Below are 144179 nucleotides of genomic sequence, written 5' to 3'. Positions count from 1 at the left end.
CAGACCCAGATCTCTTTCAGTCTCTCCCTTAGCAATTTCAACACCACTGAGTAACTTTCCCAGTGATATACAAGCCTACGAACAATGACGGACAGAAAAATACCCCCTGTTCCATCCAACATGTCCCACACAGTTGTGATGCCTTGTGCATCACGATACACATACTCCTCACCACATCTGGAACCATGTGATCTCCTGGCATTGATGAAAAAACAGATAAAGACCCAAGGCCAATTAAGCGGGAAAGAATGAAAAATTCATCTCCGACCAACTTTAGGTGATCAAAACTTATCCGGGAGATCACATAAAAAAAAGGAAAGACTTACATTTATATAGCGCTTTTCACAACCTCAGGATGTTCTGAAGTGCTTTACAGCCAATGAAGTACTTGAAGTGTATTCGCTGTTGTAATGTAGGAAATGCGGCAGCCAATTTGTGCACAGCAAGCTCCCGCAAACAGCAATGTAAAAATGACCAGATAATCTGTTTTAGTGATGTTGATTAAGGGATAAATATTGGCCAGGGCACAGGGGAGAATGTCCTTGTTCTCTTTGGTATAGTGCCGCGGGACCTTTTCCGTCCATCTGAGAGAGCTGACAGGTTCTTGGTTTAACGTCACATCCGAAAGACGGCACCTCCGACAGTGCAGCACTCCTCAGCTCTGCACTGGGAGTGTCAGCCTGGATTTTTGTGATCAAGTCTCTGGAGTGGGACTTGAACACACTCCAGAATTATATTGATCCCGATTTATATTAAAGGATAGGTACCTCTTGAATGAGGTGATCTCCGCCCCAGCCAGAAACAGGTCCAGCTCCCGCTTGAAGGAATTCAGCGAATCAGCGTCCACCGCACGAGCTGCAGCCTGTTCCAGAGGTCTTCCATTCTCTGGGAAAAGAACCACCCAACATCCAACTTAGTTCTCCCCTTACATTACAAGTAAGTGTGTCTCCTGGTCCTCCCTAACATATTTAATTGAAATAATTGCTTCACATCCAAACAATCAATTCCTTCATCATTTGATACACCTCGATCAAATCAAATGTAAGTCTATGGGGGCGATTTTCCCAGCCCTGAGGAGGCGGGACAGTTGGTAAAATTGCAAAAATTGAGTGCGTGTTCGGAACCCGCCTCCAACCCGCCTCCGCGCAACTTTACCGGAGGCGGGCTTCAGGAGAGCGATTCGGTCTCGCCTCCAAGAGGTGGGATAGCCAGTTAAGACCCTTAACAAGCGCTTAAGGGCCTCTGTAACCCTATTTTGCCAGGCCTTTGTTATATTGCCACATTAAGGGCTGGATTTTGTCAATGGGAAGCTTTTGGATGCGGGACTGCTGCTTGCCAGTTTTCAATCCCACCTCCATCAGCTTCTGGCCAACCAGCGGGATTTTCCCCTGATTGACCCTGAGCCCGGCGGGCTCAGCAGGCCAATTAGGGGGAAGTCACTGACAGAGCATGTCAACGTCTGATGTGCCACCTGTTAAGATTTCTTGAAAGAAGAAATGTCAGCGTTTGATAGCTCTGTGAAGCTGTCAAACACAGACATTCTGTATAGCTTGATGAGTCCTTGTGTTTAGGACTCATCAAAGTGATACAGAGGATCCAACAGCCAGTCTGTGATCTCTACAATGGAGATATTGGGACTCATCAAACCTTTTAACTTTGCAGAAATCAGCTGGCTGTTGGTTCGGAGGATCCAACAGCCAGTCTGTGAAATCTACAATGGAGATGTCGGGACTCCGGCTCCACAGCGGCTGAAGGCTGTAGGCAGAAACAAAGGTAAGTGAACATTTTCTAATGCTTTACACTCACCTTACATACTTACCACTCCACACTTGCACCCATCACTCACCTCTACATCGCACATTCAGACCCCTCTGACCCCCGCAGACCTCCTATTCGTCTCCTACACCCTGGCAGGGTTCCCTGAGGTCGGGAAGCCTGCACTTCGGAACGAAAAATGGGGTTAATCCTATTTTCAGCCTGTTAACTACCTGTTAACAGGCAGTTAATAGACTTTAATACCTTTCCCGCCTCGAGGAGACGGGACCCGGGGCAGGATGGCTTCCCGCCTCCTGGCAAGAGGGCACGGATGCTGGTTGGGGGTGGGTGTGCCGCCCGCCCCCAAATTCTGCAACTTTACCGGCAGTCCCGCCTCCATACCCGCCTCCTCAGGGCTGACAAAATCCAGCCCTTACAGCATGTTCCACGCTGCCCCTAAACCACGCCAGCTAATCCTGGCGGGTTGACCAGTGGCTGGCCTCCTCACAGCTGCAGCTCCACCATAAAAACGGAGCTTTCAACAGGGATGAGTTGCAGGTGGCAGAACTTTTGTTGCACAGGTCTTTAAGCACTTTTTCCAGGCCTACTGAAGCCGGAGGTGGTGCAGTTGAGATCTATCTACAGTACTTTGAGACCTCCTGGGAAAGAACTCTCCCCACTTGGACAGAGCACTTCCCCAACGGAGGTATCTACCAGCAGCATGGGAAACATTTATTTCCTTTCATCATGGCCCTCAGATTTGGACGAGGAGCAGCCACAGCAGCAGCAGAACCAGGCAGAACAGCAGCAACAGCAGCAGGAGCGCCAACCTCCTGCTCACCCACCTGATGCTGCACAGGGCAGAAGGTGCCAGCACATGGCAGCACGTCACCGCAGGAGATACCCCCAACACAGGGTTTACAGACAGAGGGTGAGCTACCTCAACATGACTGAGCAGCAGTGCCAAAGGAGGCTCAGACTATCACGAGAGGTTGTCGGAGACATCTGTGCAATGCTGCACCAACGCCTGGAGCCCAGAGGATCTGGTGGACACCCCTTACCAGTGGCTATCAAAGTCACCACCGCACTCAACTTTGTTGCTTCAGGCTCCTTTCAGGGATCATCAGCAGACATCAGCAGCATCTGCCAGTCGGCTGCCCACAGCTGCATCACGCAGGTTAACGATGCTCTCTTCGCAAAGGTGCACAATTACATCAACTTTTCAACTGATGAAGCAAGTATAACTGCGCGTGCGGTTGGATTCGCAAATATGGCAGGCTTGCCAATGGTGCAGGGCATCATAGACTGCACACCTGGCCCCCCATCACAACCCAGCTATCTTTGTCAACTGCAAGGGCTTCCACTCCCTCAATGTACAGGTGACGTGTAACCACAAGAAGGAGATTTTGCATGTTTGCACCAAGTACAGTGGCAGTTGCCATGACCCATTCATCCTGCAGCAGTCTAGTGTGCCTCCGCTCTTCAAGCCACCAAACCAACATAACGGATGGCTACTTGGAGACAAGGGTTACCCTCTGAAGACGTGGCTAATGATGCCAATCAGGAGGCCAGCAAACGAAGCTGAGGAGCGCTACAACGCCAGCCACATTTCGACCAGGTCCATCATCGAACAAACCATCGGCTTGCTGAAGATGCGATTCAGATGCCTGGATAGATCAGGTGGAGCCCTGAAGTTCTCAGCAGCCAGAGTCTCCAGAATGGTTGTGGTCTGCTGTGCGCGCACAACAGCGCACAGCATCATGGCTTGCAGCTTCCTGAGGAGCAAGTGGCTCAGTTCATAGCCTCCTCAGATGAAGAGGGGGAGGAGGAGGAGACTGAGCGGAGGCACATCAACCAGCAGCAGCAGCACGCGAGCACATTGCTGGCCGGAATGTAAGGGATGCACTCATCTTGGCCAGATTTGCTTAGGCTGCCCAATCTAGCACATGTGCTTGGCTCCTTCTTAGCATAAGATAGACAATGGACATGACTCTCTGGCTTCCTCTCACTCTGACCATCAACCTGACCAAGCAAGTCTCACTGAGGCCGCAATGTGGAACTTCCAAAACCGAAATCACAGAGGCCATAACGTCAACAGTTTGCCATCACCAGAGTTTAATACATTCACAAAGGGATGGCATTTAATTATTAAACACAAAAAAAACACCCAAGTGACTGCCCGTGTGACTACTTGTGCTTTATCTTCCTCTTACGCGTGCTCCTGCGTTGTGCTTCCCCTGTGGCTTCAGCAGAAGTGGAGGCCCCTTGCTCACTTTCATGCTGCTCCTGCTTCGACACCTTTGGCGGGTGTCCTCTGGGTTTGCGAGCCTGTGAGGCCTCGCCAAAAGTCTGCTCCTCCTGTGGCTGTGCAGGGGCTGAGATGCCCATCTCAGTTGGGTGAGGACTCTGGTGGGGCTCTGACCGAGGGCAACGCAGTGGCATGGAAGTGTGAGCACTTGGAGAGGAGTCCCCACTTGCTTGTTCTCTGCCACCAACATCCCTCTCATGGGTCAGCCCCACCTCAGTGCTAGCAAGTGACTTGAGAGCACCTTGCTGCACATTAGTGGGGCCACGAGGACCCGTCTCTGCACTGGCAGTCCTGCTGCTGAGGATTTCCATGAAGCTCTGGTCCCTCTGATCAATAGCTGGCCATCGCTCCCCCAGAGATGTCAGTCTATTCTGAACATTGACCATGTTTCCAACACTGGCGACTAAACTCCTCCATGGCCCTGGCCATCGCCTGCAGAGAGGCAGCCATCAATACCACGGAGGTAGACATCGCTTCCACGGAGGTAGCCAACCTTTCCGAGGAGATGCACTCATGCGCCAATGACTCTACAAAGGCTCTGCTCACATTCGAGTTGAACTCCTCCATCCTCTCCACACACGCAGTGACCCTGAAGACAAAACCTGCCAGAGACTCCTGCACCTGTTCCTGGAGTTCCTTCTGGATGGACCTGGAGGCACAGGGTCCACATGCAGCTGAGCAGAGCTGGGAGAGTCCTGCGACCTCTGACGAGGACTCTCCACAGCTGTCCCTGTCTCCACCACCTGCTGATGCTCACTTGTGAGCTGTGATACACCAGGTGACAACACTACTCTATGTCTAGAAGGTCCCACCACTGTGCATATCTGTGCTGGTGCTGGGTGCGCTTACATCTGCTGACGCTGCGCCCTCAGAGGTTGCAGGTTCCTCTGAGGAGTCTTCCGCCTCAGGCTCTTCCTCCTGGACAGTAGGGAGGGGGGCTGTCGATGGTCCTGTGGGGGAGTAAAGGAATGAGTTAGAGATGTTACGGTAGTGTGGCATGCACATGCAATAGCGCAGATGATCAATTGCCTTTCTATAAATGTACATTCGCATCCATTTTAGTGACTCCTGCAATGTAAAAGAGAGAGATGCAAAAAATTCTGTCACCAGCTTGCTCTGCTGCGCCCGTCTCTCCGTCCCCCACTTCCACCTCCACCTCAGCACCAATGATCTCCAGGGCCGCCTCTTCAGCATTGGTCAAATGGGTGAGGGAAGGTGACCCTCCTCCAGTCTTCGCCCTTTCCCTTTTATTGTGGGCTATCTTTTCCTGTAATGAGGGAGACAAGTGGAGTTTGAGCGAGAATGATGGAGTGAGTGTAGAGAGCCCAGAGCATAGATGCTTAGAAGGAGACAAAGGATGGAGTGAGGCTCCATGTCCAAGGGCCCTCCCTGTGTGTTGTTAGTCGTTGTCATTGCATAACATTGACAGGGAGTGTGAGGGCAGCGTAGTCGAATAGTGAAGTGATTGGGTTCATAGAGTGAGAGGGATGGTGAAGGGTGCAAGGTGTAGGTGTAGGTGGTTTGCTTTGGTGGTTCGAATCACCTCCCCTACTTAGTTCTAGACGACAGGAATTACGGTGAACAGGATTGGGATACAGTCAAGCTTTTCAGACTCATCCGTACGGTGTTTAATAAGGTTAACACACACACCAGCCTCCAGTACGTAAAATGCCTGATGGCGTATAACAAACAATACAACAATACAACTTGGCCCGTCGAACAGGCCCTTGTCTCATATTAAGATGCCTAAAATCACACTGTGTTGCAATACAGAGTATAACAAGGACTTGTCCCACAGACCCCGGAACATACACTATATAATACACACAGAACCTCCCCACTAAACCCCTCTGGATTGGTTGGGACACACAACACCCCCTCACACAGTACCGGTGGTCTGAAGGATGCGTGGGCTTGGACAATGCTCACCCCCATTGTCCGTTTTCTTGCTCACTGCTCCCCTGTGTAGAACGTGTCTCCTGGTTCCGTATCGCCGATGTAGTATCCAAGTCCCAGTTTCGAGGTTCGCTCCTACAGTCGAAGAGCAAGGCGAGGCTCTTGTCGCTGGCGGTGGTGTCTCCTCTCCGTCTTGGACGGAGTGTTCGGTTCTTGGTTCAGAGATGAGGGCACGTGAAGGCGAGAGCAAGTGAGAGAGAGAGAGAGATGGCCCAAACTGCCTTCTCTGCATACTCTAAGAGTTAATTCTGGTTCCGTATAGTGCACTGATGTCTTTTAAAATCACCCTTCTTTGTCTGGTTCCTGCCTTTTCGAGTCTGGGCCTTCGCCCAACTCTTGTATTCCAATCCACACCCAGTAATCCAAACCACAGGACATGTACAGGGCTGGGGGATGGAAGACAATTCCCTATTTTGTCTCCCCCTCCCTGTGGTACATATTTGATGTGATTTAGTCTTACTGCTGATGTGTTTTGCCCAAGGTTAAAGTGGTTTTCATTGAGGCCAGGAAGTCCATTGTTCCAGCGAAACTGGCATCGTTGTCTTATTCAATTGAAGATGCATCAAAACCCATTAAAACACAGTGGCCTAGAAATTCACTATGGCCCCGCCAGCTGGCTAGCGCCCAAAAGTTAGCGCTGGGCGCGGAGCCAGTTGCGACCGTCAGATATTCAGTTTTTGCGCCCCAAGTCGGAACCGGGCGCTATTCCAGGGTGTGCCCGCCCCCGCTTGGGGCGCTGAAACTGAATTTCAGCGCTCTAGGTGCCGCTGCGCCACCCGATGCGGTGCGGCAGGCTGCGGTACTGCAGGCCTCCTCCTTCTCTTAAGGTGGAGGTGCCTGCAACGGGGAGATCGCCGCTGGATTGTGCCGGCAAATGAGCCCGGCACCACGGAGAAGTGCCGGGCTCACGGAAAGCAGCCGGCAATGCCACGGGGGGGGGTGGTGGAGGAGGCCAGGGAAGGAGGTGCGGGCAGGCGGCCGCCGAAAAAGCGGCCGGCCGCACCTCCACCTTTATGGGCCCCACTAAGGCTGCAGTAAGGCCCTGGTCTCCGGATGTTAGTAGCGGCCGCCACGGAGGAGGCGGCGGCAACTGAATATGGGCGTCAGGCCGGCATCGGGGCGGAAACAGGGCACTGCGCACACCGATGACGTCATCGGTGCCGGCGCAGCGCTACCGGCTACCGCCGCCATTACTGCCGAGCTCAATATCAGCGCAACCTCCTCTTCTGGCGCAGAAGCCCTCTTTAGGCGGTAGCTGGGCGCAAAGCTTGCAGCGCCTTACTGAATTTCTAGGCCGAAGTCTCATTGTCCAAAGTTAAATCATCTATTCACCGTTAAATCACATATCGAGACGCTCATTGTCCAAAGTAAATGTCTTTTCCATAGGGTTTGAGTACAGGAACAAGGATCTCTTGCTGCAGTTGTACAGGGCCTTGGTGAGACCGCACCTTGAGTATTGTGTGCAGTTTTGGTCGCCTTATTTGAGGAAGGATGTTCTTGCCATGGAAGGAGTGCAGCGAAGATTCACCAGGCTGATACCTGGGATGGCAGGAATGACGTATGAGCAGAGATTGGGTCGATTGGGCTTGTACTCGCTGGAGTTTAGAAGAATGAGAGGGGATCTCATCGAAACTTATAAAATTCGAACAGGACTAGACAGACTAGATGCAGGAAGGATGTTCCCAATGGTCGGGGAGTCCAGAACCAGGGGTCACAGTCTAAGGATAAGGGGTAAGCCATTTAGGACAGAGATGAGGAGGAATTTCTTCACCCAGAGAGTGGTGAACCTGTGGAATTCTCGGCCAAATAAGGCAGTAGAGGCCAATTCATTAAATATATTCAAGAAGGAGTTGGATATATTTCTTAAGACTAAAGGGATCAAGGGATATGGGGAGAAGGCAGGAACAGGGTACTGAATTTGGATGATCAGCCATGATCTCATTGAATGGCGGAGCAGGCTCGAGGGGCCGAATGGCCTACTCCTGCTCCTATCTTCTATGTTTCTCTGTTTCTCACAGGTGTGTCTGTGCTTCTACGTCCAACTGCCCCATGCCGCTACCACTGGGCCAAGCAGGCTGCTGGTCAAACAGCAGCAACAATCATACAAAATGTCTGATACAAAAAAAGTCCTTGGGGCCTGCACCGATGCTTACAAAGGGTAAAGTGGAATGTGTTGGAGGAGGTTGACAATGCAGAGTGCTGGTGATGAGAGGAGAAGGGGAGCAGAAGGAGGGTCAAGTTGATGGTCTACTCACTTTGTCAGTGAACCTCTTGCGGCACTGCAGCCATGTTCTGCTGCACACAGATCTGGAGGTTACACCCCGTGCCAGCTGTACCCAGACAGCCTTGGTTTGTTTGGGAGGTTTCTTCCTCCCAGATGAGGGGAAGAGCACCGCCTTGCTAGCTCTCACCCCCTCAACCAGAATACTCAGGAACTCATCGGAGAACCTCGGGGAGGCCTTGGCTCTCGAGTTGGCCATCTCTACTCAGCGCTAAAGTGTTCACCGTCCACAAAACAGCAGTGAAATGAGCCAAGGGAGCAAGCAGCCCTTAAATGAAGCTGCATAAGTGGCGTCAGCAGAGGCAAGTTCAGTCCAAAAAGAGTAATTGGCCCAGGGGAACCCACACGCCCGGAGTTAATTGGCCCAGGGGAACCCACACGCCCGGAGTAATTGGCCCAGGGGAACCCACACGCCCAGAGTTAATTGGCCCAGGGGAACCCACACGCCCAGAGTAATTGGCCCAGGGGAACCCACACGCCCGGAGTAATTGGCCCAGGGGAACCCACACGCCCGGAGTTAATGGGCCCAGGGGAACCCACACGCCCAGAGTTAATGGGCCCAGGGGAACCCACACGCCCGGAGTTAATTGGCCCAGGGGAACCCACACGCCCGGAGTTAATTGGCCCAGGGGAACCCACACGCCCGGAGTTAATTGGCCCAGGGGAACCCACACGCCCGGAGTTAATTGGCCCATGGGAACCCACACGCCCGGAGTTAATTGGCCATGGGGAACCCAGATGCCCGGAGTAATTGGCCCAGGGGAACCCACATGACCAGAGTTAATTGGCCCAGGGGAACCCACACGCCCAGAGTTAATTGGCCCAGGGGAACCCACACGCCCGGAGTTAATTGGCCCAGGGGAACACACACGCCCAGAGTTAATTGGCCCAGGGGAACCCACACGCCCAGAGTTAATTGGCCCAGGGGAACCCACACGCCCAGAGTTAATTGGCCCAGGGGAACCCACACGCCCAGAGTTAATTGGCCCAGGGGAACCCACACGCCCGGAGTAATTGGCCCAGGGCAACCCACACGCCCGGAGTAATTGGCCCAGGGGAACCCACACGCCCGGAGTTAATTGGCCCAGGGGAACCCACACGCCCAGAGTTAATTGGCCCAGGGGAACCCACACGCCCAGAGTAATTGGCCCAGGGGAACCCACACGCCCGGAGTAATTGGGCAATTAGGGGAAAATCCCAACTTTTTCCCACCTGACAGTGGAGGCGGGTTCGACACCCGCCCATCCCCCGAACCCACTCCCAACCCGCCTCCAATGGGAAAATCACCCCCTTTGCTTCTCTAAAGTATAGGGACCCTGCTCATTGAGCCTATGGGGATAACTAAGGTGTTTTAAACTGGGAATTAATCATGTGGCCCTGCTCTGCCCCCTAAATATCTCATTGGCTGAAGAAAGTCTGCTTTCCTACATTACAACACTTCAAAAAGTGCTTTATAGGCTGTAAAGCGGTTTGGGACGTCCTGAGAACTTTCTTTTTCATGGAAGCAGCTGTACGTTTGCTGTTGTAACATCTGCTGCTCTCTTCAGCCTTCAGTAGTGCAGCTGTAGGCAAGCCCCCCACTGCGAGGGCACGCAGCAACCCTTTAAGTGCTGCTGGCACACATTTATTTTCCAACTTGTAGCCACCCAGCTTCCAGGTGTGACTTGCTGCGCAGGTTTTTTTTCCGTGCGCAGGGAGTTTGCTTAAATGAAGGAGAAGGGTGTTCATCGCAAAGTTTGCCAGTGGCCGTGGATATACCTGCAACAGCAACCCTCCTCGCTGTGGGCATGGGTGACCTGTGACGTGGGCAAGGACCTCACTCAGAAAATTGGGGTATATTTTCGGAAGCCCTCTGGACTCTCGATTAGATTCCACACTCCATCTAGTGGGGACATCAGCAGCGTCTGTCATGTTGAAGGGTGACGCTGCTTAAAGCAGGAGACTGACGCCTTATTTGCCCAAACAAGCAAATCCATCACTTTCCCCACGTGCCAATGGCAGAGAGCGCTACAGTTTTCAGTCCCGGGTCATGATCTGTTCTATATGTAGAGATAAGCAGGAGCCACCTTATCCACACCTCCATTATCTCAACACTCAGCTCCTCCGGCACATCCTCGCTGCCCTTCTGAGCTTCACAAACTCCAATGTGTCCAAAGCTCCACCACCTTTACCCTGTCACTATTCCAATGCCGAGCATGGGGATTACTGGCTTGAATTCATTTTTTTTTAATGTGTTCAAAGGATGTGGGCTTCGCTGGCAAGGCCGGCATTTATTGCCCATCCCTAATTGTTCTCGAGAAGGTGGTGGTGAGCCGCCTTCTTGAACCGCTGCAGTCCGTCTTCTTTGTAATGGTTTGGTACAACTGAGTGTCTCGCTCGGCCATTTCAGAGGGCAGTTAAGAGTCAACCACATTGCTGTGGGTCTGGAGTCACATATAGGCCAGAATGAGTAAGGACGGCAGATTTTCTTCCCTAAAGGACATTGTTGTGTATGTACCTTTAAGAGAATAACTGGTCTCAGACTGCAGTACCGGCAGTGACCACCCCTGTATAAAAGGCGCTAGTGAGCCTCTGTGTTTTTAGTTTCACTATTGACTTCCACCAGTAAAGACTTATTTTGTTCACTCCTGCTGTCCGTGTCTCAATTATTCACGGACGTAACACTGGCGGCGAGTAAGAAACGAACTTACCTGCAACTCGGCAGCACCTCAGACGACGTTATTGAAGGTCGAAGCCAGAAGAAAGAAAAAAAAAAATCCAAAGAAACTCGAGAAACGGGCGTCGACCGTGGGCAACTGCCCTCCAAATCGTCGGATTGAAAACTTGCAGGCGAGACTGTCCAGAGCCAGGCTTGGTTCCTCGGTCTGTGGTTTCCCAGCTAATCGGGCTGGTGGCAGGTAGTGCACTGATCCTTCCTGGGCTGCGACGGGCTAGAGCTCGATCGGGTGGCTTTTCAACGGGGCCGGGCAGCGAGTCGGGAAGCAAAGAGAGAGAGAGAGGGTGGAGCACACAGGGCGCGGCCGGTGCTTCGAAGATGGGCAGCGTTCGGACCTAAGAAGAGGGCGGGAAGAGTCCCAGAGGGTCCGCTCCACGACGGGAAAGTAATAAAAGAAAAAAAAATCAATATTAAACGTGCAAGAAACCGTGGAAAGCAGCGCTAACAACAGCGGGGAAGAAGGCAAAGCGCGGGAGGCACCATTTTGTTAAATCAGGGAAGAAGGCAAAGCGCGGGAGGCGCCATTTTAGATTTGCAAGATGCCGAAGACTGGCTGTATCACTGCTTTTGATAATACATTAGAGGACTGGACCACGTATGTGGAAAGAGTCGAGGTATATTTCGAGGCAAACGAAATAGCGGAGGGGAAAAAGGCATCGATATTGCAAAACTTAATGGGCGCTAGAACGTATGGCCTATTGCGGGACCTGATTACTCCAGCCAAACCGAAGGCGAAGAGTTTTAACGAAATTGTTGCTGACCTACAGGAACACTTAAACCCTGCACGCTGTTGATAGCAGAAAGATTTAAATTCCACAGGAGAACTCAGCACAAAGATGAGAGCAATGCTGAGTATCTTACGGAACTACGCAAGCTATCAAAGCACTGCCAGTTCGGAGCAGGACTGGCAGATACCCTACGGGACAAATTTGTCTGTGGACTCCTGAGTGACGGAACACAGAAGAAGTTACTCTCAGAGAAAGAGCTGACGCTAGATAAGGCTTTCAGCGTGGCAGTATCATATGAAGCAGCAGCCAGGGGAGCTGCAGAAATTCAACAAAAACCACAGGAATACGGCACCCACGAAATGACACGGGGATTTGCAAAATGTTATCGCTGCGGCAGAACTAACCATGACCAGAAGGACTGCTGGTCCAAAGACAAAATATGCAGGCAATGCGGGAAGATGGGACACATTGCACGAGTTTGCAGGTCTGGGAAGAAGACCAGCGACAACAAAAAGGCTACTAAGGAACCGTACAAGAAAGTACAAAAGATGATGGACAGTAGTTCCGAAGACCAGATGAGCGATAGTGAATCCGGGAACAGAAGACTAAGCTGTCTCAAACTTCACAATGTAATCGCAAAAGAGGATCACCGAACCATTTGGGTCACCCTCACGATAGCAGGGTCCCAAGTTAAAATGGAATCGGATACAGGATCAGCGCTAACCATCATGAATCGACGAGACTACGAGTGGCTATTTTCACACATACTCTTGAGAGAGACATCCATCGTCTTGACGATGTATATGGGGCAAAAAGTATACCCCAGAGGAAAAATAAGGGTGCCTGTCGAATACAACGGCAAGAAAATACGGAAATTGTATCTCTACATACTGCCAAATGGTGGACCACCGTTATTGGGACGGGAATGGATCAGGAAGATAAACTTAGATTGGCACTCCATTCATGCAATGACGGTGGACGGTAAAAAAGATGAAGACGTCACTCCTGGATGATTGTCAACAATCTTAGCTAACACCAAAGAGGTATTTCAACAAGAACTGGGCACGCTTAAAGGCGTAACCGCCTCGATAAAAATAGAAGAGAATGCAGTTCCCAAGCTTTTCAAAGCAAGACCAGTACCATATGCAATTCGCCCAGCCGTCGAGGCAGAGCTGGAGAATCTGGAGAAGGCGGGCGTGTTGTCTAAGGTCGACTGGAGCGAGTGGGCGACACCCATCGTTCCTGTCATGAAGAAAACGTTAAGCAATAAGTCCGGGGAGCCAAGGAAGATTCGCATCTGTGGGGATATCAAGGTGACGGTGAACCCAGTCCTTCACACAGTACAATATCCTCTTCCAAGGATAGAAGACATCTTCGCCTCACTGTCTGGAGGGAAGCGTTTTACAAAAATTGACCTAGCACAAGCATATTTGCAGATGGAGGTTGAGGAGTCCTCTAGGAAGTATCTCACGATAAATACTCACAAAGGTCTTTATCAGTATCATCGATTGGTATTCGGAGTAGCATCAGCTCCGGCGATATGGCAAAGAGCGATGGAACAAGTCCTGCAAGGGATTCCAGGGACTCAGTGTTACTTGGACGACATCCTTATAACAGGTGAAGATGACAGTGAACACCTTAACAACCTTGAACAGGTGCTCACTAGACTACGGGTACATGGGCTGCGAGCCAACCGCCCCAAGTGCGAATTTTTTAAGAAACAGATATCGTATTGTGGCCACGTGATTGATGAAGAGGGGTTACATAAGTCCTCTGACAAAATTGAAGCGGTTGTTAAGGCCCCAGCGCCTGAAAATGTGTCGCAACTGAGGTCATTCCTCGGATTGGTGAATTACTATCATAAGTTTTTGCCGAATTTGTCGACAATTCTGCACCCACTGAATGCCCTGCTACGAACGGGGGTAGCATGGAAATGGAGCGATGATTGTAAGCGTGCTTTTCAGAAGAGTAAGGACTTAATCACTTCAAGGGAAGTATTGGCTCACTACAACCCAGCACTGCCAATCAGGCTGGCGTGTGATGCGTCTCCCTACGGTATTGGGGCGGTATTGTCACATAAATTCCTTGATGGTTTAGAGAGGCCGATAGCTTTTGCGTCACGCTCGTTAACTTCTGCCGAGCGTAACTACGCCCAGATTGACAGAGAGGTCCTCAGCCTAGTGTGGGGTTGAAGAAGTTCAATCACTACCTGCACGGTCAAAAATTTACTCTACTAACCGATCATCAACCTCTTGTCTCCATTTTCAACCCTCAGAAGGGCGTACCGATAATGACAGCACAACGGCTGCAGAGATGGTCCCTTTTCCTAGGGGCACACCAATATGACATCGAGTACAAAGGAACTAAACAGCATGGAAATGCTGATGGATTGTCACGTCTACCGTTGCCGACGGTGGAAGAAGAAGACCTTGCAGTGGATCCAATGGAGTTATTCCACTCGGCCATAGTCGAATGTCTCCCTGTGACGAAAGCAAACATAGAAAAGGAAACACGGAATGACCCGACACTATCACGGGTCTATGATTTAACGGTGAAGGGATGGCCAGCACATGGCGAACGACTGCTGCCAGCATTCTCGCCGAGAAGGGAACAGCTGTCAGTGTGCAGAGGAACCTTGATGTGTGGATCCAGAGTAGTAATTCCACCTAAGTTGACGGATAGAGTGCACAATGAGCTTCATGAGGGTCATCTGGGTGGGGTAAAAATGAAGAACTTAGCCAGAGCGTTTGTGTGGTGGCCGGGAATCGATAGAGAAATCGAAGAGATGACCGAGAGCTGTGCAGGATGCCAGAAGGTCCAAAACGCCCCACCACAAGCTCCTCTGCATCCATGGGAGTGGCCCTCATCTCCATGGCAAAGAGTGCACATTGATTTTGCTGGTCCCTTCATGGACTCGATGTTTTTAATTGCGGTGAACGCACATTCAAAGTGGCCAGAGGTAATAAAAATGTCCGCAACCACCACGGAAAAAACTATCACAGTTTCACGAACCATATTCGCCAGGAATGGGCTGCCTGAACAGATTTGCTCTGACAATGGACCACAGTTTGTGTCTGAAGAGTTCCGGAGGTTCTTAAAGAACAATGGTGTTAAGCATTACACATCTGCCCCATATCATCCAGCCACTAATGGATTGGCCGAGAGGTTTGTCCAAACATTCAAGAAGGCTGTCAAGGCAATGTGTAATGAAGATATACCCCTACAACACAAGGTGGACAACTTCTTGTTTGCCTACTGGAATGCGACACATGCAGTTACCAACCAAACTCCAGCCATGATGTTCTTCAATCGAAGACTACGATGCCGCTTGGATTTGGTTAAGCCAAACGTCCGAAGAGATGTGGAGAACAGACAGTTTCAGAATATGAATGAAAGGCCGACCAGGAGTTTTAAGATAGGTCAACCAGTTTTGGCCCGGGACTACCGCACTGAGAAATGGCAGCCAGGAACGATTTGTACACGACAAGGACCTCTCATGTATACCGTGGACGTTGCGGAGAGCATTGTAAGATGCCATGCTGACCAGATTCTAGAGTCACTGGAAAACGTCAACTCCACACCACGATCTGATACACCTGGTAATGAAATCGACGTTCCAATTGCAGCTACCGCAGAACCAGTAATATTGGAAGCAGATGAACCAAACAACGACATTGATCCCGACTCAACATTGCCGGAAGAACCTGATACTCCAAAGAGGCGTTATCCAGACAGAATCAGGAAGCCTCCTCAAAGACTGAACTTATAATTGCTTAAGCTTAACCAATGTATCTAGCAACCGTAATTGTGATTGTAATTAGTTATCATTTAGTTGTTAAATGAATGTTATGTACTGTTTATCTAAAAGGGGAGGAATTGTTGTGTATGTACCTTTAAGAGAATAACTGGTCTCAGACTGCAGTACCGGCAGTGACCACCCCTGTATAAAAGGCGCTAGTGAGCCTCTGTGTTTTTAGTTTCACTATTGACTTCCACCAGTAAAGACTTATTTTGTTCACTCCTGCTGCCCGTGTCTCAATTATTCACGGACGTAACAGACATTAATGAACCAGATGGGTTTTTATGAAAATCTGGTAGTTTCATGGTCACCATCACTGACACTAACTTTTTATTCCAGATTTATTTAATTAACTGAATTTAAATTCCCTGACTGGTGGGATTTGAACTCACGGTATCTGGATTATTGGTCCAAGGCCTGTTAGATTACTAATCCAGTAACATAACCACTATGCTATCATACAAAGATTTACCAGAGAGAGAGAGAGATAGAAAGAAAGGAAGGAAGAAAAGAATAAAGAAAGAAAGAAAGAAAGACATAGGAAGAGTCCATTCAGCCCCTCGAGCCTGTTCCGCCATTCAATTAGATCATGACTGACCTGTATCTTAACTCCATTTACCCGCCTTGGTTCCGTAACCCTTATCTAACAACAATCTCAGTTTTAAAGAAACTTAACAGAAAGAAAATGAAATGGTAAATCAGCCAAGCTGTTTTCCCAGAAATATCTGCTCAGGAAATCCCTCAATCCTGGTTCTTGGCTCTAACTGTGCGGTGAAGCCTTTTCTGGAATTACACTCCTCAGTTACGAGTAATCCACCCACCAAATAAATTCCAGTCGAGCTGGATAATCCTGTCGGAGTAATTTACTGACTTCACGATGCCAATGGGATGCCTCGCCCACTGGAAGCACAGAAGCAAAGCTTGGGCACGGGCTACATCATTGATATTACGACCACTAGGTTAGAGGCGCGGCAAAATTTCTAAATACGTTCTCCCGATGGGCGAGGCTGCCCTCCGGCCGTGCGAAGTCGGAAAGTGCTTTCTTAGAGTTAATGCTTCGATTGCCGGTGAAACTTGGTACTCAAGGGTGAGCAGAACAGAAGCAGTGCAGGGGAACAGCAAGCACACTCGACTTGAGGTTGATGATGCGGGATGTGCGTGAGTTGAGAGTAGCTTGCGGGCTACTCGCGTGGGCATGGTGGAGCGGCCTATGTCTGTTAAAAGAAAAAAAGGTCTTGCATTTACACAGCGGCTTCCATGACATCAGGACGTTCTCAAAGCACTTTACAGCCAATGAAGTACTTCTGAAGTGTAGTCACTGTTGTAATGTGGGAAACACGGCAGCCAATTTGTGCACAGCAAGCTCCCACAAACAGCAATGTGATAATTACCAGATAATCTGTCTCGGTGAGGTTGGTGAAGAGATACACATTGGTCAGGACACCAGTGAGAATTCCACTGCTTTTCTTGAAATAGTGACTGTAAAGTCCGCGCCTCAATAATACACGGACTTCGGGAGAACAGTTTAACAGGTACGTTACTGAACAGGAGGCAGCGCCAAACTGAAAATACAGAAGCCTGCTAGGGCCTTTTATACAGGGGTGGTCACGGCCGGTACTGCAGTCTAAGACCAGTTATTCCCTTAAAGGTACATACACAACAATTCCTCCCCTTTTAGATAAACAGTACATAACATTCATTTAACAACTAAATAATAACTAATTACAATTACAATTTTCTCAGTAATATATACATCAACTGAAATAGTCATTTATAAGTTCAGTCTTTGAGGAGGCTTCCTGATCCGGACTGGATTGCGCCTTTCTCGAGTATCCTGTTCTGGCGGTGGAGTCAATTCTGGCTCATTGTCATTGGTTGGTTCGTCAGCTTCCAATACCCCTGCTTCTGAGGTAGATGCAATCTGTACTTCGGGCTCATTACCAGGTGCACATGCTTGTGGTACAGGTTTGGCTTGTTCCTGTGACTAGAATCTGGTCAGCATGGCGTCTCACAATGCTCTCGCCAACGTCCACTGTGTACATTAGTGGTCCCTGTTGTGTGCATATCGTGCCTGGCTGCCATTTTTCTGTTCGGTAGTCGTGGGCCAAGGCTGGTTGCCCTATCTTGAAGCTCCTGGTTGGCTCCTCATTTATGTGCTGGAACTGCTTATCCTCAACATCTCATCTTATGTTTGGTTTGAGCAAATCCAAGCGACATCTTAGTCTCCGGTTGAAAAACAGTACGGCTGGGGTTTGGTTGGTTACTGCATGTGTCACATTCCGGTAAGCAAACAGGAAGTTATCCACCTTGTGTTGCAGTGGTATGTCGTCATTATACATTGCCTTTATGGCCTTTTTAAAGGTCTGAACAAACCTCTCAGCCAATCCATTTGTGGCTGGATGATATGGTGCAGATGTGTAATGTTTCACCCCATTAGACTTCAGGAACCTCCGGAAATCCTCAGACACAAACTGTGGGCCATTGTCGGAACAGATCTGTTCTGGCAACCCATTCCTGGTGAAGATGGTCCTTAGGACTGCAATAGTTTTCTCCGTGGTGGTGGAGGACATTTTAATGACCCCTGGCCATTTGGAATGGGCGTCCACAGCGATTAGAAACATTGAGTCCATAAATGGACCAGCGAAATCAATGTGTACCCGTTGCCATGGAGATGAGGGCCACTCCCATGGATGTAGCAGGGCCTGTGGTGGAGCATTTTGGACCTTCTGGTATCCTGTGCATCTCTTGGTCATAGCCTCGATTTCTTTATCGATTCCCGGCCACCACACAAACGCCCTGGCTAGGCTCTTCATTTTTACCCCACCCAGATGACCCTCGTGAAGCTCATTGAGTGCTCTATCTCTCAACTTGGGTGGAATTACCACTCGGGATCCACACATCAAGGTTCCCCGGCACACTGACGGCTGTTCCCTCCTTGGCGAGAATGCTGGCAACAGTGAGTCGCCATATGCTGGCCATCCCTTCACCGTCAAATCATAGACCCGAGAGAGTGTCGGGTCATTTCGGGTTTCCTTCTCAATACTTGCGTTTGTAACAGGTAGACATTCGACTATGGTCGCATGGAATATCTCCACAGGGTCCACTGCAGGTGCTTCTTCCGCCGTAGGCAACGGTAGGCGCAACAGCCCATCAGCGTTTCCATGTTGTTTCGTACCTTTGTACTCTATGTCATACTGATGTGCCCCTAGAAAAAGTGACCATCTTTGCAGCCGTTGCGCCGTCATCACCGGAACGCCCTTCTTTGGGTTTAAAATTGAGACCAGGGGTTGATGATCTGTCAGTAGGGTGAATTTCTGCCCGTGCAGATAGTGATTGAACTTCTTCACCCCCCACACCAGGCTGAGGGCCTCCCTGTCAATCTGGGCGTAGTTACGCTTGTCTGAGGTTAGCGAGCGCGATGCAAAGGCTATTGGCCTCTCTGAACCGTCACGGAATTTGTGTGACAGCACTGCTCCAATGTCGTAAGGTGACGCATCACATGCCAACCGAATCGATAGTGTTGGGTTGTAGTGGGCCAATACTTCTTTTGAAGTGATTTGGCATTTACATTCCTGAAAGGCACGCTTACACTCATCACTCCATTTCTATGTTACACCAGTTTGAAGGAGGGCATTAAGTGGGTGCAGAATTGTAGATAAATTTGGCAAGAACTTATGGTAGTAGTTCACCAACCCGAGGAACGACCTCAGTTGCGACACATTTTCTGGTGCTGGAGCCTTGTGGTGATTATTCTTGTTTTATAACAAGCATTGTAATTGGTTGCCTGTTTTCCTGCCTTGAGATATATGCTGTAAACTTATTGGTTAGTTGATTCCATGTGACCTGTGGTGGCCATCTTAAATTCAGTTCTCTACAGCTTGGTTGAGACTGGGTGTTTAACATGTACTGCTGGTTTTTTAAGGTTAATAAAGCCTAGCTTTTGAAAGGCAAGCTACTCTTTATCTCAATTTATTAACCTTTTGCTATAATGGAATGATATCTTCGACCGGAACGATTTAATGCTGACCCTAATTCTGCAGGAGTGGATGATCAATGGAAACATTGGTATCGTACATTTAAAAACTTTTTGGGCGTGTTGGATCAGCAATCTCTGAATAAGTTGGATATACTAATCAACTACATTGCTCCGGATGTGTATAAGTATATTTTGGACTGTGAAACTTATGAATTGGCTATTGCTACTTTGGAAAAAAATTTTGTTAAACCCAAAAATGAGGTATTTGCACGTCACCTTTTATCTGCCCGTAGGCAGCAGGCGGGAGAATCCTTGGATGCTTATTTACAAGCACTCCGGCACCTTGGTGCTAACTGTAATTATAAGGCCGTGCCTGCAGAAGAACATAAGGAAGAGTCGGTACGGGATGCATTTATTAATGGATTACTGTCTAGATCAATTCGTCAGCGGATATTAGAAAATAAGACCTTGGATCTTATGAGTGCTTTTGAGCAAGCCTCTACATTGGATTTGGCTCAGAGAAGTTTGGATTCTTATGCTCTTTTTGATCGGCCTGCGACCGTGGTTTCGGCAGTTCCGGATGAAAGGGAGTCACGTGGATTTAATAGGAGTGGTTTACCAGATTCCGAAACAGTTTCTACTTCGGCAGCTGTTGCCTCTAGGATTCAGAAGTGTTATTTTTGCGGGAACGCCCGGCACCCCCGTCTGAAGTGCCCTGCCCGGGAGGGTGTGTGTAGTAAATGCGGCAAGGGAGGTCATTATGCACGTGTTTGCAAATCGGTTGCCTCCTCTGCGACCATTCAGCCTTTAGATAGGGCGTTTATTGCATCAGTTTCTGCCGCCTTTTCCCATGGCCTAAACAAAGCTATAGTTATGGCCCAAGTTAATGGGTTAGAAGTGAAGGCCCTTATAGATATGGGCAGTACTGAGAGCTTTATAAGTCTTCAGTTTGTGAGGGAGAAGCGTTTGAAAATTTCGCCTGCTTCCTATCAGGTGTGTATGGCTCAGACGACTCTCACCTCACAAGTAGCTGGTTGTTGCCTTGTGAAATTAATTCTCCTAGGTAATACGTATACTGATATACGCCTATCCGTTCTGCCTAATCTCTGTGCGGACATTTTGATTGGTCATGATGTGCTTCAATTACATGAGTCCCTCAGTCTTTCTTTCGGAGGAACTAAGCCACCTTTGTCTATTTGTGGATTAACTTCTTTATTCATTTCTCCATTATCACTTTTCTCCAATTTGATGCTGGACTGTAAGCCAATTGTTACCAAGTCAAGAAGGTATAGCAGTCAGGATAAAGAATTTATTAATTCTGAAGTTCAACGTCTTTTATCGGAAGGAATCATTGAACCTAGTTTTTCGCCCTGGCGGGCACAGGTAGTTGTCACCACTAATGAGAGACATAAGAAGCGAATGGTGATAGACTACTCTCAAACTATTAACAGGTATACTCAATTAGATGCGTACCCCCTGCCTAAGATTGATGAGCTTATCAATAAAGTATCTCAATATAAGGTTTTTAGCACTATTGACCTAAAGAGTGCTTATCATCAGATTCCTATCGCTAAGAGGGACAAACCATATACGGCCTTTGAAGCTGGCGGAAAGCTGTATCAGTTTTGCCGGGTACCATTCGGTGTTACTAACGGTGTCGCCTGCTTTCAATGGGCAATGGATGCTTTTATAAGTGATAACTCTCTCTCTGACACCTTCTCATATTTAGATGACATCACGGTGTGTGGCAAATCAAGGGTGGAGCACGATTTTAATCTAGAAAGATTCCTTCAAGTTGTGGAAAAAGTTGGCTTAACTTTCAATAAAGAGAAGTGTATCTTTTCGACCACCGAGGTAAATTTACTGGGGTATATTATCTCGGGAAACAAGGTTAAACCAGATCCAGAACGGCTGCGACCACTGATTGAGTTACCTTGCCCTACTAATTCTAAGGCCTTGCAACGAGTTGTTGGACTGTTTTCTTATTATTCAAATTGGATTGCAAACTTCTCGCAGAAGATCCGGCCCCTTATTCGGGTTATGACATATCCTCTATCCTGGAAGGCCAGGATGTGTTTTGATAATCTTAAAAAGGATATCCTTGGAGCAGTTGTGCATTCTATTGATGAGCAGGTTCCCTTTGTGATTGAGACAGACACTTCCGATTTTGCAATTGGGGCTACCCTGAACCAAAATGGAAGACCTGTGGCCTTTTTCTCACGTACTCTGAGCAATAGTGAGCAGAGACATTCATCAATAGAGAAAGAGGCGTACGCAATAGTAGAAGCACTGCGTAAATGGAGACATTATTTATCTGGGCGACATTTTACGTTAGTAACTGACCAAAAATCTGTGTCCTTCATGTTTGATGTCAAACATTTCGGAAAGATTAAGAATGATAAAATAATGAGATGGAGGATCGAGTTGGCATGCTATCATTTTGATATAGTCTATCGTCCGGGGAAGGATAATGTTGCCGCTGATGCGCTGTCGAGGGCTTATTGTTCTGTGCTTCATGGAGATACGCTTATTAATCTTCATAATGCTTTGTGCCATCCTGGTGTTACGAGGATGATACACTTCGTACGCAGTAAGAATTTGCCCTTTTCAGTTGAAGACGTCAAGCGGATGACTTCGTCATGCTCAGTCTGCCCCCGATGGATGTTCATGACCCTCCCAGTCTACTTTCTAATGGGACTTCCAATCCGGAACCCGTTGATAATCGGGATATTGATAGCCTCCCTGCAGAAGATATTTCTGTGTCTCCTGGTGTGGGAGGGCAAGGAACTCCACCAAGGCTAAGAAGGTCGACACGAACAAGATATCCGGTCGACTGATTAAAAATGGACTTTTAAAATAATTAATGATTTAATAGTAAAATTTTAAAATTGTTGAAGTCATTATATATGTATTGCTCTAGTCATAAATAACTAATTGTAAACTGTAAAGGCTACCTAGGTTGAAGTATATTTTAAAAGGAGGGGTGAATGTGGTGATTATTCTTGTTTTATAAGAAGCATTGTAATTGGTTGCCTGTTTTCCTGCCTTGAGATATATGCTGTAAACTTATTGGTTAGTTGACTCCATGTGACCTGTGGTGGCCATCTTAAATTCAGTTCTCTACAGCTTGGTTGAGACTGGGTGTTTAACATGTACTGCTGGTTTTTTAAGGTTAATAAAGCCTAGCTTTTGAAAGGCAAGCTACTCTTTATTTCAAGCCTTGACGACAGCCTCAATCTTGTCCGGCGACTTATGCAACCCTTCCTCATCAATCATGTGGCCACAATACGAGATTTGTCTCCTGAAGAACTCGCATTTGGGACGGTTGGCTCGTAGCCCATATTCCTGCAATCTCGTGAGCACCTGTTCCAGGTTGGCAAGGTGTTCATTGTCATTTTCGCCCGTAACCAGGATGTTGTCCAAATAACACTGGGTCCCCGGGATCCCTTGCAGGACTTGTTCCATTGCCCTCTGCCACATAGCCGGGGCCGATGCTACCCCAAATACCAGTCGATTGTACTGGTAAAGGCCTTTGTGAGTGTTTATCGTGAGGTATTTCCTAGATGCTTCTTTCACCTCCATTTGTAGATACGCTTGAGCCAGGTCAATCTTTGTAAAGCGTTTCCCTCCAGATAGTGAGGCAAAAATATCTTCTATCCGCGGAAGCGGATACTGTACTGTGTGCAGGACTGGGTTCACAGTCACCTTGAAGTCCCCACAGATGCGAACCTTCCTTGGCTCCCCAGGCGTGCTGCTCAATGCTTTCTTCATTACAGGAACGATGGGTATGGCCCACTCACTCCAGTCCACCTTAGACAGCACCCCCGAATACTCCAGACTCTCCAGTTCAGCTTCCACAGCTGGGCGTATCGCGTATGGCACCGGTCTGGCCTTGAAAAATTTTGTGGTTGCGTTATCCTCAATCTTTATGGTTGCCTTTACTCCTTTTAGAGTCCCAAGTCCTTGTTGGAACACCTCTTCCGCGTCAGATAGAATTTGTGACAGACGTCCAGGTGCGACGTCATCATCTTTTTTGTCAGTCACAGTTAGTGCCAGAATGGAATGCCAATCCAATTGTAGTTTTCGGATCCATTCACATCCCAATAATGGTGGTCCTCCATCTCGTAGTATATACATGTATAGTTTCTGTGTTTCCTTTCCGTTATATTCAACTGGCACCCTTATTTTTCCTCTGGGGTAGACCATTTGCCCCGTGTATGTCTTCAATACAATGGACGTGTCCTTTAAGGGTATGTGTGAGAATAGCCGCTCATAGTCTCGTCGATTCATGACAGTTAGGGCTGATCCTGTGTCCAATTCCATCTTTACTGGGGACCCTGCTATCATGAGGGTGACCCAAATGGTTCAGTGATCTTCTTTTGCGATCACGTTGTGTAACTTTAAACAACTTAGTCGCCTGCTCCCGGAGTCCTTATCACTCTCCTGATCTTCTGAACTACTATCTGTCAGTTTCTTTACTTTCCTGTACTGTTCCTTAGTCGTTCTTGTCGTGTTGGTCTTCTTTCCCGACCTGCAGGCTCTTGCTATATGTCCCATTTTCCTGCATTGCCTGCATATTTTGTCTTTAAACCAGCAGTCCTTCTGCTCATGGGTTGTTCTGCCGCAGCGATAGCACTTCTTGGCTCCATACGCCATTTCGTTAGTGCTGTATTCTTGTGGTTTCTGTTGTATTTCCGCAGCTCCCCATGCTGCTGCTTCATAGGATAATGCCACGCTGAAAGCCTCGTTCTAGCGTCAGGTCCTTTTTTGAAAGTAGTCGTTTCTGGGTTCCTTCACTCTGGAGCCCGCATACAAACTTATCCCGTAAGGTGTCTGCCAGTCCTGCTCCGAACTGGCAGTGCTTCGATAACTTGCGTAATTCCGTAAGATAGTCAGCATTGCTCTCATCTTTGTGCTGGTTTCTTTTATGGAACTTGAATCTTTCTGCTATCAGCAGTGGTGTAGGGCTTAGGTGTTCCTGTAAGATATGAACAATCTCCTCAAAACTTTTCTCCATTGGTTTAGCTGGGGTAATTAAATTCCGCAATAGGCCGTACGTTCTCGCACCCATCAGATTTAATAATACCGACGCCCTCTTTCCATCAGACACCTCATTTGCCTTGCAGTACACTTCAATTCTTTCCACATACGTGGTCCAGTCTTCTACCTCGTTGTCGAAAGCAGTGATACTGCCACTTTTCGGCATCTTGGGAGATTTAAAATGGCGCCTCCCGCGCTTTTGCTTCTTCCCCAATGGAATAAAATGGCGCCTCCCACGCTTTTGCTTCTTCCCCAACGGGATAAAATGGTGCCTCCCGCGCTTTTGCTTCTTCCCCTTACTGCCACACTGCTCCTAGCGTTCTACGGGGTAATGGCGACCCGCAGCTTCGGCGCGTCTCGCTTTCCTTCCCCCCCGTTTAGTTTCTCTCCGCTGTCCTGTTCTCGAGCACCGACCGCGCCCTGTGCGCTCCACCCTCTCTCTCTTGTTTTCTTTTCCCGGCGACACTACGCGGCCCGATTTGTAGAGCCGCTCGATCGAGCTTGAGCCCGCCGCAGTCCTGAAGGGTCAGCGTGCTACCTGCTACCAGCACGATTCGCTGGAACCACAGTCTCTCCCGCAATTCTCCGAACACCGATGGATTCTTTGGGCGGTTGCCCTCGGTCGACGCCCGTTGCTCAGACTATGACCTTCCAGGCCCTTCCTTTCAGGCGAGATCCTCGTGAGATGATGCCACACTGCAGGTGAGTTCGAACTTACTCGTCGCCACTGTAAAGTCCGTGCCTCAATAATACACGGACTTCGGGAGAACAGTTTAACAGGTACTTTACTGAACAGGAGGCAGCGTCAAACTGAAACTACAGAAGCCTGCTAGGGCCTTTTATACAGGGGTGGTCACTGCCAGTACTGCAGTCTAAGACCAGTTATTCCCTTAAAGGTAAATACACAACAGTGACCATGGGATCTTTTATGTCCACCTGAGAGGGAAGACAGGGCAATGTCTCAACTGAAAAACAGCACCTCTGACAGTGCAGCACTCCCACAGTACTGCACTAGGAGTGACAGCTTAGATTTTGTGCTCAAGATTGGGAAATTAGAATAAAAGGTAATATTGGGAAATTAGAATAAAAGGTATGACGGTAGATAAGCAGCGCCAATCATTTAACAAAATATTCCAAAATTCTCAATGAATATACATTCCATTGAGAAATAAAAACTCCACGGGAAAAGTGATCCATCCATGGCTAACTAAAGAAGTTAAGGAAAGTATTAGATTAAAAGAAGAGGCTTGTAATGTTGCAAAGAATAGTAGTAAGCCTGAGGATTGCGAGAGCTTTAGAAACCAGCAAAGGTTGACCGCAAAATTGATAAAAAGGGAGAAAATAGAATATGAGAGTAAATTAGCAAGAAATATAAAAACAGATTGTAAGAGCTTCTACAAGTATGTAAAAAGGAAGAGAGTAGCAAAATTAAGCATGGCTCCTTTAGAGGCTGAATTAGGAGAAATTATAATGGGGAACAAGGAAATGGCTGAGGCTTTAAACAAATATTTTGTATCTGTCTTCACAGTAGATGACACAAAAAGTATACCAAAAATAGTGGGGAACCAAGGGGCTAATGAGAGCAAGGAACTTAAAGTAATTAATATCAGTAAAGAAAAAAGTACTTGAGAAACTAGTGTGACTAAAAGCTGACAGATCCCATGGGCCTGATAGCCTACATCCTGGGGTTAAAAAGAGGTGGCTGCAGAGATAGTGGATGCATTAGTTGTGATCTTCCAAAATTCCCTAGATTCAGGAAAGGTCCCAGCAGATTGGAAGGTAGCAAATGTAACCCTGCTATTCAAGAAAGGAGGGGGCGAGAAAACCAGGAACTACAGGCCAGTTAGCCTGGCGTCAGTCATCGGGAAAATGCTGGAATCCATTGTTAAGGAAGTGGTAACAGGATACTTAGAAAATCATAACATGATTAGGCTGAGTCATCATAGTTTTATGAAAGACAAATCGTGTTTGACAAATTTATTAGAATCTTTTGAGGGTGTAACGAGCAGGGTAAATAAAGGAGAGCCAGTGGATGTAATATATTTGGATTTCCAAAAGGCATTCGATAATGTGCAAATGTAAAAAGTTGTTAAGCAAGAGAAGGGCACATGGGGTTGGGGGTAAGGTATTAGCATGGATAAAGGATTGGTTAACGGACAGAAAACAGAGGCCTAGAAATTCTGTTGGTTGCACCAGCCGTTAGCGCCTTAGGAGGAGTAGATGTCGGGCGCTAGGCGGCTAGCGCCCGGGCGCAGCGCGAACTGCGCCTCGCCCCAACTTCACTAGAGATTTAGCGGCGGCGCAAAGTCTTTGCGCGCGCTCAGCTGCGCGCGCAGATCATGACGTCATTTCCTCGTGCAACGCCCTTTGTGCGCCCCCAACCGGAAATTCAGTGGCGACGCCCCATTGTGCGCCTGGCGCCCCTAGCGACTGTTAGAGTGGAACGGTGCTCAGCCGATGCGGGGCGCGGGGGGCGCAAATTAAAGGGCACTCCTCCTGCAATATAAAAGGCTGCCATTTCGCAGCACTCCTTCTTGAGAAACGGATCTTTGGAGAGAGACCAAGGTAGATAGCTTTCTGCTTTGGCCCAACACTCGGACAGGTACTTCTGGCTTCAGGCCACAGCTTTCCACTAGTCTTTGCCTTCATTGACATCTCATTGTTTGCCAGCATATTATGGGGGCTGCAATGGGTGTCAACGCTGGCTTTCTCAATTACATCCAAAGGGCTCACAGACGCCGTGAGAGAGTGGCAGCCCTGGCTAGACGGAGAGGGGGCAACAGGCGTCGGCAAAGGAGGCCTTACCCACCCAGGGTATACCGCCAGCAGTTCTCCTATCTCAACATGTCTGAGGAGCAGTGTGTTCGGAGGCTGCGATTCAGAAGGGACGTGGTCACAGAGATCTGCCAGCTGCTTGGCGGTGATCTGCAGCCACAGCTGAGGAGCAGGACGTCTCTGTCGGTGGCAGTGAAGGTGACGGTGGCTCTCAACTTCTATGCCACCGACTCCTTCCAATCCGCTACTGGGGACATTGCCAACATCTCCCAGTTCGCCGTGCATTGCTGCATCCGCCAGGTGACCAATGCCCTTTTCAAAAGGAGACATCAGTTCATCTCCTTCTCCATGGCCCTTGCCAAGCAGCAACAGCATGCAATGGGCTTTGCAGCATTCGCGGGCTTCCCCATGGTGCAGGGCGCCATTGACTGCACGCATGTGGCTTTGCGGGCACCTCTGGAGAATGCCGAGGATTACCGCAACCGGAAGGGCTACCATTCGCTGAACGTCCAGCTGGTGTGTGACCACAGGCAGCTCATCCTAGCTGTCAATGCCCGCTTTCCAGGCAGCAGCCACGATGCCTTCATCCTGCGACAGACTTCTGTGGCAGACATGTTCCAGGCCCAGCCTCACCCACGAGGATGGTTTATCGGGGACAAAGGCTATCCTTTGTGTACCTGGCTGATGACCCCGCTCCGTGCGCCCAGTACCCCTGCTGAAGAGGGATACAACGAGAGCCATCAAGCGACCAGGAACATAATCGAACAAACAATCGGCGTCCTGAAGCAACGGTTCCGCTGTCTGGATCGTTCCGGTGGAGCCCTACAGTATTCGCCGGAGCGAGTCTCCCATTTTGTGGTCGTTTGCTGCATGCTGCACAACCTGGCTATCCGCAGGACTCAGCCACTGCCACCAGAGATTGGAGGACCACCTGAGGAGGAGGAGGAGGAGGAGGAGGAGGACCAGCACAGGAGGGAGGCAGAAAGTGCAAGGGCCGCCCGTCGCCGTCTTATTGAACGTCGGTTCTGGGTCCCCTCTCAGGGACTGGCTTGTGCCAATGTCAGCAGATGAATGTAGCCGCTCCACAAGCCCTCAGCCGAGCAGGGCAACCAGGACTTAACCAAAAAACCATGCACACTGCAATTTAACAGCAATAATTTATTGAAAACCTCTGCCCTTCCCACATTACATGCTCATGTGGAGAAGCCCCCTCCAAAAACACAAAACTACCAGTCTCGGCCTTACAAAAAGAAAGAAACACACCAGTCTCGGCTTTACAAAAAGAAAGAAAGACACCAGTCTCGGCCTTACACAAAAACAACTGCACCAGTGTCGGCCTTACAACAAGCACCAGGCATTTGTGCATACCTCTACTTTTTGCCCTGCGAGGGCGATGCCTTGCACATCCTTGCCTGGCCCCTGCCCGCCCTGCTGCTCCTCCTCAATGGGAGCCCAGTGGCTGCAGCAAGGCTGGGGGAAGGCTGCTGAGGGGCAGATGGCGAGACGGCAGATGCCCTTGGGGGTTGGCCTGCACCAGCTCTGGCCTTGGAGTGGCCGGCTGCTGACTGCTCCATCTCTGGCTGGGCGGCAGCAGTCTGTCCAGCAGCTCATGGCAGCTGCAATGGCGGAGTGGCAGTGTCGGCTGCAGGAATGGTGGCAACCTGGCAGATCGCAGGTGCTCGCTGGTCGCCTGAGACATTGGCACTCGCACGGGCCAGCACTGCAGCATGCGCAGCAAACAGCTGAAGAACTGATCCAGCGAGGGTGGCAGCAGTTAGTGCCCGTGTGGCCCTGGTCTGTGTCCGCATGACACCAGCCAGTGAATGGACGGCGCGACTGAGCACTTGGCTAGAAGCCGACTGTGCTGCCGCGAAGTCCTGCAGACTCCTGGCCTGTGCTGCACTGAATAGTTCCAGACTCCTGGCCTGTGCTGCACTGAATTGTTGCAGACTCCTGGCCTGTGCTGCTCCGAATTGCTGCACACTCCTTGACAGAGACTCTATGGAGTCAGGCATCCTTGCCACTGCAGCCATGAGCTCAGTGTGCCTGCGCTCAGCCTGGACGGCCATTTCCTCTAGGAGGCGCACCTCCTCTGCGCTGACCGTCGCAGGACTGGAGGCCGCACTCACCCTCTGGGGAGAAGTCCGCCGAGCTTCCCCACCCCTCCCGCGTTGCTGCAGGCCGCTGGGCCCCGGAGCTTCACTCTCCTCCGACCCTTCCCCCCGGCTCCCCTCCAGGGAAGACGTGTCCCCTACATCGCCATGGGCTGGCACGGCTGAGGGTGGCACTGATGGGCCGGCTTCCTCTTCCTCCTCCTCGTCTTCCGAAGGGCTGACAGTGGCAGCTTGAGGGCCCGCCTCCTCACCTGGCGATTCACCATCTGAAAGCAGGAAGGCACAAGAGTAGCTTTAGAGTGAGGACAGGGCGGCAGCGAGGGAGGTATGAGTGGTGCCATTCACCGCATTGGTCGGACAGGGGCAAAGGATGCTGATCTGATGCGCAAGTGGAACGAGAGAGGTCCAAAAGGTGATGACCTTACCATTGGTGCCCAGAACAGGGTCGGCATCTCCACTGGCGACGGGGCCAATCAGCCGGCCTACCATAATGCGCTCCACATGCTGGTCGAGGTCGGAGAGCTCTTTGAGGTCAGGACGGCCTCCCCCGGTCTCAGTTCGGTTGCGCCGGTTGTGCGCCACCTTGGCCTGCAAGAGAAAGGACGGCCTCTAAGTACAGTGTGAAGCCCTGATCTTGTCTGCACTGCCTCCCATGGTCGAATAGCTTGTACAGTGTGTAGCCCTGATCTTGTCTGCACTGCCTCCCATGGTCGAATAGCTTGTACAGCGTGTAGCCCTGATCTTGTCTGCAATGCCGCCCATGGTCGAATAGCTTGGACAGTGTGTAGCCCTGATCTTGTCTGCAATGCCTCCCATGGTCGAATAGCTTGGACAGTGTGTAAAGTGCTGAATGTGCAATTGATTTTCATGCCATTCCCATAGCTGCTGGATGAGGGCTGGCCATTAGGGCTTTCAGGTCCCTTTGCCCATAATGTGAGGTGCAGATGCAAGGATGAGGAGGACACTGGAAAGGGTACTCACCCTGATAACCCGAGTGAGGTCGTTGTACTTCTTCCGGCATTGCACAGGAGTCCTGGCAACCACACTGTTGGAAGACACCCTGTTGGACACCTCCCTCCAGGCTTTCCGGTAGGCGCTGGGCAGCGGCCTCTTGCCACCTCCTGGGAACAAAACATGGCGCCTGCGCTCCACTCCACCAACCAGCAGCCTCAGGTCACCGTCGCTGAAGCGCTGCGCTCTCTCCCTGGCCTTCTCCATAGTCCTGGGCGTTGTACAGGTGAAGCTGAAGTGATCAGGCCTAGGTTGAGGGCTGCAGTGTGCAGGGCGTGGCAGGCAAACAAATCCACCTCCCCCTTTAAGAGCTGACCGGCGCCAGAGTGTCTGCCGTCAATCAAGAACTCGCCGCACCTGCGCTGCGCCCGGCCTCGGGGGTATCGCTCAGCACCGCCGGCTTAGCGCCTAAAGATAGTCGTGCATCGCCTGTTTTAGCGCAGCAGCAACCTCTTGGGGCGATGCGACTGAATATCGGCGAAGGGGGCGCGACTTTGCGCCGGGCGCAATCTTTAGCGGCCGCCCGACTTTACCGCCCCAAAAGTGGCTATACTGAATTTCTAGGCCAGAGAGTAGGGATAAATGGGTAATTTTCCGGTTGGCAGGCTGTAACTATTGGAGTGCCGCAAGGAACAGTGCTTGGGCCTCAGCTATTTACAATCTATATTAATGACCTAGATGAAGGGACCGAATGCAATGTATCCAAGTTTGCTGATGATACAAAACTAGGTGGAAAAATAAGATGTGAGGAGGTCGCAAAGAGCCTGCAAAGGGACATAGACAGGTTAAGTGAGTGGGCAATAAGGTGGCAGATGGAGTATAATGTGGGGAAATGTGAGGTTATTCACTTTGGTAGGAAGAATAGAAAAACAGAATATTTTTTAAATGGTGAGAAACTATTAAATGTTGGTGGTCAGAGAGATTTAGGTGTCCTGGTATAAGAAACGCAGAGAGTTGGCATGCAGGTACAGCAAGCAATAAGGAGCGCAAATGGCATGTTGGCCTTTATTGCAAGAGGGTTGGAGTATAAGAGTAAGGAAGTCTTGCTACAATTGTACAGGGCCTTGGTGAGACCACACCTGGAGTACGGTGCACAGTTTTGGTTTCCTTATTTAAGAAAGGATATACTTGCTTTAGAGGCAGTGCAACGAAGATTCACTAGATTGGTCACTGGGATGAGAGGGCTGTCCTATGAGGAGAGATTGTGTAGATTGGGCCGATACTCTCTGGAGTTTAGAAGAATGAGAGGTGATCTCATTGAAACATACAAGATTCTGAGAGGGATTGACAGGGTAGATGCTGAGAGGTTGTTTCCCCCTGGCTGGAGAAACTAGAACTAGGGGTCATAGTCTCAGGATAAGGAGTCGGCCTTTTAAAACTGAGATGAGGAGAAATTTCTTCACTAAAAAGGTAGTGGATCTTTAGAATTCTCTACCCAAATGGGCTGTGGATGCTCAGTCATTGAGTATATTCAAGGCTGAGATCGATAGATTTTTGGACTCTAGGGGAATCAAGGGATATGGGGATCAGGCGGGAAAGTGGAGTCGAGGTAGAAGATCAGCCATGATCTTATTGAATGGTGGAGCAGGCTCGAGGGGCTGTGTGGCCTACTCCTGCTCCTCATTCTTATGTTCTAAGTCTCAGGAGGGAGGATTAAACCCACAACCTTCTGACGAGGCCTTGGACAACGTGGACCACTTTCCATACCTCGGGAGCCTATTGTCAACAAGGGCAGACATCGATGACAAAGTCCAACACCGCCTTCAGTGTGCCAGTGCAGCCTTTGGTTGATGCATTAATTACTAGTCCTAGCCCTTTTCGGGCTACCCCAGATCAGGCGTATTCCCCAGACGTTCACCTTCAACTAAAGTTAAAGATAGCCGAATTCTATAAGACGCTTAATTGGGTCTAAAGGTTCAGACTATCTCTCGCTAAAGGAAAGGAATGACGTGAAGATGTTACTGTCCTCCGGATAGCACTTTTAATAAGTTTAACTAGACTGTAACCTTCCGGATATTATGAGGGTCCGGAAAACCCCCCAGAATTCTGCAACTCCTTACAAAAGAGTGTACAGAAATTGAGTTCACGAGTTTGATACAGAAATACTCTGTGAGACAATTCTAAAAATATATAAATTTATTAAAGAACCGACATTCAGTTAACAGCTGATAAGTCAATCGCGACTTTAGCAGTTCAAAAACAAATAGCTTACAATTCTTATCCTCAGAGATTCTTATTCTCAAATCTTAACTTCGTACATTTTTACATTTCTTATTCTTAATTCTAATCCAGAATATCCACCAAAATCAAATTAAAAGTACTTGTGATCCCCGAGACTCAAAGTTAAAAACTTACAGAGCATGCCTCGGAAGTTGAGAGAATCGCTTTGCCCCTTTCCAGCGACTTCTGACTGTCTTATCTGGAAAGCTCTATTTTTATACCTTTTTTTAGTGGTATATTCTTTGAAGTTTTCTGCTGATGTAAGCTAATTATCTTTATTCATTCTCTCTGTTGAACTCTTACTATTCTTACTGTCATTTCAGCTGCCAACTCTCAGACTTCTCTCTGTTTAGATGTTTCAAAAACTTAGCATAAAACAATATGACAGTAGTATTTATTTGATGTCATTCTTATCGAAGGTCTTCCATTCAATTTCTAAATCACCTCTGCTGTTTGAAAACAGACGTCATGTCTACTAACTGTTCCAAGTTCAACACAAACACAATGTGATTGCTTGGTGTCATCAATTGAAGTCATATCTTCAAAGTGTTCTGTTGGTGTCATATTTACAACATGTAAATTAAAGACACTTCAACTAGAGTGTTTGTTTTCCTAGCCATCTTAATTGGTTATATTATAATTGTGTTCCCTGTTTCATTTGATTTTACTTTTAGAAAGGCACATGGTTTTTTAATATTCTGTGTTCCTGTTCGAAGTGTTAGTTTTTAACACTTTACCTGGGTCATTCCATTGTGTTACTCCCAAACTCCAGACCTTCTGGAAGTGCCAAACTGCTATTTCAATAGGGCCATTGTTTTAGTATTCTTAACCAATTCCCATTTCAAAAGCTTGTGGTGTTTACAACTTTTGTGTTATCAAACCATCCCATCTCAGAAGCCTGTTTGCACAGCTTGTGTCATTGAGATTTTAGATTTTTAAACCCAGTATATCATGTTTTAATAATATCAGAAATCTGTTCATATGATGGTGTATTTTTCTGAAATATGGCTTATTCCTTTACACGGTCACCTGAGGAAGAGAGTGTTTGAAGACCAGGACCTCAAACCCAACACCAAGCTCATGGTCTACAGAGCAGCAGTGATACCCGCCCTGCTGTATGCCTCAAAGGCATGGGCGATGTACAGCAGGCACCTCAAAGCACTGGAGAGGTACCACCAACGCTGCCTCTGCAAGATCCTGCAAATCCATTGGCAGGATAGGCGCACCAACGTCAGTGTTCTTGCTCAGGCCAACATCCCCAGCATCGAAATCATGACCACGCTTGATCAGCTCCGATGGACCGGACACATCGTCCGCATGCCTGATACGAGACTCCGAAAACAAGCGCTCCATTCGGAGCTCTGACACGGCAAGAGAGCCCCAGGTGGGCAGAGGAAATGCTTCAAGGACACCCTCAAAGTTTCCTTGAAAAAGTGCAACATCCCCACCGACACCTGGGAATCCCTGGCCCAAGACTGCACAAAGTGGAGGAGAAGCATCCGGGAAGGTGCTTGAACACCTCGAGTCTCTTCGCCGGGAGCAAGCGGAAGCCAAACGCAAACAGTGGAAGGAGCGCACGTCAACCCAAGCACCCCACCCACCTGCCCCTTCAACCACCGTCTGCCCCACCTGTGACAGAGACTGTAGGTCTTGCATTGGACTCATCAGTCGCCTGATAACTCATTTTTAGTGTGGAAGTATGTCATCCTCGGAACCGAGGGACTGCCTAAGAAGAAGGAGAAGAAGAAACCTACAACCTTCTGACTCAGAGGCGATCGCGCTGCAACGGAGTCTCTGATGACACCTACAATACAGAGGGCAACACAGTGGCTTTGAAGGTCACTCCAGGCAACCCTTCCCTTGTAGTCATTTGGGGAGTCATTTTATCCTCCTAGGACGGGTGGGTTTGTGTTGGGTGGGAAGACGTTTTTTTAAAATTCCAAACCAGCCTCCAATCTGCCCACTTCTGGTTTTAACGGAGGTGGGTTGGTGGGTGGGCGACCAATTCGCTCCCAGGAGGTGTGTCAGTGACTGAAATATTTTAAGGATGCTGCCTGGCTCATTTTTATGAGATTTCTATTCATATCTAACGTCAGCCGGGTTTCCCGGAGCTCGGGAATCTCGGCAGGTAAAAGGAGGTGAGAAGGGCTGGATCCATGTGGTTTTACAGCACTGCTTGTGGGCCAGGAGGAGCAGGAATGTTTCCTCCAGGCCCAACAAGCTTACCTCGGTAACCCACCATGATCCCCGAGTCCCCCCACCACGATCTCCAACTCCTACCCCACCCCGCAATCTGTTTTAGTGATGTTGGTTGAGGGATAAATATTTGCCAGGACACTGGGGGGCACTGCCCTGCTCGTCTTCAAAATAGTGCCATTGGGATCCTTTACGTCCACCTGAGAGCTCAGTTTAACGTCTCATCCAAAAGACGGCACCTCCAACAGTGCGGCACTCCCTCAGCACTGCGCTGGGAGTGTCAGCCTGGGTTTTTGTGCTCAAGTCTCCGGAGTGGGACCTGAAACCACAATCTTCCGACGCAGAGGCAAATGGGCTACCCAGTGAGACACGGCTGACACACGAAGACTAAGACACATAAAGGGCTGCATTTTGATTGAGGAGGCGTGTAGGAGGTGGGACTACAACTTTCGGGGTTGTAGTCCCGCCTCCATTGAGTTCTGGCCAACCCATGCAATTTTGACTTGATTGACCTTGTTGAGCCCGCCCAGCAGGCTCAGCAGGCCAATTAAGGGCCACTTGGCAACAGGTGACGTCACAGATTGACATTTCATCTGTCAAAAGCTTTTGACAGAAGAAATATCAGCTGTCAAACACTGACAATCTGTACTCCAAGCTAATTCCTTCCTCTCAGGCTGATTTAGAGATCTCTCCAGAACAGAAAGCTGAATGCTGCAACTTTTGACAGCTCGCGGCCATTCTGCTTTCTGTGCCGGTGAGATGAGGGACTCCCGAGACCTGAAGGAAGGAAGGCTGTAAATGTAAGTAAATGTAAGTAAAACTTCTTTAAACACTTTACACACACCAAACACACTTACCTCTGAACTCATGCACCCTTCACTCACCTGAACACCGGACATCTCGAACCCGCCAAGCCCTTCAGCCCGACGGCCCGCCTCGCTAACTTGGCACAGTTTGGAGCCGTCGGGAATCCCACCCTTCAACAATAAAAATAGGGATTAGTCTAAAAACTGCCTGTTAACTACCTGTTAACAGGCAGTTAATTGGCACTAATCCCCTTCCCGCCTCGGGGAGGCGGGTCCCAACACAGGTCGGGTATCCGCCTCCTTTGAAACTGGCATGGAGGCAGGTTGGGGACGGGATGGGTTCGTGCCCCCCGATTTCGCGATTTTAACCCCCCACACGCCTCCAATCCCACCTCCACGGCCCAATGAAAATCCTGCCCAAAGTGTTCAATGATTTTGAGGTCCTGTGTAAAATTGAGCTCAAATATGAGATGGAGAAAGAGCCCTGGATTTCGGCAGTGTGTGGAGGAATGGTGTGCAGGTGAGTGTATTTGGAAAGTTATTGAAAGTTAAAAGGATCAGTGAAGATATGGATGGCCAAATGCCTTATGGAATTATGGTTCGGGGAGAACTTGAACTATGGAAAACTATCTGTGGTAAATAATTAATAACCAGTTCAATATCTGGCAGTTTTTACTTGGAATAATTCCTGGATGAGGGAGAAACCTTAGAGTTTCCAATGCTTAAGGTTTTCCTAATGTAAATACAAGAATCTTTTTTCCATTCTTCTCACCCTGAAATAATGGAATGCACTTGTAAAAGACCTTGAACGCAATAAAAAGGCCCCCAGGCACTTGTCAAGCAAATAGAAATGGACCAAGTGGATAAAGAAGATTAAGGAGAGCTGGCTGATGAGAAATATTTTGAGGAGGTTTTTAAACACAGGAGGAAATCTGCAGGGTGTGGAGGTTTAGGGATGGAGTTCCAAAGGGGACCTCGATAGCTGAAACTGCAAGAGCGGTTCAGATGAAGAAAGCCTTCAGCCCATTGGATCGCTTACCAACCCGACCATCTTTCCATTGCAGAATCCGTCTGCTTCTGACATGGCTTCAGCTTGTCTGGGGAGAGTCAAGAATGGCACAAACAGTACATGGTCTGTTGGATCAGATTGTAGGAATTGACGAATCCCTAACTAATAACTGAGGCCGACTCAGGAGATCAAATCAAACGGGTCTTTAATGTAAAACTAAACGAGTTCAAACAGTTTGATGAGATCGATACAGGAGAACCACGAAACAGGTCTTAACAAGATGGAGCTTCCACGAGGACTGCCTGGGCAGTCACGTAGTTTGCGACGTGACGTCATCGCGTTTGCCCGCGTTTTCCCGCGCTCATAAAGGGGCCACGCCCCGTGCATACAAACACTATATACAAAATGAAGTAATGTCTAACACAATGGTACAGGCTTAGGCTGGTGTTAGAACATCGCTAAAGGGAATTATGTACAGTTGCCCAGAGTCATTCAGTGGCTCCTTCACATGTGCCCCCCCAGAATTCGCTTTAACGGACAAAGTCAAACGGTGAGGGGGTCTGATGAGCCTGTCGGAACGACTCCTGTACTCCTGAGGTGGAGGCTGCTGGGTGGCTGGCGGTCTGGCGGGCGGTTGTGCTTGGTCTGTCGGAGCGGTGTGGGTGGCCGACCTTGTCTCGATGGGATTGCTGTCTCGACGGGGTGGTCGAGGTCCAGATGTGCCGGCTTCAATCAATCGACTGAAATGTGGTCCGGCTTACCACCGACATCTACGGTGAAGGTTTTGTCCCCTGCCTCCAACACGTGGAAGGGACCAGTATATGGGGCCTTGAGTGGATTCCTGTGAGCATCGTGGCGGATAAAGACGTATTCTGCTTTGTGAAGCCCCGTTGGAACGTGCGAACTCTGCAGCCCGTGGTGCGAAGTGGGCACCGGCGCGAAACAGCTGGCCGCCTCCCGGTGACTAGTAAGCTGGTCAGACACAGACCAAGGCTTCGTCGATTCTGGTAGGAAATCTCCTGGGACTCGCAACGGTTGTCCGTACACCAACTCCACGGATGAAGAGTGAAGGTCTTCTTTGGGGGCCATGTGAAGGCCCAACAGGACCCACGGTAGCTTGTCTGCCCATCCAGCGTCCTGGAGGCTGGCCCTCAGGGCGGCTTTCAGCGACCGGTGGAAACGTGCACAGAGACCATTCGCTTGTGGGTGGTAGGCTGTGGTGCGGTGTAATTTGACACCGAGTCCTTGGGCCACTGCATTCCAGAGTTCGGAGGAAAACTGTGGTCCCCTGTCTGAATAAATATCAGCGGGCACTCCGATACGGGCGACCCAGGTGGAAATGAACGCCCTGGCCACGTCCACTGAAGTAGTGGACGATAGGGGAACCGCCTCCGGCCATCTGGTGGTGCGGTCAGCCATGGTTAGGATGTGTGAAAAACCATGGGAGGGTGGGAGTGGACCCACCAGGTCTACATTGACATGGTCAAACCGTCGCTCCGGCACTGTGAAGGTGGCCAACGGAGCTTTGATGTGACGCTGCACTTTGGCCTTTTGGCAGACCACGCAGGTGTTGGTCCAGTCGCGGACATCCTTGTGCATGCCGTGCCATACGAATTTTGCTGACATCAGCTTCTGGGAGGCCTTCATTCCTTGGTGTGACAACCCATGTATGGCATCGAACACTTTGCGGCGCCAGCCGGCCGGTACGACAGGGCGAGGATCCCGTACGGAGATGTCACACAAGAGCGTGGTGCCTGCTGCATGGAGCTTGACGTCGGCCAACTGGAGGCCAGTGACGGTGGTTCTGTAGGCTTGGACTTCTGGGTCCGAGGCTTGATCCGCTGCCATGAGGGCGTAATCGACGCCTAAATGAACGGTCGCGCGGGAGAGGCAGTCGGCCACCAGATTGTCCTTACCGGACACGTGCTGTATATCCGTGGTGAACTCGGGTATATAGGTCAGTTGACGTTGCTGTCGGGATGACCATGGTTTGGCGGTCTTGGCCATGGTGAAGGTGAGCGGTTTATGGTCCACGAAGGCGGTGAAGGGACGTCCTTCGAGGAGGAAGCGAAAATGGCGGATGGCCAGAAAAAGAGCGAGCAACTCCTGGTCGAAAGTGCTATACGCTCTCTCGTTCCGCCGTAGTTGACGGCTGAAGAATGCCAACGGCTGCCACGTCCCGTTCACCCACTGCTCTTGCACAGCGTCGATTGCGTAATCTGATGCGTCGGTGGTGAGGGCGATGGTGGCTCCTGGCAGCAGGTGCGCCAGCATAGTCGCATTGGCCAAGGCGCTTTTGGTGTCAGCGAACGCCCGGGCCATGTCATCCGTCCAGTCTACCTTATCTTTGCCAGTCTTGCCCTTGAGGGCCAAAAGGCATTTGACAAGGTGCCACACAAAAGATTATTGCTTAAGATAAAAAATCACGGGATTGGGGGTAATATTCTGGCATGGATAGAGGATTGGCTATCTAACAGAATGCAGAGAGTTGGGACAAATGGTTCATTCTCAGACTGGCAATCAGTAACTAGTGGTGTTCCGCAGGGGTCAGTGCTGGGTCCCCAACTCTTTACAATCTATATTAACGATTTGGAGGAGGGGACCGAGTGTAACATATCAAAGTTTGCAGATGATACTAAGATGGGAGGGAAAGTAGTGAGTGAGGAGGACATAAAAAACCTGCAAGGGGACATAGACAGGCTAAGTAAGTGGGCAGAGATTTGGCAGATGGAATACAATACTGGAAAGTGTGAGGTTATGCACTTTGGCAGGAAAAATCATAGAGCAAGTTATTATCTTAATGGCAAGAAACTGGAAAGTACTGAAGTACAAAGGGATCTGGGGGTCCTGGTGCACGAAACTCAAAAGGTTAGTATGCAGGTGCAGCAAGTGATTAAGAAGGCCAATGGAATGTTGGCTTTCATTGCTAGGGGGATAGAATATAAAACTAGGGAGGTATTGCTTCAGTTGTACAAGGTATTGGTGAGACCACACCTGGAATACTGCATACAGTTTTGGTGTCCATACTTAAGAAAGGACATACTTGCTCTTGAGTCAGTACAAAGAAGGTTCACTCGGTTAATCCCGGGGATGAGGGGATGGACATATGAGGAGAGGTTGAGTAGATTGGGACTCTACTCATTGGAGTTCAGAAGAATGAGAGGCGATCTTATTGAAACATATAAGATTGTGAAGGGATTGGATCGGGTGGATGCGGGGAAGATGTTCCCGATGATGGGTGAAACTAGAACTAGGGGGCATAGTCTTAGAATAAGGGGCTGCTCTTTCAAAATTGAGATGAGGAGGAACTTCTTCACTCGGAGGGTGGTAGGTCCATGGAAAATGCTGCCCCAAAAAGCTGTAGAAGCTACATCATTACATAAATTTAAAACAGAAATAGACAGTTTCCTAGAAGTAAAGGGAATTAAGGGTTACGGGGAGCGGGCAAGAATTTGGACATGAGTCTAGGTTCGGAATGGTCATGGCCCTGTGGGTAGCGGAGCGGGCACAGGGGCCGTGTAGCCTGATCCTGCTCCTATTTCGTGTGTCTAATTCTGTTAGATTCAGGAGATGGTTCTGTGATAGTGGATTGGCGGTTAGGATCAGATCAGCCATGATCTTATTGAATGGCGGAGCAGGCTCGAGGGGCCGATTGGCCTACTCCTGCTCCTATTTCTTATGTTCTTATGTTCTTATGTACTGGGGCTGCATGAGTAGTGCTGCCTTAGGCACGAAACGATGGTAAAAGTTTATCATGCCTAGGAATTCCTGCAGGGCCCTAATGTTTTGCAGGCGTGGAAAGGATGTCACCGCCTCTACCTTCGCTTGTAAAGGAACCGCTCCCTCTGAAGTGATGCGATGCCCCAGGAAATCAATTTGTTGCAGGCCAAACTGACACTTGGCCGGGTTGATAATCAGGCCATGTTGGCTGAGACGTCGAAAGAGGGTGCGTAGGTGACAGATGTGTTCTTCTTTATTGGGACTGGCAATGAGAATATCGTCCAGGTAGACGAAGAGGAACTTGAGGTCCCGCAGCACAGAGTCCATCAGGCGTTGGAAAGCCTGGGCGGCGTTCTTCAACCCAAACGGCATTCTTAAAAACTCGAAAAGGCTGAATGGGGTGATGACTGCGGTCTTCTGGACATCTTGGGGATGAACGGGGACCTGGTGGTAGCCCCAGACGAGGTCGACTTTCGAGAAGACAGTGTTCCCTGCCAAATGGGTGGAGAAATCCTGGATGTGGGGGATCGGGTACCGATCAGGAGTGGTGGCATCGTTTAGGCGTCGATAGTCGCCACATGGCCGCCATCCGCCGCCAGGCTTCGGGATGATGTGGAGGGGTGAAGACCAGGGACTATTCGACCGGCGAATTATCCCTAACCGTTCCATGGTCGCGAACTCTGCTTTTGCAACCGCCAGCTTGCCAGGTTCCAGGCGCCGGGCCCGCGCGTAGACCAGGGGGCTGTTGGTGGTGATGTGGTGTTCCACACCGTGTTTCATTGCTGTGGAGGAGAACGTGGGTCTGGTCAGGTCGGGGAATTCGCCTAGCAGGCGAGCGAATTCATCCGAAGCCGGAAAAGCACAGGCGACGGTGCGCGACGTAGTGTTACTGCGGTAACAAGGGATAGAATGAAAAGTTGCCGCATTGACCAACCGTCGGTTCGGCACGTCGACCAGGAGGCTGTTGGCGCACAGGAAGTCCGCGCCGAGAATGGGTTGCGAAACCTTGGCCATAACAAAGTCCCAGTAAAAGCGTTGGCCCCCGAAACACAACTGCACCCGCCGTCTGCCGAAGGTCCGAATTGTTCCGCCATTGGCCGCTTCAAGGGCGAGGCCGTGAATCCCAGTCTGCACATCGAGGGCGGACGCAGGTAATATGCTGCACTGCGCTCCAGTGTCGCACAGAAAACGACGACCGGAGAGAGTATCGGTGATAAACAGCAACTTGCCCACGTTGCCGATTGCCATCGCGACCGCGGGGCGCCCATTAGACCCATTCCTAGGTGGTCGCAGTTGTTTTTTTTGGGAGAAGCTGCAGGGAGGGCGGCAACGTCTCGCTTTCGCGTTGAACTGCGCGTGGTAGAAGCACAGCCCAGCAGGCTGACGAGCTGGGGCGGCGTCTGTGGGGGATGGGCGCCTCATGGCGTCGCAGTAATGCTGAGTAACCGCAAAAATTTTGTCCGCCTCTGCCGCGAGTGCTGCGCAGTCCTCAACTTCGGATCTGGCCAGGGCGGCTTGCACCTGCTCCAGTAGCTGGCTGAGGAATATTTCCCGGAAGAGGAAACATTCCGATTCAAAGCCAAGGAGTGTGAGCATTTGGCTCATTAACTCCGAAGGCTTGGAGTCCCCGAGCCCGGGCATAGCGAGCAATCGACGGGCGCGCTCCGCCTTAGTGAGCCCGAAAACTTGCAGCAACTGCGCCTTGAGGGTTTCATACTTGCGCTCCGCCGGAGTGTTCTCGAGGAGGCTGACGATCCGCGAGGCGGTAGAGCCGTCGAGGGCGGAGACCACATAGAGATATTTGGTCTGATCCGCAACGATGTCCCTCAAGGCGAATTGGGCCTCGACCTGAAACATAGAAACATAGAAACATAGAAGATAGGAGCAGGAGGAGGCCATTCGGCCCTTCGAGCCTGCTCCGCCATTCAATGAGATCATGGCTGATCATCCAAATTCAGTACCCTGTCCCTGCCTTCTCCCCATATCCCTTGATCACTTTAGCCTTAAGAAATATATCCAACTCTTTTTTGAATATATTTAATGAACTGGCCTCCACCGCCCTCTGTGGCAGAGAATTCCACAGGTTCACCACTCTCTGGGTGAAGAAATTCCTCCTCATTTCAGTCCTAAATGGCTTACCCCTTATCCTTAGACTATGACCCCTGGTTCTGGACTCCCCGGCCATCATAAACATCCTTCCTGCATCTAGTCTGTCCAGGCCTGACAGAATTTTATAGGTTTCGATGAGATCCCCTCTCAATCTTCTAAACTCCAGTGAGTATAAGCCCAATCAACACAATCTCTCCTCATACGTCATTCCTGCCATCCCAGGTATCAGCCTGGTGAATCTTCGCTGCACTCCTTCCATGGCAAGAATGTCCTTCCTCAGGTAAGGCGACCAAAACTGCACACAATACTCAAGGTGTGGTCTCACCAAGGCCCCGTACAACTGTAGCAAGACATCCTTGTTCCTGTACTCGAACCCTCTTGCTACGAAGGCCAACACACCATTTGCTTGCTGCTCCCAGAACTGCGGTAGCTTCAGCGAAACGGCGTTGGCCTCCATGCTGTGTCCTTTTTGCGAAAAACGTTCACAAAAGACGGGGTCACCAATGTAGGAATTGACGAATTCCTAACTAATAACTGAGGTCGACTCAGGAGATCAATCAAACAGGTCTTTAATGTAAAACTAAGCGAGTTCAAACAGTTTGATGAGATCGATACAGGAGAACCACGAAACAGGTCTTAACAAGATGGAGCTTCCACAAGGACTGCCTGAGCAGTCACGTGGTTTGCGACATGACATCATCGCGTTTGCCTGCGTTGTCCCGCGCTCTTAAAGGGGCCACGCCCCGTGCATACAAACACTATATACAAAACAAAGTAATGTCTAACACAATGGTACAGGCTTAGGCTGGTGTTAGAACATCGTTAAAGGGAATTATATACAGTTGCCCAGAGTCATTCAGTGGCTCCGCCACAAGATGATCTTTTACGAGTTTCGCAGTTTCTTGTAACCTTAGATATCAGACTAATAAATAGTGCCTCCTAATTTAGCCGGATCAGTAGCAGGAGGACTATAATCAGTCTTGGAGATCCTGAGTTAGGGGAGGGGGTGGGAAATAAAATCAATCAGTGTTCCCGCTCCCCATCACTATCCAGTATCGTTCATGTGGATGCGGCTGAGGAAAGGATTAGGTTTGGCTGTGTATCCTGTCATGGATTAACAGCCTGCCAATAGGCACTGTCTAAGTAACGCAGCAAATGGCCAGTTGGGAGCGGAATGAGGGTGAGGTCAGCACTGTGACAGCGCACTTCGAAATTGGTCAGTATCTTCAGTGTAGAAAATTCCGTGACCTCGAATGCTCTTCATTATCGACACTGCCTCAGATCATCCACATCAGGCAATATTGATTTTGAACAGTGGTATTTTACTTACTGTTACATTCCTGATTAATCCCCTAGACGCCTATTAAATGGTGCCACTGATTTATAATCCTGCTTCCTAATGATTTAATCAGGACGCAAAAACTCTCTGGACAAATTAAAGGGATGCAGGTGCTTAAAGTTCCTGCACATGGGGACATGTATTTATTGCAACCTTTAGAAAGCTTTGAAATGAATTGTGGATATTGGGCAGCCTTGGTCAAGGTTAGTGGGGAAGAGAAGTTTCCTGTACGAATGTGCTGAGGCACAAAAAAGATTCCTTGGGCAAGTGAAGAAGTGGTACAGTATGTATGTGTGTGAAGTCCTTGAGGACACCCTTCAAGGACATCCTCAAAGCCTCCTTGAAAAAGTGCAAACATCACCACTGACACCTGGGAATCCTTGGCCCAAGACTGCACAAAGTGGAGAAGAAGCATCCGAGAAGGCGCTGAACACCTCAAGTCTCTTCACCGGGAGCAATCGGAAGCCAAGCACAAGCAGCGCAAGGAGCGCATGTCAACCCAAGCACCCCACCCACCCGCCCCTTCAACCACTGTCTGTTCCACCTGTGACAGAGACTGTGGGCTGGATTTTCATTGAGGAGGCATGTAGGAGGCGGGACTACAACTTTCGGGGTTGTAGTCCCGCCTCCATCGAGTTGTGGCCAGCCCATGCAATTTTCACTTGATTGATCTTGTTGATCCCGCCCAGCGGGCTCAGCAGGCCAATTAAGGGCCACCTGGCAACAGGTGACGCCACAGATTGACATTTCATCTGTCAAAATCTTTTGACAGATGAAATATCAGCATTTAACAGCTCTTTGAAGCTGTCAAACATGACAATCTGTATTCTAAGTTAATTCCTTCCTGTCAGGCTGATTTAGAGATCTCTCCAGAACAGAATGCTGAATACTGCAACTTTTGACAGCTCACGGCCATTCTGCTTTCTGTGCCGGTGAGATGAGGGACTCCCGAGACCTGAAGGAAGGAAGGCTGTAAAGGTAAGTAAATGTAAGTAAAACTTCTTTAAACACTTTACACACACCAAACACCCTTACCTCTGCACTCATGCACCCATCACTCACCTGAACACCGGACATCTCGACCCCTCCAAGCCCTTCAGCCCGACGGCCCGCCTCGCTAACTTGGCGTGGTTTGGAGCCGTCGGGAATCCCACATTTCAGCAATAAAAATAGGGATTAGGCTAAAAACTGCCTGTTAACAGGCAGTTAATTGGCACTAATCCCATTCCCGCCTCGGGGAGGCGGCTCCCAGCACAGGTCGGGTACCCGCCTCCTTTGAAACTGGCATGGAGGCGGGTTGGGGGCGGGATGGGTTCGTGCCCCCCGATTTCGAGATTTTAACCCCCCACATGCCTCCAATCCCACCTCCATGGCCCAATGAAAATCCTGCCCTGTAGGTCCCGCATTGGACTCATCAGTCACCTGAGAACTCATTTTTAATGTGGAAGCAAGTCATCCTCGGTTCCGAGGGATTGCCTAAGAAGAAGAGTGTGAAGTATTGGAAGTTATGCTACAGTTATATACAGCTCTGGTTAGACCACATCTGGAGTAACTGCGTTCAGTCTGGGCCCCGCCCCTCAGGAAGGATATACTGGCCTTGGAGGGGGTTCAGTGCAGAATCACCAGAATGATACTGGGGCTCAAAGGGTTAAATTACGAGGAGTTTTTGAGTCCTGATTAAATCATTAGGAAGCAGGATTATAATTCAGTGGCACCATTTAATAGACCTCTAGGGGGTTAATTGGGAATGTAACATAGACTAGGCTTGTGTTCCCTTGAGTATGGAAGATTAAGGGGCGATCTAATTGAGGTGTTTAAGATGATTAAAGAGTTGATAGGGTAAATAAAAATGATTTCCTCTGGTGGGGGGAGTCCACATATTGAGTATTGTGTGCAGTTTTGGTCGCCTTACCTGAGGAAGGATGTTCTTGCCATGGAGGGAGTGCAGCGAAGATTCACCAGACTGATACCTGGGATGGCAGGAATGACGTACGAGGAGAGATTGGGTCGATTGGGCTTATACTCGCTGGAGTTTAGAAGAATGAGAGGGGATCTCATTGAAACTTATAAAATTCTGACAGAACTGGACAGACTAGATGCAGGAAGGATGTTCCCGATGGTCGGGGAGTCCAGAACCAGGGGTCACAATCTAAGGATAAGGGGTAAGCCATTTAGGACAGAGATGAGGAGGAATATCTTTACCCAGAGAGTGGTGAACCTGTGGAATTCTCTACCACAGAAGGCAGTAGAGGCCAATTCATTAAATATATTCAAGAAGGAGTTGGATATATTTCTTAAGGCTAAGGGGATCAAGGGATATGGGGAGAAAGCAGGGACAGGGTACTGAATTTGGATGATCAGCCATGATCTCATTGAATGGCGGAGCAGGCTCGAGGGGCCGAATGGCCTACTCCTGCTCCTATCTTCTATGTTTCTATATTTCTATGAGTCCAGAACAAGGGGTTACAACCTTAAAATTAGAGCCAGGTCGTTCAGGGGTGATGTCAGGAAGCACTTCTTCACACAAAGGGTGGTGGAAATCTGCAACTCTCTCCCCCAAAAAAGCTGTTGAGGCTGGGGGGGCAACTGAAAATTTCAAAACTGAGATTGATAGATTTTTGTTCGGAAAGGGTATTAAGGGTTACGGAACCAAGGTGTGTCGATGAAGTTAAGATACAGATCAGCCATGATCTAATTGAATGACCTCCTCCTGTTCCTATGTTCTTATGATGGATGGCGAAATGGGCGCACTGCACCAGGAGGCCAGTAGAAAGAGGGTTACCTCATTTTGTCCTGCATTCACCCTCTTCAAACCTCATCAGGGCACCATTCCTGGCAGCAAGTGTTAATCAATTCTGGCCTCTTGTGCATCCCTGATTTTAATCGCTCCACCATTGGCGGCCGTGCCTTCAGCTGTCTAGGCCCTAAGCCCTGGAATTCCCCACCTAAACCTCTCCGCCTCGCTCTCCTCCTTTAAGACGCTCCTTAAAACCTACCTCACCTGTCCTAATACCCCCTTATGTGGCTCGGTGTCAAAATTTTGTTTGATAATCGTTCCTGTGAAGCGTCTGGGGATGTTTTGCGAAGTTAAAAGTGCTATATAAATGCAAGTTGTTGTTGTTGATGCTAAGCAGATTCAACAGGGTGCAACTTAGCAAAGGGACCTGGGAACAGGTGGAGTAGACGGCACCTTTAAAGGAATGTGGTAACGAAACACCACCCAACAACACCACCGCTCCCATTTATTCGGACAGCAGCTGCTGGTAATGGTCCTGCTATTTTCATTTACACCTCCTCTAGACCCATCTTTTGTTTCTTAACTTGTCCCATTACCATCTCCTTTTGCCTCGCACCATCATCCCTTTTGTCTTTTAATCTCTCCTGCCTTCCACCCAATCACAGACCTTCCCTTTTGTTCTTTCCTCCACCCCCCCCCCTTTACCTGCCCCACACCTGCTTAAAACCTGTTCCATCTCCAACTTTTTTCCAGTTCTGACGAAGGGTCATTGACCTGAAACGTTAGCTCTGTTTCTCTCTCCACAGATGCTGCCCTGACCCGCTGAGTATTTCCAGCATTTTCTGTTTTTATTGCAGATTTTCAGCATCCGCAGTATTTTGCTTCTGGGCAAGAGTTCCAGAATTTTTACGCAACAACTATGAAGTAACGGACCTAACAGGAAAGATGTAATTGCACTCGAGAGGGTACAGAGGAGATTTACCAGGATGTGGCCAGGACTTGGGAATTTTAGCTATGAGGAAAGATTGGATAGACTGGGGTTGTTTTCTTTGGAACAGAGGAGGCTGAGGGGAGATTTAATTGAGGTGCATAAAATTATGAGGGGCCTAGATAGAGTGGATAGGAAGGACCTATTTCCCGTAGCAGAGAGGTCAATAACCAAGGGGCATAGATTTAAAGTAATTGGGAGAAGGATTAGAGGGGAGTTGAGGAGAACTTTTCTCACCCAGAGGGTGGTGGGGGTCTGGAACTCACTGCCTGAAAGGGTGGGAGAGGCAGAAACCCTCATCACATTTAAAAAGTACTTGGATATGCACTTGAAGTGCCGTAACCTGCAGGGCTACGGACCAAGAACTAGAAAGTGGGATAAAGAACATAAGAAATAGGAGCAGGAGTCAGCCATTTGGTCCTTCGAGCCTGCTCCGCCATTCAATAAGATCATGGCTGATCATCTATCTCAACTCCACTTTCCTGCACTATCCCCATATCCCTTGATTCCCTTAGTATCCAAAAATCTATCGATCTCTGTCTTGAATATACTCAACGACTGAGCCTCCACAGCCCTCTGGGGTAGAGAATTCCAAAGATTCACCACCCTCTGAATGAAGAAATTTCTCCTCATCTCAGTCCTAAATGGCCGACCCCTTATTCTGAGACTGTGACCCCTGGTTCTAGACTCCCCAGCCAGGGGAAACATCCTTCCTGCATCTACCCTGTCAATCCCCCTCAGAATCTTGTATGTTTCAATGAGATCATCTCTCATTCTTCTAAACTCCAGAGAATATAGGCCTAGTCTACTCAATCTCTCCTCATTGGACAATCCCCCCCATCAGGCTGGATAACTCTTTTTTTGACCGGCACAGACACGGTGGGCCAAATGGCCTCCTTCTGTGCCGTAAATTTCTATAACTCTGTGTCCAAGTCAGGATGGTTTGTGACTTGGAGGGGAGCTTGGACACTAAGGCATTCCCTTATACCTGTTGCCCTTCTAAGTGGTGGAGGTCGCAGGTTCGCGAGGAGCTGTCGTACGAAGCAAAACACCCAGAACATTCCGGATACTCTTGCTGACTGCCTCATTCCCCCGTGATCCGTTGACGGACTTTGACGTGACATTTCTCTTGTCCCATTAGCTCCGGGGAGGGGGGGGGGGCCTTCCAGTTCCTACGTTCCCGGTGTAGGTGGCCTGCAGCCAGGGAAGATGTTCCATTACTGCATTGCACAATGTGTCAAGGCAATTAAATGCGATGCCTGTGCCCATGTCTATTCTAATGCTGGAGTGCCCCATCTCCCTGCGTCATGGTTCTTAGAAATCTCATCATCAAGAAACTACTTATGAAATAACGCTGGACGGCCAGCTGGTGGCGCCATCCAAGGAGTCTAAATACTCAGGCATTGGCCCCAGCTTTCCAGGGACATTTTGTAAGACAAGGAACTAGTGAAATACAACTAGACTTCCATGTTCTGAAACAAGTTGATTAAAGCCTTGCTTTATGCTCAAACCAAGTGCGTAGTGAGTTTTATTACGTCAATGGTCAGCGAGGTCATGGATGCACTTTGATATACAGTATCCCCAACCCCACCGCCTCATAAACCACAAGACAAACTCTTCAAAAATCATGAGATTTGGTAGAGAAATCATGAGTTGCTGTTTTTTTCAAATGCAAACCAATATAGAGGTTTATAAACCTCATTATTTAATCTTTAACAGGTCATAGCTCTTTACAAAATCTGCATTACTGCTTTGTGAAAATGCTTTGCAAAAAATGTCTTTAAAAATCCTACCCATTATCACCCGGTGCCCAACGCCACCACCAGGCATTGCAGTCCCTGCAGCTGCCAACCAACGGTAAGATTTGGGGAAAAAAAATCAGAAACACCTTCCCACAGAGGCAGGAGGCACGATCATGCCACCCAACACCGCCCCCCCCCACAGCGGAGGCCACACGATACCCCTTCCTGGGACTTGTCCAAGGGCTGGCGCTGGCATTGATGTCTTCGCTCGAGCAAGCTGCCCGTGGAGGCGCGGCCAGTGTTGGCAGCTCGCCCCCAGTATGTAGATGTGGCCCACGGATCGATTTCGATTGAACTCGCTGACAAGGCCCCCCTCCCCCACCCCCCCCCAACCTCCGGTGTTATTAAAGGATTCGGGCACCCCCCCTGTCTATTTTTTCTGTATAAAAATTAATTATACAATGAAGCATATATACTTATTATTATTTTATTTTACTTACTTAAGGTGCCTGGGTTTGATGCCTGGCCTATGCTGAGTTACCAGACCTGAGCTAGGGTGGCAGTAACATCACTGATTTTCATGCCCTCAACTCAGGTTCATAGAATCATGGAAATTTACGGCACAGAAGGAGGCCATTCGGCCCATCGTGTCCGTGCCGGCTGAAAAAGAGCCATCCGGCCTAATCCCACTTTCCAGCTCTTGGTCCGTAGCCCTGTAGGTTACGGCACTTGAAGTGCATATCCAAGTACTTTTTAAATGTGATGAGGGTTTCAGCCTCCACCACCCTTTCAGGCAGTGAGTTCCAGATCCCCACCTCCCACTGGGTGAAAACATTTCTGCTCAATTCCCCTCTAATCCTCCTACCAATTACTTTAAATCTATGTCCCCTGGTTATTGAACTCGCTGCTAATGGAAATAGGTCCTTCCTATCCACTCTATCTAGGCCCCTCATAATTTTATACACCTCAATTAAATCTCCCCTCCGCTGACTCTGCTCCAAAGAAAACAACCCCAGCCGATCCAATTTTTCCTCATAGCTAAGAGGTTTCAAGAAGTTCTAACTCCCTCTATTTTATTTACTAGCTAAAAGCAGTGAATGGGCAGAAGTTAAAAAGCAATCTAAAAAGAAATTACCAAGATAAATCCGTACAAGCCAATGAACTCACCCAACCACGTGCCAATAAATGGTGTCCAACAGAACGGTGAGAACTATGCATGCACAGTCTGACGCTATTCCAAATCGTCTCAATATACAGGAGAGCAGGGGAGACTAATGATTGGAAAAATAGACTAGTAATGGGACAAACCAACTCGCGGACCCCCTGAAATCTTGCTGCGGAGCCCTGGGGGGCAGATGCACGTGTCCCAGAGCAGCCAATCACCAGGAGGTGCAACGAAGATTAATAAAGTAGGAAAAAGGTCATAGTTAAATCACAAGATTGGGGTAAATTTTCATTAAAAATCGCGTGTCTCTCGATTAATTTGTGAGAGTTGGCATTACTGGATATAGTGCAGGGTTTGCAAGTGCAATCTAAGGATTTTCCACAATACACAGCAAATCTATGTCAGGTTGCTAGAAGGGAGTTAAAGGCTGATTCCTGAAGAGTCGTGTAAGATGCAATAGTCTTCATTCTCATGGATTATGCATTCGGCTAAGTCTCATAGCGGTTATATGCTTGCTATTCCAACACAGGGTAGCTTGTGACAAGAAATACTACATTTGCCTTTATTACCAGATGTTAAAAATACACTAGCTGTTCTTATAATTGAGCCTCAAAGGTTCAAAAATTATCAAGGGCAGTGGATGGGGCTAGAAACTCAACTGAAGGCAGAGGTAATGAGGGCAGCTTATCTCACACAGGTAAGATAAATAGCACTTTAAAAAAAATGTTATTTGTTTTGTTGGATGTGGGCGTCGCTGGCAAGGCCAGCATTTATTGCCCGTCCCCTAACTGCCCTCGAGAAGGTGGTGGTGAACCGCCTTCTTGAACCGCTGCAGTCCGCGTGTAGTGAAGGTGCTCCCACAGTGCTGTTGGGGAGGGAGTTCCAGGATTTTGACCCAGCGACGATGAAGGATCGGCGATATACTTCCAAGTCGGGATGGTGTGTGACTTGGAGGGGAACTTGGAGGTGGTGGTGTTCCTATGCGCCTGCTGCCCTTGTCCTTCTAGGTGGTGGAGGCCGCGGGTTTGGGAGGTGCTGCCAAAGAAGCCTTGGTGAGTTGCTGCAGTGCATCTTGTAGATGGTACACACTGCAGCCATGGTGCACCGGTGGTGGAGGGAGTGAATGTTTAAGGTGGTGGATGGGGTGCCAATTAAGTGGGCTGCTTGATATTCTGACGTTTCCCTTGTGATGGCAGCTTCCTTTGAGAAAAATGAGAAGAACTGGGCAGGTTTGGCTATTGGGTGGGTCTGTGTATTGGGTGGGTCTGTGTATTGGGTGGGTTTGTGTATTGGGTGGGTCTGTATATTGGGTGGGTCTGTGTATTGGGTGGGTCTGTATATTGGGTGGTTTGTGTATTGGGCGGGTTTGTGTATTGGGTGGGTTTGTGTATTGGGTGGGTTTGTGTATTGGGTGGGTTTGTGTATTGGGTGGGTCTGTGTATTGGGTGGGTCTGTGTATTGGGTGGGTTTGTGTATTGGGTGGTTTGTGTATTGGGTGGGTTTGTGTATTGGGTGGTCTGTGTATTGGGTGGGTCTGTATATTGGGTGGGTCTGTGTATTGGGTGGGTCTGTGTATTGGGTAGGTCTGCATATTGGATGGTTTGTGTATTGGGCAGGTTTGTGTATTGGGTGGGTTTGTGTATTGGGTGGGTCTGTGTATTGGGTGGGTCTGTGTATTGGGTGGGTTTGTGTATTGGGTGGGTTTGTGTATTGGGTGGTTTGTGTATTGGGTGGTTTGTGTATTGGGTGGTTTGTGTATTGGGTGGGTCTGTGTATTGGGTGGGTCTGTGTATTGGGTGGTTTGTGTATTGGGTGGGTTTGTGTATTGGGTGGTTCTGTGTATTGGGTGGGTCTGTGTATTGGGTGGGTTTGTGTATTGGGTGGTTTGTGTATTGGGTGGGTTTGTGTATTGGGTGGGTTTGTGTATTGGGTGGGTCTGGAGATGGCTTGGTTTTGGATATTGCGCCCAGCTGATTCATACATGAGGGTATCTCAGAAACATTGGAACTCTCAGTGGGGGTCATTTGGCCCGACCGCCTGCCTCTCTTCCACGGCTATGTTCATGCCCAGGCGTCCCTGGAGATGGAGCACGCTGTGTCCGCCAGTACGCTTGAGGCCTTCCGCAACTGGTGGTTACCGACCAGAGGGACTGGAGTGCTTCATCACAACTCAAAACAAAATTTTAATTTGATTTGTTAAGTTTGCTTTAAGAGTTTTTTTTTGTTTAAGTAACAACTTTATTGGTTGTGCCCCTTTAAAAGGGGGCAGCCACCTCTTTTTTTTATTAGTGAAGGCACCAGCCATCAATCACCGAAATTTAACAGAAAGAGGTTGAACTATCGGTGTAACCGTGGTGATACCGGTTGCGGGGGAGGTGGGTAAAAGCTCAAGGATTATTTAGAGAAGTGGGCTTTGAGCACTCGAGGTGTAAGAAGATTGTGCCCTTTGCAAGATGAAAACCAGTGACCCAGATTTATGATAACAGAAAACGCTGGAAAAACTCAGCAGGCCAGGTCGCATCCGTGGAGAGAGAAACAGGGTCAACGTTTCAGGTCGATGACGTTTCGTCAGAACTGGAAAAAAGCAGGAAATGGAAAGCAATGTTTTGGGGCTGGGAAAAGGGGGAGGGGATGAAAGTGAAGAGACAAACGGAAATCCCGTCGAAGAGAAGAGCAGAACTTCTTCAAGGTGGGCATTCCTAGAAGAGAGGTGGCGGTGAACCAAACACTAATACGATAGCAAAATACTGCGGACGCTGGAAATCCGAAATAACAACAGAAAACGCTGGAAAAACTCAGCAGGCCAGGAAACATTCACATGGTGGATCCACTCACTCCCAGTGGACATGAGGGGCTCGATTTTCATTGGGCCGTTGAGGCGGGATTGGAGGCGTGTAGGGGGTTAAAATCGCGAAATCGGGGGGCACGAACCCATCCCGCCCCCATCCCGCCTCCATGCCAGTTTCAAAGGAGGCGGATACCCGACCTGTGCTGGGAGCCGCCTCCCCGAGGCAGGACGGGGATTAGTGCCAATTAACTGCCTATTAACAGGTAGTTAACAGGCAGTTTTTAGCCTAATCCCTATTTTTATCCCTGAAGTGTGGGATTCCCGACGGCTCCAAACCACGCCAAGTTAGTGAGGTGGACCGTCGGGCTGAAGGGCTTGGAGGGTTCGAGATGTCCGGTGTTCAGGTGAGTGATGTGTGCATGAGTGCAGAGGTAAGTGTGTTTGGTGTGTGTAAAGTGTTTAAAGAAGTTTTACTTACCTTTACAGCCTTCCTTCCTTCAGGTCTCGGGAGTCCCTCATCTCACCGGCACAGAAAGCAGAATGGCCGCGAGCTGTCAAAAGTTGCAGCATTCAGCTTTCTGTTCCGGAGAGATCTCTAAATCAGCCTGAGAAGAAGGAAATAACTTAGAGTACAGATTGTCAGTGTTTGACAGCTTCAAAGAGCTGTCAAACGCTGATATTTCATCTGTCAAAAGGTCTTGACAGATGAAATGTCAATCTGTGACGTCACCTGTTGCCAGGTGGCCCTTAATTGGCCTGCTGAACCCGCTCAACAAGGTCAATCAAGTGAAAATCACGTGGGTTGGCCACAACTCGATGGAGGCGGGACTACAACCCCAGAAGTTGTAGTCCCGCCTCCTACACGCCTCCAGTGTCAAAATCCAGCCCGAGGAGATTGCCTCCCGCCTAAATTTGCCTAGTTTGCTCTGTGGAGCAGATTCCGGGACCCACAGGAACACGAGTAGAGCTGTGTCTGCACCGTCTGGACCTTGAACAGTTGCTCAATTTAAAGCTTCAGTCTACAGATCTTCCACAGCATTGGGGAAAGGTCCATGCCAGATAGAAAGGTGAAAATCTCATTGCTGGCCCATAAAGGCAGAGAGAGAGAGAGCGCTCGGGCACATGTGGCCTGAATAAAATTGTAGCCTAACTGTAAATTTTAAAAGGGGGTGCAGGAGCAGAGCGATCTGGGGGTTCATATACACAAATCTTTGAAGGTGGCAGGACAAGTGGATAAAACTTTGAGGGTGGCAGGTCTTTTAAAAGAAGCATACGGGATCCTTGGTTTTACAAATAGAGTACAAAAGCAAGGGAGTTATGCTAAACCTTTATAAAGCACTGGTTAGGCCTCAGCTGGAGTATTGGTGTCCAATTCTGGGCACCACACTTTAGGAATGGTGTCACGGCCTGGGAGAGGGTGCAGAGGAGATTTACTGGAATGGTACCAGGGATGAAGGACTTCAGTTATGTGGGGAGACTGGAGAAGACGGGTTGTTTTCATAGGATTACATTGGATTTCATAGGATATACGGCACAGAAACAGGCCATTCAGCTCAACCAGTCCATGCCGGTGTTTATGCTCCACTCGAGCCTCCTCCCGTCTTTCCTCATCTAAATCTATCAGCATAACCCTCTATTCCCTTCTCCCTCATATGTTTATCAACCTTCCCCTTAAATGCATCCACACTATTCGCCTCAACCACTCCCTGTGGTAGTGAGTTCCACATTCTCACCACTCTCTGGGTAAAGAAATTTCTTCTGAATTCCCTATTGGATTTCTTGGTGACTATCTTATATTGATAGCCTCTGGTTATGCACTTCCCCACAAGTGGAAACATTCTCTCTGTATCCACTCTATCAAAACCTTTCATAATTTTAAAGACCACTTTTAGGTCTTAAAGACCTTTTTTAGGTATTTCCTTACAGCAGAGAAGGTTAAGGGGAGATTTAATAGAGGCGTTAAAAATTATGAAGGGTTTTGATAGGGTAAATGAGGAGAAACTCTTTCCACTGGCCGGTGATAAGTGGTAAGGAGCTGGTGAGATTTGGTACTTGTTGCACTTTTCCCCAACAACAAAGGACAAAACCTCTCAGGTAAGGTGCTGTTCCCTGCCTCTGAAGTCAGGTGCTCAATGTCATTTATATTAGGACACAGCCTCAGAAGACTTTCTCCTAAGTGTTGTAATATAAATAGTAAGAGGTTAACAGAGGAGGAATGAAATCCCTTAACGATGCAAACAGGGTTGAAACTGAAACAAACTAAAAATAGTTAGCATACTAAATGATTACCTCTAAGAACAATTCCTGAGAGAAGACATTAGTACCATACCCCCCATCATAGAAGACTTTACAAATAAACCAATTGCTTCTGACAGGCCATTGTTTTTAGTCCCCGCCATGGACTCTGTTCCCTAGCCATCCCTCTCCCTGGCAACGGTCTGAGGCTGAAACAGAAAGTTTGTAACCCTGATGTTATATTTGTCCCTGAGATGAGCTTCCAACCACACATCCGTGCCATCACTTAGACCGCCTATTTCCACCTCCGTAACATCGCCCGACTCCTCCCCTTGCCTCAGCTCATCCGCTGCTGAAACCCTCATCCATTCCTTTGTTACCTCTAGACTTGACTATTCCAACACACTCCTGGCCGGCCTCCCATGTTCTACCCTCCGTAAACTTGAGGTCATCGAAAACTCGGCTGCCCATGTCCTAACTCGCACCGAGTCCCATTCACCCATCACCCCTGTGCTCGCTGACCTACCTTGGCTCCTGGTTAAGCAACGCCTCAATTTTAAAATTTTCATCCTTGTTCTCAAATCTCTCCATGGCCTCGCCCCTCCCTATCTCTGTAATCTCCTGCAGCCCTACAACCCCCCGAGATATCTGCGCTCCTCTAATTCTGGCTTCTTGTGCAACCCCGATTTTCATCGCTCCACTATTGGTGGCCGTGCCTTCAGTTGCCTAGGCCCAAAGCTCTGGGATTCCCTCCCTAAACCTCTCCACCTCTTAACCTCTCTCTCCTCCTTTAAGACACTCCTTAAAACCTGCCTCTTTGACCAAGCTTTTGATCAATTGTCCTAATATCTCCTTATCTGACTCGGTGTCAAATTTTGTTTTATAATCGCTCCTGTGAAGCGCCTTGGGACATTTTACTACGTTAAAGGCGCTATATAAATGCAAGTTGTTGTTATTATTGAGTGGAGTCAAAATCAAATAAAACCCAAGTGCCAGAACATAAATAGCCTCGGGAGGAAAGTGAGACCGAGGATGAAATTGAAGAGGTGTTGGAGGACAGCTGTAGGTAGTCGATGAATGCAGGGAGGTCCCAGTAATTTGGAAACAAGCCAGATTGGTGACTAATTAAACGTGGGAACCAACAGTTCTGATGAAAGGCCATCGACCTGAAATGTCAACTCTGTTTCTCTCTCCATAGCTGCTGCCTGGCCTGCGGAGTACTTCCAGCATTTTCTGTTTTTTTCAGATTTCCAGCATCCGCAGTGTTTTGCTTTAATCTTTCTCAGCCAGCGTCAGCCATGGCTCTGTGGGTACCTCTCTCACCTTTGAGTCAGAAGGTTGTGGGTTCGCGTCCCACTCCAGGGACTTGAGTACAAAGATCTAGGCTGACACTCCAGTGCAGCGCTGAGGGAGTGTTGCACTGTTGGTGGTGCCATCTTTCAGATATGACATGAAATCAAGGTCCCCTTTGCCCTCTCAGGTGGACGTAAATAATCCTATGGATTGAGGCCAATGTTTATCCCTCAATCAACATCACCAAAACAGATTATCTGGTCATAATCACATCACTGTTCGTGGGAGCTTGCTGTGCACAAATTAGCTACCGCGTTTCATAGAAACATAGAAGATAGGAGCAGGATTAGGCCATTCAGCCCCTCGAGCCTGCTCCACAATTCAATGAGATCATGGCTGATCATCCAAATTCAGTACCCTGTCCCTTCTTTCTCCCCCGATCCCTTTAGCCTTAAGAAATATATCTAACTCCTTCTTGAATATATTTAATGAATTGACCTCAACTGCCTTCTGTGGCAGATAATTCCACAGGTTCACCACTCTCTGGGTGAAGAAATTCCTCCTCATCTCAGTCCTAAATGGCTTATCCCTTATCCTTAGACTGTGACCCCTGGTTCTGGACTCCCCCGCCATCGGGAACATCCTTCCTGCATCTCGTCTGTCTAGTCCTGTTAGAATTTTATGAGTTTCAATGAGATCCCCTCTCATTCTTCTAAACTCCAGCGAATGTAAGCCCAATTTCCTACATTACAACAGTGAATACACTTCAAATAGTGCTTTTTTGGTTGTACAGTGCTTTGAGATGTCCGGTGCTCGTGAAAGGTGCTATAGAAATGCAAGTCATTCTTTCTTTCTTTTCATCAATAACTGAGTAGAATAATGGAACCGATTTATTAGGAGCATGTCTGATTACCAAGTGAAAATAACCCAAAAGAAAGAAAGACTTGCATTTCTATAGCGCCTTTCAGGACCACCAGACGTCCCAAAGCGCTTTACAGCCAATTAAGTACTTTTGAAGTGTGGTCAATATTGTAATGTAGGAAACACATCAGCCAATTTGTGCACAGCAAGCTCCCACAAACAGCAATGAGAGAAACGACCAGATCATCTGTTTTTTTTTAGTGATGTTGACTGAAGGAAAAATATTCTGCCCCGGACACTGGGGAGAAGTCCCCTCCTCTTCTTCGAAATAGTGCCGTGCGATCTTTTGTATCCATCTAGTTAATAGCCTTGAACTCTCCTTGAGAAGGTGAGATCCTGACTTACTTCCTTGACTATTTTTGAAGAAGTGCTATCCTAAATTGATAAAAGGATGCTTGTGGAAAATCCAAGAAGTCCTTCATGAAAGTCTCACAAGAGTGAGAGGTAGAGAGAGAGCAAGAGAGAGAGAGAGAGAAAAAAATCAGAGAGACCAACAGATCGACAGATGCAGAGAGAGACAGTGAGAATAAATAGAACAGAGAAAGACAGACAGTGAGAAAGAGACTGAAATCGAAAATTAAAGGGATTAAATATTATATAGCATTTACAGCACAGAGGTAGGCCATTTGACCCAAAGGGTTCATACCAGTGTTTATGCTCCTCACGAGCCTCCAGCCACCCTTCAACCACTCCCTGTGGTAGCGAGTTCCACATTCTAACCACTCTCTGGGTTAAGAAGTTTCTTCCGAATTCCCTATTAGATTTATTAGTGACTCTCTTATATTTATGGCCCAAGGATCGACAAATGCAGAGAGACAGATATAGAGACAGCAGAGAGAAAGAGAGGGAGCGAGAGAGAGAGCATTAAAGAAATAGAGAGCGAGACAGATAAACAGACAGAGCAAAAGAGAGAAACACGGATAGAAATAGAAAGGGCAACAGAGCCCAATCTGATAAATTAAATTAACCATAATTTCTTTAGAGTAACCTTTTGTCATTGTGTTCATTTTTGTTCCAGTTTTCCAAGTTCATCTATGCTAAGGCAATCTGTTGTATGTTAGACCCCCGTCATGTTTTATATCATTCATGCTGCTCATTCTCCTCTATAATTACACGCATATGATAAGTGAAGCTTGATGAATAATGTTTGATGAGACGCTATTCATCCAAACATAAAAAAGCAAAGCGCTAAGTGTTTTTTTTCTGTCACACAAGCATTAAGTCTTCTCTTGCAATTCGCAAGCATTTAAAAGTGCTGGGTTGGCATCACCCAGGCACTGACATATTTAACCCACCTTGGTCACCAATCTGTTTAACCTTGGGTGTTTGCCGTTGCACCAGATGCTTAGCCCTTCACCTTGGCCTCTCGATTTAGAAATAAGTGAATCACAAGCCCTGTGTATCCAGGCCAAACAGCCACTTTATGAAGGGGAAGGCCCTCTGTGATAAGAACATGAAATAGGAGCAGGAGTCGGCCATATGGCCACTCAAGCCTGCTCCGCCATTCAATAAGATCATGGCTGATCTTCTACCTCATCTCCACTTTCCCGCCCAATCTCCATATCCCTTGATTTCCTTAGTGTCCAAAAATGTATCGATCTCAGTCTTGAATATACTCAACGACTGAGCATCCACAGCCCTCTGGGGTAGAAAATTACAAAGATTCACAAACCTCTTAGTGAAGAAATGTCTCCTCATCTCAGTCCTAAATGGCCGACACATTATCCTGAGACTGTGACCCCTAGTTCTAGAATCTTCAGCCTCTCAGCATCTACCCTGTCAAGCCCTCTAAGAATTTTATATGTTTCAATGAGATCACCTCTCATTCTTCTGAACTCCAGAGAGTATAGGCCCAATCTAATCAATCTCTCCCTAATAAGTCTGCTGGTTTTGCAATCCCAATTGCCAAGGGTTGTGATCCATGTTTGCACATCATGCGACAGAATGATGTATCATTTCACAAACCCGCAACCTCTACCACCTAGAAGAACAAAGGCAGCAGTTGAGGAAGAAGATCAGCATGATCTTATTGAATGGCGGAGCAGGCTCGAGGGGCTTTACAGCTTTCCCAAACCCGCAACCTCTTCCACCTAGAAGGACAAGGGCAGCAGGCGCATGGGAACACCACCAGCTCCAAGTTCCCCTCCAAGTCACACACCATCCTGACTTGGAAATATATCGCCGATCCTTCATCGTCGCTGGGTCAAAATCCTGGAACTCCCTCCCTAACAGCACTGTGGGAGTACCTTCATCACACGGACTGCAGCGGTTCAAGAAGGCGAGTCACCGTCACCTTCTCAAGGGCAATTAGGGATGGGCAATAAATGCTGGCCTTGCCAGCGACGTCCAAAACCCATGAATAAAAAAAAAATTATTCGCACTGGATATGGACCATCAATATATATAGTAGTATGGAAAGAAGTAACACAGGCCCTAATGCTCTCACCCTGTTTAAATTTATAATCTCAGCCTTTCCACAAGAGGTGAGGCATGGCTTCTTTGAGCAGGGGGAAGAGAAAAAAAAGTCAGAGGGATAATCAAATTCATGTGTCAGCCGTGGCTCAGTGGGCCGCACTCTTGCCTCCGAGTCAGAAGGCTGTGGGTTCAAGTCCCAATCCAGAGAACTGAGCAGATCATCCAGACTGTTGTAATATAGGAAATGTGGCAGCGGCAAACAGGTAGGAGGAAAAATTCGGTTGGTTTGCGCCTCCCGTTAGCGCCATAAGAGGGCGTTAATGGGGCGCAAAGCATCTAGCGCCCGGGCACGGTGATGTCTGCGCCGCTCGCGAAATTGACCAGACATTTTGCGGCGCCGCTAAACACTTCTGCCCCGATAAGAACATAAGAACATAAGAAATAGGAGCAGGAGTAGGCCAATCGGCCCCTCGAGCCTGCTCCGCCATTCAATAAGATCATGGCTGATCTGATCCTAACCGCCAATCCACTATCACAGAACCATCTCCTGAATCTAACAGAATTAGACACACGAAATAGGAGCAGGATCAGGCTACACGGCCCCTGGGCCCACTCCGCTACCCACAGGGCCATGTCCGATCCGAACCTAGACTCATGTCTAAATTCCTGCCCGCTCCCCGTAACCCTTAATTCCCTTCACTTCTAGGAAACTGTCTATTTCTGTTTTAAATTTATGTAATGATGTAGCTTCTACAGCTTTTTGGGGCAGCATATTCCATGGACCTACCACCCTCTGTGTGAAGTAGTGCCTCCTCATCTCAGTTTTGAAAGAGAAGCCCCTTATTCTAAGACTATGCCCCCTAGTTCTAGTTTCACCCATCATCGGGAACATCCTCCCCGCATCCACCCGATCCAACCCCTTCACAATCTTATATGTTTCAACAAGATCACCTCTCATTCTTCTGAACTCCAATGAGTAGAGTCCCAATCTACGCAACCTCTCCTCATATGTCCATCCCCTCATCCCCGGGATTAACCGAGTGAACCTTCTTTGTACTGACTCGAGAGCAAGTATGTCTTTTCTTAAGTATGGACACCAAAACTGTATGCAGTATTCCAGGTGCGGTCTCACCAATACCTTGTACAACTGAAGCAATACCTCCCTATTTTTATATTCTATCCCCCTAGCAATGAAAGCCAACATTCCATTGGATTTCTTAATCAATTGCTCTCCTGCGCCCACAGATCGTGACGTCAGTCGAGCGTGCAATGCCCTTGTGGCACCCCGGACCGGATATTGAGTGGCGCCCCCCTCCTTTCCGCCTGGCGCAAGCAACGACAGGTAGACTGGAACGTTTCCCAGTCGGTGAGGGGCTGGGGGTGGCTCTATTTAAAGGCTGCCTCTTCCTGGCTTTTTCTGTGGTAGACATTTTTGCACCACCTATCCTGACAGAGAGAGAGATTCTGAGAGAGAGAGAGAGAGAGACTTCAGCATAGAGTCAACGCTGTGTGAAGTAGTTTTGGCTACTGAGCAGCACTTTGCAAGTACTTTTGGATTTGACCTTCATTACTTCGATTGCCAAGAGACTATGGGGGCTGCACTGATTCGGGGCGTTGTCCTGCGCCTGCAGAATCAGAGGCAACAGAGACGCAGAGAGAGAGTGGCAATCATGGCCAGATGGAGGAGGACCAACAGGCCTCTGCACAGGAGACCTTACCTTCCCAGGGTATTTCGGCAACAATTCTCCTACATTCATTTGTCTGAAGAGCAGTGTTTGCGCAGGCTGTGCTTCAGCAAGGAGGTGGTCACTGAGCTCTGCCACCTGCTGTAGCCAGATCTGCAGCCTCTACTGAGGACCAGGACATCTCTGTCGGTGGCAGTGGAGGTCACAGTGGCTCTGAACTTTTATGCCACCGGCTCCTTTCAAGCAACTACTGGGGACATCGCCAATATCTCCCAGTTCACGGTCCATTGCTGTATCTGTCAGGTCACAAATGCCCTCTATAAAAGGAGATGCCAGTACATGTCTTTTCCGATGACCCGGGCCAAACAGCATGAACGCGCATGTGGCTTTGCGAGGATAGCGGGCTTCCCCATAGTGCAGGGCGCCATTGACTGCATGCATTGGGCATTACGGGCACCACATAAGAATGCAGAGGTTTTCCAAAACCGCAAGGGGTTCCACTCCTTAAACGTCCAGTTGGTCTGTGACCACAGACAGCTGATACTCGCTGTCAATGCCCGCTATCCTGGCAGCAGCCACGATGCTTTCATCCTGCGCCAGACTGCTGTGCCAGAACTTTTCCAGGCACCGCATCAGCCAAGTGGTTGGCTCCTCGGGGACAAGGGTTATCCACTGTGCACCTGGCCGATGACACCGCTCCATAACCCAACACCCCTGCTGATCTGCGGTACAGCGAGAGCCATCTCACCACCAGGAACATCGTTGAGCAGACGATCGGCGTGCTCAAGCAACGGTTCCGCGGTCTGGATCACTCAGGAGGAGCCCTGCAGTACTCGCCTGAGCGAGCCTCCCTCTTGATAGTTGTGTGCTGTCAATGCCACCAGCCCTTGGAGCACCACCAGAGGAGGAGGAGGAAGAGGAAGAGGAAGATGAGGAGGATGATGATCAGCAGCACCAAGGCGGGAGGGAGGCCCACAATGTTGAAACTGCAAGGACCGTCCATTAGCGGCTAGCAAGCCGCTTCTAGGCCCCTCCTGAGGAAAAGGCTTTTGCCATTGAGAACAACATGAATGAAACCAACCCGCAAACCCTAAGCCGGCCAAGGCAGCAATAATTGCAAAGGCCAAACCTGTACATTTTGAATACAAAAACTTGTTTATTTTACAAACACTGTGTGTTATTTCTTCATGACAAACTAATAGAAACAAACACAAAAATCATTCATTAACATAACTGGTTCTCACAACCTGGAGATAATGTCCAAAACACTAAACAAAAGTTTGAACACGAACCCCAGCCTTTAATAAAAAATTGACCAACATTTTGTCACACCTCCTACTTTTTGCCCTTCGAGGGTGATCTCCTTCCCTTGCGCACTTCCCCCCTTCCCACCCTACTGTGCCTCCATGTGCAGGAAGTGCATCCAGCTGCAGCTACTGACAGACTGCATTGTGGCACTGGAGCTGCGATTGGATGCATACTGGAGCATTCGCGATGCTCAGGACATCGTGAATATCACGTTTACGGAGTTGGACACACCGCAGGTAGAGGTTGGACAGGAAGAAAGGGAATGTGTGACCAACAGGCAGAGTACGAGGCGCAGGAAGGTAGTGCAGGGGTCCCCTGTGGCCATCCCCCTCTCCAACAGATACACCACTTTGAGTACTGTTGGGGGGGATGGCTTATCAGAGAAAGGCAGCAGCAGCCAACTTCCTGGCACCAGGGGTGGCTCTGCTGCACAGAATGGGAGGAAAAAGAGGGGTAGAGCTATAGTAATAGGGGATTCTATTGTAAGGGGAATAGATAGGCATTACTGCGGCCGCAAATGAGACTCCAGGATGGTGTGTTGCCTCCCTGGTGCAAGGGTCAAGGATGTCTCCGAGCGGCTGCAGAACATCTTGGAAGGGGAGGGTGAACAGCCAGTTGTCGTGGTGCATATAGGCACCAACGATATAGGTAAAAAGCGGGATGAGGTCCTAAAAGCGGAATATAGGGAGTTAGGAGATAAATTAAAAAACAGGACCTCAAAGGTAGTAATCTCAGGATTGCTACCAGTGCCACGTGCTAGTCAGAGTAGAAATAGAAGGATACTTCAGATGAATACGTGGCTAGAGGAATGGTGCCAGGGGGAGGGATTCAAGTTCCTGGGACATTGGAACCAGTTCTGGGGGAGGTGGGACCAGTTCAAACCAGATGGTCTGCATCTGGGCAGGGCTGGAACCGATGTCCTAGGGGGAGTGTTTGCAAGTGCTGTGGGGGAGGGTTTAAACTAAAATGTCAGGGGGTTGGGAACCTAAGCAGGGAGGCAGAGGAAAGGGAAACAAGGATAAAAGCAAAAGATAGGAAGGAGAAAAACAAAAGTGGCAGTCAGAGAAATCAACGGTTTAAATCAAACGTGGCCACAGTAAATAATAATTCTAATAGGTCTAAGAGCGTTAAAAAAACAAGCCTGAAGGCTTTGTGTCTTAATGCGAGGAGCATTTGTAATAAGGTGTATGAATTGGCTGCGCAAATAGAGGTAAACGAATATGATTTGGTTGGGATTACAGAAACGTGGCTCAAGGATGGCCAAGACTGGGAACTCAACATCCAGGGGTATTCAATATTCAGGAAAGATAGGCAAAAAGGAAAGGGAGGTGGGGTAGCATTACTGGTTAAAGAAGGGATTAACACAATTGTAATGAAGGATATTAGCTCTGATGATGTGGAATCTGTATGGGTAGAATTGAGAAATACTAAGGGGAAAAAAACGTTAGTGGGGGTGGTATATAGACCTCTAAACAGTAGGGCGGAGGTTCGGGATGGCATTAAAAGGGAAATTAAAGAAGCGTGCAATAAGGGCACAGCAGTCATCATGGGTGACTTTAATCTACATATAGATTGGGCCAAGCAAATTAGTAACAATACTGTGGAGGAGGAATTCCTGGAGTGTTTACGGGATGGTTTCCTGGACCAATATGTCGAGGAACCAATCAGAGATCAGGCCATCTTAGACTGGGTATTATGTAACAAGAAAGGATTAATTAGCAATCTTGTTGTACGAGGCCCCTTGGGTCGGAGCGACCATAATATGATCGAATTCTTCATTAAGATGGAGAATGAAGTAGTTGACTCAGAGACTAGGGTCCTCAATTTAAATAAAGGAAACTACGATGGTCTGAGGAGCGAGTTGGGTAGGATTGATTGGGGAATGGCACTCAAAGGGTTGACGGTGGATCGGCAATGGCAAACATTCAAAGAATGAATGGATGAGCTACAGAATTTGTTCATCCCAGTTTGGCATAAAAATAAAACAAAAAGGGTGACTCAACCGTGGCTAACAAAGGAAATTAGGGACAGCATAATATCCAAGGAGAGGACATATAAATTGGCCAGAAAAAGCAATAATCCTGAGGATTGGGAGCAGTTTAGGATTCAACAAAGGAGGACAAAGGGATTAATTAAGAAAGGGAAAATAGAATGTGAGAGAAAGTTTGCAGGGAACATAAAAACTGACTGTAAAAGCTTTTATAGATATGTGAAGAGAAAAAGGTTGGTGAAGTCAAGCGTAGGTCCCTTGCAGTCAGAATCAGGGGAATTTATAATGGGAAACAAAGAAATGGCAGACCAACTAAATACATATTTTGGTTCTGTCTTCACAAAGGAGGACACAAATAACCTCCCAGAGATGCTGGGGAACATCGGGTCTGATGAAAGGGTGGAACTGAAAGAAATCAGTATTTGTAGGGAAATGGTGTTAGGAAAATTGATGGGATTGAAGGCCGATAAATCCCCAGGGCCTGATAATCTACATCCCAGGGTACTTAAGGAAGTGGCCCTAGAAATAGTAGATGCATTGCTGGTCATCTTCCAGAACTCGATAGACTCTGGAACAGCACCCATGGATTGGAGGGTAGGTAATGTTACCCCACTATTCAAAAAAGGTGGCAGAGAAAAAGCGGGGAATTATAGACCGGTAAGCTTGACATCGGTAGTGGGGAAAATGCTAGAGTCCATTATAAAAGATGTAATAGCAGAGCACTTGGAAAGCAGTGACAGGATCGGACAAAGCCAACATGGATTTACAAAAGGTAAATCATGCTTGACTAATCTACTGGAATTTTTTGATGATGTAACTGGTAAAATAGATAAGGGAGAACCAGTGGATGTGGTGTATTTGGACTTTCAGAAGGCTTTTGATAAGGTCCCGCATGATATACCTATCAATTCATCCAATGAAAAGCGACGAGTTAAGAAAGTAACTATAGGTTTTTATTGGCTAAATAACAGAGCCCACCCTCGTGGGTGATCGGATCCAACAAGGAGGAATACCAGCCAGTCGACCACCTTTATACCTGGGCAGGTAGGTGGAGCCATGGGCGGAGTCAGCAGTGGTCAGCCCAGGTATAACAGCGTGACAAGAGGCGACCTCCTGTAGTGATACAACAGTGTAAACAGTGATAACCATAGTGTAACGATATAACAGTGATAACCATAGTGTAACGATAGTGAACGATAAAAGTGGTTTACCACATTCACCCCTTGTTTAGATTTGAGTCCGGCGGGGTGAAGTGTACTACCAGTTCGGGTATGTCAGTCTGTCCGGAGGCCTCGTAAGTCTTTCTGATCGGCGCAGCAGCGGCGGCGGTGGTGCAGTATCCGGTGTTAATGCTGGTGTCTGCGTGGTCGACGAAGGCTCGTGGGGTTCCGGCATGCCGTCTACCTGGGCTGGATTTGGGGGGGTGGTGGGGGGTAACGGTGGTGTCTCAGGGGTGCCCGAGGGTGCAAGGTCTCGTAAGGAGACTGTGTCCTCCCGCCCGTCTGGGTATGCCACATAGGTGTACTGGGGGTTGGCGTGCAGAAGGTCCACCCTCTCGACCAGGGGGTCCGTTTTATGGGCCCTCACATGCTTTCGCAGCAAGACGGGCCCCGGAGAAGTCAGCCAAGTTGGCAGCGTGGTTCCCGTAGTCGACTTCCTGGGGAAAACAAACATTCGTTCATGGGGGGTGGCGTTAATGGCAGTGCAAAGCAGTGACCGGATGGAATGCAGCGCTGCCGGGAGGACTTCCTGCCAGCGAGAGGTTGGGAGGCCCTTAGACTTTAAGGCTAAGATAACGGCCTTCCAGACAGTCGCGTTCTCTCTTTCCACCTGGCCGTTCCCTCGGGGGTTGTAGCTGGTGGTCCTGCTTGCAGCGATACCTCTCGCTAATAGGAACAGGCGAAGTTCCTCGCTCATGAAGGAGGAGCCCCGGTCGCTATGTATATAGTTCGGGAACCCGAACAAGGCGAAGAGGTCGTTCAGGCATTTGATGACCGTGGTGCTGGTCATGTCTGGGCAGGGGAAGGCAAAGGGGAAACGGGAGTACTCATCAATAATGTTGAGGAAGTACACATTACGGTCAGAGGACGGGAGGGGCCCCTTAAAATCGATGCTCAAGCGCTCGAAGGGGCGGGTGGCCTTGATCAGGCTTGCTCTGTCCGGCCTAAAGAAATGCGGTTTGCATTCGGCACAGGTTTGGCAGTTCCTGGTCATGGTCCTGACCTCCTCGATGGAGTAGGGCAGGTTGCGGGCCTAAATGAAGTGGTAAAGTCTGGTGACCCCAGGGTGGCAGAGGTCGTTGTGGAGGGTCTGCAGTCTATCAGTTTGCACGTTGGCGCATGTACTTCGTGATAGAGCATCTGGGGGTTCGTTCAGTTTACCAGGCCGGTACAAGATATCATAATCATAGGTGGAGAGCTCGATTCTCCACCTCAAGATCTTGTCGTTCTTGATTTTGCCCCTCAGTTTGTTATTAAACATAAAAGCGACCGAACGCTGGTCGGTGAGGAGGGTAAATCGTTTGCCTGCCAGGTAATGCCTCCAGCGTCGTACAGCCTCCACGATCGCCTGGGCCTCCTTCTCGACCGAAGAGTGTCGGATCTCAGGGCCCTGGAGGGTCCTTGAGAAGAAGGCCACTGGTCTCCCCTCCTGGTTGAGGGTTGCGGCTAGGGCGAATTCGGATGCATCGCTCTCCACTTGGAAAGGGATAGACTCATCCACCGCGTGCATAGTGGCCTTAGCAATGTCTCCCTTAATGAGGGAGAAGGCTGCGCACGCTTCTGCCGTCAGGGGGAAGGAGGTGGACTTCATGAGGGGTCTGGCTTTGTCCGCATAATTTGGCACCTATTGGGCATAGTAGGCGAAGAGCCCCAGGGTTCTCTTTAGCGCCTTTGGACAGTGGGGGAGGGGAAACTCCATGAGGGGGCGCATTCTTTCGGGGTCGGGGCCGATGACTCCGTTCTCTACTACGCAGCCGAGGATGGCAAGGCGCGAGGTGTTAAACACACATTTCTCCTTATTGTAGGTGAGGTTCAGCCGTTGGGCCGTACAGAGGAATCTTTCCAGGTTAACATCGTGGTCCTGCCGGTCGCGGCCGCAGATGGTGACGTTATCTAGGTAGGGGAACGTGGCGTGCAACCCGTTCTGGTCAACCATCCGGTCCATCTCCCTTTGGAAGACCGAAACCCCGTTGGTGACGCCGAAGGGAACCCTAAGGAAGTGGTAGAGGCGGCCATTCGCCTCGAAGGCTGTATACTGGCGGTCCTCAGGGCGGATAGGGAGTTGGTGATAGGCCGACTTAAGGTCGATGGTGGAGAATACCCGGTACTGTGCAATCTGATTGACCATATCAGATATGCGGGGGAGGGGGTATGCGTCCAGCTGGGTGTACCGGTTTATGGTTTGGCTGTAGTCGATGACTAGGCGGTTTTTATCGCCGGTCTTAACGACTACGACCTGGGCACGCCAGGGGCTGTTGCTCCTCTCGATGATGCCCTCCTTCAGGAGACGCTGCACCTCAGAGCTAATAAAAGCTCTGTCCCCGGCGCTGTACCGCCTGCTCTTGGTGGTGACGGGTTTACAGTCGTGGGCGAGGTTAGCGAACAGGGAGGGGGGCGGGACCTTGAGGGTGGATAGGCCGCAGGTGGTATGCGGTGGGCAGTTTAAAGGCTGCTGGTTGTCGACTGTGAGTGGGGGAAGGGGTCCACCGTATGCCAAAGTGACACTTTGCAGGTGGGATTGGAAGTCCAGCCCTAGTAGGACGGCAGCGCAGAGCTGGGGCAGGACGAGGAGTTTAAAATCTTTATACTCCGTGCCCCTAACCGACAGGGTCACAACACAGTAGCCGCTGATGTCTGTAGCGTGGGACCTCGACGCCATCGAGATCCGGTTGCGTGTTGGCCGGACAGTGAGGGAGTAGTGGCTCACCGTGTCTGGATGTATGAAACTCTCCGTGCTTCCGCTGTCGAACAGGCAGGTCGTGGCGTGGCCGTTTACTTTGATGTCCATCATGGACTTGGACAGGTGATGCGGGCGAGCTTGGTCCAGTGTGACGGAGGCTCGTGTATGGTTGAGCGAGCTGCTGTAGTCTGCGGGTGAGGCGGTGGTCGGGTCTGGCGACAAGGTGGCAGTCGAGTGTGGTGGACAAAATGGCGGCGCCCACGAGGTTGAATAAAATGGCGGAGAAGATGGCCGCCCCCACAACTCACATGAGGCACTGCTGGCGTCGGTGGCCTTGATCAAAGATGGCCGCCCCCACGACTCACACGAGGGGATACTGGCATCTGTGGCCTTGATGAAAGATGGCCACCCCCACAACTCGCATGAGGCACTGCTTGCGTCTGTGGCTCTCCCCCTGCAGGCCTTCGCGAAGTGGCCTGTCTTATGGCAGTCGGAGCAGGTCGCGTTTCTTGCAGGGCAGCGCGCCCTCGGGTGTTTCGCCTGGCCACAGAAAAAGCAGCCGGCGGCCCGATCGCGGGGCTCCGATGTCGCAGCCGGTACCGGGAGTGGCGGTCCCGATCGGGTCCTGGATGCCGACGCTGAGGTAGGTCCCAGAGGCGGCGGTGCGAGGGGTATTGCGGTCGGGGTCGGGCCCGAGTCCCAGGGTCGCGCAGTACAGTACCTGGAATACGCCTCGAGGTCCCGATGGGCCACTTCCAGAGAGCGAGCGAGGGCTGCAGCTGTGTTCAGGTCGAGGTCCTTTGATTCGAGCAGTCTTTGTCGTGAGTAGTCGGACCGAAGGCCTTTCACGAAGGCATCGCGGATATTCTCTTCAGTATTTTCTGCAGCCGTTACCGCTTTAAAGTCACAGTCCCTGCCGAGTGTTTGTAGCGCCCGTAAAAATTCATCTACAGACTCTCCTGGCTGTTGCGGGCGGGATCTTAGGAGATGTCTGGCATACATAGAATTTACCGGGCTCCGGTACTGCTTTTTCAGCAGGTTGATGGCGGCCTCGTATGTAGTAAGGTCCTGTATGAGTGCGAATACTTTAGGGCTCACTTGGGCGGTCAGAACTCTTAGTTTGGATCTCTGAGGCACGCCGGATTCTCCCAGGTAGGATTCGAAACAGCTCAGCCAGTGTTTGAAGTCGAGGGCTGAGTTTGCTGCCTGTGGGTTTAGATCCAGGTACGGCGGTCGGAGGGCTCGCAGCCAGGCCGGCTGCTGTGGCTGTTGTAGCTGGGCGTCTGACTGGTCTGACGGTTCGTTAGACATTTTTAAAGTTTAGCCAATAAAATTGATATACCTATCAATTCATCCAATGAAAAGCGACGAGTTAAGAAAGTAACTATAGGTTTTTATTGGCTAAATAACAGAGCCCACCCTCGTGGGTGATCGGATCCAACAAGGAGGAATACCAGCCAGTCGACCACCTTTATACCTGGGCAGGTAGGTGGAGCCATGGGCGGAGTCAGCAGTGGTCAGCCCAGGTATAACAGCGTGACAAGAGGCGGCCTCGTGTAGTGATACAATAGTGTAAACAGTGATAACCATAGTGTAACGATATAACAGTGATAACCATAGTGTAACGATAGTGAACGATAAAAGTGGTTTACCACACCGCATAAGAGATTAGCATGCAAAATTAAGGCACATGGGATTGGGGGCAAGGTATTGACTTGGATAGAGAACTGGATGGCGGACAGAAAGCAAGGAGTTGGAATAAACGGGTCGTTTTCCGAGTGGCAGGCAGTGACTAGTGGGGTACCGCAAGGATCGGTCCTAGGACCCCAGCTGTTCACAATATATATTAATGATCTGGATGAGCGAATTGGACGTAATATCTTCAAATTTGCAGACGACACAAAGCTGGGTGGGAGGGTATGCTGTGAGGAGGATGTCGTGAAACTCCAGTACGATTTGGACAGGTTGAGTGGTTGGGCAGAATCATGGCAAATGCACTATAATGTGGATAAATGTGAGGTTATCCACTTTGGTGGCAAAAACAGGAAGGCAGATTATTATTTGAATGGCAATAGATTGGGAGAAGGGGAAGTGCAAAGAGACCTGGGTGTTCTTGTGCACCAGTCACTGAAGGTAAGCATGCAGGTGCAGCAGGCGGTTAAGAAAGCAAATGGTATGTTGGCCTTCATAGCAAGAGGGTTCGAGTACAGGAACAAGGATGTCTTGCTGCAGCTGTACAGGGCCTTGGTGAGACCGCACCTTGAATATTGTGTGCAGTTTTGGTCGCCTTACCTGAGGAAGGACATTCTTGCCATGGAAGGAGTGCAGCGAAGATTCACCAGGCTGATACCTGGGATGGCAAGAATGACATATTAGGAGAGATTGTGTCGATTGGGCTTATACTCACTGGAGTTTAGAAGATTGAGAGGGGATCTCATCGAAACCTATAAAATTCTGTCAGGCCTGGACAGACTAGATGCAGGAAGGATGTTTCTGGTGGCCAGGGAGTCCAGAACCAGGGGTCATAGTCTAAGGATAAGGGATAAGCCATTTAGGACAGAAATGAGGAGGAATTTCTTCACCCAGAGAGTGGTGAACCTGTGGAATTCTCTGCCACAGAGGGCGGTGGAGGCCAGTTCATTAAATATATTCAAGAAAGAGTTGGATATATTTCTTAAGGCTAAAGGGATCAAGGGATATGGGGAGAAGGCAGGGACAGGGTACTGAATTTGGATGATCAGCCATGATCTCATTGAATGGCGGGGCAGGCTCGAGGGGTCGAATGGCCTACTCCTGCTCCTATCTTCTATGTTTCTATGTTTCTATGTAATGGGACCCCAGTGGCTGCAGCAAGGCTGGTGGAAGGCTGCTGATTGTCTGAACCTAAGACTACAGATGCCCTTGAAGGACTGCCTCGACCAGCTCTGGGCCTGGAGGGCCCGGCTGCAGACTGCATCAACTCTGCATGGGCGGCAGCAGTCTGGGCTACAGGCAGAGGCAAGTGCGATGGGGAAGTGACAGTGGTGGCAGCAGGAATGCTGTCATCTTGAGAGAGGACAGCAACTCCCTGCTCGACCGACACACTGGCACTCCCATGGGGCAGCACTTCAGCATCCGGAGCAATCTGCTGGAGCACAGATTGCTGTCCTGCTGTGGCGCAGTGAGAGCCCCGGGGAAATGTGTCCGAAACAGCGACAATGGCAGCAGTCAGTGCTTGCGTGGCCTCAATCTGTGTCTGCATGAGAGCAGTCTGAAATGGGATCACGGCAGCCAGTGACTGAATTGCAGCACTAAGCATTAGCGTAGCATCCGCCTGTGCTACAGCGAAGTGCTCCACATTCCTTGCCATTGCATCAATGCATTCGGGCACCCTTCCCACTGCACTCATGAGCTGAGTGTGCATGTCCACCGCCTGGGTGTTCATTTCAGCGATGATCCGCTCCTCCTCTGCGTCCAGTGCAGCGGGACTCGCTGGCCTACTCTCCCACCGGGGAGAAGGCCCCCGAGCTTCCCTATCCCCATTGCGATGCTGCAGCCCGCTGGGTCCCGGAGCTTCACCGTCATCAGACCCTTCCCCCCTGCTCCCCTCCAGGGAAGGCGAGTTCCCAGTATGGACATGGGCTTCCTCGGGAGAGAGTGGCGCTGAGGCTCCGGCTTCCTCTTCCTCCTCGCCTGCAGCTTCACTCCCACTGGCAGCTTGAGGGCCCATCTCCTCAGCTGGTGAATCACCATCTCAAAGCAGGGAGGTACAAGAGTGGCTTTAGCGTGAGGACAGGGTGGTAGCAAGGGAGGAAGGAGTGGAGCGATTTAGTAAGTTGGATTGAAAATGTCAAAGGCCGGCGTTGTGAGGGAGAAGTGGAATGAGAGAGGAGAAAAAGGTGATGACCTTACCATTGCTGTCCGAACGGGGTCGGCCTCTCCAGGGGCGACGGGAAAGATCACCTGGCTTGCCGCAATTCTGTGGACGCGTGCCTCAAGATCACTGAGGGGTTGCAGCTGAGGCTGCCCTCCACCCGTCCGTTGCTGCTGTCTCCTATTATGAGATAGCTTGGCCTACAAAGAAGGGGATGGTGTCTGAGTAAATATGCAGCCATGGTCTTGCCTGATGAGCCTCCCATAGTTGAATAGCCCTTACTGTATGCAAAGTGCGGAATGTGCGTGTGTGTTTCATGAGGGGGCCATAGGTGTTGGATGAGTGTTGGGCATTGGGGTTTTAAGACCCTCTGGCCATAGAGTGAGGTTGAAATGGAGGGATGGAGAGGATTGAAAAAAAGCCACTCACCCTGATGACCCGAGTGAGGTCGTTGAACTTTTTGCGACATTGCGTATGGGTCCTGGGCACCATGCTCCTGGAGGAGACGTGCTGAGCCACCTCCCTCCACACTCTTCTGTACTCGCGTGGCAAAGGCCTCCTGCCACTCTCAGGGTAGCGTATAGATCTTCTGCGCTCCACCGTGCCAACCAGAGCCTCCAAGGCCCCCTCGCTGAAGCGCTGAGCTCGTTCTCTCACCCTCTCCATAGTCCTTGGCTGGAAAATGTAATCACAGGTCTCTCCAGGCCGAGATTCAAGGCTCCAATGAGCAGGGTGTGGCTGGAGAGCAAGATCGACCCTCCCCTTTAAGAACTGTCCGGCGCCAGTGTGTCTGTGTTCCATCGCTAACTGACAGCACCTGCGCTGCGCCCGCGCTCTGAGTTAGCGCCTCGCTCCTCGGCCTTTGCGCCTTAAGACAGGTCTGTAGCACCTGATTTAGCGCTCCAATCACCTCCAGGGGCGATAAAAGTCAAGTTTGCAGTCGGAGGCGATAATTAGCGGCAGGCGCTAAACTTTGCGCCCGGCCGTTAATTGCGCCCCAAACGGGGCGATACCGAATTTCTCCCCCGTAGTCTTTTTTAGTGATGTTGCTTTGAGGGATCAATATTGGCCGGCAAATATCCCTGCTCTTACTGTTGAAGTACTGTCTTTTACATCCACCTGAGAGAGGCCTTGATTTGACATCTCATCTGAAAGACAGCAACTCCAACAGTGTGACACTCCCTCAGTACTGCAGTACCTACATTTTTGTGCGCAAGACTCTCAGAATGTGACTTAAACCAGTAGATGTAGTGTATTTGGATTTCCCGAAGACATTCGATAAGGTGCCACATAAAAGGTTACTACATAAGATCACGGGGTTGGGGGTAATATATTGGCATGGATAATGGGATTGGCTAAATAACAGAAATCAGAGAGTCGGGATAAATGGGTCATTTTCAGGGAGGCAAACTGTAACTAGTGGGGTGCCACAGGGATCAGTGCTGGGGCCTCAACTATTTACAATCTATATTAATGACTTGGATGAAGGGACAGCGTGTCCTGTAGCCAAATTTGCTGATGATACAAAGATAGGTGGGAAAGCAAGTTGTGAGGAGGCCACAAAGATTCTGCAAAGGGATATAGATAGGTTAAGTGAGTGGGCAGAAATTTGGCAGATGGAGGATAATGTGGGAAAATGTGAGGTTATCCACTTTGGTAAGAAGAATAGAAAAGCAAAATATTATTTAAATGGAGAGAGACTACAGAATGCTGCGGTACAGAGGGATCTGGGGGTCCTCGTACATGAAACACAAAAAGTTAGCATGCAGGTACAGCAAGTAATTAGGAAGGCAAATGGAATGTTGGCCTTTATTGCAAGGGGGATGGAGTATAAAAGTAGGGAAGTCCTGTTACAACTGTACAGGGCGCTGGTGAGACCACACCTGGAGTACTGCGTACAGTTTTGGTCTCCTTATTTAAGGAAGGATATACTTGCGTTGGAGGCAGTTCAGGGAAGGTTCACGAGGTTGATTCCGGAGGTGAAGGGGTTGACGTATGACGAAAGGTTGAGCAGGTTGGGTCTATACTCATTGGAGTTTAGAAGAATGAGGTGAACTTATTGAAACATATAAGATTCTGAGGGGGCTTGACAGGGTAGATGCAGAGAGGATGTTTTCCCTCGTGGGGGAATCTAGAACTCGGGGGCATAGTTTCAGAATAAGGGGTCGCCCATTTAAAACGGAGATGAGGAGGAATTTCTTCTCTCAGAGGGTCGTGAATCTTTGGAATTCTCTACCCCGGAGAGCTGTGGAGGCGGAGTCAGTGAATATATTCAAGGCTGAGATTGACAGATATTTGAGCTACAGGGGAGTCGAGGGTTATGGGGAGCGGGCGGGAAAGTGGTGTTGAGACCAAGATCAGATCAGCCATGATCTTATTGAATGGTGGAGCAGGCTCGAGGGGCCCAATGGCCGACTCCTGCTCCTATTTCTTATGTTCTTATGAACCCACAACCTTCTGACTCAGAGGCAAGAAGTGCTACCCACTGAGCCAGAGGTGACGCCTTAAAGGAGGAGCTAACCCGTTTTCACAAACAGGTTAACGCCTCAGCTAAACTAAAGGATAAAGAAGCAGGTTAAATATTCTCCTTCTAATATCACCAATGGTAATTTCCAGACTCGTCGCTTTTAGATTGAAGGGTTTGTCACCTGTAATAGCCCTTGCATTTCCCTGTGCCAGACAGATTCCTACTGATGTGATGAAAGGGTGTGTGTTTGATCTAATCAGTTGAAGGCACATTAAGTACCGGTCTGGGAAATGAGGAGGGCTGGGTGTAGAAGGCGTGTGATGATGTCGGCAAGGTTGCCATATTACTCCATTACATCTGCTCCACTACTTAATGCAGGGCATTCTCTGCAGTGGGACTTATTAAAACATTTTATTAATTTAAGGAGACGTAGAGCTAGACTGTTGTCTGACGTATTACATTCTTTAACCTGGTGAAGGGATCAGACATATCTCTGCACATTTCTAATTGCAACAGCCTGTTGAGGTTAATAAATCAGACATTTTGGATCCTTCTGTTGATCTTAGAATCCTATGGGACACTTGGAAGAACCAAAGGAAAAGTTGACACACACTGTGCTGCCAGCCCAGCAATTAATGAGATGCTGCGGCATTAAAGCAGAGGCTTCTCCTGGGCTTTTTTTATACTCGCTAGTTTTCTACCCTTCAGAAGGTTGTGGGTTCAAAGCCCCTCGACAGAGACTTAAGCACAGAATCCAGGCTCACATTTCAGTTCTGAACTGCTAGTAGAAGTGTATAGGCTCTGGAGAGAGGGGGAGATTGAGTGATTATGGTGACAATGTTGGTAGATGCGGTTGTATCAAAAACGAGACAGGATTGTTGAGCCTAGGAACATAGGAACAGGAGGAGGCCATTCAGCCCCTTGAGCCTGATCTACCACTCTATTAGGTCATGGCTGACCTGCACCTCGACTGCATCTGCCCGTCTTCGCTCCATTTCCTTTGACACCCTTAACTAACCAAAATCTATCTCTCTTAGTCTTGAAATTTTCAATTGGCCCCAGCATCGACAACCTTTTGGGCAGAGAGAGTGTTCCAGATTTCCACCATCCAATACATGAAAAAACATTTCCTGATTTCACTCCTGACGGACCTTGCTCTAATTTTAAGCTGGTGCCCCTTTGTTCTAATGACCTTTTCCTGATTTAAAAAAAGAATGATGTCCTTAACACACTAGATGAAGAAAGAACAGAAAGAAAGAGAGAAAGAATTTGTGCAGTATCAGACCTTACTTTTTGCAAATGCAGTCGCACAGCTGATTTGTGTACAGTAAGATTCCGCAAACTGCAGGCGAATGTGATGTTGATTAGGGGGATGAATGTAGTCAAGGACACTAGGAGGATCCCTGCTCTTCTTTGAACAATGCTATGGTTCTTTTAGATCAACATCAACAACAACTTGCATTTATATAGCGCCTTTAATGTAGTAAAATGTCCCAATGCGCTTCACAGGAGTGTAATCAAATAAAATTTGACACCGAGCCACATAAGGAGATATTAGGACAGGTGATCAAAAGCTTAATCAAAGAGATGGGTTTTGAGGAGTGTCTTATAGGAGGAGAGAGAGGCAGAGAGATTTAGGGAGGGAATTCCAGAGCTTAGGGCCCAGACAGCAGAAGGCACGGCCGCCAAGGATGGAGCGATTAAAATCGGGGATGCTCAAGAGGCCAGAATTAGAGGAGCGCAGAGACCTCGAGGGGGCTGTTGGGCTGGAGGAGGTTACAGAGATAGGGAGGCCATGGAGAGATTTGAAAACAAGGATGAGAATTTAAAAATTGAGATGTTGCCGGACCGGGCAACAATGTAGGTCAGCGAGCACAGGGGGCGATGGGTGAACAAGACGTAGTACGAGTTGGGACACGGGGCAGTGTAATGATATCAGCAAATAGAGATGGTATTTGCCTGTTCGATTATGCTGCCTTAATAGCATGTTTGCATGTATTGATTGCTTGTGCCTGACCAGCAGAGGGCATGTGACCGAGAGAAGCAAGGCAGTTAGTTTTAGTTTCAGTTTCGTTCTAGATGCATCACAAGCATCGTGTCTCCTGTAAAAGCTGTATAAAAGAGTTGAACAAGCTTTAGATTAAAAGTCATTCTCTTTCATAAATGTCTCGTCATTGAACCCACGAAGAAATCAATACATGGTGTCAGAAGTGATTGAAAGAGATGAAGAGAAAAAATCTGAAGTTAAATCAGCTCTCCACAAATTAGCAAGCCAAAAGAGAACATCGTTGCTTACCATTAGAGAATAGCTAACGAACTAAAAAATGGAAGGTTTACTCCCACCGGCGACGCTTCAGTTGACAGGTAATGTGGCTGAAAATTGGAGAAGGTTCAAACAACGTGTGGGGTTGTATTTATCAGCAATCGGAGCTGACGAGAAAAGTAATAAAAGGAAATCGTCACTGTTCTTACATGTCGTGGGTGATGAAGCGCTGGAGGTGTATAATAACTTCACATTCGCTGTTGATGGAGACAAAATGAAGCTAGATAAAATAATGGAACAGTTTGAGGCCTGCTGCATACCTAAATGTAACGTGACATTTGAGAGGCACAGATTTTTCACATGTGTACAGAAAACGGGTGAGACTATTGATCAGTATGTGACTGAACTGAGAAACCAAAGCAAAACATGTGAATTTGGGGGACTGACAGACTCGCTGATAAAAGACAGACTGGTGTGTGGTATTCCAGATAATGGTCTAAGGGAAAGACTGCTAAGAGAGCAAGATCTAGACCTGGGAAAAGCCATAGCACTGTGTAAGGCTACAGAGACTGTGAAGTTGCAGGCAAAGGAGCTGTTCAGTGACAGTAGCTGCAACGTGGATGCAGTGAGTAAGAACGGACACAAACCGTTTAACAAAAGGAGCGCCAATGTGAAAAAAGAGGCGTGGCCAGCGAACGAAAATGAAAGGGACAATCGAAAGACATGTAGTCGATGCGGTACACAGCATCCACCAAGAAAGTGTCCAGCATATGGTAAAACATGCAATAGTTGCAACAAGAACAACCATTATGCCCGTTGCTGTAAGAACCAAATGCAACAAAGCAAGGTCCATGAAGTAGATGAAAGCGACATAGAGGAGTTCAATATAGATGTAGTGTCTGAAAACAAAAAAGAAGAAAGAGACTGGATGTTGACACTAAAAGTGAATGACATACACATTCCATTTAAATTGGATACTGGAGCACAAGTTAATGTGATATCAGAGACTGATTTTAAGAAAATTAGACCCAGACCAAAGATACATGGAATAAAAGTGAAAGTGACAAGATACTCAGGTACTGAAATACCAGTGAAAGGAAGATGCATTGTCAAAGTGACACACAAGGACAGAGAGCACACGCTAGCATTAATCGTGGTGCCAAAGGATGTGCAAGCCATACTAGGTTTAAAAGCCTGTGAGAGACTGAACCTGGTAAAGAGAGTCCTCGTTGTGGAAAGCGAAGGAGAGACAGTCTATGATGAACTGAATGTTGCGTACACACTGGGTAAGCTGATGTATACAGCAGACACGTTGTCCAGAGCTGTTGACCCAGGAGAGCCCGCAAACACAGTGAAAAGACTGAAGTACAAGGCAAAAGACAGTGGAACTGACTTCTACCAAAGCATGCTTGTATACCGCACAACGCCGCTCGAGTGTGGTAAGTCACCAGCCCAACTCCTGATGGGACGTCGGCTAAGGTCAAACCTACCCATCCCGGAGAACCTCCTGAAAACAAAAGAGGGGGAGAAAGTGAGGAAGTTCAAAGCACAACAGAAAGAAAAGCAAAAGTACTACTATGACAGAGGAACACAAAACCTACCTGAACTCCACACTGGTGACCAAGTAAGGTTGAAAGACAAAACAAACACATGGACTCAGAAGGGAACTGTCCTGAGTGAAGTTCAACCAAGATCATACACCATTCAGACAGATGAGGGTGCTGTTCTGAGAAGAAATCGTCGAGATCTTCTCATGGGACCAGCCACAGCAGGTCAAGAGACTGATACTGTTGAACAACCTGATCACACAGCTGAGAACACATCATCTGAGGCAACAACTCAGATTCAAGGACAATCAATCAGAAAATCCTCAAGACACATGAAGCCTCCTGAGAGACTCATTGAGCAAATTTAAGGACTATTGTTATAGAAGGAAGTAATGTTATCTTATTCTTTCTTCAAGTTCTAGTGTATTGACATATTTCATGTGAACACACAAAGCAAGGTTAAAAAACCTTGATCATGATAATGATAATGTAAGTTCATTAAGTGTTACAGTTAAAATGCAGATTAATACAAAGAAAACATGTTGTTAGTTAAAAGTAAAATACTTTTGTTTTAAGAAAAGGAGATGTAATGATATCAGCAAATAGAGATGGTATTTGCCTGTTCGATTATGATGCCTTAATAGCATGTTTGCATGTATTGATTGCTTGTGCCTGACCAGCAGAGGGCATGTGACCGAGAGAAGCAAGGCAGTTAGTTTTCGTTTCAGTTTCGTTCTAGATGCATCACAAGCATCGTGTTTCCTGTAAAAGCTGTATAAAAGAGTTGAACAAGCTTTAGATTAAAAGTCATTCTCTTTCATAAATGTCTCGTCATTGAACCCATGAATAAATCAATACATTGGGACATGGGGCAGCAGAGTTTTGGATGAGCTCAGGTTTATGGAATGTGGAAGATGTGATCCACCTGAACCAGCAGATGTGGTTACAATTTAATGTCTCATCCAAAAAAAAAGGCGAGTCTTTACATAATAACTAATGAATCTCCCATGGGGTTGCTTGAAGTTCATTGCAAGAAATGGTATGGCCTCGAGCTGTGTTAGTTGGATGGGACCACAGCACCACCAGTGGTAGGAGGACTGAATAGGCAGCATTTTTTATTTGTTCCCGGGATGTGGATGTCGCTGGTAAAGCCGTCATTTATTGCCCATCCCTAGTTGCTCTTGAGAAAGCGCTGGTGATCTGTCTGCTTGAACCACTGCAGTCCGTGTGTTGAAGGTATACAGATGTGCGGTTCTGGATGGGCAAATAATTTCCCCAATTAAATGTTGGGAAGACCGAAGCCATTGTTTTCGGTCCCCGCCACCAACTCCGTTCCCTAGCCCGTGACTCCATCCCTCTCCCTAACATCTGTCTGAGGCTGAACCACATTGTTCGCAACCTTGGTATCATATTTGACCCTGAAATGAGCTCCCGACCACATATCCGCAGCATAACAAAGACCGCCTACTTCAACCTGCGTAACATTGTCTGTCTCCGCCCTTGCCTCAGCACATCCGCTGCTGAAACCCTCATCCATGCCTTTGTTACCTCTAGATTTGACTATTCCACCACACTCCTGGCCGACCTCCCACATTCTGCCCTACGTAAACTTGAGGTCATCCAAAACTCGGCCGCCCGTGTCCTAACTCGCACCAAGTCCCGTTCGCCTATCTCCCCTGTGTTCGCTGACCTACATTGGCTCCCGGTTAAGCAGCACCTCGATTTCAAAATTCTCATCCTTGTTTTCAAATCCCTCAATGGCCTTGCCCCCTCCCTATCTCTGTAATCTCCTCCAGCCCCACAACCCCCCCCGAGATATCTGCGCTCCTTTAATTCTGCCCTCTTGAGCATCCCTGATTATAATCGCTCAACGTTTAGTGGGCGTGCCTTCTGTTGCCTAGGCCCTAAGCTCAGGAATTCCCTGCCTAAACCACTCCGCCTTGCAACCTCTCTCTCCTCCTTTAAGACGCTCCTTAAAACCTAACTCTTTGGCCAAGCTTTTGGTCACCTGTCCTAATTTACCCTTATGTGGCTCAGTGTCAAATTTATTGTCTTAAAGTACTCCTGTGCAGCGCCTTGGGACGTTTTACTATGTTAAAGATGATATATAAATACAAGTTGTTGTTGTTGTTGGTATTCCCACAGTGCTGTTAAGTTGGGGAGTTCCAGGACTTTGACTCAGCGACGATGAAGAATATTTCCAAGTCAGGATGGTGTGTGTGACTTGGAGGGGAACTTGGAGGTGGTGGTGTTCCCATGTGCCTGCTGCCCTTGTCCTTCTAGGTGGAAGAGGTCGTGGGTTTGGGAGTGTTGTGTATGTACCTTTAAGAGAAGAACTGATTCTATACTGCAGTACCGGCAGTGACCACCCCTGTATATAAAGCCATAGCAGGCTTCTGTACGTCAGTCTTAAGTTACCCTCTGTTCAGTAAATACCTGTTATTATTGTTCTCCTGCAGTCCGTGTATTATTTATACTCGGACACTACATTGGCGACGAACAGGCTCGAACTCACCTGCAGTACTGCATCACCTCACGGGGATCTTTCCCTGAGAAGAAGCTTCTTGGAGGTCGAAGTCAGAACAACAGGCGTCGACCGCGGGCAACCGCCCAAGTATCCATCGGAGTTCGGAGAGTTGCAGGAGAGGCTGTGGAGAGCTGGGCTTGGCTCCCCAGTCAAGGAGTTCCAGCAAATCGTGCTGGTAGCAGGTAGTGCGCTGACCCTTCCGGACTGCGGCAGGCTCGAGCTCGATCGAGCGGCTCTGCAAAGGGGCCATGCAGCATCGTCGGGAGGAAAAGAGAGAGAGAGAGGGTGGAGCACACAGGGCGCGGTCGGTGCTCAAGAACCGGGCAGCGTAGCGAAAATAAAACAAGGGGAAGGAAAAGTGAGACGCGCCGAAGCCATGGGTCGCTGCCATTTCCCTGCAGAACGCTAGGAGCAGCGTGGCAGCAAGGGGAAGAAGGAAAAGCGCGGGAGGCGCCATTTGATTCCATTGGGGAAGAAGGAAAAGCGCAGGAGGCGCCATTTTAATCTATTGGTGAAGAAGAAAAAGCGCGGGAGGCGCCATTTTAAATCACCCAAGATGCCGAAAAGTGGCAGTATCACTGCTTTTGACAACGAGGTAGAAGACTGGACCACGTATGTGGAAAGAATTGAAGTCTACTGCGAGGCAAATGAGGTGGCCGATGGAAACAAGGCGTCGGTATTATTAAACTTGATGGGCGCGAGAATGTACGGCCTATTGCGGAATTTAATTACCCCAGCTAAACCAATGGAGAAAAGTTTTGAAGAGATTGTTAATATCTTACAGGAACACCTAAACCCTACACCGCTGCTGATAGCAGAAAGATTCAAGTTCCATAAAAGAAACCAGCACAAAGATGAGAGCAATGCTGACTATCTTACGGAACTACGCAAGTTATCGAAGCACTGCCAGTTCGGAGCAGGACTGGCCGACACCTTACAGGATAAGTTTCTCTGCGGGCTCCAGAGTGAAGGAACCCAGAAATGACTACTTTCGGAAAAGGACCTGACGCTAGAACAGGCTTTCAGCGAGGCAGTATCCTACGAAGCAGCAGCACGGGGAGCTGCGGAAATACAACAGAAACCACAAGAATACAGCGCTAACGAAATGGCGTATGGAGCAGAAAAGTGCTATCGCTGCGGCAGAACAACCCATGATCAGAAGGACTGCTGGTTTAAGGACAAAGTATGCAGGCAATGTGGGAAAATGGGACACATAGCAAGAGTCTGCAGGTCGGGAAAGAAAACCAACACTACAAGAACTACTAAGGAAAAGTACAAGAAAGTAAAGAAATTGACAGACAGTAGTTCGGAAGATCAGGAGAGTGATAAGGACTCCGGGAGCAGGAGACTAATTTGTCTAAAGTTACACAACGTGATCGCAAAGGAGGATCACCGAACCATTTGGGACACCCTCATGATAGCAGGGTCCCCAGTAAAGATGGAATTGGACACAGGATCAGCCCTAACTGTCATGAATCGACGAGACTATGAGCAGCTATTCTCACACATACCATTGAAGGACACATCCATTGTATTGAAGACATACACGGGGCAAAAAGTCTACCCCAGAGGAAAAATAAGGGTGCCAGTTCAATACAATGGCAAGGAAACACAGAAACTGTACCTATATATACTACCAGATGGAGGACCTCCATTATTGGGACGTGAATGGATCCGAAAAATACAATTGGATTGGCATTCCATTCAGGCGCTAACTGTGACTGAGAAAAAGGATGATGACGTCACACCTGGAAGACTGTCAAAAAATTCTAACTGACGCGAAAGAGGTGTTCCAACAAGGACTTGGGACTCTAAAAGAAGTATTGGCCCACTACAATCCAACACTACCGATTCGGTTAGCATGTGATGCGTCTCCCTACGGCATCGGAGCAGTGCTGTCACACAAATTCCTTGACCGTTCAGAGAGGCCAATAGCCTTTGCGTCGCGCTCGTTAAACTCAGCCGAGCGTAACTACGCCCAGATTGACAGGGAGGCCCTCAGCCTGGTGTGGGGGGTGAAGAAGTTCAATCACTATCTGCATGGGCAGAAATTCACCCTACTAATTGATCATCAGCCCCTGGTCTCCATTTTTAACCCAAAGAAGGGCGTTCCGGTGATACATAGATACATAGATACATAGAAGATAGGAGCAGGAGTAGGCCATTCGGCCCTTCGTGCCTGCTCCGCCATTCGATGAGATCATGGCTGATCTTTTAATTCAGTATCCCGTCCCCGCCTTCTCTCCGTAACCCTTAACCCCTTTTGCCCGTAGAAATATATCTAATTCCCTCTTAAATATATTTAATGAGCTGGCGTACACTGCCCTCTGTGGCAATGAGTTCCACAGGTTCACCACTCTCTGAGTGAAGAAATTCCCCCTCATCTCTGTCCTAAATGGTTTAGCCCTTATCCTCAAATTATGTCCTCTAGTTCTGTTCTCACCCGCCAAGGGAAACATTCCTTCTGCATCCAGTCTGTCTAGACCTGTCAGAATTTTATACACTTCTATGAGGTCCCCTCTCAATCTTCTAAACTCCAGTGTGTACATCCCTAAACTACATAGTCTCTCCTCATAGGTCATTCCCGCCATTCCTGGTATCAGCCTGGTGAATCGCCGCTGCACCCCCTCCATGGCAAGAACATGGATGACGGCGCAACGGCTGCAAAGATGGTCACTTTTTCTAGGGGCTCATCAGTACGACATAGAGTACAAGGGTACGAAACAGCATGGAAACGCTGATGGGCTGTCGCGCCTACCGTTGCCTACGGTAGAGGAAGCACCTGCAGTGGACCCTGTTGAGATATTCCATGCGACCATAGTCGAATGTCTACCTGTTACAAACTCAAGTATAGAGAAGGAAACCCGAAATGACCCGACACTCTCTCGGGTCTATGATTTGACGGTGAAGGGATGGCCAGCACATGGCGACTCACTGTTGCCAGCATTCTCGCCAAAGGGAGAACAGCTGTCAGTGTGCCGGGGGACCTTGATGTGTGGATCCCGAGTGGTAATTCCACCCAAGTTGAGAGATAGAGTGCTCAATCAGCTTCATGAGGGTCATCTGGGAGGGGTAAAAATGAAAAGCCTAGCCAGGGCGTTTGTGTGGTGGCCGGGAATCGATAAAGAAACCGAGGATATGACCAAGAGATGCACAGGATACCAGAAGGTCCAAAACGCTCCACCACAGGCCCCGCTACATCCATGGGAGTGGCCCTCATCTCCATGGCAACGGGTACACATTGATTTTGCTGGTCCATTTATGGACTCAATGTTCCTAATCGCTGTGGACGCCCATTTGAAATGGCCAGAGGTCATCAAAATGTCCTCCACCACCACGGAGAAAACTATTGCAGTCCTACAGACCATCTTCGCCAGGAATGGCTTGCCAGAACAGATTTGCTCCGACAATGGGCCACAGTTTGTGTCAGAGGATTTCCGGAGGTTTCTGAGGAATAATAGGGTGAAATATTACACATCTGCCCCATATCATCCAGCCACAAATGGATTGGCTGAGAGGTTTGTTCAGACCTTTAAAAAGGCAATAACGGCAATGCATAATGACGACGTACCACTACAACACAAGATGGATAATTTCTTGTTTGCTTACCGGAATGCGACACATGCAGTCACCAACCCAGTTCCAGCCATAATGTTCTTCAACCGAAGGCTAAGATGTCGCCTGGATTTGCTCAAACCAAACATAAGACGAGATGTTGAGGATAAGCAATTCCAGCACATAAATGAGAAGCCAACCAGGAGCTTCAAGATAGGGCAACCAGTCTTGGCCCGCGACTACCGAACAGAAAAATGGCAGCCAGGAACGATATGCACACAGCAGGGACAATTAATGTACACAGTGGACGTTGGAGAGAGCATCGTGAGACGCCATGCTGACCAGATTCTAGAGTCACAGGAACAAGCCAAACCCATACCACGAGCAGGGGCACCTGGTAATCAACCCGAAGTACAGATTGCGTCTACCTCAGACGCAGTGGTATTGGAAGCTGACGAACCAACCAACGACAATGAACCAGAATCAACTCCACCGCAAGAACAGGATACTCGAGAAAGGCGCTATCCAGTCAGGATCAGGAAGCCTCCTCAAAGACTGAACTTATAAATGATTATTTCAGTTGATGTATATAGTACAGAGAAAATTGTAATTGTAATTAGTTATTATTTAGTTGTTAAATGAATGTTATGTACTGTTTATCTAAAAGGGGAGGAATTGTTGTGTATGTACCTTTAAGAGAAGAACTGATTCTATACTGCAGTACCGGCAGTGACCACCCCTGTATATAAAGCCGTAGCAGGCTTCTGTACGTTAGTCTTATGTTGCCCTCTGTTCAGTAAATACCTGTTATTATTGTTCTCCTGCAGTCCGTGTATTATTTATACTCGGACACTACAGGGAGGTGCTGTTGAAGAAGCCTTGTCGAGTTGCTGCAGTGGTTCTCGTAGATGGTGCACACTGCAGCCACGGTGCGCCGGTGGTGGAGGGAGTGAATGTTTAAGCTGGTGGATGTGGATGAGATATTACAGTGTTACCTTGTTAAAGTAATAGAAGCAGTTTCTACTGTTACACTTTAGGTATTACCAATGTCACAAAAGTGTCATGTAGCTTGTCACATCTATTCGAAAACAGGCTTGACAAAGAAGAAATTTCAAGAATGCTATGTACATATCAACAACAACAATAACCTGCATTTTTATAGCACCTTTAATGTAGAAGAAACATCCTCAGGTGCTTCACAGGAGCGTAATCATATTAAAATGGATACTAAGCCAAAGAAGGAGATCTGAGCGGGCTGATTAAAAGCTCGGTCAAATAAATAAATTGGAAGGAGGGTCTTTAAGGATGAGAGAGAGGCAGATAGGTTTTGGGGGGTGGGGGTAGTTCCAGAGCTTAGGGTCATGACGGCTGAAGCCACGACCGCCAATGTTGGGGTGAAGGAAGTGGGGGATTCACAAGAGGCCAGAGTCGGATAAAAGGCAAATAAAACAATATTCAAGTCTTTCAGCTTCTTGTAAATTGCAGTACAAACTGCTGTAGAAATGAATGTATCCAATAACAAACTGAGAGCCAAGATAATTCTCAGGGTGCACTTTGAGAGTAGTCATGTTTCACCCATAATTCCAGTTCAAGACACATTGTCATGACACTGTGTTAGTGTTAAGCCAGTCTTGCTAATTGTTTACAATGCACTGAGGAATCCTTGATCTCAGTGTACTGTCACAATGTACTGTCTGCATTGAAATGTTACCTTACAATATTTAGAATGGGGAATGATAAGTGACTTCCTCCTTGCAAGTATAAGAACAAAATGCCTCCCCTGGCTAATGATACAGGAGCATGTTAAAGTACAGAAAGCGACAGACCAATCGAGTCAGAGGTCGGGTGTTGCAATTAACTAGAAAAGAATCCACACTGAGGAGCTACAAGTCTAATCTCTTTGATGTGTCTCTTTGAATTAGAACACTTTCATTTATTCCCCTAGACCTGGGTTCAAATCCTGCTCATGTTTGTGAGATGAAAGTCTGTTCTCTCCACCAGCTACAAGAAGCAAACATAAAGTATAACATCAGAAAACGCTGGAAAAACTCAGCAGGCCAGGGCATCATCCGTGGAGAGAGAAACAGAGTCAACAGTTCAGGTCGATGACCTTCGTGTGCAGTTTTGCTCGCCTTATCTGAGGAAGGATGTTCTTGCCATGGAGGGAGTGCAGCGAAGATTCACCAGACTGATACCTGGGATGGCAGGAATGACGTATGAGGAGAGATTGGGTCGGCTGGGCTTATATTTGCTAGAGATCAGAAGAATGAGAGGGGATCTCATTGAAACTTACAAAATTCTAACAGGACTAGACAGACTAGATGCAGGAAGGATGTTCCCGATGGTGGGGGAGTCCAGAACCAGGGGTCACAGTCTAAGGGGTAAGCCATTTAGGACTGAGGTGAGGAGGAATTTCTTCACCCAGAGAGTGGTGAACCTGTGGAATTATCTGCCACACAGGGCAGTTGAGGCCAATTCATTAAATATATTCAAGAAGCAGTTGGATATATTTCTTGAGGCTAAGGTGATCAAGGGATATGGGGAGAAGGCAGGGACAGGGTACTGCATTTGGATGATCAGCCATGATCTCATTAAATGGCGGAGCAGGCTCGAGGGGCCGAATGGCCTACTCCTGCTCCTATCTTCTATGTTTCTATGTTTCGTCAGATGAAAGGTCATCGACCTGAAACGTTAACTCTGTTTCTCTCTCCACGGATGCTGCCTGGCCTGCTGAGTTTTTCCAGCGTTTTCTGTTGTTATTTCGGATTTCCAGCAACTGCAGTATCTTGCTATCATAAAGTAAACATAACGGCCTCTTGCATTGTTCCAACGAAGCTCAATGAGGAACAGCACCTCATCTTTCTATTAGGCTCTTTACGGCCTTCTGGACTTAACATCCAGTTCAACAATTTCAGGCTATAAATTGGCCCCTGTATTTCTATATATATTTTTTCTCTTGTTTCCTCACATGGTAGCTGTTAATGATTCTTCTCTTCTTAGGCAGTCCCTCAGAACTGAGGATGACTTGTTTCCACATTAAAAATGAGTTCTCAGGTGACTGATGAGTCCAATGCGGGTCCTACAGTCTCTGCCACAGGTGGGGCAGACGGTGGTTGAAGGGGCGGGTGGGTGGGGTGCTTGGGTTGACGTGCGCTCCTTGCGTTGCCTGCACTTGGCTTCCGCTTGCTCCCGGCGAAGAGACTCAAGGTGTTCGGCGCCTTCCCGGATGCTTCTCCTCCACTTTGTGCGGTCTTGGGCCAGGGATTCCCAGGTGTCGATGGGGATGTTACACTTTTTCAAGGAGGCTTTGAGGGTGTCCTTGAAGCGTTTCCTCTGCCCACCTGGGGCTCTCTTGCCATGCCGGAGCTCCGAGTAGAGCGCTTGTTTCGTATCGGGCATGCGGACAATGTGACCTGTCCATTGGAGCTGATCAAGCGTGGTCAAAGCTTCGATGCTGGGGATGTTGGCCTGAGCGAGAACACTGACGTTGGTGCGCCTATCCTGCCAATGGATTTGCAGGATCTTGCGGAGGCAGCGTTGGGGGTACCTCTCCAGTGCTTTCAGGTGCCTGCTGTACATGGTCCATGTCTCTTAGGCATACAGCAGGGCGGGTATCACTGCTGCTCTGTAGACCATGAGTTTAGTGCTGGGTTTGAGGTCCTGGTCTTCAAACACTCTCTTCCTCAGGCGACCGAAGGCTGCACTGGCACACTGAAGGCGATGTTGGACTTCGTCGTCGACATCTGCCATTGTTGACAGTAGGCTCCCGAGGTATGGAAAGCGGTCCACGTTGTCCAAGGCCTTGTCATGGATTTTGATAATTGGTGGGCAGTACAGGAAACTTTGGTTTATCCGGAGGTTAACTGTTCGGAATGCTCGAGCCACCGGCAAAAATCAGGAGACGCTTCGTTAGGTTTTTTTTCTTTTTGTTGCTTTTTTTTCACCAGTCAGGCTCTGCAAGGTCTTGCTGAAGCTGTTGCTAAGCTACAGAGACGCTTGCAAGGTACGGCCGACTGTTTAGAAGCTGTTGCTAAGCAACAGGGTTTGTTGCCAGATACGGAGCTCTTAATCTCTGTATGTTTCAACATTAGCGTTGGCTTGTCCGGCAGTTTTGATGGGACGGCAACAGCTCGGTCTCGTCGGTGCCGGATAGCACAAAGTTTCCTGTACTGTGTGGTGGGGGCAGGTTGGTAGAGGACCTTTGTCTTACGGATGTTTAGTGTAAGGTCCATGCTCTCGTATGCTTCGGTGAAGGTGTTGACGATGGTTTGGAGTTCGACCTCCGAGTTAATTATAAGGCCATCATCATCCACACCTCATCTAGAGCCATCTTTTGTTTCTTAACTTGTGCCATTGCCATCTCCTTTTGCCTTGCACTGTCCTCCCTTTTGTCAGTCAATCTCTCCTGCCTTCCATCCCATCACAGACCTTCCCTTTGTTTTTTCCTCTCCTCCTCCCTGCCCCTGCTTAAACATCTCTCCTCCCCAACCTTTTCCAGTTCTGACGAAGGGTCCTCGACCTGAAACGTTGACTCTGTTTCTCTCGCCTCGATGCTGCCTGACCTGCTGAGTGTTTCCAGCACTTTCTTTTGTTATTTAAAAAAATTGATACTATTGACTCCAAAGGAAAACAGGATGGCGGGGGGGGGGGTGAAAATCGCCCAATCCGCTTCTCTCCATTTTACAGCAACAAATTGAAAGTTCCACCTTAAGTTCCTTCCCATGAAGGAAAGAAAGTCTTGCATTTCTATAGCGCCTTTCCCGACCTCAGGACATCCCAAAGCGCTTTACAGCCATTGAAGTACTTTTGAAGTGTAGCCACAGTACCAATGTAGGAAACGTGGCAGACAATTTGCGCACAGCAAGCTCCCAGAAACAGAAATGTGATAACGACCAGATCATCTGTTTCAGCGATGTTGGTTGAGTGATAATATTGGCCGGGTCACCGGGGAGCACTCCCCCTGCTCTTCTTCGAAATAGTGGCCATGGGATCTTTTACATCCACTTGAGAGGGAAGACAGGGCCTTGGTTTAACGTCTCATTCGAAAGATAGTGCAGCACTCCCTTAATACTGCACTGGAGTGTCAGCCTGGATTATGCCCTCAAGTCTCTGATTCAGAGGCGAGAGTGATATAGTGTGCCACAAATGACACCTTAAACAAGATCATGCACCCCACTTCTCAGGGAGTTAAGGGGCAGAATTAATCTCATCGCTGCATACATTGACATCGTAAATGCGTTCAAAAGGAACGTACTTCATGATCTGAAATAAAAAATGCTGGAAATCTTCTTCATGGCTGTAGTGTCCGAGGATCAATAATACTCAGACTGCAGGAGAACAATAAAACAGGTATTTACTGAACAGAGAGTAATTCAAGACTGACGTACAGAAGTTTGCTATGGCTTTATATACAGGGGTGGTCACTGCTGGTACTGCAGTATAGAATCAGTTCTTCTCTTAAAGGTACATACACAACAATTCCTCCCCTTTTAGATAAACAGTACATAACATTCATTTAACAACTAAATAATAACTAATTACAATTATAATTTTCTCTGTACTATATACAACTGAAATAATCATTTATAAGTTCAGTCTTTGAGGAGGCTTCCTGATCCTGACTGGATAGCGCCTTTCTCGAGTACCCTGTTCTTGCGGTGGAGTTGATTCTGGTTCATTGTCGTTGGTTGGTTCGTCAGCTTCCAATACCACTGCTTCTGAGGTAGACGCAATCTGTACTTCGGGTTGATTACCAGGTGCCCCTGCTCGTGGTATGGGTTTGGCTTGTTCCTGTGACTCTAGAATCTGGTCAGCATGGCGTCTCACGATGCTCTCTCCAACGTCCACTGTGTACATTAGTGGCCCCTGCTGTGTGCATATCGTTCCTGGCTGCCATTTTTCTGTTCGGTAGTCGCGGGCCAAGACTGGTTGCCCTATCTTGAAGCTCCTGGTTGGCTTCTCATTGATGTGCTGGAATTGCTTATCCTCAACATCTCGTCTTATGTTTGGTTAGAGCAAATCCAGGCGACATCTTAGCCTTCGGTTGAAGAACATTATGGCTGGAGCTTGGTTGGTGACTGCATGCGTCGCATTCCGGTAAGCAAACAAGAAATTATCCACCTTGTGTTGTAGTGGTATGTCGTCATTATGCATTGCCTTTATTGCCTTTTTAAAGGTCTGAACAAACCTCTCAGCCAATCCATTTGTGGCTGGATGATATGGGGCAGATGTGTAATGCTTCACCCCATTATTCCTCAGAAACCTCCGGAAATCCTCTGACACAAACTGTGGCCCATTGTCGGAGCAAATCTGTTCTGGCAAGCCATTCCTGGCGAAGATGGTCCGTAGGACTGCAATAGTTTTCTCCGTGGTGGTGGAGGACATTTTGATGACCTCTGGCCATTTCGAATGGGCGTCCACAGCGATTAGGAACATTGAGTCCATAAATGGACCAGCAAAATCAATGTGTACCCGTTGCCATGGAGATGAGGGCCACTCCCATGGATGTAGCGAGGTCTGTGGTGGAGCGTTTTGGACCTTCTGGCATCCTGTGCATCTCTTGGTCATATCCTCGATTTCTTTATCGATTCCCGGCCACCACACAAACGCCCTGGCTAGGCTTTTCATTTTTACCCCTCCCAGATGACCCTCATGAAGCTGATTGAGCACTCTATCTCTCAACTTGGGTGGAATTACCACTCGGGATCCACACATCAAGGTCCCCCGGCACACTGACAGCTGTTCTCCCTTTGGCGAGAATGCTGGCAACAGTGAGTCGCCATGTGCTGGCCATCCCTTCACCGTCAAATCATAGACCTGAGAGAATGTCGGGTCATTTCGGGTTTCCTTCTCTATACTTGAGTTTGTAACAGGTAGACATTCGACTATGGTCGCATGGAATATCTCAACAGGGTCCACTGCAGGTGCTTCCTCCACCGTAGGCAGCGGCAGGCGCGACAGCCCATCAGCGATTCCATGCTGTTTCGTACCCTTGTACTCTATGTCGTACTGATGTGCCCCTAGAAAAAGTGACCATCTTTGCAGCCGTTGCGCCGTCATCACCGGAACGCCCTTCTTTGGGTTAAAAATGGAGACCAGGGACTGATTGATACGCTTATCAATTACTCCATAAAAGACGATGAATCAGGAAGGTGATGAAAAGGCTTTTATTAACTAGAGAACAGAGCATGCCTCTCGTGGGTGGCTGGTTCCAAGAAGGAAGTGAGTCGGCGAAACCCCCACCTTTATACCTGGTCATGTGGGCGGAGTCAGCTGAGGCATGCCTTGATACACAGCGCCACCCAGAGGTAACAATATACAATAACAGTGGTTTACCACATTCACCCCTTGTTTAAAATTAAGTCCGGCGGGGTGAAGGGTACTACAAGTTCGTGTAGTTAAGTCTATCAGGAGGCCTTGTCTGACGTCCTGATCGTCGTGGTGGCGGCGGCGGTGTTGCAGCATCCAACGTCGGATCTGGTGTCTGGGTGGTCAACGAAGGGTCCTGGGGCTCCAGCATGTCGTCTACAGGGGTTGGATTGGGAGGGGTGGTGGGGGATAACGGTGGTAGTTCAGGGGTACCCGAGGGTGCGAGATCTCGTATGGAGACCGTGTCCTCCCGCCCGTCTGGGTATGTCACCCAGGCATACTGGGGGTTGGCGTGTAGGAGGTGCACCCTCTCGATCAGGGGGTCCGTTTTATGGGTCCTTACGTGCCTCCGCAGTAGGACGGGCCCAGGAGAAGTCAGCCATGCCGGTAGCGAGGTTCCCGATGTGGACATCCTGGGGAAAACGAACATTTGCTCATGAGGGGTGGCATTAGTGGCAGTACAAAGCAGTGACCGGATGGAGTGGAGCGCCGCAGGGAGGACCTCCTGCCAGCGAGAGGTCGGAAGGCCCTTAGATTTTAAGGCTAAGAGGACGGCCTTCCAAACCGTCGCGTTCTCTCTTTCCACCTGGCCGTTCCCCCGGGGGTTGTAGCTGGTGGTTCTGCTCGTAGCAATACCTCTCGCTAGCAGGTACTGCCGAAGTTCGTCGCTCATGAAAGATGAGCCCCTGTCGCTATGTATATAGCTAGGGAACCCGAACAAGGCGAAGAGGTCATTCAGACATTTGATGACCGTGGTACTGGTCATGTCTGGGCAAGGGATGGCAAACGGGAAACGGGAGTACTCATCAATTATGTTGAGGAAGTACACATTGCGGTCAGAGGAGGGGAGGGGCCCTTTAAAATCGACGCTCAGGCGCTCGAAGGGGCGAGTGGCCTTGATCAGGCTTGCTCTGTCCGGCCTATAAAAGTGCGGTTTGCACTCGGCACAGATTTGGCAGTTCCTGGTCATGGTCCTGACCTCCTCGATGGAGTAGGGCAGGTTACGGGATTTGATGAAATGGAAGAACCTGGTGACCCCCGGGTGGCAGAGGTCATTGTGGAGGGTCTGCAGTCTATCAACCTGCGCGTTGGCGCATGTACCACGTGATAGGGCGTCTGGGGGCTCATTTAGTTTCCCGGGCCGGTACAAGATATCATAATTGTAGGTGGAGAGTTCGATTCTCCACCTCAAGATCTTGTCGTTCTTGATTTTGCCCCTCTGCTTATTATTAAACATAAAAGCTACTGAACGCTAGTCAGTGAGCAGGGTAAACCGTTTTCCGGCCAGGTAATGCCTCCAGTGACGCACCGCTTCCACAATAGCCTGGGCCTCCTTTTCGACAGAGGAGTGTCGGGTCTCGGGGCCCTGGAGGGTCCTTGAGAAAAAGGCCACGGGTCTGCCCGCCTGGTTAAGGGTCGCAGCTAGGGTGAAGTCAGATGCATCGCTCTCCACTTGGAAGGGGATCGACTCATCCACTGCGTGCATTGTGGCCTTCGCGATATCGCTCTTGATAAGAATGAAGGCTGCACACGCCTCTGGTGTCAGGGGGAAGGAGGTGGATTTGATGAGGGGTCTAGCTTTGTCTGCATAGTGGGGCACCCACTGGGCATAGTAGGAGAAAAACCCCAGGCATCTCTTCAGTGCTTTTTGGCAGTGGGGGAGGGGTAGCTCCATTAGGAGGCGCATTCTGTCGGGGTCGGGCCCGATGACTCCGTTCTCCACCACGCAGCTGAGAATGGCGAGGCGTTTGGTGCGAAACATACATTTCTCTTTATTGTACGTTAGGTTCAGCCGTTGGGCCGTACAGAGGAATTTTTCTAGATTAACGTCATGGTCCTGCTGGTCGTGGCCACAGATGGTGACGTTATCCAGATAGGGAAAGGTGGCCTGCAGCGCGTTCTCGTCAACCATCCGGTCCATCTCCCTTTGGAAGACCGAAACCCCGTTGGTGACGCCGAAGGGAACCCTAAGGAAGTGGTAGAGGCGGCCGTTCGCCTCGAAGGCAGTATACTGGTGGTCCTCATGGCGGATGGGGAGCTGGTGGTATGCTGACTTAAGGTCAATGGTGGAGAATACTTTGTATTGCGCAATCTGGTTGACCATATCAGATATGCGAGGAAGGGGGTATGCGTCCAGCTGAGTGTACCGGTTTATGGTTTGGCTGTAGTCAATGACCAGGCGGCGTTTATCGGTGGTTTTAACGACTACAACCTGGGCTCGCCAGGGGCTAGTGCTCCCTTCGATAATGCCCTCCTTCAAGAGCCGCTCCACCTCAGAGCTAATGAAAGCTCTGTCCCCGGCGCTGTACCGCCTGCTCTTGGTAGCGATGGGTTTACAGTCGTGGGTGAGGTTAGCGAACAAGGGAGGGGGGGGGACTTTTAGTGTGGAAAGGCTGCAGGTGGTTTGCGGCGGGCGATTTAAAAGGTGTTGGTTGCAGACTGTGAGTGGGGGGAGGGGTCCACCATATGCTAATGTGACACTTTTAAGGTGGCACTGAAAATCCAACCCTAGCAGCACGGCAGCGCAGAGACGGGGCAGGACTAGAAGTTTAAAATTTTTATATTCTGTGCCCCCAATCGAAAGGGTCACCACACAATAGCCGCCGACGTCCATTGAATGGGACTTGGACGCCATAGAAATCCGATGGCGCATCGGCAGGACCGTGAGGGAGTGGCTACGTACCGTGTCTGGGTGAATAAAACTCTCTGTGCTCCCGCTGTCGATTAGGCAAGTGGTGGCACGGCCGTTTACCGTGATATCCATCATGGAGCTGGATAGATGATGAGGGAGGGCTTGATCCAGCGTAACGGAGGCCAGTGTATGGCTTAGTGAGTCGGTATGGTCGTCCGACGAGACGGTGGTCGAGTCCGGAGATGAAGTGGCGGTTGAGTGCGGCGGATAAAATGGCGGCGGCCATGCGGCCGGAGGTGCACAAAATGGCGGATAAGATGGCTGCCCCCATGGTTCGCACGCGGCGCTGCTGGCGTTCGCTGGTTTCCCCCTGCAGGCATTGGCGTAATGGCCTTTCTTCCCGCAGCCCGAGCAGGTAGCAGTCTTAGCCGGGCAGTGCGCTCTAGGGTGTTTTAACTGGCCACAGAAATAGCATTTTTGGGCCTGGTTAAGGGGCATCGCTGCGGTTCTTACCGGGGGCGGCTGTCCCAGTTGATTTCGGGACATCGCTGCAGCAGTTGGTGCCGGGGGCGGCGGTCCCATGTCCCACGGTCGCGATGGCCATGGCGCGGTGCCGTTACGTGAGTATGCTTCGAGGTTTCGGTGGGCCGCATCTAGCGAGAGCGCAAGGGCTACGGCCGTCTTCAGGTCGAGCTCCTTGCTTTCGAGCAGTCTCTGCCGGGAGTAGTCGGACTGGAGGCCCCTGACGAAGGCATCACAAGTAAGTCCCTCCGCGTGCCCCGCAGCCGTTACCTCCTTACAGTTGCAGTCTCTGCAGAGTGTCTGTAACGCCCGTAAAAATGCCTCTACCGATTCCCCCGGTTGCTGCCTGCGGGATCCCAAGAGGTGTATGGCGTAAATCGTGTTCACTCGGCGCGTGTATTGCCTTTTAGTAGTTCGAGGGCTGCCGTGTACGTAGTAGCGTCCCGGATGAGCGTATATACTTGAGGGCTCACCTGGGCGGTCAAAACTTTTAGTTTGTTCTCCTCCGATGTCACGGCGGAGGCTCCTAGGAAGGATTCAAAGCAGCTCAGCCAGTGTTCGAAATTGGTTGATGAACCCGTTGCTTGAGGGTCGAGGTCCAGGCATGCCGGTCTGAGGGCTCGCAGCAACGCCTGCTGTTGTTGCTGTTCAGGTGTCGCCATTTTACTTCTAGTTAATAAAATTGATACGCTTATCAATTACTCCATAAAAGACGATGAATCAGGAAGGTGATGAAAAGGCTTTTATTAACTAGAGAACAGAGCATGCCTCTCGTGGGTGGCTGGTTCCAAGAAGGAAGTGAGTCAGCGAAACCCCCACCTTTATACCTGGTCATGTGGGCGGAGTCAGCTGAGGCATGCCTTGGTACACAGCGCCACCCAGAGGTAACAATATACAATAACAGTGGTTTACCACACTGATGATCAGTCAGTAGGGTGAATTTCTGCCCGTGCAGATAGTGATTGAACTTCTTCACCCCCCACACCAGGCTGAGGGCCTCCCTGTCAATCTGGGTGTAGTTACGCTCGGCTGAGGTTAACGAGCGCGACGCAAAGGCTATTGGCCTCTCTGAACCGTCAGGGAATTTGTGTGGCAGCACCGCTCCGATGCCGTAGGGAGACGCATCACATGAAAACCGAATCGGTAGTGTTGGATTGTAGTGGGCCAATACTTCTTTTGAAGTGATTAGGCATTTACATTTCTGAAAGGCTCGCTTACACTCATCACTCCATTTCCATGTTACTCCAGTTTGCAGCAGGGCGTTCAGTGGGTGCAGAATTGTAGATAAATTCGGCAAGAACTTATGGTAGTAGTTCACCAACCCGAGGAACGACCTCAGTTGCGACACATTTTCTGGTGCTAGAGCCTTGACTACAGCCTCAATCTTGTCCGGCGACTTATGCAACCCATCCTCATCAATCATGTGGCCACAATACGAGATTTGTCTCCTGAAGAACTCGCATTTGGGGCAGTTGGCTCGTAGGCCATATTCCTGTAATCTCGTGAGCACCTGCTCCAGGTTGGCAAGGTGTTCACTGTCATTTTTGCCCGTAAACAGGATGTCGTCCAAATAACACTGGGTCCCCGGGATCCCTTGCAGGACTTGTTCCATCGCTCTCTGCCAAATAGCCGGGGCTGATGCTACCCCGAATACCAGTTGATTGTACTGGTAAAGGCCTTTGTGAGTGTTTATCGTGAGGTATTTCCTACATGCTTCTTCCACCTCCATTTGTAGATACGCTTGGGTCAGATCAATCTTTGTAAAGCGTTTCCCTCCAGATAGTGAGGCGAAAATATCTTCTATCCGTGGAAGTGGATATTGTACTGTGTGCAAGACTGGGTTCACAGTTACCTTGAAGTCCCCACAGATGCGAACCTTCTTCGGTTCCCCAGGCGTGCTGCTCAATGATTTCTTCATTACAGGAATGATGGGTGTGGCCCACTCGCTCCAGTCTACCTTGGACAGCACACCCGAACGCTCCAGACTCTCCAGCTCTGCTTCAACGGCTGGGCGCATCGTGTAAGGTACCACTCTGGCCTTAAAAAATTTTGGGTTTGCGTTATCTTCGATTTTTATCATTGCCGTTACTCCTTTTAGAGTCCCAAGCCCTTGTTGGAACACCTCTTTCACTTCAGTTAGAATCTTTGACAGTCGACCAGGTGTGTCGTCATCATCCTTTTTATCAGTCACAGTTAGCGCCTGAATGGAATGCCAATCCAATTGTATTTTTCGGATCCATTCACGTCCCAATAATGGAGGTCCTCCATCTGGTAGTATTTTTAGATACAGTTTCTGTGTTTCCTTGCCGTTGTATTCAACTGGCACCCTTATTTTTCCTCTGGGTTAGACTTTTTGCCCCGTGTATGTCTTCAATACAATGGACGTGTCCTTCAAGAGTATGTGTGGGAATAGCCGCTCATAGTCTCGTCGATTCATGACAGTTAGGGCTGATCCTGTATCCAATTCCATCTTTACTTGGGACCCTGCTATCATGAGGGTGACCGAAATGGTTCGGTGATCCTCCTTTGCGATCACGTTGTGTAACTTTAGACAACTTAGTCTCCTGCTCCCGGAGTCATTATCACTCTCCTGATCTTCCGAACTACTGTCTGTCATTTTTTTTACTTTCTTGTACTTTTCCTTAGTAGTTCTTGTAGTGTTGGTTTTCTTTCCCGACCTGCAGACTCTTGCTATATGTCCCATTTTCCCGCATTGCCTGCATACTTTGTCCTTAAACCAGCAGTCCTTCTGATCATGGGTTGATCTGCCGCAGCGATAGCACTTTTCTGCTCCATACGCCATTTCGTTAGTGCTGTATTCTTGTGGTTTCTGTTGTATTTCCGCAGCTCCCCGTGCTGCTACTTCATAGGATACTGCCACGCTGAAAGCCTGTTCTAGCGTCAGGTCCTTTTCTGAAAATAGTCGTTTCTGGGTTCCTTCACTCTGGAGCCCGCAGACAAACTTATCCCGTAAGGTGTCTGCCAGTCCTGCTCCGAACTGGCAGTGCTTCGATAACTTGCGTAGTTCCGTAAGATAGTTAGCATTGTTCTCATCTTTGTGCTGGTTTCTTTTATGGAACTTGGATCTTTCTGCTATCAGCAGCGGTGTAGGGTTTAGGTGTTCCTGTAAGATATTAACAATCTCTTCAAAACTTTTCTCCATTGGTTTAGCTGGGGTAATTAAATTCCGCAATAGGCCGTACGTTCTCGCGCCCATCAAATTTAATAATACCGACGCCTTCTTTCCATTGGCCACCTCATTGGCATTGCAGTACACTTCAATTCTTTCCACATACGTGGTCCAGTCTTCTACCTCGTTGTTGAAAGCAGTAATACTGCCACTCTTCGGCATCTTGGGTGATTTAAAATGGCGCCTGGCGCGCTTTTTCTTCTTCCCCAATGTAATAAAATGGCACCTCCCGCGCTTTTCCTTCTTCCCCAATGGAATAAAATGGCGCCTCCGCGCTTTTCCTTCTTCCCCTTGCTGCCACGCTGCTCCTAGCGTTCTACAGGGTAATGGCGGTGACCCGCGGCTTCGGCGCGTATCACTTTTCCTTCCCCGCGTTCAATCCTCTCCACGCTGCCCTGTTCTTGAGCACCGACCGCGCCCTGTGCGCTCCACCCTCTCTCTCTCTCTTTTCCTCCCGACGATGCTGCACGGCCCCTTTGCAGAGCCGCTCGATCGAGCCCGAGCCCGCCGCAGTCCAGAAGGGTCAGCACACTACCTGCTACCAGCACGACTTGCTGGAACACCTCGACTGGGGAGCCAGGCCAAGCTCGCCACAGCCTCCCCTGCAACTCTCCGATGGGTCCCTGGGCGGTTGGCCACAGTCGATGCCCGCCGTTCTGACTTCGACCTCCAAGAAGCTTCTCTTCAGGGAAAAGATCCCCGTGAGGTGATGCAGTACTGCAGGTGAGTTCGAACCTGCCCGTCGCCAGTGTAGTGTCCGAGGATCAATAATACTCAGACTGCAGGAGAACAATAAAACAGGTATTTACTGAACAGAGAGTAATTCAAGACTGATGTACAGAAGCCTGCTATGGCTTTATATACAGGGGTGGTCACTGCCGGTACTGCAGTATAGAATCAGTTCTTCTCTTAAAGGTACATACACAACAGTGGCAGTCCCTCAGAACCAAGGATGACTTGCTTCCTCATTAAAAATGGGCTCGCAGGTGACTGATGAGTCTGATGCGGGACCTACAGTCTCTGTCACAGGTGGGGCAGACGGTGGTTGAAGGGGCGGGCGGGTGGGGTACTTGGGTTGACGTGCGTTCCTTGCGTTGCCTGCGCTTGGCTTCTGCTTGCTCCCAGCGAAGAGACTCGAGGTGTTCAGTGCCTTCCCGGATGCTTCTCCTCCACTTTGTGCGGTCTTGGGCCAGGGGTTCCCAGGTGTCGGTGGGGATGTTACACTTTTTCAAGGAGGTTTTGAGGGTGTCCTTGAAGCATTTCCTCTGCCCACCTGGGGCTCTCTTGCCATGCCGGAGCTCCAAGTAGAGCCCTTCTTTTGGGAGTCTCGTATTGGGTATGCAGACAATATGACCCGTCTATTGGAGCTGATCGAGTATGGTCAAAGCTTCGATGCTGGGGATGTTGGCCTGAGCAGGAACACTGACGTTGGTGCGCCTATCCTGCCAATGGATTTGCAGGATCTTGCAGAAGCAGTGTTGGTGGTACCTCTCCAGTGCTTTGAGGTACCTGCTGTACATGGTCCATGTCTCTGAGGCATACAGCAGGGCGGGTATCACTGCTGCTCTGTAGACCATGAGCTTAGTGCCGGGTTTGAGGTCCTGGTCTTCAAACACTCTCTTCCTCAGGCAACTGAAGGCTGCACTGGCACACTGAAGGTGGTGTTAGAATACTCAGCAGGTCAGGCAGCATCTGTGGAGAGAGAAACAGAGTTAACGTTTCAGGTCGATGATCTTTCGTCGGACAGACCAGGCAGACCAGAGACAGATCAGAGACAGCCTATAAGACAGGCCAGAGACAGTCCAGAGACAGACCAGAGGCAGTCCAGAGACAGACCAGAGATAGACCAGAGACAGACCAGAGACAGACCAGAGACAGACCAGAGACAGTCCAGGCCAGAAGAACAGCACGCAGGATGTCGATGGATTATTCATCTCTCAGATCCCCTCAGCAGAAGAATTGGCTATTTTGAGTTTTGAGTTGTACTACTTAATTAAAGGATGCATGAATCCCCATCTGTAAAATGCGTTGTCTTTTAACGTTAATAAAACCAATTGGTTAGAACATTTTAAAGTCTTCTTTGATCTCACCTCGGACTCACCTAAACTGTAAAGAAAGTTAAAACAAAAGCCCAACAGGGGTGTGCGTGAATCTTTCGCCAAACTTACGGCAGACAATCAGCAGAAGCCCCATGGAAATTCTACCCCACGGAAATTCTACCCCACAACCTCAGTTGACCCTTTAGTGCCATATTGAGGAAGTGCAACATTATTGGAAGTGCCATCCTTTGGATGAGGTGTTCTGTGTTACTATTCCGATGGATATTAAAGATCCCTTGGCACAACTTGAGGACGAGCAGCTCTATATGTCCTCTAGATGTTCAGGCCAACATTACTCCCTCAGAAAAAACAATTTAACTGGCCATTCATTGCCATGCTAGCAGTGGGATCGTGCTGTGTACAAAATGGCAGTCGCATTTGTCTGCATAACAACAGTCACTGCACTTCTTTGAAAGATTTCTGAGCCCCATAATAGGAGGCTATATAAACAGAAATCTTTCTTTCAGGCTCGCATTTCTACAGCACCTGTCACGACCTCAGGACGTCCCAAAGCGCTTTACAGCCAATGAAGTATTTTTTAAGTGTAGTCACTGTTGTAATGAAGGAAACGCGGCAGCCAATTTCTGGACAGCAAGCTCCCACAAACAGCAATGTGATAATGACCAGATAATCTGTTTTAGTGATGTTGGTTGAGGGATAAATATTGTCCAGGGCACGGGGGAGAACTCTCCTGCACAAAATAGTGCCACGGGATCTTTTACATTGACCTGAGAGGGCAGACAGGGCCTCAGTTTAACATCTCATCTGAAAGACAGCACCTCCGACAGTGCAGCACTCCCTCAGTATTGCACTGGGCGTGTCAGCCTGGATTATGTGCTCAAGTCTCGGGAGTGGGCCTTGAACCCAAAACCTACTGACATGGAATGAACCAAGGTGCGAAGGTGGACTGCCTGAATATGAGACGCCTGACCACACAAATATAGATCGGAAAATCACAGAGATTGAACTCAACGGACAGAAGATCCTGCGTAGTGCATCCACCATTTCAGGATACATGCTCCCAGTAAGGCAGGCGCCTTGTTCTTGGCGAAGACTGCAGGCATTGACCATATGATATCTTTCAGAAGCACACAGCAAGATCTGGGCTAAGGAATAACAGATGGAATTTGATGTGGCTACAGTAAGGCTTTTCCCACTGTTATAGGAAATGTTTGCACTGTGTAAGGGCTGGAAACGTTTAAGGTGAATCTGGAAGCCTTTTGATTACAAATTTGAACAAGTTATTTTTAGGCTGTGCATTCATTGAGCATGCTACTTTTCTGGACACTCTCACCATTTGAAAGAGTTTGAAGAAGAGAGGCAAAGATTGCAAGCACTTCAATGGGAGACACTGGACTTGCTTTTGTTGAGAGTAGACTAATAGGGAACCGATCCAATTCTTGTTGAATGTTGAATGATGTTGGCGTGTTTCAATGATACATTGGAGTGCCAAAGCACAGTGCCAAGAAGTAATAGCAGCCAATCAACAAAGGAGCAGCTCAAAAGAAGATTACATTGAATCTACAGCACAGTAACATTCGGCCCAACTGGTCTGCCCCGGTGTTTATGCTCCACACGAGCTTCCGCCCATCCCTCTTCATCTCACCCTATCAACATCTCCTTCTATTCCTTTCTCCCTCATGTGTTTATCTAGCTTCCCCTTAAATGCATCTCTGCTATTCACCTCAACCTTCTTCTTCTTAGGCAGTCCCTCAGAACCGAGGATGACTTGCTTCCACATTAAAAATGAGTTCGCAGATGACTGATGAGTCCAATGCGGGACCTACAGTCTCTGTCACAGGTGGGGCAGACGGTGGTTGAAGGGGCGGGTGGGTGGGGTGCTTGGGTTGACGTGCGCTCCTTGCGCTGCCTGTGCTTGGCTTCCGCTTGCTCCCGGCGCAGAGACTCGAGGTGTTCGGCACCTTCCCGGATGCTTCTCCTCCACTTTGTGCGGTCTTGGGCCAGGGATTCCCAGGTGTCGGTGGGGATGTTACACTTTTTCAAGGAGGTTTTGAGGGTGTCCTTGAAGTGTTTCTTCTGCCCACCTGGGGCTCTCTTGCCGTGCCGGAGCTCCAGGTAGAGCGCTTGTTTTGGGAGTCTCGTATCGGGCATGCGGACAATGTGACCCGTCCATCGGAGCTGATTGAGCGTGGTCAAAGCTTTGATGCTGGGGATGTTGGCCTGAGCAAGAACACTGACGTTGGTGCGCCTATCCTGCCAGTGGATTTGCAGGATCTTGCCGAGGCAGCATTGGTGGTACCTCTCCAGTGCTTTGAGGTGCCTGCTGTACATGGTCCACCTCAAACACTCCTTGTGGTAGCGCATTTCACAGTCTCTTGAGTAAAGAAGTTTCTCCTGAATTACTTATTGGATTTATTATCTATCTTATATTCACGACTATCTTATATTTAAAGCCTGTAGTTTTTGACTCCCCCACAAGTGAAATCATCTTTTCTACATCAACCCTATCGAACCCTTTCATAATTTTGAAGACCTGTACCACGTCACCTATCAACTTTCTCTTTTCTAGAGCAAAGCGACCCAGAGCCCAACCTTACAGTGTTCAGTGAGGAGAGAGATGAGGCCAATGTGGCTGACAACGGAAGTACTACGAACAGTTCTGGTCTCCACATTATAAAAAGGATGTAGAGACACTGGTGAAAGGGGCAAAAAAGATTTAATGGAATGATACCAGAACGGAGAGGTTATACCTATCAGGAAAGATTAAACAGGCTGGGGCTCTTTCCTCCTGAAAAGAGAAGGATGAGGGATGACCTGATCGAGGTCTTTAAGATTATGAAAAGGTTCAATAGGGTAGACATAGAGGAGATGTTTCCACTTGCAGGCGAGACCAGAACTAGGGGCCATAAATATAAGATAGTCATTAATAAATCCAATCAGGAATTCAGGAGAAACATCTGGTGAGAATGTGGAACTCGCTACCACAGGGAGTGGTTGAAGCGAATAGCAGAGATACATTTAAGGGGAAGATAGGCAAGTGCACGAGGGAGAAAGGAATAGAAGTATATGTTGATGAAGAGGGCTGGGAGGAGGCTCGTGTGGAGTAAACACCGGCACGGACCAGTTGGGCCGAATGGCCTGTTTCTGAGCTGTAAATACTTTGCAATACTTTGAATATATGTTGCCATGTCTCAAACAACCATTAGTTACCATTTGTTGTGGTTACTTACTTGTTGCTTCTAATATATATTTCAATATGTTTATGTAACTCCTAAATGGTGCAATCTTGGCTGACACTCCAGTGCAGCACTGAAGGAGAGCTGCACTATCAGTCTTTCGCTAAGACGTTAAACCCGTCTGTCCTCTCAGGTGGACATAAAAGGTCCCATGGCACTATATTGAACCAGAGCAGGGGGAGTTCTCCCCGGGGTCCCCCTGCCCAATATTTATCCCTTAATCAACAATCACTAAAACAGATGACCTGGTTATTATCACATTGCTGTTTGTGGGAGCTTGCTGTGCGCAAATTGGCTGCCGCGTTTCCGACATTACAACAGTGACTACATTTCAGACAGTACTTCATTGGCTGTAAAGCACGTTGGGACTTCCTGAGGTCGTGAAAGGCACTATTTAAATGCAAGTGTTAATTTTCCCGTAAACAAGCAGGTCGGTTTGGAGTGTGGGGGCAGTTAAATTGTTAAAAATGGGATTCCCGACCTGATCCCACCTCCAACCCGCCCACTTCCAGGGTGGGATGGGGGTGCGGGCGACCAAACCGCTCCCAGCGGGCGTTTCCTCAATTTAAATATTGCAATGAAGCTAGAGTCCTCTTTCCCTCCCACCCCCACCCCCGTCCATTTTGTGTTTAACAACCCGTGGACGGGTTTCACACAATTCGTGAAACCAGGCAGTTAAACCGAGGCGGGGACTGCTGCATCCAGGAGGTAAATGGATTTCTACCCACCTCCTGGATCCAGGGTCCCGACCATACCCAGCCCCCTCGATCGGAGACCCCACCACAAGCCCTCCGATCACCTTTCCCAGGCCACCGATCCCCAGCATGAGGCTTCCCCCACAACGATGATGATGAGACCTACCACGATCCTCTGGCCCCCTCTCCACCACCCCGATCCCTGGCCAAAGCCCCCCCCCCACGATCCCTGATCCCCCCCGGGATCCCCAATCCCTCCCCCCATGATCCCCAATCCCCGCGATCCCCGATTCCCCCCACCCCTGCGATCCCCGCTCCCCGCAATCCCTGATCCCGCCCCCCGCGATCCCTGATCCCCGATCCCTCCCCCAGCGATCCCCGATCTCTGCGATCCGCGATCCCTCCCCCGCGATCCCTGATCCGCGCGATCCCCGATCCCTCCCCCCGCGATCCCCGATCCCCGCGATCCCTGATTCCCCCCCACGATCCCCGTGATCCCTGATCCCTCCCCCCGCGATCCCTGATCCCCGATCCCTCCTCCAGCGATCTCCAATCCCCGCGACCCCTGATCCGCGCGATCCCCGATCCCTCCCCCCGCAATCCCCGATCTCTGCGATCCCCGAGCTCCCCGATCCCCGACCATCCCCCCCCATCGCCTGCTAATGCCCGACCACCTTTGTTTCTTTCTCTCAGTTACTCTCTGGTCTTTGTGTTTTCCTCTCTCTCCCTTGATGCCAAAACCAATTGTAGCAGGTAATCTAATGACAGAATGCTCATCAGCATTCTCGGTGGCAGCCTTACACCATTTATGCAACAAGTATTATACATGTACTGCCACTCAGAAAATAGACAGATTCGACTTTGGATTTAAACAAGTTGATGTGATTGAGCACAACTCATATCTAATGTACCATTTAAAAAGCCATTTTAGGTTCACCCATTTTAATCTCCTATAATTTCTTTCTCTTTCTTCCTTTATCTTCCCTGGCTTTTGCTATTTATTAATTCTCCTTTCTCTATTCCATTTCCATCGTTTTCCCTAGTTCACTGCTACGATTACATAACAGAGTGCGTCACACAATGTGAGCATCGGGACATTTTTCTACGTTAAGGGCACAGTATAAAGCAAGAGAGGGGGAGAAATTCATTATAGCCCAGGAATGGGCGGTAACTTTTGAAAAGTATGAGAATTAGCGCCAGCTGCTAATGAATCTCGTTGCATGCAATATTGAGTCTCATCGCTCAAGAAAGGATAGGAGCGCTAAATCAATTGCTAACAACCTAGCTCAGTGGCGTTAGAATCAAAACGCTACCCAATATCAGGGGCATTCTAATCGCAAGTCATCATTGCAACAGGCTCTTTCCAGTTCTTAAAGGGGTGGTTCATTGATGCTGCAGAATCTCATTCTCTGCATTGCTGGCTGTGAACCTGTGTCAGCAAACAGAAGCAGGCCAAGCCCAAGGAGCCGGACGACTCAAGAAGGTGTCATGATGGAAGATGCACGCCCCAGGGAAGAACCCGCAGATTTTGTGATCAAGCATTGGAGGAGTTGGTCTTTGTAGTGCAGAGACGGAGGGCGGTGCTCTACCCGGCAAGTGGCAGGAGGCCCTCACTGCAAGTCTTCCGTGCCATGTGGAGGGAGGTTGTCCAGCATGTCTCGGGCAGCACTGCGGTCCCCAGGACCCACACACAGTGCAGGAAGAAATTTAACGACCTCACTCGGGTGGTCAGGGTGAGTCAATGCCTCAACAAATGCTACATACCACCGTCTGAACCACAGTCTGCACACACTGCCCAAAGCACGACACCCCCAGCACTCACCCACCAACAATCTCTGCCTACCAACACTTACATCCGCATCTCACACCTTGCACACTATGACAGCTATTCAACTATGGCAGGCACATCACTCAAGCACATTGCTCCACACTCACTCACGCACTTTCCTTTCTCTTGTAGGCCAAGGTTGCTCACAACAGGAGGGAGCAGGAGTGCACAGGTGGGGGACAAGCCGACACCCAACCACTGTCTGCGCTGGAGAATAGAGTGCTGCAGATTATTGGGTAACAGGTGATGGGCACCATTGACCCCCTTGGAGACAACAACGGTATGTTCATCCCTACGATTCCTTCTCTCATCCCACTTCCCCCTCACCCCACAAGCCTTTTGCAATTTCCAACTAATCATGCAGTATGCATGCCTTTCTCCCTTCCTGCCCCCCTCCTTCCTGGGGTGCTACCACTGAATGTCACGCCGCTACTTGCAACAGCGCCGTGCGTGTCGGCACATAGCGCCGCCGTATTGCAGGCCTCCCTCCCCTGATTAAAGGGGAGGGGCCTAGCGCTGCGCACACCAGGGCCCTGCTGGACCACCGGGGAGCGGGGTGCTGGAAAAACAGCCCGGCACGCAACCGGGCTGACCGATCGCGGCCGGCACCCCGCATGGAAGAGGAGAAGGGGGGGTGGGGGGGCAGGTGCTGGCAGGCGGGCAGAAGAAAAAATGGCCGCCCGACACCTGCCCTTTAACTTGTGCCGGAGCAGCTGCACAAACACCCCCTAACCCTGTCGGATATATCACAGAAATCACAGAAACCCCACAGTGCAGATAGAGGCCATTTCGGCCCATCGAGCCTGCACAGACACATATCCCACCCGATCCCCGTAACCCCTACACCAACACATATCCCACCCTATCCCCATAACCCCATGTATTTAATCCCCCTAACACTAAGGGTCAATTTATCATAGCCAATCATCCTAACCCGCACATCTTTGGACTGTGGGAGGAAACCGGAGCACCCGGAGGAAACCCACGCAAACACGGGGAGAATGTGCAAACTCCACACAGACAGTCGCCCGAGGCCGGATTCGAACCCGGGTCCCTGGCGCTGTGAGGCAACAGTGCTAACCACTATGCCACCGTCCGGCGATAGGTCAGGGGGCGCAACTGAAGTTTGCGGCCGGGGCGCGAGAGGGGCGCTGCACACGGCGATGATGTAATCGCTGGAGGCTCAGCGCCACGGGGCGCTACCGGCTACCGCCGCCACTAACCTCCCGCTGCACCCCCCAGATGTGCTAACGGGAGGCGCAAAGCAAACCAGTTTTTCCCCCTTGGTCTGCTTACCGAAGGAAGGATATACTCGCCATAGCGGGAGTGCAACAACGGTTCACCAGACTGGTCCCTGGGATGGGGGGATTGTCCTATGAGGAGAGATTGAGTAGACTAGGCCTATATTCCCTAGAGTTTAGAAGAATGAGAGGTGATCTCATTGAAACATACAAGATTATTACAGGGCTTGACAGGGTAGATGCAGGGATAAGAAAGACTTGCATTTCTATAGCACCTTTTATGACCACCAGACAAAGTGCTTTACAGCCAATGAAGTACTTTTGGAGTATAGTCACTGTCGTAATGTGGGAAATGTGGCAGCCAATTTGCGCACAGCAAGCTCCCACAAACAGTAATGTGATAATGACCAGATAAACTGTTTTTATTATGTTGACTGAAGGATAAGTATTGGCCAGGACACCGGGTAATAACTCCCCTGCTCTTCTTCGAAATAGTGCCATGGGACCTTTACCTCCACCTGAGAGAGCAGACATCTCATCCGGAAGACGGCACCTCTGACAGTGCAGCACTCCCTCAGCACTGCACTGGAGTGTCAGCCTAGATTTATGAGCAGAAGTCCCTGGAGTGGGAGCTTGAACCCACGACCTTCTGACTCAGAAGTGAGTGTGCTGCCCACTGAGCCAAACTGAGGGAGGATGTTTCCCCTGGCTGGGGAGTCTAGAACCAGGGGTCACCGTCTCAGAATAAGGGGTCGGCCATTTAGGACTGAGATGAGGAGGAATTTCTTCACTCAGAGGGTGGTGAATCTTTGGAATTCTCTACCCCAGAGGGCTGTGGAGGCTCAGTCGTTGAGTATATTCAAGACAGAAATCAATAGATTTTTGAATATTAAGGGAATCAAGGGATATGGGGATGGTGCAGGAAAGTGGAGTTGAGGTCGAAAATCAGCCAGGATCTTATTGAATGGCGGAGCCGGCTCGAGGGGCCGAATGGCCGACTCCTGCTCCTAATTCTTATGTTCTTATGTTCTTATTAAAAGCAGGATACGTGAGACCTAGACCCCAGGCTCCTCAGCCATGGACTGGGTCTCCTGACCCTTTGGCCAACATAGTCTTTCTTCACACATTCCCCTCACAGCCTCTCCAGCTCACTCACGCTCTGCATTACATCCAGTGCTGCTCTCTGCCTCACTCTCTGAACCCCCCCCCGCCCCCGGATCGACGTCCCTGGGCCGGTCCTTCGGAGGGAGAGTGTGGGTGACTGGCATCGTCTGACGTTCTGGCAGCTTTCGAATGCAGAGGGCACCTGATTCTTGTTCCTCAATTACCTTTTTTTTGCCTGTGTTAGGTAATTGAGGCTAGGGAGAGAGAGATAGATAAAAGGAGTCAGAGAGAGAGAGAGAGAGAAACACTGATGGAAAGAGAGAGCGTGAGAGTGAGATAGGGAGTCAGAGAGAGAGAAATACAAATAGAGAGAGAGAGCGTGAGAGTGAGAGAGGGAGTCAGAGAGAGAGGAATACAAATAGAGAGAGTGAGAGAGTGAGACAGGGAGTCAGAGAGAGAGAAATACAAATAGAGAGAGAGAGCGTGAGAGTGAGAGAGGGAGTCAGAGAGAGAGAAATACAAATAGAGAGAGAGAGCGTGAGAGTGAGACAGGGAGTCAGAGAGAGAGAAATACAAATAGAGAGAGAGCGTGAGAGTGAGAGAGGGAGTCAGAGAGAGAGAAAGAGAGTAACAGAGAAAATGGGTCAGAGAGCAACACAGAAGGAGTGAGTTAGAGAGATAGGGAATCAGAGAGAGAGAAAGAGAGCAACAGATATAATGGGAGTGAAACAGAGAGAGAAGCAGAAAGAGAAATTTGAGAGATGAGGTAAAGGGAGGGAAAAACAGAGAGAAAAAGAGAGAGTGTTACAGAGAGATGGAGATAAAGAGTGTGAGAAAAACACAAAAAGAGTCACAGATAGGAGGTCAAACAGAGCAAGAAATGTACAGATTAACAGAGAACGGTGATCAGAAAGGGAGAATCAAAAAGAGAAAGAAAGAGATTATGCGAAAGATAGGATCGGAGAGAGAAACACAGAGAAAGGTGTGAGACAGAGAAATGCAGAGTGAAGGAGAGTAAAAGGCAGAGCTGCAGAGTAACAGCGAGGGAGGTAAACTTCCAGTGAAGCTGGTAAAAATTGGAATGGCTTCCATCCAGAATGCGATGAGGTTTGTGAATGCGGTAAGCCTTGCACTGCTGGGTGTCTGTGCGCATTATACATTCAAGAGATCTTAGAATAGAGACTTGGCAGTCTAACTTCTGCAGAAGTAAACTTGTAGAATGGATAAAGAAAGGAGTGCAGATGCTTTCAGAATACATCAGTGGACTTTCTGGATGTTGATTTTTTTTCTCCCTAATCAGATATTGTCCTCGCATCTCTCGCTGATGATATTGCAATGAAACATTCACACTTCAATCTCCAGTTTCATTTCCATGTAATAAAACTTCTCTTTTCATCTGATTCCACAAAGAGATATTAGTCCTAAATGACATTGGCTCTACCCATTCTAATCATGAAAAAAAAGAAGATTTAACATTTTTTTTAACCCCCCGCCCCCTTCTCCCATTGAACCTGAGAGGCCACTGAGGGATTGCGAAATCTAATAAAGAGAGGAAGAATGTTTTTGAAATGAAATTGTATAAAATGTAGATTCGTTAATCGTAACCTGGTACAGGCGTCTTGCGGGGATTTTATTTTACTGGACTAGTTTTCTATGGTATGAAACACCTCTTAAATAATTCATGAATATCATACATTTCAGACAAGTACATCATCTATTATCATTACTATTTATTATCATGAGCATGGAGATAAATTTTGTCCGATAGCTTCCATTACCTCAATTCAACAAAACAGTTTTGCCGACTTGAAATTCACCTTGAAAGAAAGACTTGCATTTCTATAGCACCTTTCAGCATGTCTGAAACCACTTTACAGCCAATGAAGTACTTTTGAAGTGTAGTCACCGTTGGAATGTAAGAAACGTGGCAGCCAATTTGCGCACAGCAAGCTCCCACAACCAGCAATGAGATAAGCGACCGGTTAATCCCTTTTCGGTGTTGGTGGAGAGATAAATATCAGCTAGGACACCGGGGAGAACTCCCCTGCTCTTCTTCCAAATAGCGCCGTGGGATCTTTACGTCCACCGGAGAGGGCAGACGGGGCCTCGGTTTAATGTCGCAGCCGAAAGACAGCACCCCCGACAGTGCAGCACTCCCTCAGTACTGCACTGGGAGTGTCAGCCTAGATTTTGTGCTGAAGTCCCTTGGAGTGGGGACTTGAACCCATGACCTTCTGTCTCAGAGGTCAGAGTGCTATCAACTGATCCACGGATTGCACTAACTGGGGGACTTTCTTCTGTATGATGGGCCGAATGGCCTCCTTCTGAGCTGTAAACCTCTATGATTCCAAGCTCTCCTGGAGGCTCGGTAGGTAGGTGCACCACTGTGGAACTAAGGCATACACACAACGAAGGTTCCAGGCTCCATCACTCGTCTGTAGTGAGCTGATCTGACAAGGAGTGAGGGTGGAGGTGCCATAGTTGGTCCTAGCCCTCCTTGGCCAGGGCCCTGGGCATCCTTTCCTCATCGTTATCCAGTGATGTCAGCTGCAAAGTGCTTGACGGTGGTTGTTAGTTGAAGTCCAGATTGGTTGAGGGTTTATTGCCTCCACCAGACTGTAGAGCCTATTGAGACTCACTCCCAAGATTCACAAACAGAAAGAATGAACTTGCATTTATATCACACCTTAGAAAGTCCCAAAGCATATTTTAATTCTCCACTCGCACTCTGACCTCTCTGTCCTCGGCCTCTTACACTGTTCCAATGAAGCTCAACGTAAGCTCGAGGAACAGTACCTCATCTTTCAATTAGGCATTTTACAGCCTCCTGGACTCAATATCAAGTTCAACAATTTCAGACCATAACCCCTGCTCTAATTTTTCTGACAGCGGATGCTGGTAATGGTTCTGCTGTTGCCATTTACACCTCCTCTAGACCCATCATTTGTTTCTTTACTTGTCCCATTACCAACCCCCCCTTTTTCCTCGCACCATCATCCCTTTTGTCATTTAATCTCTCCTGCTCTCCACCCTATCACAGACCTTCCCTTTTGTTCTTTCCTCCCCTCCTTTTCCTCCCCCCACCCCCGCCACTTTTTCCCCTGGCCCTGTACTTGCTTATAAACTGTTCAATCTCTAACTTTAAGGTCCTGATAGAGGTCGTTAAAATTATGAAAGGTTTTGATCGATTGGATACAGAGAATGCTTCCACTTGTGGGGAAGAGTGAAACCAGAGGCCATCAATATAAGATAGTCGCCAATAAATCCAATAGGGAATTCAGGAGAAACCCCTTCACCCAGAGAGTGGTGAGAATGTGGAACTCGCTACCACAGGGAGTGGTTGAAGTGAATAGTGACATGAATCAGTCATTCATGAAAGAAAGACTTATGAAATAATACTGAGCGGCCTACGGGTGGCGCTGTCCAGGGAGAGTATAAATACTCGGGCATGGGCCCAGCTTGCACAGGACATTCTTAACAGGAACTAGTGAAGGACACAACTAGACCTCCATGTTGTAAAACAGTTGATTAAAGCTTTGTTTATCGCTTAGACCAAGTGCCTAGTAGTTTTCTTACATCAAATAGTATAGATGCATTTAAGGGGAGGCTAAACAAACATATGAGGGAGAAGGGAATAGAGGGCTATGTTGACAGATTTAGATGAGGAAAGACGGGAGGAGGCTCGAGTGGAGCATAAACGCCGGCATGGACTGGTTGGGCCGAATGGCCTGTTTCTGTGTCGTATATCCTATGTAATCCTGTGTAACTTCTTCCAGTTCTGATGAAAGGTCATTGACCTGAAACGTTAACTCTGTTTCTCTCTCCACAGATGCTGCCTGACCTGCTGAGCATTTCCAGCATTTTCTGTTTTTATTTCAGATTTCCAACATCCGCAGTACCTTTTCTTCAGTTGGAGAATATTGATCAGCGCTTGCAGTGTTTTTATTAAACCAAGGTGTTCTGAGTGTTCCAGATATGCTTAATATAAATCACTGGACACAGACAACAAGAATAACTAAAGCAGGTCTTTACTAATCGAAGGTCAGGGCTGAACTGCTTAGCAAATTACTACACAGAGTTTATATACCGGTGTGGTCACCACCAGTACTACAATATACAGTAGCCAAGAGAAAGTAGTCCATCTCTTAAGGTAGTCTCTTAAGGTGGTACAGGTTACATACACAACAATTCCTCCCTTTTTAGCTTAACAGTATACATCCCAATTTAAACATAACATGGATAACATATATACAACTTCATGCAAATCTGTTCAAAGATTCAGTCTCTGAGGAGGCGGATAACATATATAAAACTTCATGCAAATCTGTTCAAAGATTCAGTCTCTGAGGAGGCCTCCTGATCCGAGATGGATAACGCCTTTCAGGGGTCTCCGGTTCTCGTTGCTGGGGTGACTCATCTAGTTGATCTCTTATGGATTGGACATCATCAGGTACATTGGCGTCTGAGGTAGATGCTTCAGGTTCACTAACTTCTTCCACTGGTGTCTCTGTCGTAGTCATGGGCTCGACCCTTGTTCTTGATTCTACAAGTTGGTCAGCATGACGTCGTATTACGTTTTCACCAATATCTACCGTGTACATCAGGGGTCCTTGTCTGGCACGAATTTTTCCAGATTGCCATTTCTCATTCTTACAGTCCCGGGCTAACACTGGTTGTCCTATTTCAAAACTCTGAGTGGTCTTGTTATTTATATGCTGGAACTGTTTGTTTTCTACTTCCCTCCGCACATTTGGTTTTAACAAGTCCAACCTGGACCGCAACCTCCTGTTATAGAACATCATGGCAGGGCTTTGATTTGTCACTGCATGAGTGGCGTTTTGATATGCCATTAGGAAATTGTCCACCTTGTGTTGTAGTGGAATCTGGTCTTCGCTCATGGCCTTTATCGCCTTTTTGAACGTTTGTACAAATCTCTCGGCCAACCCATTTGTAGCCGGATGATATGGGGCAGAGGTATAATGTTTCACCACATTCTTCTTCATGAATTTCTGGAATTCATCTGACACGAACTGCGGTCCGTTGTCTGAACATATTTGTTCTGGCAATCCATTTCTTGCGAATATCGTTCTTAGCACTGCGATCGTCTTTTCCGAGGTAGTGGTCGCCATCTTAATCACTTCTGGCCATTTAGAATGTGCGTCTACCGCAATTAAAAACATGGAGTCCATGAATGGACCTGCGAAGTCAATATGTACACGTTGCCATGGGGTTGAAGGCCATTCCCATGGATGCAGCGGTGCAATTGGAGGTGCATTTTGAACTTTTTGGCACCCTGAGCAGCTTTTAGTCAGATCCTCTATTTGTTGGTCGATGCCTGGCCACCACACATAAGCCCTAGCAAGGCTTTTCATCTTGACTCCCCCCAGATGACCTTCATGCAGTTCCTTTAGAACTCTCTCCCTTAATTTAGGAGGAATAATCACCCGTGTTCCATACATCAATGTTCCTTGACAGACGGACAGCTGTTCTCGTCTGGCTGAGAATGCCGGTAACAGTGGTTCACCATGAGCTGGCCATCCTTTCACTGTCAATTCGTAGACCCGAGACAGTGTCGGGTCATTCCTGGTTTCTCTTTCAATACTTGCATTGGTGACTGGTAAACATTCGATGATGGTCGAGTGAAATAACTCAACAGGGTCAACTGTCGGTGCCTCTTCCGCTGTAGGTAGTGGCAGGCGCGACAGCCCATCAGCATTACCATGTTGCTTTGTACCTTTGAATTCGATCTGATATTGATGTGCCCCTAGGAAAAGGGACCATCTCTGGAGCCTCTGCGCTGTCATCACCGAAACACCCTTCTTAGGGTTAAAAATGGAAACCAACAGCTGGTGGTCTGTCAGCAGCGTAAACTTTTGCCGTTGCAGGTAATGATTAAATTTTCCTACTCCCCACACAAGGCTGAGAGCCTCCCTATCTATCTGAGCATAGTTGCGCTCAGCGGAGGTCAATGATCTGGATGCGAATGCGACTGGTCTTTCCAAGCCATTTGGCAACTTATGTGAGAGCACTGCCCCAATACCATATGGAGAAGCATCACAAGCTAACCGAATAGGCAGCGTTGGGTTAAAGTGAGCCAACACTTCCTTAGAGGTGATCAATGCCTTGCCTTTGTGAAAGGCCCGCTTACAGTCCTCGCTCCACTTCCATGGCACTCCCTTCTGCAAAAGAGCGTTCAGCGGGTGTAGCACCGTGGATAAATTTGGCAGAAACGTATGGTAATAGTTAATCAACCCTAGGAACGACCTCAACTGGGATACATTCTCCAGAGCGGGAGCCTTCACAACAGCTTCGATCTTGTCAGGTGACTTGTGAAGCCCTTCCTGGTCAATGACGTGACCACAGTACGATATTTGCTTCTGAAAGAACTCACATTTCTGGTGATTAACTCGAAGTCCATATTCTTTCAATCTGTTGAGCACCTGTTCCAAATTTGCAAGGTGTTCCTCATCATCATTTCCTGTAATCAGAATGTCGTCCAGGTAACATTGTGTGCCTGGAATTCCCTGTAATACCTGCTCCATGGCCCTTTGCCAAATCGCTGGAGCCGATGCCACCCCAAAAACCAGTCTATTATACCGATATAAGCCCTTATGCGTGTTGATCGTGAGATACTGGCGTGACGCTTCATCAACTTCCATCTGTAAATACGCCTGCGAAAGGTCTATCTTGGTGAAGTGTTTCCCGCCAGCCAACGAAGCGAAGATATCCTCAATCCGTGGAAGCGGATATTGCACCGTGTGAAGCACCGGATTAACAGTGATCTTGAAATCGCCACAGATGCGAACCTTCCCCGGTTCCCCCGGTTTGTTACTCGATGAACGCTTCATGACGGGAACAATGGGCATGGCCCATTCACTCCAGTCCACCTTTGAAAGTACTCCGGAACGTTCTAGTCCTTCCAGCTCAGCTTCCACAGCAGGTCGTATCGCATAAGGTACCGGTCTGGCTTTGAAAAATTTCGGGTTTGCATGTTCTTCAACTTTGATGTTTGCCGTAATTCCTTTCAGTGTTCCCAGTCCCTGCTGGAACACCTCTTTAGCATCGTCCAATATTCTGGACAGTCGTTTAGGTTTGACATCTTCCTTTTTGCCGGAATCTACAGTTAGTGCTTTTAAGGAATGCCAGTCCATATTTATTCTCCTGATCCATTCCCGTCCCAGTAATGGTGGACCTCCCTCAGGTAACACATACAAGTCCATTCCTCGGCTTTCTTTATCCTTGTGGACCACCTTTACCTTTATCTTTCCAATGGGGTATACTCTTTGCCCCGTGTATGTTTTCAAAACAATCTCCGTATCCCTTAAGGGAATGTGTGGAAATAACCTTTTGTAATCTTGCTTATTCATGACCGTCAATGCCGATCCAGTGTCCAATTCCATCTTCACTTGGACTCCTGCTATCTGAAGTGTGACCCAGATAGTTTGGTGGTCTGCTGTGTTACCCACATTATGTATTCTTAGACAACCCAGTTCCTTACTGCTGGAGTCTGAATCCGTCTTCTGTTCATCCGAACTGTTCTCTGTCACCTTGTGTACCTTTTTGCACTTTTCCTGCGGTGACTTTTTGCTGCTGGTCTTCTTACCTGACCGGCATACTTTAGCTATGTGACCGAGCTTGCCACATTTTCTGCATTCCTGATTTTTGAACCAGCACTGGTTCTGATCGTGCGTTGTCCTTCCGCAACGATAACACTTTACTGCACCCAATGCCATTTGATTGGTGCTGAGTTCCGATGACCTTAGTTGCATTTCCGCGGTGCCTCTTGCTGCGGCCTCGTGCGATGCTGCAATGGTGACAGCTTTCTCAAGCGTAAGGTCCTTTTCTTCTAGCAGACGCGTTTGTGCTCCTTCTTTTAATAATCCACACATGAATTTATCTCTCAGAGCATCTGTTAGTCCTGTACCAAACTGATAGTACTTTGATAGCTTACGCAGTTCAATTAAGAATTCAGCGTTGCTTTCCTCTTTCAGCTGCATTCTGCTGTAAAATTTAAATCGTTCCGCTATCATCAGCGGCGTGGGGTTTAAATGTTCTTGCAGGATCGTAACAATTTTCGCGAAAGTCTGATCCGCCGGTTTATCTGGTGTTATCAGATGCTTCAATAACCCGTACGTCTTTGCCCCCATTGAGTTTAATAATGTTATTGCTTTCTTATCATCTGGTACTTCATTTGCTATACAATAAACTCCAATGCGTTCTACATACGTGGTCCAATCTTCAACATCACTATCAAAAGCAGTGATGTTACCGTGTTTAGGCATCCTTGAATTTTTTTTATTTTTTTAAATTTTTTAATTTTCCCAAGATGGCGGCTTCCCGTGCTTGGCGGCTTTTCCCACGCTTGTCTTCTTCCCCCGCCGACTACAATGGCGGCTTCCCGCGCTTGGCGGCTTTTCCCGCGCTTGTCTTCTTCCCCTGCTGGCTACAATGGCTCTGACCGCGCTGTTGCCGTTCTCGCCTCCCAGCGGTTCTTACTTTCCCCCGACGCTGCTTTTGCTCCCCCGCGGTTCTCGTGACCTCAACGCTTCCCTCGTTGCTGTGCTTCTCAGCCCCGATTGCAGCCCGGCCCTTTACACCGGCTGCGGTCAAGTTCTCCGTGGTTCTCGTGGCCTTAACGCTGCCCTTGTCGCTGCGCCTCTCGGCCCCGATTGCAGCCCGGTCCTTTTCACCGGCCGCGGTCGAGTTCTCCGCCCTTTTTTCCTCCGGTTTCCCTCCCCTTCTCCACTGACAACGCGGCCGACTTTCTGCCCGTGTCGCTAGATCGGCTTACCCACCGCCATGGTAGAAGGATGATCACTGCCTGTCGCTGATGGAGGACTTCGTGGTCAGTAATTTCCCTGGGTTCTCGATGCCTCCCGTGCGAATGCGGTGCTCAGCAGGATGATGAGGGCGGATGCCTCTTCTCGACGCCCGTTCTGGGGACGAAGCTGCCTTGGATGCAAACTGCCGCAGGGTAAGATCGGACTCGTCGCCACTGTTGAGTCTGAGTGTTCCAGATATGCTTAATATAAATCACTGGACACAGACAACAAGAATAACTAAAACAGGTCTTTACTAATCGAAGGTCAGGGCTGAACTGCTTAGCAAATTACTACACAGAGTTTATATACCGGTGTGGTCACCACCGGTACTACAATATACAGTAGCCAAGAGAAAGTAGTCCATCTCTTAAGGTAGTCTCTTAAGGTGGTACAGGTTACATACACAACACAAGGCACAACAGCCAATGGAAGCATTATTGTTAGATAAAGCGTAGCAACATGGGTAAAGATAGTTACGCTATGGAAGCAGTTTGCGCTCCTGCAGATAGCTTATAAACCCAGAGCCTCAAGATAACACATCATGAATAAGTCAGACAGAAAGAAGATGTTTTACATTTTAAATAGCTTACTTTACTAGCTCTTTACCAGCTGTGCAGGAAGAGACATGAATAATGGAAGGGGGTTGACCATAGGAAGGTCGGAACATAGGTACAGGAGCAGGTCATTCAGTCCCTCCAGCCTAGTCCGCCGTTCAGTTAGATCATGGCTGATCTGTAGCTGAACTCCAACTGCCCGCCTTGGTGGCTTAGCCTTTAAGACCCTTGCCTAACAAAAACCTATCAATCCTAGTTTTGAAATTTAATGATTGTAATGTATTATCACATGGTTTGTCACATGAGCATGCTCAGTTCGCTCTGGTCTAATAAAGCAAGCACATGGACTAGCAACTCATCCTGCCTCTGTCCTTCATTTGTTCTACCCACGTATATTACATTTTGGCGACGAGGATGGGATCCCAAAGCTATTTTTAGGGATCATGGAAGGACACAGTGTTCAACCTTCGAGTGGACAAGTTTAAGGTGAACTTGTGGCACCTAAACTGAATTTTTGCAATGTTTTACTGTTAATGCAGACACAGAATCGTCTGTGCTTCGCCTTCGCCTGTACATATACACAGCAACAGTGGCATTGATTCTCACAGGTACACAGGTTGCGTGCCGAGTCACTGTTCAACGGGATCGGGACAATCATGGCCACGCCTACGAGATTCATCGGAAGCCTCGGCATGTATGACCGAGCTCGCAAACCATTCAGTTCATATATTGAGTGGATGGAGGTGTTTTTTAAGGCGAATAACATTATTGAGACCGAAGGTGCAGATGAGAAGAAGGCAATTTTTTAAATGGAGATCGGGCCTGATGTCTACAGAACATTGACAAATCTACTCGCATCATGGAAAGCGAAGGATGCTGTCATCAATGCTCTAAAACCACAGAACGTGTCTGAGTTAAGATCTTTCCTTAGAGTGGTCCAGTGCTACGCACGTTTCTTACCTGAGTTAGTGATCATGTTGGCTCCATTGCACGAGCTCCTCAAGAAGGATGTGCAGTGGAAGTGTACAAAGGCGCAACAGGAAGCTTACGACCCTAGTAAGTGAAGTCTCTCTAGCGAAGCTCTATTCATGCACTACGACACAGAGCGTGAGCTTAAGTTAGCGTGTGATGCTCCCAGTTATGTTGTGGGAGCTGTCATAAGCCACTTAATGGATGATGGCTAAGAGAAACCAATCGTGTTCGCATCGCGAACCCGCACAAAGGGCAAAAGAAACTACGCACAAATTGAAAAGGAAACACTCGCCATAGTGTTTGGAATCAAGAAATTCCAACAATTCCTGATCGGCAGAAAGTTTACCCTGATAACCGATCACAAACTGCTCTTAGCAATTTTGAGGCCCAAATCTGCCATCCCTGCAATGGCCGCATCAAGAATGCAACATTGGGCAGTGTTGTTGTCACAATATGACTACACGATTGAATATCACACTTCAAAGCAAATCGCAATCGCAGATGCCTTCTCCAGGTTGCCACATGAGGACTCGTGTTGGGAGTGAAAATGAGATTTTCACGCTTGGTCCAGTTGACAAAGACTTTCCCGTGAATGCAACTGAGATTGCAGATGAGACTCAAAAAGATTCAGTACTGAAAAGAGTGTATGAAAACACCTTGAATGGATGGACTGATCAGTGTCTGGACACAGAGTTGAAACCATTCCATAACTGTCGTACTGAATTGTTCTATGAGCAAGGTTGTATCAAGTGGGGAAACAGAGTGGTGGTACCTACTTCTTTGAGAGATTGAACTCTGGCCGAACATCATACTGAACATCCAGGGATCGTCAGTATGAAATCAATGGCAAGAAGCTTTGTTTACTGGCCTGGACAGTGATCTTGAATCACTTGTCAGCAAATGCAGCGTTTGCCAAACTTGCTGAAACAAACCACCCAAAACTCCACTACAGCCCTGGTCATGGCCAAGTAGACCTTTTCAGAGAGTACATGTATTTATAGATAGTCACTCAAAGTGGATTGAAGTGAAACACATGGGTTCAAATACTACAACTGAACCTACCACAGATGAGCTGATGTCTATCTTTGCATGTCATGGCTTGACCTGAAGAGCTTGTTTATGACAATGGCCCTCAGTTCCGTTCTGTTCTTTTCCAAGAATTCATGAAACGGAACCGCATCAAACACACTCTCATTCCATCATATCATCCAGCTTCAAACGGAGCAGCCGAAAGGTCAGTCAGAATAGTGAAAGAAGCTCTCAAAAAGCAAGTGTTATGGGTTGTTTGGGACTCAGCATGATGCAACGTTTGGCAAATTTCTTGCTGAAGTTCATAACTACTCTGCACACTACAACTGGATAAACCCCAGCAGAACTCTTGATGAAGAGGAGATTGAGAACACGATTGAATCTTGTTCAACCAAATTTGACCTCAAGAGTTGAACAGAAACACTTGAGTCAAAAACGTTATTATGGCAGCAATCAGATAGAACGCAGTTGCAAACAAAACGAGTGTGTTCGTGTTCTCAGTCCCCCGGACGTCGAGTTCACACAAGTGGGATATAGGAACCCTGGTAGAGGTTATGGAACCAAGAGATATTTGGTTGAAACTGGTGACAACATCCAAAGTGTTCATGTAGATCAAATGATCTCTGCTAGAAATGAACCAAGACCTGATCTTGAACCACTTGATCATGAACTCATACATGAGTTTGACTCAGTTCAGACCTCAATAACTGAAGTACCGGGTTCAAACAAGTCTGAGATAGAAACAGGATCATCTTTGAGTTCGGGACCAAAACAAAACAGCCTGAAAATTGGTTCAACACCAAATCCTTCGATAAGGAGATCAGGAAGGCTCCGCAAACCTGTTATTAAACTGGATTTGTAGTTCATTCAAAAGAAAAAAAGCCAAGAGTTTTTGATTTGTGCTACAAGTAATGCTGGGCAAGGTGGGACCATAGACTTGTTGTATTTTTTTTAAGGGGTAAGCAGTGTAATGTATTATCACATAGTTTGCCACATGGTTTGGTATGAGCATGCTCAGTTCGCTCTGGCCTAACAAAGCAAGCACATGGACGAGCGACTCATCGTGTCTCTGTTCTTCATTTGTTCTACCCACATTTATTACAATGATAACTTTAGACAATGGAACAGGACCTGGTCAGGATGAGGACCCCTGTGATTCTGTGTGTTCATCAATCTGTTCGATAACCTAAGGGTCGTAAGCAAACCAAAGTAAGTTAAGCTCTCCCTAGCATGCTGCACTTACCACATGCCATGTGTCAAGTTATTCATCTTATAGTTGCAAGTTGTTGTTTTTGAACGTAGGAAATATATTCCCTGATGGCATGGACACATTGTTCCACATGCTGACCAAGGAATTAACTGTCCCTGGATCATCCATGTGTCACTGTCCTTGTTACCTAGAACAATACGTAGCCTTATAAATGAGTAGACTTGATGAGAATCGTCTACTCCAGCTTACCTGATGCGCAACTACTTAATATTCTATGTAATTCTATGTAATATCTCGTCCAAAGATGCCAGTTTTGCACTTGCTCAGTTGGTCGCACTCTTGCCTCTGAGTAAGAATGGTTGTGGGTTCAGGTCCCACTCCGGAGATTTGAACCCATAATCCAGGCTGACCCTCCTAGCACAGTACTGAGGGAGTGCCGCACTGTCGGAGGTGCCTCCTTTCAGATGAGATGTTAAATCCCAGGCCCTGTTTTGCCCTCTCTCAGGTGGAAGTAAAAAATCCCGTGGCACTATTTCGAAGAAGAGCAAGGGGAGTTCTCCCCGGTGTCCTGGGGCCAATATTTATTTCTCAACCAACAGCACCAAAGCAGATGATCTGGTCATTTACATAAGAAGTGGGAGCAGGAGTAGGCCATACGGCCCCTCGGGCCTGCTCCGCCATCCAATAGGATCATGGCTGATCCAAACCTAGACTCACGTCCCCTTCCCTGCCCGCTCCCCATAACCCTTAATTCCCTTATCAGCTAGGAAACTGTCTATTTCCTTTTTAAATTTATTTAATGTCGCAGCTTCCACAGCTCTCTGGGGTAGCAAATTCCATAGATTTACTACCCTCTGAGTGAAGAAGTTTCTCCTCATCTCAGTTTTGAAACGGCAGCCCCTTATTCTAAGATTATGCCCCCTAGTTCTAGTCTCACCCATCAGTGGAAACATCCTCCCCGCATCCACCCGATCAAGCCCCCTCACAATCTTATATGTTTCGATAAGATCGCCTCTCATTCTTCTGAATTCCAATGAGTAGAGGCCCAACCTACTCAACCTTTCCTCATAAGTCAACCCCCTCATCTCTGGAATCAACCGAGTGAACCTTCTCTGAACCGCCTCGAGAGCAAGTATATCTTTTCTTAAATATGGAAACCAAAACTGTACGCAGTATTCCAGGTGTGGCCTCACCAGTACCCTGTATAACTGAAGCAAGACTTCCCTGCTTTTATACTCCATCCCCCTTGCAATAAAAGCCAAGATTCCATTGGCCTTCCTGATCTCCTGCTGTACCTGCATACTAACCTTCTGTGTTTCATGCACCAGGACCCCCAGATCCCTTTGTACTGTAGCACTTTGCAGTTTCTTTCCATTTAGATAATAACTTGCTCTTTGATTTTTTCTGCCAAAGTGCATAACCTCACACTTTCCAACATTATATTCCATCTGCCAAATTTCTGCCCACTCACTTAGCCTGTCTATGTCCTTTTGCAGGTTTTATCTCATTGCTGTTTCTGGGTTCTTGCTGTGCGCAAATTAGCTTCCACGTTTCCTACATTACAACATTGACTACTCTGCAAAAACGACTTCATTGGCTGTAAAGCGCTTTGGGACGTCCTGAGGTCATGAATGATGTTATAGAAATGCGAGTCTTTCTTCATCATCATACCAGTGTGAGCTGGATTCAATCATAGATCCCACAGCTGAAAGAAAAATGTTGTAACCAACTGCAGCACCCAATCCCTCTGACTTTTTTTCATTTCAATAGAAACCCTTTCATAAATTGAACAAAGCCATTACATGGAAGATCAGACCCCTTTTCATTATCTCCAGCAGCTTAAGATGGTTAGAAGGATAGCCTTTGAATTATTCCGATATAAGATGAATGGGAAAGCAATCGGTTGAATCAATTGATGAATAGCCGGGGAGAAGAATCAGAACAATTGCTTCTGCTACAGTTCTGCTCATCTGAGGTTCATAATATTGGGCCAGGTTTTGCCGTCGCAGGGTATCTAACAGCGCCTGCTGTTGGTTAGACTTGCTCTGGCACCCTTTAGCTCAAAAGATAAATCTTTGCCCACCAAGTTGTTAAAAGTGTGAGCTGGTAACGGCGCAGCGAAGGGAAAGCCGGGACATCCGGGGACCTGAGGGAACAGAAAAAGCAAGAGGGGGGTCCCTTTAACCAGGGAGATTTCAGGACGGGGAAATAAACGGAGGACAGACTGAGAAGGAGGGTGAATTCAATGTCAAATCTGGTACAGAAAGACTTGCATTTCTATAGCGCCTTTCACGACCACCGGACATCTCAAAGCGCCAATTAAGTACTTTTTTGGAGTGTAGTCACTGTTGTAATGTGGCAGACGCAGCAGCCAATATGCTCAAAGCAAGCTCCCACAAACAGCAATGTGACAATAATCAGATCATCTGTTTTTAGTGATGTTGATTGAGGGATAAATATTGGCCAGGACACCGGGTAACAACTCACCAGCTCTTCTTCGAAATAGTGCTGTGGGATCTCTTACGTCCACCTGAGAGAGCAGACGAGGGCCTCGGTTTAACATCTCATCCGAAAGACGGCACCTCCGACAGTGCGGCACATCCTCAGCACTGCACTGGGAGTGTCAGCCTAGATTTTTGTGCTCAAGTCCCTGGAGTGGGACTTGAACCCACAACCTTCTGATTCAGAGGTGAGTGCGCTACCCACTGAGCCACGGCCTGACACGAGGAAAGATTACATTCAGAGAGAGAGAGAGAAAAAAAAGACAGAAAGGCAAAGTAAGAAAGGAAAATATTAAATTTGAAATTTGACTTTTTAAAATTTCCCAAAAAATTCAAAACCTGAAGGAATGAGACACCACATTTGCAATAGTTAATTTTCAGCATAAGAGAGGTTGATTGGCAGTGATTCAAACTTATCAAGCCGTTAAAAGGTTACTTGCGCTTGTAATGGCAAGAATTAACTTTCTGTGGCGAGTTAAATGGGCAATTAATGAGCACATGCTGCGAGATCCTAAAAAACAGGGAGGCTAAGGGTGAGATGGCACTTTCACAACTCAGACAGCGACTTCTGGATATTGACATGTATCGCGCACCTGCCCCTCGCCTGAAGCTGCTGTACCATTTACCCATAAATAACGGGAAGCGCTATTAGCCTGACTATTATTTTGACAGTAAATTCTGGCCCATTAATACTGGAACTCATGAAAGCAAAAGAAAGACTTGGCTTTCATGACCTTAACACGTCTCAAAGCGCTTTACAGCCAATTAAGTATTTTTGAAGTGTAGTCACTGTTGCAATGTAGGAAACGCGGCAGCCAATTTGCAAAACACAACAAGCTCCCGCAAACAGCAATGTGATAATGACCAGATAATCTGATTTAGTGATGTTGGTTAAGAGATAAATGTTGGATTAGGAAGAGTTCCCCTGCTCTTCGAAATAGTGCCGTGGGATCTTTCACTTCCAGCTGAGAGAGCAGACGGGAGCCTCTGTTTAATATCTCATCTGAAAGACGGCACCTCCAACAGTGCAGCACTCCCTCAGTACTGCACTGGAGTGTCAGTTTAGATTTTTGCGTTCAATTCTCTGGAGTAGGGGACTTGAACCCACAACCTTCTAGAGCTACAGAAGTGAGCCACAGCTGACATTATGGATGGCGATTGCATAACCAAACATAATCCTTTAAGCAATGATGTATCTTAGCTTTGGTTTTGAACAAGGATTTAGGCCTGCATTTTCCACTCAGGCAAAATCTCTGGGCATGAATATGGTGGAGTGTGATTTGCACCTATCCACCAGAGTTAGACTGTACTGCCCCAGCCACAGCTTCCAGGATCAGCCTCACTTAAATAACAAAGAAAGCATTGACACCACTGTGTCAGCCAATGAGTTGGAGGATAGGCGGGACTTACAGCAAACAGAGTCTATTTACACAAAGGGCTGGATTTTGCCAGCCGAGACATAGAAACATAGAAGATAGGAGCAGGAGTAGGCCATTCGGCCCCTCGAGCCTGCTCCGCCATTCAATGAGATCATGGCTGATCATCCAAATTCAGTACCCTGTCCCTGCCTTCTCTCCATATCCCCTGATCCCTTTAGCCTTAAGAAATATATCTAACTCCTTCTTGAATATATTAAATGAATTGGCCTCTACTGCCTTCTTTGGTAGAGAATTCCACAGGTTCACCACTCTCTGGGTGAATAAATTCAAGTTGGGGGCGGGACTACTGCCTTCCGGGTTCTAGTCCCGCCCCCAGTGACGTATGATGGACCCACGCTATTTTTCCTTGATTGGCCTGGGTAAGCCCACCCGTACCGGCCAATTAAGGGAAAGCCGGTGACAGATGATGTCAGCGTATAACACTTCATCTGTCGAAAATAGGAAAAACCTACTTGACCTCGTCCTCACCAATCTACCTGTCGTAGATCCATCTGTCCATGACAGTATTGGTAGCAGTGACCACGGCACAGTCATTGCGGAGACGAAGTCCCGTTTTCACACTGAGAGCACCCTCCATCGTACTGTGTGGCACTTCCACCGTGCTAAATGGGATAGATTCAGAAAAGATCTAGCAGCTCAAAACTGAGCATCCATGAGGTGCTATGGGTCATCAGCAGCAGCAGAATTGTATTCCACCACAATCTGTAACCTCATGGCCCGGCATATCCCTCACTCTGCCATTACCATCAAGCCAGGGGACCAACCCTGGTTCAATGAGGAGTGTAGAAGAGAATGCCAGGAGCAGCACCAGGCGTACCTAAAAATGAGGTGCCAAACTGGGGAAGCTGCAACATAGGATTACATGCATGCGAAAAAGCGGAAGCAACAAGCTATAGACAGAGCTAAGCAATCCCACAATCAACACATCAGATCAAAGCACTGCGGTCCTGCCACATCCAGTCGTGAATGGTGGTGGACCATTAAACAACTAACGGGAGGAGGAGGCTCCATGAATATCCCCATCCTCAAAGATGGTGGAGCCCAGCACGTGATTGCAAAAGACAAGGCTGAAGCGTTTGTAACCATCTTCAGCCAGAAGTGCTGAGTGCATGATCCATATCAGCCTAATCCTGAGGTCCCCACCACCACAGAAGCCAGTCTTCAGCCAATTCGCATTCCCTCCATGTGATAGCAAGAAACAGCTGAGCGCACTGGATACAACAAAGGCTATGGGCCCTGACAACATCCCGGCTATCGTGCTGTAGACTTGTGCTCCAGAACTAGCCGTGCCTCTAGCCAAGGTGTTCCAGTACAGCTACAACACTGGCATCTAACCGACAATGTGGAAAACTGCCCAAGTATGTCCTGTCCATAAAAAGCAGGAGCAATCCAATCAGCCAACTCTCAATCATCAGCAAAATGATGGAAGGTGTCATCGACAGTGCTATCAAGCAGCACTTACTCACCAATAACCTGCTCACTGATGCCCAGTTTGGGTTCAGCCAAGACTACTCGGCTCCCGACCTCATTACAGCCTTGATCCAAATATTGACAAAGGAGCTGAATTCCAGAAGTGAGGTGAGAGTGACTGCCCTTGACATCAAGGCAGCATTTGACCGAGTGTGGCATCAAGGAGCCCTAGTAAATATGAAGTCAATAGAAATCGGGGGAAAACGCTTCACTGGCTGGAGTCATACCTAGCACAAAGGAAGATGGTTGTGGTGGTTGAAGGCCAATCAACACATCCCCAGGACATCACAGCAGGAGTTCCTCAGGGCAGTGCCCTAGGCCCAACCATCTTCAGCTGCTTCATCAATGACCTTCCCTCCAACATAAGGTCAGAAATGGGGATGTTCGCTGGTGACTGCACAGTGTTCAGTGCCATTCACAACTCCTCAGATAATGAAGCAGCCCATGCCCACATGCAACAAGACCTGGACGACGTTCAGGCTTGGGCTGATAAGTGGCAGGTAACATTCGCGCCACAGAAATGCCAGGCAATGACTATCTCCAACAAGTGAGAGTCTAACCAGCTCCCCTTGACATTTAACGGCATTACCATCGCTGAGTCCCCCACCATCAACATCCTGGGGGTCACCATTGACCAGAAACTTAACTGGACCAGCCACATAAATATTGTGGCAACAAGAGCAGGTCAGAGGTTGGGTATTCTGCAGTGAGTGTCTCACCTCCTGACTCCCCAAAGCCTTTCCACCATCTACAAGGCACAAGTAAGGAGTGTGATGGAATACTCTCCACTTGCCTGGATGAGTACAGCTCCAACAACACTCAAGAAGCTCAACACCATCCAGGACATAGCAGCCCACTTGATTGGCACCCCATCCACCACCTTAAACATTCACTCCCTCCACCACCGGCGTACCATGGCTGCAGCGTGTACCATCTACAAGATGCACTGCAGCAACTCGCCAAGGCGTCTTTGGCAGCACCTCCCAAACCGGCGACCTCTACCACCTAGAAGGACAAGGGCAGCAGGTGCATGGGAACACCACCGCCTCCAAGTCCCCCTCCAAGTCACACAGCATCCTGACTTGAAACTATATCGGCCGGTCCTTCATCGTCGCTGGGTCAAAATCCTGGAACTTCCTCCCTAACAGCACTGTGGGAGCACCTTCAGCACACGGACTGCAGCGGTTCAAGAAGGCGGCTCACCACCACCTACTCAGGGGCAATTAGGGATGGGCAAGAAACGCTGGCCTTGTCAGTGACGCCCACAGACCATAAACAAATTTTTAAAAAGCGGTCCCTCAGTATGGCACTGAAGTGTCAGCCTAGATCATGCGCTTAACTTTCTGGAGTAAGAGATTGAACCCATGACCTTGTGAGTCAGGATCAAGCATGCAACCACTGAGCTAACAAGTAACAGGTTGTGAAGGTGGAAGCTTACTTGGTGAAAATTAAAATGTTGCCGAGTGCAAAATAAAAAAATTCTTTAATATTGTAATTGTGCCATTAAATTAAATTTATGATAAAATTAAGGGCAATAAAGCTGTAGAAGTGAATGACTCAGAGCAGGTTCATCAGTGAGTGAAAATTCATAGAGAATATTAAACCTTATTTCCAATTTAACTCGGATTATACATTTAAGCATCCTTCACCAAAGGACAGAACCATATGCTAACTGTTCTTGTAATTCAAATAAAATATATGTTATCCTTGAGATCCTGGAGTATTGTGTCCAATTCTGGGCACTGCACTTTAGGAAGGATGTCAAGGACTTGGAGAGGGTGCAGAGGAGATTTACTGGAATGGTACCAGGGATGAGGGACTTCAGTTGCACGGAGAGACTGGAGAAGCTGAGATTGCTCTCCTTGGAGCAGAGAAGGTTAAGGGGACATTTGATAAAGGTGTTCAAAAACATGAAGGGTTTTGGTTATCGGAAATAAAGAGAAACTGCTTTCAGGTGCAGAGGGGTGGGTAACCAGAGGGCACAGATTTAAGGTGATTGGCAAAACACCCAGAGGCGACATTGAAGGGATAATTACTAGTCCTAGCCATTTTCGGGCTACCCCGGATCAGGCGCATTCCCCAGACGTTCACCTTCAACTAAAGTTAGAGCTAGCCGAATCCTCTAAGACGCTTAATTGGGTCTAAAGTTCCAGACTATCTCTCCCTAAAGGAAAGGAACAACTTGAAGATGTTACCGTCCTCCAGATTGCACTTTTAATAGGTTTAACTAGGTTGTAACCTTCCGGATATTATGAGGGTCCGGAATACTCCCCCAGAATTCTGTAACTCCTCACCAAAAGAGTGTACAGAGATTGAGTTTGCGAGTTTGATACAGAAATACTATTTGAGACAATTCTAAAAATATATAGATTTATTACAGCTGGTGATTTCAGTCATAACATTAACAGTTCCAAAAACAAATAGCTTACAATTTTTATTCTCAGAGATCCTTATTCTCAAATCTTAACTTTGTTATATTTTTACATTTCTTACTTATTTCTAATCCAGGATATCCATCAAAATCAAATAAAAGTACCCTTTTGATCCCCGAGACTCAAAGAGTTAAAAACTTACAGAGCTTGCCTCTGAAGAGTGAGAGAATCACTTTGCCCCTTTCAGCGACTTCTGGCTTCCTATCTGAAAGTTATATATTTTATACCCTTTCTCAGTGGTATATCCTTTGAAGTTTTCTGCTGATGTAAGCTAATTATCTCTAGTCATCTTTCTGTTGACTTTTTTTCTATTCTTACTGTCAATTCAGCTGTTAGCTTGCAGAATTCTGTCTGCTATGTAGGTGTTCAAAGCTTATCATAAAAAACAGTTATAATAGATGTATTTATTTGATGCCATTCTTACAAAGGACTTCTATTCATTCTTAAATCACCTTAGCTGGTTGGAAGCAGACTTCGTGTCTCCTATATGTTCCAAGTTCAATACAAAAACCATGTGATTGCTTGGTGCATCTATTGATATATCTACAAAGTCTTCTGTTTGTATATTTTACAACGTGTAAATTGAAAACACTTCAACCGGATCCACCATTGTCCCCCTAGCTACCTCAATGGTTATATTATAGACGTTGTGTCTCCTTGTTTCATTTGCTGTGATATTTATGAAGGCATATGGGCCTAGAAATTGGGTATAGCCCCGCCAGCTCGTTTGCGCCGTAAACTTTGCGCCCGCCGCGGAGCCAGTTGTGCCCGCCCCATATTCACTTTCAGCGCCCCAAAGCGGAACCGGGCGCTGTTCCAGGGTTTGGCCGCCCCGCTTCGGGCGCTGAAAGTGAATTTCAGCGCTGCCGGTCCCGCTGCGCCACCCGATGCGGTGCGGCAGGCTGCTGTACTGCAGGCCTCCCCCTTCTCTTAAGGGGGAGGTGCCTGCAACGGCCGGAGCCCCGATTGCAAGTGCCGGCAAAAGAGCCCGGCACAACGGAGAAGTGCCGGGCTCCACGGAAACCAGCCGACAATGCCGCGGGGGGGGGGGGGGTGGAGGAGGCCGGGGAAGGAGGTGCGGGCAGGCGGCCGCCGAAAAAGCGGCCGGCCGCACCTCCACCTTAAAGCGCCCCGCTAAGGCGGCTGTAAGGACCCGGTCTCCCGATGTTGTTAGCGGCCGCCACGGATGAGGCGGCCGCTACTGAAGATGGGGATCGGCGTGGTTTCGGGCGGTACCGGGGCACTGCGCACACCGATGACGTCATCGGTGCTGGCGCAGCGCTACCGGCTAACGCCGATGTTAGGGCCCACCTAATTTCGGGCGCGGCGCAACTTCCGGCGCAACCCACTCTTTCACCCCTAATTGGGCGCAAACGCAAGTGAATTTCTAGGCCAAGGTTCTTTAATGTTCTGAGTTTCTGTTTCCCAAAGTGTTGTTTTATGATACCTTAACATTATACCACTATGCCCTTTCATGTGCCTGTTTACAAAGTGTTTGTTTAAAACAATTCAACTGGGTAAATCTTATTGTGTTCCTTCCAAAGCTTAGACTTTCTGAAAGCTCCAACCTGCTGGTTCAATAGGGCCATTGTTTCATTGTCAATAATCCATTCCTATTTCAAAAACTTGTATGGTGTTTACAGCTTTGTGTCAACAACTCATCTTATCTCAGAAGCCTGTATTCTGTTTACAGCCTGTGACTTTGAACTCAGTTTTCATGTTTTAATAAAGTCAAAATTCCATTCATAGGATGGTGTATCTCTTGGAATATGGCTATTTCCTTTACAACATGAGGAAACATTTTTTTACGGAGCGCGTTGTTTTGATCTGGAGTGAGCTGCCTGAAATGGCGGTGGAAGAAGATTCAATCGCAACTTTCAACAGGAAATTGGATAAATACTTGACGGGAAAAAAAATTACAGGGCTATGGGGAAAGAGCAGGGGGGAGAAACACTAAATGGAGAGCTCTACCAAAGAGCCGGCACAGACACGATGGGCCGAATGACCTCCTTCTGTGCTGTGTCATTCTAGGATTCTAAGATCCCAATGGTCTCTTTGTATTACAATGTTGGTGTTGTTGGCAGGCCCGAATTTTTGCAGCAGTGTGCTAAAGTACACGTGGTGCACTGCCTGTAGTGGTAGTTCTGTCTGGTGCCTCCAGAGGCACTGTTCCTGGCTGAGCCAGATCGTGACTGAAATGGGGAGTGAGCTGACTGTGGATAGGCTGGGTGTTCAGCCTTCCCAAAGCGGTCTACTATCCATTTTCCAGTTGGGAAATATTTTATTTGTTGTCAAGAAATGGGCAACACTGGAAAGGCCTCATTTTATTTCCAATTCCTAGTTGCCCAGAGATGGGTAGCAATGGACCTTCTTAGCAATTTTTTTTTATAACTGAGTGGCTTGCTAGACCACTTCAGAAGGTATTAAGAATCAAGCACATATTGCAGAATTAGGGCTATGTGTAGGCCAGACTAGGTAGGGTTGGTATGTTTCCTTTCCTTCCCTTCCCTTGGTGAACCAGTTGGGTTTAATAACAATTGACTCTGCTTTTACCTCACCGTTATCTCTTTGACCTGGCCTTTTGGTCATCTCAGTCTTCTTCTACTCCTCCTGGTTGTCTATCTCTGCGAAGTGCCTTGGAGGTGTTTTACATAAGAACATAAGAAATAGGAGCAGGAGTCAGCCATTCGGCCATTCGAACCTCCTCCGCCATTCAGTAAGATCATGGCTGATCTTCGCCCTCATCTCCACTTCCCACACTATCCCCATATCCCTTGATTCCCTTAATATCCAAAAATCTATCGCTCTCTGTCTTGAATATACTCAACGACTGAGCATCCGCAGCTCTCTGGGGTAGAGAATTTCAAAGATTCACAACCCTTTGAGTAAAGATATTTCTCCTCATCTCAGTCCTAGATGGCTGACCCCTTATTCTGAGACTGTGATCCCTAGTTCTAGATTCCTCCTAGCATCTACCCTGTTAAGCCCTGTAAGAATTTCATATGTTTCAATGAGATCACCTCTCATTCTTCTAAATTCTAAGGAATACAGGCCGAGTCTCCTCGACCTCTCAAGTCTCACTACTTGAAAGTGCGATATAAATGCGAGAGATCGTTGTCTGGTGCTGACTTGGTTTGTTCAGAAGTGTGAAACATCTTACAGCCTTCATTCCTCCGAGGACGTTTGTACTGAACAAAAATCATCCACAGTAAAATATTATCAACAACTACCAGTTTGACCACTAAAGTCGCTGAAAACAGGTGATGATAAATGTTGTTTACAGAAAAAATTGGAAAAAGTGTCTCTAAGAATATCAAATGGTGACTCGCGTTGAATGACTCTTCTGAGACACCGTGACCCTGCGGCATCATCACCACTTCCTCTTGAGCAAGATAAAAGAAAAAGTCAACAGAAATAGGCCAGAATAAATTATGGGTAGTTGCTTGCGGTTAATCACAGTTCCTTGTAACATTAGATTTTTTAAACGAGTACTTCATGGTGAGACTGTGTCATTAAAAGCAGTGCTTGACAGCGAGATGCTTTCTTTCAAAGACAAGTGCTTTGATGTGCCAGCTTTGGATCTCCGCAGTATTTTATATTCTGCGGAGTGTCAGGTGTCAGCCGCGGCTCGGTGAGTAGCACACCCATCTCTGAGTCAAGAAGGTCATGGGCTCAAGTCCCACTCCAGAGACTTGAGCACAAAATCTAGGCTGACGCTCCCAGTGCGGTGCTGAGGGGAGCGGGGGCGCTGCGCTGTCAGAGGTGCCGTCTTTCGGATGAGACGTTAAACCGAGGCCCCGTCTGCTCTCTCTCAGGTGGACGTGAAAGGCCCCGTGCCACTATTTCGAAGAAGAGCAGGGGAGTTCGCACCGATACCCTGCCCAATATTTATCCCTCAACCAACATCACTAAAAACAAGATTATCTTGTCGTTATCACATTGCTGTTAGTGGGAGCCTGCTGTGTGCAATTGGCTGCCGCGTTTCCTACATTACAGCAGTGACTACACTTCAAAAGTCCAATTCTGACGAAAGGTCATTGACCTGAAACGTTAACTCTGTTTCTTTCTCCACAGATGCTGCCTGACCTGCTGAGCATGCCCAGCATTTTCTGTTTCTACTTCGAAAGTACTTCTTTGGCTGTAAAGCGCTTTGGGACGTCCTGAGGTCATGAACGGCGCTATATAAATGCAAGTCTTTCTTTCTTTTATTCACACATTATTTCCCACACATGATTCCACTTTACACCATTGATATTTTCCATCCTGTGTCACAGGATGAAAAATCTGGTGAAAGCACAGTGAAGAAGCTGCTATTCGGACTGGATTGCTTTACTGAGAGACATGGTGAATACTACCCAAAAAACTCAAGGTGACTGTAACAGCAGCAACAAGTTATATTTATATAGCACCTTTAACGTATTAAAACATCCCAAGGTGCTCCACAGGAGCGATTATCAAGCAAAATTTGACACCGAGACACATAAGGAGATATTAGGGCAGGTGACCAAATGCTTGGTCAGAGAGGTAGGTTTTAAGGGGCCTCTTAAAGGAGGAAAGAGAGGTAGAGAGGCGAGAGTTTCAGGGAGGGAATTCCAGAGCTTAGGGCCTAGTCAGCTGAGGGCATGACCACCAATAGTGGAACGATTAAATTCGGGGATGCTCAAGAGGCTAGAATTGGAGATCTCGAAGGGTTGTGGGGCTGGAGGAGGTTACAGAGATAGGGAAGGGGCGAGGCCATGGAGGGATTTGTAAACAAGGATGAGAATTTTAAAATCGAGGCATTGCTTAATCGGGAGCACAGGGGTGATGGGTGAGCGGGACAATATGAAAGGGGATGCTTTACGAATAGGGCAGGTCCAACTGAACCCATTTGATTACCTCCAGGGAAAGTGTTTTCTGAAAAAAAGTTTCTTCCTCTGCCCCTATTCTGTGTCTTTGAATAGATCTTCTAAATTATTGACTCATCATTTTGAGAATATTGAAGGGTGTGGAAAGCAAGCAGGAGGGTGGGATTAGACTGAGTGGGATATTAAAGTGTACGGGGAGTGAGCAAGAGAGTGAGAGGAGGCTACTGCTGAGGTCTTGCATGCAGTGGCTGGTTTATTGGAAAATCACAGGAAAACCAGCTACACTTTTCCAATAGATTGGACACTATGTTGACAAGGGGCCTCGGATGGTTTGCACGTTGTAGACTTGATAGACTTGTGTTCGTCTACTGTTTGATGATTCTGAATGCCAGCAGCTTCAGGAGAGGAGGGGAGGACCAGTTCTCCTGGATTTGCTCCTAGAAAGAAGCTTTGACTATTGACCTGGTTATGTCCGTGACGTGGCCATCTCAATTTTTAGACAGCGCGGCCTTGATTGGTTGAAAACCCTAGTGTAGAACCTCTGATCCGTGAGGTCCATGTAGGGCTGCTTAACATTATGAGATAGGTTCCTCGCTCAGCCTAGATTATATGATAGAAAGAACCTGCCTTTGTGTCACACCTGTCACATCCTCAGGACATCCCAAAGCACTTTACAAGCAGTGAATTGCCTTGGAAGTATAGTCACTGTTGTCACGTAGCAAATGCGGCAGTCATTGTGCACATAGAAACACAGAAACATAGAAGATAGGAGCAGGAGTAGGCCATTCGGCCCCTCGAGCCTGTTCCGCCATTCAATGCGATCATGGCTGATCATCCAATTTCAGTACCCTGTCCCTGCTTTCTCCCCATATCCCTTGATCCCTTTAGCCTTAACAAATATATCTAACATAGCAAGATCCCACATGTAGCAACGAGATGAATAACCAGTTAAACTGATTTGGGTTGGTGTTGGTTGAGGGAAGAATGTTAGTCAGGACACTGCGAGAACTCCCCTGCTCTTCTTCAAATAATGCCGTGGAATACTACATCCACCTGAACAGGTAGACGGGGTCTGGTTTAATTTGGCACTCCCTCACGACTGCATTGAAATGGCAGCCTAGATAACATGCTAGGCTTGTGGAGTGGGACTTGAAAAAGAAAGAAAGGCTTGTATTTACATAGTGCCTTTCGGGACCAGTCTTTGAAGTGTAGTCACTGTTGTAATGTAGGAAACGCAGCAGCCAATTTGCGCACAGCAAGCTCCCACAAACAGCAATGTGATAAATGACCAGATCATCTCGCTTTTAGTGATGTTTGTTGAGGGATAAATATTGGCTAGGAAATGGGGGAGAATTCCCCTGCTCTTCTTCAAAATAGCGCCACGGGATCTTTTACGTCCACCTGAGAGGTCAGACGGGGGCCTCGGTTTAACATCTCATCTGAAAGACGGCACCTCCAGCAGTGCAGCACTCCCTCAGTACTGCACTGGGAGTGGGTTTTTTATTCATTTTTATGGGATGTGGGCATCGCTGGCAAGGCCAGCATTTATTGCCCATCCTCTAATTGCCCTTGAGAAGGTGGTGGTGAGCTGCCTTCTTGAACCGCTGCAGTCCGTGTGGTGAAGGTGCTCCCACAGTGCTGTTAGGGAGGGAGTTCCAGGATTTTGACCCAGCGACGATGAAGGATCGGCGATATACTTCTAAGTCAGGATGGTGTGTGACTTGATGGGGAACTTGGAGGTGGTGGTGTCCCCATGCGCCTGCTGCCCTTGTCCTTCTAGGCGGTAGATGTTGCGGGTTTGGGAGGTGCTGCCGGAGAAGCCTTGGCGAGTTGCTGCAGTGCATCTTGTAGATGATACACACTGCAGCCACGGTGCGCCGGTGGTGGAGGGAGTGAATGTTTAAGGTGGTGGATGGGGTGTGCCTACATTGCAAATTTACAGAACCGGCCAACCAGAATTAAAGGGGTGGGTGGGGGGACATGAAACAAAAATGTTGATGTTCCTTTTAAAAAATAATTTACATTTTTCTGGAAACAGTTGAAATATATATATTTTAAATGCAAGCAGTGTTGGCAAAGTCAGTGATACTGTTCTTCAATGCATAAAAGAAAAGAAATAGGAGATGTGAACCTTTTTTTCTGTAATGAGGCATAGTGGGGGTTCTGTATATCACAGAACGTCTTCACAAGTGAGAACACTACTGGTGTAAGATGAGCTTCATGACCAATCTGGGCTTATTTAAGGAACTCGACAATTCTGTACGTCAGACTGGCACTCATTACTTTCCATTTGCAGTGTCCCGTGAAATGGACCATAATTTCTCTAATTCTGAGTTTAGGCGATATTATCTCTGCCTGAATTCCACTTCCCACAATAGCGAAAGTAATCCAGTCTTGAAATGTGTCCTTCCTCATGTTGAAACATGACCACAAGCCGTGTTATGTGATGTTTATCATAATAGAGTCTCGAGGCATTTCAGATAAATGGACGACTCTTCTGAATAAGTAAAAAAAAATACACATTTAAAATTAATTAAAATGCCATTTAAATATTTTAAACAAATATTTTAAACAAATACTTAATTTTTTGAAAAAATACTGTTTTAGCAGGCTAAAAATTATTTTACCTTATTGGGGAGGATTTTTTAATGGATAAATGAATGATAAAATTTTATTTTTCTATTTTTTAAAACTTTTACACTGGTAAAAGCAAGCCTTACGTCTGCTTTTACCAAGCGCAAGAATTTCAAGGGCATTCGCTGGACAGAAGTTGGGCAAATAGCCGCAACTCTCCGCCCGCGGAGGCCCTTTTCCCGGGGATGCGGAGGATCTGCCAATTGCAAGTTCCGGGTTTTCGCGCATGCACCTTGTACGCACCCATAGGGGTCGCAAATTACAGCCCATTATGTTTAATTTCAGGAGTTTGATCAAAGCAGATCAGACTCATGTTTGTTTGATGCTCTGCATCACTATTTCTGTTGTCAAGTTCATCATGAAGGCAAAAGAGAAAATGCATGATTCTTGGATTATGGGCATCGCTGGCAAGGCCAGCATTTATTGCCCATCCCTAATTGCCCTTGAGAAGGTGGTGGTGAGCCATCTTCTTGAACTGCTGCAGTCCGTGTGGCGAAGGTGCTCCCACAGTGCTGTTGAATCGGGAGTTCCAGGATCTTGACCCAGCGCCGATGAAGGAACGGCTGATATATTTCCAAGTCGGGATGGTGTGTGTGACTTGGAGGGAACTTGGAGGTGGTGGTGTTCCCATGCGCCTGCTGCCCTTGTCCTTCTAGGTGGAAGAGGTCGCGTGTTTGGGAGGTGCTGCCAAAGAAGCCTTGGCGAGTTGCTGCAGTGCATCTTGTAGATGGTACACACTGCAGCCACGGTACGCCGATGGTGGAGGGAGTGAATGTTTAAGGTGGTGGATGGGGTGCCAATCAAGCGGGCTGCTTTGTCCTGGATGGTGTCGAGCTTCTTGAGTGTTGTTGGAGCTGCACTCATCCAGGCAAGTGGAGAGTGTTCAATCACACTCCTGACTTGTGCCTTGTAGATGGTGGAAAGGCTTTGGGGAGTCAGGAGGTGAGACACTCGCCACGGAATACCTAGTCTCTGAGCTGCTCTTGTTGCCACAGCATTTATGTGGCTGGACAAGTTAAGTTTCTGGTTAATGGTGACCCCCAAGATGTTGATCGGTGGGGGATTTGGCGATGGTAATACCTTTGAATGTCAGGGGCAGTGATTAGACTCTCGCTTGTTGGAGATAGTCATCGCCTGGCACTTGTGTGGCACGAATGTTACCTGCCACTTATCAGCCCAAGCTTGAACGTCATCCAGGTCTTGTTGCATGCGGGCACCTCACCCAACTGTATTTTTTTTCCTCATGTGTGGGTACTGACGGCTATTCACCCACAGTGGGGTCATCGCGGCAAAATCCAACCCTCTTCTGGCCTGATGCTTGTAACACTCACAACATTCGTCTCATTAGTGTGGAAATAAAGAAAAAAGTTGGGATCAAAATGTTTTGATTAGGACAAAAGGCAGAGAAAATAAAACAGGACAAAAACCCGAGGCAATACGGGGCACTCGTGAAGTGTTAACATTATTTTTCTTTATTTTCATGCAACGTTGAGCTTAGTTAAAATTCCGGTTCGGCCCAAAGGCAGAAAACAGGTAGATCGCGAGCTGGCGGTCAGAACCTGGTAAGGGAGCTGGTCCGGCGTGACTCACTCAGACCATTCTCGGACCCGTCGTTTGCCCTTGGAGTAACGTTCAACCACTCCGATGTTCCAGCACTCAGTCAGGGCCGACGGCCCACCCAACCACACAGGTGTCACCCTCCCCAGGAATTGGGACTCGTTGATGTGTTTGGGCGGACAGGGATTCCGCTCCGCCAAAGCTCCGCTGGCTGGTGGAGGCTGGGCTCCCAGAATTTCCTTCCTTAATTACTGCATTTCTATTTCAGGATTAATATTCCAGTAATAAACCTAATCCCAATATCCGTGTAGCTTCATCGTGACAATATTAGTGCTCGTTCCAGTATTGCAATCTTACAGCTCAATACAATTAAACCCTTCAGTGAAGGGAAACAGAAATTTCCCAAATGCTCTCAATGCCCTCTCTCTCTCTCTTGATCTGTCTCTCATTTTCTCTTTCTCTTTCTCAGTCTCTCTCTCTCTCTCTCTCTATATCAGTCCCTCTCGGTCTGTCACACGCTCAGGGTTTGTCTCTCACTCATAAGAACATAAGAATTAGGAGCAGGAGTCGGCCATTCGGCCCCTCGAGCCTGCTCCGCCGTTCAATAAGATCATGGCTGATCTTCGACCTCAACTCCACTTTCCCGCCCGATCTCCATATCCCTTGATTCCCCTAGAGTCAAAAAATCTCTCTCAGCCTGTCTCTCTTTCTCTCTCACCCTCTATCTCTCAGTCTCTCTGTCTTTCTCTATGTCTCTCTCTCTCTCTTTATCTCTCAGTCTGTCACTCTCCCTTGGTTTGTCTCTCTCTCTCTCTAGGCTTGACTGACTCATTCTCTCTCTTTTTCTCTCAGCCTCTCTCTATCTCTGTCGATCTCTCAATCACTCGCGCTCTCGTTCTCTCTTTCTCTCTCAATCTCTCTTGTGTTCTGTTTTTCGATTTCTGTCTCTCAGCCTCTTTCTCTTTCCCAATGGGGGCGATTTTAATTTAGTCCATCCATCGGGTAACTGATGGGATTGGGTGCGATGCTGGTTTTACTCGCCCGCCTGATTTTACTCTCCATTGGAGTCAGTGGGGAGTAATATGGGGTGGGGAAGGGGGGGTGGGTAAAACCGCTGTTCCACCTGATCCCGTGGGTTTTCCGCCTGGTGAGTCAGATCTCTCTCTCTCTCTGTCCCTCTCTGTGTCTCCCTCTCTCTTTCTTCGTGTGCTTTCTCCACCCTAGTGGACCAACGCACTCCATTCTTCCCAGTCTCGGAACAGATAACAATGCAGCTGCCCACTCCGTCACACCATCCAGCCAGGTTCCCCGTTTCCCGCCTCTCGATCTATCACCATCAGCTGTTCCAGTCAACGATAACTTCGACAACTCCCCTGGTACCTGTCGTTTGTCATTTTTCTCATCATGATCAGCCCGATCACTTCTCTCCGTCCTTGTCCTGGTTCAAGGACCGTCTCATTAGTTGTTCTACTTGTCTGACTAATTTTCAAGAGATGTCTGCGGCACCAGAACTCAATCCATTCCAGGCCTCTTACTCCCGTGTTCAGGGTCCCATTGTCACGTCAGTATGATGCCTCTGACCGCACACAACTCCCAACCTTTTTCTCAGTTCTGAAGAAGGGTTTCGACCTGAAACGTTGACTCTAGTTCGCTCTCCACGGATGTTGCCTGGCCTGCAGAGTTTTTCCAGCGTCTTCTGTTGTTACTCCCAACCATCTACTGCTTATCACCAGTTTGATATTGAGGTTGCGCAGAAACTCCTCCATGTTGTTAAGTTTTCCATTTGCTCTCCTCCATTTAATTCCTTTGTTGCTTTGACTCTCTGATGTTCCTGGTCTACCCCAGTAAACAGATTCATCTCTCATTCTATTTCTGGTCCTTAAGGTAAATTTTTAGGAGCTCCTCTCTCTTTGTGATTATCATTGATTTTATCTTCTTGCCACTTAATTTCAATCAATATTCCAATACCTGCCTGATTTACCTCATCAAGTATCTTGTGTAATCTCACTTTTAAATCTGCAATCAGTGCTGTATTGTCACAATACCTGGGGCTGTTTATCAATTTTCCGTTGATTTTCAACCGACTTCTAAGTCATCCAAACTGTCTCCTATAATGACGTTAAGTGTATATATTAAGAAGGCTGGCTGGCATAACATGGCCGTATCTCACATCTATTCTGAACAGTTACTTTTAACTCATTATCACGCTTATGATGTTCGCTGATGATTGCACACTGTTCAGCACCATTTGAGACTCGTCAGATACTGACGCAGTCTGTGTCCATATGCAGCAAGACCTGGACAACATTCAGACTTGGGCTGACAAGTGGCAAGTAACATTCGCACCACACAAGTGCCAGGCAATGACCATCTCCAACAAGCAAGACTCTAACCATCTCCCCTTGACATTCAATGGCATTACCATCGCTGAATCCCCCACTATCAACATCCTGGGGGTTACCATTGATCAGAAACTGAACTGGACCAGCCATATAAATACTGTGGCTACAAGAGCAGGCCAGAGGCTGGGAATTCTGCGGCGAGTGTCTCACCTCCTGACTCCCCAAAGCCTTTCCACCATCTACAAGGCACAAGTCAGGAGTGTGATGGAATACTCTCCACTTGCTTGGATGAGTGAAGCTTCAACAACACTCAAGAAGCTCGACACCATTCAGGATAAAGCAGCCCGCTTGATTGGCACTCCATCCACCACCTTCAACATTCACTCCCTCCACCACCGGCGCACTGTGGCTGCAGTGTGTACCATCTACAAGATGCACTGCAGCAACTCGCCAAAGCTCCTTCAACAGCACCTTCCAAACCCGCGACCTCTACCACTTAGAAGGACAAGGGAAGCAGACACATGGGAACATCACCACCTACAAGTTCCCCTCCAAGCCACACACCATCCTGACTTGGACCTGTATCGCCGATCCTTCACTGTCGCTGGGCCAAAATCCTGGAACTCCCTTCCTAACAGCATTGTGGGTGTACCTACACCATATGGACTGCAGCGGTTCAAGAAGGTGGCTCACCACCATCTTCTCAAGGGCAATTAGGGATGGGCACTAAATGCAGGCCTAGCCAGCCAGCGATGCCCACATCCCATCAATGAATAAAAAAATAAAAAAAAACTCTTGATTGTTGTTGTCAGTAATTCCCCTCCAACCTCCAAGATCCCCTCCAAATCACACACCAGCTGGACTTTAAAAAAAAATTCATTCACAGGATGTGGGCGTCGCTGGCACTTCTTGCCCATCCCCTAATTGCCCTTGAGAAGGTGGTGGTGAGCCGCCTTCTTGAACCGCTGCAGTCCGTGTGGTGAAGGTGCTCCCACAAGTGCTGTTGGGGAGGGAGTTCCAGGATTTTGACCCAGCGACGATGAAGGATCGGCCGATATATTTCCAAGTCAGGATGGTGTGTGACTTGGAAGTGGAACTTGGAGGTGGTGGTGTTCCCGTGCGCCTGCTGCCCTTGTCCTTCTAGGTGGTCGAGGTCGTGGGTTTGGGAGGTGCTGCCGAAGAAGCCTTGGCGAGTTGCTGCAGTGCGTCTTGCACTTGGAGATATAGCGGAGGTTCCTTCATGGTTACTGGGTCAAAACTCCCTCCCTAACCGCACTGGGAGAGCACCTCCACCACACGGACTGCAGCGCTTCAAGAAGAAGGCTCACCACCACCTTCTCAAGGGCAATTAGGGCAATAAATGTCAGCCTTGCCAGCGATGGCCACATCCCGTGAATGAATTAAAAAAAAGAGTAAAATGCACTCGCCGCTGTCTGGGCTGACAGACGAATAATAATCACTTGGATGAGCTGCAACAGGACAGTCAGTACCTGTGGAGCCCCGCTGAAGTGTGAAAGATTGGGACTGACTTAACTCTTGCAGCCTTACGTGAGAAGCATTGCCTGGGCCGAATAAAAGAAAGCAAGAACTTACATTGCTATAGCGCCTTTCCCGACCGCAAGACGTCCCAAAGCGATTTACAGCCAATGAAGTACCTTGGAAGTGTAGGGGGGAATTTTGGGGGGGGTCAGCGAGTGCGTTCAGTGGTGGGTCGGGTGGGAAAAGGTTTTTTCTTTGACAGCGGGTCCCTCCCACGGCCATGCACCTTTCCCAGATGTCGGAACTGTCAGCACTGAACAGACCCGACATGCTGCGGCGGGGGAGGCATTTCGGGTCATTATGACCTTGTTAGCAGCCCATTAAGGGGTATTTTGAGCTCACCTTACCATTTTACGAGGTCGCCCACGGGGTCCACGCTGCTCGGGGATCACGTCAGGTAAGCAGGTTGGGAGTTGTATGACCATGGAATCATCTCATTACTTGAAAGCTGCAAATGTGCTATAAAAGCTCCCATCTCACAGCTGTTCATTTTCCAAGTTCAGAAGATGTTGCTTACTGCATTTGGAAGACAGATTGAGCTTTATGCAGGTTGCAAGTGTTTGGAGTAAACTCTCTATCCAGTATCACCTCATTGGAACAACCTCTCTCACCATTGGCAGATCACTTCTGTCATCCCAAGTTCACCTGTCATCTATCACATCAGCATCGGTGCCCTCCGTAATATCGCCCATCTCCGCCCTTGCCTTAGCTCATCCGCTGCTGAAACCCTCATCCATGCCTTTGTTACCTCTAGACCTGACTATTCCAACGCACTCCTGGCTGGCCTCTCACATTCCACCCTACGTAAACTTGAGGTCATCCAAAACTCGGCTGCTCGTGTCCTAACTCGCACCAAGTCTCGTTCGCCCATCACCCCCTATGCTCGCTGACCTACACTGGCACCCGGTTAAGCAGCACCTCGATTTCAAAAATCTCATCCTTGTTTTCAAATCCCTCCATGGCCTCGCCCCTCCCTATCACTGTAATCTCCTTCAGCCCCACAACTCCCCGAGATATCTGCGCTCCTCTAATTCTGCCCTCTTGAGGATCCCTGATTATAATCGCTCAAACTTTGGTGGCTGTGCCTCTGTTGCCTGGGCCCTAAACTCTGGAATTCCCTGCCTAAACCTCTCCACCTCGCTACCTCTCTTTCTTTCTTTAAGACGCACCTTAAAACCTACCTCTTTGACCAAGCTTTTGGTCACCTGCCCTAATTTATCCTTAATTGGATTGGTGTCAAATTTTTTGGCTTGCAATACTCCTGTGCAGTGGCTTGGGATGTTTTACTACGTTAAAGGCACTATATAAATACAAGTTGTTGTTGTTGAAACTATCTCAGCTTGGTCCTCTGAAGCCCACCACGATCAGCCCCAACACCAGCAGCACCAAAAATAACACCAACCTTCTCCGCAATCAACTGGTGCTGCACAGGACACAGGGCATCAGCACCCGACCACGTTGCTGCCCAGGAGGCCAGGGATGGCCTAACCATGGTCAGATTTACTTCTCTTGACGCTGTACACCCTGGCTGCCACATGATGCGCCAGGTTGGCACCACCCCACACCAACATCACAAAGCATCCCTACAATGCCCAAGCCATTCCTTTCACACTCATCACCATTGCAGGGGGTATCGTTATGTTTCACCATTCACTGCGACTCACTAATCCACTTCCAAAGGTCCACACAAATCTGTCCAAGAACGCAAAGTGTTGAAAA

This window comes from Somniosus microcephalus, chromosome 6, assembly GCF_052327205.1.
Source record: "Somniosus microcephalus isolate GS21.2 chromosome 6, FLI_Smic_1.0, whole genome shotgun sequence".
NCBI lineage: Eukaryota > Metazoa > Chordata > Chondrichthyes > Squaliformes > Somniosidae > Somniosus > Somniosus microcephalus.
The sequence above is the reverse complement of the archived record's forward strand: the minus strand, read 5'-3'. Positions refer to the sequence as shown.